Here is a 144,179-nt window from a genome sequence, read left to right as displayed (position 1 = left end):
CCCATGCTCCTCTCTCCATGTCACTGTTAAGACTTCCTCCTGCTCCAGCAGGTCCCTCCACCACTGAGCTGAATAGAGTGCAGTAAGTGCCTAAATCCTAAACTTTGCACTGGGGAATGCAGCACGATTGTGACATGATCCTCTTCATGTATTCAGTTTGTCAGGGAATTATGTAGAATTGTCACCAAGTTCTAAGGAGATAGGTGTTACTTTATTCTGTTATATCATTGTCCTCTTAAGTGCTTGGAAGGGCTGTGTGCGAACTGCTTTAAGAGACTGTCAGACAAAAGCTCCTTGGTTGTTTCTCTGGCTTTTTCATCTTCCTGGGGTAGCTGTTTCAGAAAAAACTAGAAATATTTAGTTTGTGAGACTTAAAAAAAATAAATGGAAAATGTTTGCAAATGTTTGAGAGGGTTTATTTTGTATTGGCAGGAAAACGATGAATTTTGAACTTGCCATTTGTGTAGTTGAGAGTTTTTGTGGATTTAAAGTTTGGTTTCTGCTGCTGAATCAAGGATTATGTTAGGTTCTCTGGCTTTGTACTGAAGGTCTTAGGTAAAAAATTGTGTTGAGAAAGGAGAATTGTCTTTCTTTTCCTTCCATGAGGAAGGCCTGTACATGTTTAAGAGATTAATATATTGTAGGAAGACATCATTGTAGTGTACTTTTGTCTCCATTTATGCACTAGTGATGTAGCTCTTGTGAATTCTTTTTCTTTCCATATTTCTTTTTATTTCCATATTTTGCTTGGGCCTGCCCTAGAAAGATTAGTCTCTTAACTCAATATTCCATGCTTAGATTTGCATTGATGACCTTATAAGTCTGAAAGCATTTGATTATACAGACAAATCTGTATAATCATGCAGTTTCAACATTTTAATACTTCTGCTCAGGAAGAACTTCCAAGTCAAATTGCTTGTTACTTTTTGTCCTTTATTATCGTGCCTACTGTCTGTAATAATGAGTGGGGGTTTGTAAACAGTACAGATAGTCTGTGGAGAATTTAAGTATTATGAAGTGCAACAATCAAATTAAGTATTTGAATCGGGTACAAGCTGTCTACTATCTATCATGGAAGTGACCAGAGGCAAGTCATGATTAAAGTGGATCATAATTTGCAATAATTCTTTTGGTGCTGGATGTTAAGTTTTTGTCTTCAGGATTTCCCATCATTATGCTTGATTCAGGGTTGTTTCATTGAGGCATCCACTGTCTAGTTTGAACCTAATTTATCTTCTGTGGTCTTTATGGTATTTATTATTTGAAGAATAGCAATTATCTTGAACTCCACATGTATGATGTAAATCTTCATAGAATATTAGATTGAAGCTGGTTTAAAAATCATGCTATGGGTTGTTCAACTACTAAAGCTAAAAGCTCCAGTATTTATGCAGTTACAGTGGCACAGTTCCTTTTATTCCTAGAACTAGAATAAACTATTGTGATAGGATTTGGTTGTGGTATAAAGTTTTCTAGCTTTCACTGTGCTGGGATAAAGACAAGGCTCTGAAAAGTTAAGAGCCCTATATGACAAACAAATTTTCCTCAATCACTTGGTGGTTCCCATGGTACCTTTCATAACATTCCTGGGACAAATGTGCGATGTGTCAAGCAGGGATTGAGCACATGAAGACAGATTGTGCTGATAGAACAGAGCTGGCTTTCTTATTACCTTATTTTTGACATGGTTGCACATAATTTTCATCTCTTGCAGATGACTAGAGATGATAAGTTGATAAAATAATTGTTTCCCCTTACAAGTCCAAAAAACGATGTATGCTTAGAAGAAGATACTTTCTTGGGTTTACTTTAAATGTTTTAATAGTAACAAAACAGATTAATGGGTGGGTTTTTCATTTGAGGAAACATGTCCAATTGAGAGAGATCAGGATGCTAATGAAATGGATTGCTGGTGCATGGCAGGGGAGAGATTCTCTTTTACTCTGGTGTCTAACCAGAAGTGGCTAATGCAGGAATTTATTTGGTATCCTAGGGAAGGTAATAAGTGATTTAATTATTTTGTATGAATTCCAGTTACTGGCTTTTAACATGAGGTCTTTAGTCTGTTTGAGCCATGGTTGGAAGTATTCAGGTGCTGTCTGCTGGTTTTTGAAACTTGTAAGTAAATTTTGCTTAGTGATACTTCATTTTTAATTAAAAAAATATCATCAGCTAACTGTATTGTATTAGGTGTGCCTCACTTGTGGACCTTTGTAACTCGAACTATAGTTGAGTTCGTAGTGAGGGAAAATAAGAGTAGGCTTGGTTCCTGTGGCAGTCTGGCTATCAGCTTGGGGCTAGCAACAAAAAAAGCTGCCCTCCCAGTGTTGGTTCCTTAAATTAGGCTTTTTTGGATTTTATCCTCAGCATGTCACTGTTATTGCTTTGTTGCTATGATACAATACTTACTCATGCAATCCGCTGTAGAATATTAGATCTGAGCTGAAATGTTACATAACTTACAAATGTTTTTACAGCTGAGGTTCATTATTTTGCAGAGTGTAACAATTCGTGTCTTTGTAGTTATCTGAGTGAAAAAAGCATCTTGCAAGGTTTTTTCTTTAAAAGAAAAGCGGTTCAAATGGCAGAATTGACATTCAGAAGTGTGAATCGTTCTTCATGAGGGAGTAGTGATTGCTGGCTGGTTCAAAAGCTCCTGAAGTTGTTATGCTCAGCTAATAGGATCACAACTGTCAGGTGGGGAAAGGGAACACAATGCAGTATTCTGTGCCTGGGTTTCCAGGGCACAGCAAGGACTGTGAGTCGCAGTGGAGGGGTGTCAGTCCGTTTCAGCAATTACTTTTTGCTTATGGAAACGAAGCTATTCTATCCGATAACTGCTGAATATTACACCTGCTGTTGACTGTTGTCCTTCCAGCCACTAAATGAGAGGTGCTTTGGTAGGAAACTTGAGAAACAGGCATTATCAGAGTGACCTGATAATCATATTTATACTTTATTTATACTGTTAAAGGTATAAACTTAATGAAGTTTGTTGAATTAGAATAATTCTAAAACATTAAAGAGAAACATGAGATTTTTCGTGATTTGTTCAGGTTTTAAAGAGATACTTAAGATTTTCAGTACTCAGTTGCATTTTCTTGTCTTGCTAATTCTTTTGGTGATGAAGCAGCAGTGCTCATAGCCATACTGCAGTGAATGAATGAGGCTAAATGATGTAGTCATGCTGTAGACCAGTCTTGAAAATTCTTCAGGGGAGAGCGTTCTTTATTTGGAGATAAAATTGGGAATACCATTTTTTCACCAGAGCGAGTGAAATGCCAACTGACTGATAGCTGAGGAGATGCTGTATTGGTCCAATGGCTTTGAACCCCTGTAAACAGTTGAAAACAAGAACAAAAGACATATTAAACCAAATTTTCACTTAAAACCATGACTTTTTTATGGTTGATGTGGTCATGCAGCTTTGGAGCAGTTACAACATATTAAGGATGTATTAAATTTTTGAAGAATGTAGTGCTTGATAATCCGTCTCTTTTTAGAGTAAATGTGAAATGCTAATGGAGGAATTCTGCTTATCAGATTACAGAGGTACTGAATGCTAAAATGAAAATGCTAAGTCACAGCCAAACACATTGTCTTAATAGGCCAAAAATTCTGGAAAACCCTTATATGACTGAGATTGTAATAAATTATTTAGACCAAGGCATTAAAATTCAGGATTAATCCTTTCGAAATATTGGAATTCTTTCTTCAGAGAAACGTTGATCACATGATGTTGAAAGTATGTGAAGCATTTTGCATTGGGGTAAAAAGACAAGGTTCCTTCAAAGCAGATTTTACAGCTTTTAAGCAGGTTACATAATAAAGGATTAGGGAGCAGAATGAGACAAATCGGATGAATGAAAGGTTAGTTTGATGCGCTGCTTCTGGATATGACTTTTGGTGATGGAGAACTGAGACTTGTTAATATTTATGTATTGAAAATAAAGTTAATTCAGTAACTCATTGCTGGTAAATAAATTTACTGCCATGTCTTTGTCTGTTATTTCTTTCATGTACAAAAAGTTGGGTATGGTGAGTGTTCCATTCTGATATACAGATGTTTTCAGTTTGGGCAAAATTGCTTAATAATTTGCTGTTAGTTTGTTGACTGAAGCACAACTCTTCCACATTAAAAAAAAGTCATAGCTGTGCAAATTCTTGTCAACAAAATAGATTTAGAAATCCTGTTTGCTTCTACAGACTTAAGTGTTTGTTTTTGGTTTTTTTTTTTTTTTTTTCCTTTTATAGATGCCACCTTCAATGAACAGCAAGATCTTTTTTGTCAGAAGTTGCAACAGTGTTGTGTGCTCTTTGACTTCATGGACTCTGTTTCAGACCTGAAAAGCAAAGAAATCAAGAGAGCAACACTGAATGAACTGGTTGAATATGTTTCAACAAATCGTGGAGTGATTGTTGAGTCAGCTTATGCTGACATAGTGAAAATGGTAAGTAGAATGCTCTTGTTATAGTTTGTATTTTAATAAAATCACTTTATGACTCTAATGGCATTTAACTCAGAATTGTGGTTGGTTATTCTGCTTATACAATATAATTTGTTAATGATAACTTGGCTCAGAAAGGCTTGTAAAAACAAACAACTTGCAGGTTTTAATTATTAGCTGAAACATGATGCATTCAGGTTAATTAAAGTGAAAGAACTGGTACACTGCAGCTACTTGCAGTCTGGGTAAGCTTTAAAGTTGTTCTCTTTCAGAAAATGGCAATATTTCAGTGCTGCCTATCTTTATTTTCTAGTGGCAATGGAGAATTAGGCTAAAGTTTTGTGATAGTGATTGCTGCAGATGCTGGTGACAGCAGAAAGGTTTATCAGTATAAGAAAGTAACTCTACTTTGTAAATACTTTTTATGGCTGTTTGTTATTATTTTGGCCTTGGAGAGCTGTACTAGAGCAGCCCAAGTGGTTTGCTGAAGTTGTAAACCATAGGATGACTTGTCCCATGCAATTGCTGCTAATGGCTTGTTGAATAATGAACAAAATATTTGTGGTTATCTGCTGCCTTTCCCAGGTGTTTATGTACATTCTCAAGTGCTGCTTAAGTAATGTTTTTGATCTGCCTATACCCCGTGTACAGGGAATGAAACTGAAAGACACTTGTGAATAATCTGAAATTTGAGAATAATCTGAAATTATTTTTTCCTAGAAGTGTGATATGTAAAAACAATGGCTTTAGTGCCCATGCATTTACATTAATAGTTCTCTAAACTTTGGTGAAGTTTACGTAGATAAAATGCTGACTTTAAAAGAGCTCTCAGGAGCATAAGCAGAGCAGTTCAAATATACAGCTTGCAACTTGTGTAGTTCTCTATACAGTACAAATTAGTCCAGTACAATTTTTTTTTAAAGGTTCATTTTGTTTGTTGTTTGGTTGTTTTTTCTGGGCAGCTGATAGGGAAGATCAGATTTTTAATGTAAATAAGTGTGGAAGTTTTGCCATTATACTGAAGGGCTAGGATTATTGGAACTCTTTTGGCTGTTTCAGCAGATGCTTATTAAGTTCTACAAAAAAAATCTAGGACACTGGGGGGTTTTGTATAGTTTCGTTTTTTAAAGGACCTGGTTTTCTGGCCTAAATGTTTTTTGCATAAGAAAATAAAGGACAAACTATGTTCACCTCTTCACAGGCTTCTTTTTTTTTCTTGCTGCTGGTGGCAGCAAGCCTGAATCCTTGCAGTATTTTCTTATTCTGTGTGCCCTCTGTAGCCCCTTGTTAGAAGAAAGAATATACTAACTAGCCCGTAGTACTTGTTGAAGGGAGGGTTTCTTTTATATTGGAGTTGTTTGCTTTTCTTGGAGATAAGGTGGTGTCGAGCTGTTCTTTTGAGGTTTTTTTGTTGTGCAAATGATTGGATTCTGTGGATGCTTGTTTTTCCTTCCATAACAAATTTCCATCTCCTTTTCTCTCCTAAAATGACAGAAAGTGAAGAAGCTCAGTGAGAGCTTTAAATGCTCAGTGAGAGCTTTTTGAGAGCTTGAGACAAAAGATCCCTCCAAGCTTGAATAGTATTTCTAATCTCCCTGGCAACTGGCAGCAGAAAAGGCCTTTGCTGTGAATTAGGACGAAGTACCAGCTTCAGAAAAAAATCGGCATGGGTCTGTCTCTCCCTCCACATAACACCTGTGTCAGGCTCCAGGCCTTTCTTGGTAGCAAAACTTGTATGAGATTTAAGTGTTACTGTTTCACTTTTGTTTTCTTGAGTTTTAAGTTTTTACACCGTTCAGTGTTCCTACATTAAAAGAAAAAAAAAATAAATGGAGAGTTTGAAGTGTGGTTTTGGGATGAAAAAGTAGAAATGGCCATAATGAAATCCAACTATAATCTGGCTTGTAGTAAAGGACAGGCAGACTAAGAAATTCCCTGAGAAAAGCCAGAGTAGCAGCAGTGGCAGAAGCAGAAACAATTTCTTTCCCTAGGCCTGGGACAACTTCTCTCCAGTTCACAGGGGAAACAGCCTCAGGTTTCAAACAGGTTTCCTTGGAGTTGCCTGAGCTGTGGGGAGACAAAGTCAACACTGCCTTAAAGGCAGCAGGAAGGGAAATAAAATGTTCTTTCTGACCAGTGCATGGGCAGGGCCTGTGCAGGTGAGGAGATACTGTTTCCTTCACTGGTCTCTGTAGCCAGGATAGCTGCTGAGCCAAGTGTCGCACAGGCTCCTGTGGCTGTCTCTGCTCTGCTGGGATCCTCAGGCAGGGAGCTTGAAATGATACCAGTGTCATTTCAAGCCACTGAGGATGGAACAACATAATGTAAAAAAGTCTTTGTTTAAACAGATGTGCAGGACACACTTGGTGCCCTGAGCAGTCTGATTTTCCTTCAGCTGAGGAGGAGTTTTGCTGACAAACAGCTTTGAAGGTGTAGCACAGCAGTCAGTGCTCCTCTGTTCTGGGTCATCCAAAATGAGTGTCTTCTCCGTTTGGAAATTCTCAGTTAAAAGCACTCTGAAGCTAAAAGGAAATTAGGATTTGGCATTGTGAATATTTTAAGTTTTAAAACTTCCTGGGAAATTAGAAAGTTCTAGCTTGTATCAGTTTTGGGAACAAGATAGAAGTGCCTCTTCAGTAAATGTAACTTTTCATCTCCTTGTGCCTATCAACCTTGCCTTGTTCCACAGCTGCATATAAAAATCTCATGTAATGAGATTGTCCTAACAGGCTGTATGAGTTGTGAATTCAGAATTTAAAAGGAATCAGCTATCCTCAATCTGCACACTCAGAAACTGGAATTGAACCTAGTATCTTTCAAATGTTTAGATTAAGTGTACAGAAATAAGGGACTTTTCTTTCTTTTTTCTTTTAATAAAATGTAATTGCTGTATCTCAGTACACTAACTGGCACACTTTCTAATACCATTTTTGGAAAACTTGGGGCTTTAATTTAGAAAGCTGATGCTGGATTTATCTGGAAATCTATCCAACTTTAAAAACCTTTAATGATTTGTGTTTCTGAAATCACAGTTTTGGGATAAGACACAACTTAGGAAAGAAAAAGAATGTTTTAAATAATATGAGAGAATATAGAGAAGAATTTGCAGTACTGCAAACATAATAAGATAAATTAACTGGTTTTTGGGTTTTTTTGGGGGGAGACAGGCTAGTACATAAAAAGGGTGCAAGGTTTATTTTAAGCTTCATATATTCTTAGAGATGAATAATGCTAGTGGAAGTAGTGAATACTCTGAAAATCATACAATTGGTTTTCAAAGGCCTGGCTGAGAGGCTTGCTAATTGTTTCTGCTACAGAAGTGTATTTAGTAGCTTTGTTTTGGACATGAAACTTCCTCACTACTCTGAGGTTCTGTGCTCAAGGCTGACGAGCTCAGTTCAGCAAGATGCATCTAGAAAGAAAAAAAGTGTTTTCAGGAGATGTTACCAGAACACTTGCAATCAGTGGTAGAACATTCTCTGTAGGAGACTGATTCATATGCTGGAGGGTTTTATTGAATAGCTGGTAAGAGTAAATAAAGCAAATAAAAGAACCAGGATTGTAATGCTGGGTTTTGAACTTGATTAAAATTAATGTTCTCTGACTCCTATTTCCCCTTCCTCTCCCCCCCCAGCCTTTTGTTCTTGAGCTTTGGAATCCCAAGTCCCTTGTGTTTACAACATTAAAGGACAACTGTTTTTGTGGGGTTGTTTGTTTCTTTGGGTGGTTTTATTTGGTTTGGGTTTTTGTTTTGTTTTTTTGTTGTTTTTCCTGTGCATTAAGCTCAGAGACAGCTGAGCCCATCCACACAGAACTTCACTGCCCTTCCAATCCAGGTGAGCTTTGCCATGTCCCAGCAGGAGACAGTGACACAGAACAAAGGGCATTGGAGGAAATGAAAAGTCAGTTTATGCAATAGCTGTGTATCTTGTTTAATGAAGCAGCTGATTCTTGTGTGCAGAGCCAGCTGGGTGACTTCAGGATCTTTGTAAAGTCCTTTTGCTAGATTCTTCAAACACCTTGGAGACTCCTTGGAATATATGCAGGAGGATTTTGTGCAAACTGTCAAACAGTTCCTTTTGTGCTTAGTAGGCTTGGGTGATAAGCAGCTACTTGAAACAGATTTGATCAAAAAGTCTAAAAGAGTTTGAAAGGTGCTGGAAAAGTTGGGTTAAACTTGTTCTGAAAGAATGGTAGAAAATGCAGAAATTAACTGCATTGCATGTTCTCTTTTGTTTGTGTTAGAGATTTAAATCCAGTATGTGCTATGACATTTTTCCTTTGACATCTGCATGGTCTTCTATCCATACTTCAATATACTTCAAAAATCCTTGAAGAAACCTTTTTAAACTTGTCCTTTTGAAATTGATTTGATGTGACTATATCATACTAAAAGTAACCTAGAGTATCTTTAGGAAAAAATAGCTGCTATGTGAAATGGAAAAGCTAGAATGGTTATGTGTTTCTAACTTTCCAAACCCTTGAAACATCTTGAAATATTCAAAGGTGAAAAAATGTAAACAGAAATATCTTGAAATTAAGTAAAGAACTGTAGATATAAGATACATTTTTGGAATTGTCTGCCTTACATGACAGACGTGCTCTCGCCTACGTGGAGAGAGCTCTCATTAAATCATAATTGATTAGTTATGTTTTATTTGTGGTCTTATATAAAAACAGCTCTTGGTGTCACGTAGTTAAAAATTGTTTTTGATAGGGAAGCTGATTTTTTTAAAACTTCCATAGTTTCAGGGAAGATTCTGGAATATGACCATGTCTAAAGCTCCAAGCTTGTAAAGCAGTTGAGACAAAAGTTACTAATTCTTATTTTCACTGACATCTTACAGACTTCTGGCTGTTTGTATCCTGCAGTTTTGAAAAAATGAGGTAGTGCCTTATATTACTTTTTTTACATGGTTTTGTTTCATTTGATTTCAGGATAAATGCAGTACCTTAATGAGTGTGATCTGTGAAGGCATAAACAGTGACACAAGTAATTTTGTTTTTTCCTTACAGATTAGTTCTAATATTTTCAGAACACTTCCACCTAGTGATAACCCTGATTTTGATCCAGAAGAAGATGAACCAACTCTTGAAGCCTCATGGCCCCACATACAGGTGTGTGGTTCCTTTATTTCCAAGCCTTCTTGTAAGGCTATGTGGATACTTCAGTCATTTTGTGCCTTTGTTAAGAGCAAGAAAATTTCTTCTATAATACAATTGAGTTTTTATACTCAAGAGGGGAAAAAAAGTGGTGCTTTTTAAAGTGTGTATAAATTTGGCTGAATGTAACTCTTCTAAGTGGCTTAAATACTGTTTTTAAAACAGAAGGATTGCACTGTTAAATTGTGGTGTATGTATGTCTTAAAACTGTGGATACTTCAGGTAATTTATGTTCTTCACCTAAGAGGTTTGTTTTCTGCAACTGAGCAACTTTTTAGTGTTGCTTCAATAAAATACAAGTTAATATTAACAGTTCTGTTTCTCGTGGCAATAACAAAAAATGGAGTAATAGCCTTTATTTGTCCTTTGAGCAAATAGAAATCCCCTCCTTCTCTCCCTCCATGCCAAAACTTGACAATCTCAGCGTTGTTTGGTAACAGTTGCATGGTTATTCCATTGTTGCACTTCCCTGGGATCTCGTGATCTTTATAGCTCTGCTGTATCAATCACGTGATTGACTTGAAAGGCTGCTGAATTTTATTTTATTTTCAATTAACTCTTAGCAGCTGTAAATGTCCAAGCACATATCTCAGGTAGTTCATTGCTGAATTTATGTAAGTAGTATCTGTTAAAGAAAAGTGAAGTAGCAACTCCTAGCAGTGGTAGATTAAGCAGCTGCACATCTGCATACCATTTGCTCTCTCCTCTCAAGAGCTAAAATGTTACTGTGCCCCTATAATATTACAGTTCTAATGCATCCAGAAATGCTCTTATATAAAAGCTCTTATTTAAAAACTGAGTTTCTAATATTGACTCTAAAAGGTATGTATTCAGCATAGTATTTCAGACTTAAACCGAACAAGAATTAAGTTATCACACAAAATAACTCTGCAGGTTAAAGGCTGTGATAATTATTTTCTTATATATGGCTGATTCTAATTTGTAGGTGAAATGGCTATAACTGAGCTGGGTCAAAGCCAAGCCTTGTTGGGTGGGCGGGTGCAAGAGCTAAACAAATGTCTCTTGTAGTCAGCAGCAGCACCACCTGACTGCTAAATACCTGTGTCTCAGAGGTAAAAATTGTAAATGCTATCTCAGTTCACTTTAGGTCATAATTAAACTCTAGTCCTGCTCATAGAAAAAGGCCAGTGGATTTTGTGATCAGTTCACTTGTGCCTTAGGCTTGCCTGAGAGGAATTGAAAGATGTGTGTAGCCTGTGGTATTATTTCAAATTGTATTTTCAGTTTTCTTCCTTGCTGTCTTCCAAGGGAGTTTTTGCCAGGCTGTCTGGTCACTGGCTGTGGATTTCCCTCTCCTGTGTCTGTTGTTCATCCTGCCTTGGAATAGATCACTCCTTGCAGCACAGTGGAAACAGTTTGTGTTTCCCACTTTGTCCTTTACAGTTGATGTGCTATTGGACCATCGAATACAGAGTTGGATAATTTGCTCATTGCCCTTCAGGAGCACAAAGGTGCTGGAAATGTCAGATTTTGTGTGTGGAATAAAATCTGTACACAACCATTCTCCTCCCCAGCAAAATACACTATTATTTTTGGCATAGTCTAAAGGACTGAGTAAGGAGGGAAGGTGTGGATGTTTTGGTGGCTGTGATTTGTGACAGATAATTACAAACAAATTCCAAATTCTATCCTGATTTGGCGGTCAGGTAGCCAGTTTTTCTGAGAGAAGAAACAAAAAAATCTGAACCTCTGCTCTTCTCTCTGCTTGAATCTGTTGACATAATTGCTTAGTAAGTTACCAGTGTGTGTAGCCACAACAAAAGACTCCAGACCTTCAGTAAAATGAGTGGCACTTGAAAGATTTTGCTTTAAAGCAGAGCTCAAGATGGTTTGTAACAGCCAAAGTAGGTTGAACAGGTTGGTATTTAGAAGCAACCATTTAAAGCATTTTGAAGCTCAGGGAGTTGCAGAGTTGGTGAAATTGGTAGTTTAAAGCAATAAGATGCTAGTGGTCCCTGCAAGACTGAATCACTAAAGCATTAGGAGTTGTATTTCATAGCTCTTTGACCCAAACAGAACAGTTTTGAGAACAAAAAATGCTAAATCCATCATCTTTCTCCTGATCTAGTACTTGCAGAAGTAATGTTTGTGTTAAGAAAGCTGAGCATGCCTGTCTCTTTAGCTAGGATCTGTTGTGGCCCGAATCTGTTCTGATGTCCCTAGTTTGATTGTTGTTGGTGCTTTTAAGTTTACAAACATTAGCACACAGGAGAAATGAGAGTTTGACTTACCCAGAAATGGCCACTGCAACTTGATTCCTGAAATGCCCTGCATAAAGAGGCTTTATGTAGGCTTTCATGTATCTCACAAGGATTTCCAAAGTTATTTGATACCATACCCAGGTGAATTTAATCTTGGACAGCTTGTTACAAGATGTTGCAGCATTGTGCTTTTCACTTAGTTATTCTGCTTGATGTCTCTTGCAGTCAGTATATCTGTTTATGGAAAGAAGCTGTAATTATCCTTCCTCCCCTGTCCTTTAGGGAAAACAAAATATGCCAATATGGTGTTCACTCTTAGAAAGTGTTCTATCCCATGACAATTCTGGTGGCTCTTTCTCTGTATCCTTCCAGGTTTTAATAAATTTCCTCAAGCACATGTAGGTCTGTGCATCTCTGTCTATGCTGTCAGTTATCTTCGTGGAATATCCTAGGATTTCATCTGTCACTTCCATAGCTTCATTGTGAGGATGGATCTGAATCATCCTCTGGTTAACCCTTTCTCAGCTTCAGGGCTTGCAAATGCTTAGCAGAGCTATTTAATGGAACTCCAACTGTGACTTTGCAATCTTTGAGTTTCATCCTGTATTTATTCTTCTAGAACTTCAGAGTCAACTTGTCCTTTCTTGTGGATAACATGACATACTTCTATTTTCTGTTTTTCCCCCTGGTGGTAGCTCCTAATATTGTGGCAGTTATCACACATGGCTGTTCTTTACTGTTGTCACTGACAGAAATAATTCATATAGGAATTTATTACAGAAATCTTGAATTAAGTTCCAAAATTAATCCCTATGAATCTGTGGTAAATAACCTCCCTCTGGCCATATGTTGCCCATTTCTATACAAATTTATCTGAGTGCTAATTTGAAAAAGATCAGTAGAATGGGCATGTTTTGGGTTGGAAAGGGGGTTGGACTAGATGATTCCCAGAGATCCCTCCCAACCCTAACAATCCTGTTATTCTGTGTAAACTGCTGATATGAAAAACTCTTCTTGCAGTCTGTCAGAGCGGGACAAAGGGAAGGGTAGCTTGAGTTTCTGAGCGTCTGCTTTGCAGATACAGCACACCCTCCTTGAGGCTATGCATAAGTAACTGTCAGCTCAAATGTTCCACATAAAAGCACTTACTGTCATGCATTTTTCTGAAGTGAGCTTCCTAATTATAATTACGAGTTATTCAGGTGTTGGCTCTCAGTTTAGTTAAGTCCTCAGAGTGGTGATAGTTGAAATTCATGCCTTTGAGTATGAGCAGAGCTCTGCATGGGTTTTATTTAGAAGGCCAGTCAGTGTTGGCATTATGTACCTAAATTGCATTGTAGTGTTATTACTAATCAGCTGTTTAATTATATGGAGTTATGAAATAGGCATTGAGAACATGAGCAACTCTGAATGTCATCTAAACATAAGGCATCTTTCCTCTCAGTTCTGTCTTAGCAAAGAGGTGCCTTCTGTGTGCTTTATTCATCTGCCATTGTTATGCAAGTGCAGTGTTTTGTCTTGGACTTCTGATGAACCCCAAAATATGGGACTTGTGCTCTGGCCTCTTCATGCCACTCTCTGCTAGCCCAGGCCTTTGGTAGCTCTAGCTCTTATCAAGATTTTTATCTCTGGGCATTGTGGGATTGTAGCAAATAGGAACTTGAATTAAGTAGAAATAATGTGCTACAAATGAGTTTCCAGGATATAGAAGCCTAATTTTAATCTGAATTCTTTCTGTGAATTCATTCAGCTGTTTTAATACAACTTTTTATTTTCAGAGTTTGTGGTCAAAACTTAATTTCAGGTACATTTAGTAGATGTTTCTTCATCTCTTTAAGGAATTATGTAATGTTAAAGCACTTAATTTAACTCTCACTGCTGCTCAATGTTTGGTAACCTATTTTTGCATAATAAGTTCTTAACATGGCAGGAATGTAACATTTAGAGCTTTGTTTTTTGTCCACTAGTGGTATTTTCAGTAGATTATTTTTTAAGTTTTGACTCTTCTGGGAATTAAAGTGTTCTGGGTACTTACTGTAATTATTTCAGTAAATTCCAGTTGGAACTGTGGTTAAGCAGTGATGTGTTAGGCTTTGATTCCTTTTGTACTTTCTGAGCAGGTGAATAGTCCCACTGCCTTTGGTGGTGGTGACAAAGCTGAGATTTGTGTTGTGGTGTACTTACTAATTGGAATTTTCATTTCCATGTTTGTAGCTGGTGTATGAGTTTTTCCTGAGGTTTTTGGAGAGCCCGGATTTTCAGCCCAGCATTGCGAAGCGATACATTGACCAGAGATTTGTACAGCAGGTAAGGGGAGGCTGGTAAAGTTGAAAGTGGCATTTAAAGATCACCTCTCAAGCTTAATTTATCAGCTTTCCTGCTGACACAGGGTAAACTTCAGTTGCTGCAGCAGTGGTTTGGTGCCAAACACTAAATAAACAGCACTTCATACCACAGAGGCTATATGTATTTAGTAAATTCAGGAACACTTTGTTTTCAGAAATCAACCTCAGTGCTTTACAATGCAAGATATTTGGGATTTGTAAAGTTCTGTTTTTCATGGTTTGTAACTTAATTCCAGCCAAATCAACAATGTGGTAATTATATTTTTGTAGTCCTTCAAAGATTGTTTTTTAGGTTTTTTTACCATGGGAAAACTTACAGCAAACTTTCTTCTTGTTAAATGTTCATGCACTTCTTGTACATGAAATGTGTTTCAACACCTCCTTACTCATGTCTAGATAGTGTAAGTCTCTTTACTATTGTGTATTAACCATGGAAGGAAAATCAAGTAAGAAATTACTTAGGAAAGTCATGCTTTACCATGCAAAGCAACTATGAGCAAGAAGATGAAGTGAGATTTCATATTAAATATAACTTCTTAGGGAATTACAGTGTAGAATGCAGTAGCAATTTTTGGTTCAAGGTGAATTCAGTGGGGATTTTTTCACTATGTTGAAATGTTTGTTTGCCAAATTTTGTTTGTCAAAATACTTGTTTGCTCAGTGTCTGAAGAGTGAGTGCTGGCAGGTCTTCACAATACAGCAAGGAAAAGTAAAACCACAAGATGGATGCTTTCCCTCCCTACCTTCATTTAATTCCCACTCAGTTGGTTCTGCTGTTGTTGTGTATGTGTTCTCTTCTCAGTTTTATTCAACTTACACACCAAATTTAAGCCTGAGGCTGCTGGTGAGCTATTTGCTACGGGTGTCCGCTTAACACGGTGGACCTCGAGAGCAGCATTGCAGAGTTTGTTCCTGACATTTCACTTGATCTTTCTAGAGTACAAGATAGAGACAATGCAACCAACAGCTAGCTATATATGGGAAAAAACGTGGAGTAGTGACCCTGAGAAATTCCTGCTAAATATAAAATTGAAATGAGCTTGAACCAAGTTCCTGAACAGCTGTTTCCAGTCCCTTGTGCTGCTTAGTACTGACATACCTAAGCTCAGACCTGAGCAGGAGACTCTGCTTGAGCTGTTACTGACTTGCTCAAGGCAGCTAACATTTCTGAATATGCTGTTGCTTGGCCATGCAGGGTTAAAAAAATAACAAAAATTATGGTCTGTAACATGGTTGGAGTATTTTTTAATGTCTTTGAGCGAGCATGGTCTTTTTTATGTCCTTGGAAGACTTTGTACAAGAAAAAAGTGTGTGAAAAGTTTTGTTAGCTTCTTGCAGCACTTAGTCTGTATTAATAGGGAATTGGTTAGTAATTACATATCTTGTGTTTATTCCATGGCCTCCTCCTTAATTGTAAAATTTCTTGTATGGGAATGCTTTTGCTTGGCCATCAAAACACAAGTTTTGAGATAAGCAGTAAAGGATTTTAATTAAATTGTAAATATAGAATATGGATTTGATTCATTCTGGTTTCTTAAGTAACAAATGTAAACCACTTACCTACAGTTTGACAATCTCATGTTTGCAATTGCATTTTTATTTTGATAGGTTAATAGTTACTGGAATGACTTCAGTGTCTGTTGTACACAGAATGGCTTTACTAGGGAAAAATCAACTTTATTAAAAATGCAATTTTGAAAATCTACTATTGACATCTAAAAAAAAAGTCCAGTTAAACTGATTCTATTTTTTTCCTAATGTAAACATGTAAGTTAAAGATAAATTTCAAATCAGGTAGTAACAAAATAAAACCTTAAGTCTTTCAAAAGTAACACATTTCTATTTAATTTTTAAAGTTGTTGGAGCTCTTTGACAGTGAAGACCCACGAGAACGTGATTTCCTAAAGACAGTTCTTCATAGAATTTATGGAAAATTCCTCGGTTTAAGAGCATTCATCAGGAAACAGATAAACAACATTTTCCTCAGGTATGCTGTGTTTGTGTGTGACTAGGTTGAGGAATATTTTATCTTGCCTTCACAGTCTGGGTCTGCAGTAATTTATTCTTTAAATGAAAGACCTGTGTATGGTCTGTGATCTTGCTTTCAAATATTTGAAGCTTAGTAAAAGTTATTTCTTTGGAATCTCTGAGCCTCTGTGGCACATTTTGATGGTTGTCTTTTTTGGTAACAGGTTTATATATGAAACAGAGCACTTCAATGGTGTTGCTGAACTCCTTGAGATATTAGGAAGGTAAGTTTAATTTCACACAGGAAAATATAAAACATTATTGTGAATGTTTGCTTCAGCTTTTGTGCTTTGGGAATGCAGAGGGGGGAAGAGAATTATTATTGTAACGAGTGATGAAGTGCAGTCACTGATAATCTAATACTGTCTGCGTTACGACATGAATATCAAATTAGGACACAGAATAAATTACTCCTTTTTCAGTGCAAGTTTTGAAGATGACAGGCAAAAAATGTTTCTCAAGGGTCCTTGTTTGTCAGACCTATCTAGTCTTGCTTATCTTCTGCCTGATGGATGACTTGTCCTTTGATTCAGAAAACGAATGTTAACTTTTGCCCCCATGCTGAATGAAATGTTTTAATCTTCAGCAGGCTGGTTTTCCTTCAGTTCTATTCAGGAAAGCCTTGTAAGTGCTAGGGGTTTTTTAGTTACCTTTTTTTTGAATGTTATTTTACTAACTTAAATTTAACTTTGGTAGTTTTTTTACTGCCTTTCCAAAACTGTCACGCATTTCACAGTAGAAAATTGTATTATTGGTCTAACTAAAAATACAAATATGGTGAAGCTATTGTGGAACAAATTTTCTTGAAAAATCAAGTGATAGGGATCCCATAATTTTCTCAGATTTGCCTAAAATGTGAGGGGCAAGAGAAACTAACCTTTTCCTGCCAGACTTTTGTCTTGTCTATAGCTCTTCAACTCTTAAATATAAGAGACTGAATCAATGAAACAACTTTGAAACTTTGTTTTTGAAGGGAAAGGTTGTTCAACAATCTCAAAACAAGTGCCTAAAGTGCACTGTTACAATTGTATAATCTTTTTTCTCTGCATGATGCTAGTGATGGTGGGTGAGATGGATGAGCCTCCTGATGCATCTGTCTAAGCTTTGCAATTAGACAGCTGGACTTACTGTAGGTGATTTTATTTAATGGATGACAAAAGTACTTCAGCTCATCTAATGGGTATTATTTAGCTTCTTGTGTGGTTCTCTGGTATTCCTTACCAAGAGTCTAAACTCTCATTATACCAGCATTTCAAAGATTGTGCACATGTTGAGCTATTTTATGGCTTCAAAATAATCAGGTTTAAAAACTGAATCAGAAATGGAGTTTCAGTTGAACTTGCAGAAATTCTTGACTTGCTAGGAAAGAATTTATTTTTTTAATAAAAATAAATCCTGCTTATTCATGTTTTCAGTATTATCAATGGTTTTGCACTGCCACTGAAAGCAGAACACAAACAGTTCCTTATGAAAGTTCTGATTCCCATGCATACTGCAAAGGGATTAGCTTTGTTTCATGCACAGGTAAGCTTTTGCCTATTTTTTAAGAGTGGTGGGGTTTTTGTATTTACATTTGAAATGAAATTTAAAGCACTATGTGTTATAATACCAATATTCCAAAATACTTACCAATTCAGTCACTTCTAGAAAGAGTCTTCCAGATCTTATATCTAAATGTTAATTTTGAGGTAATATTTGGCATATATTACAAGTGAAAGAATGTACCAGTGAGCTGAAGTTGGAAGCTTTTTTGCTTGTAGTCTTGTCACACTTTAATCTTCATTTAATCCCAGGGCCTTGTGCTGTTGTCATTTCCTTTATGTAACTTAAAGGCTGTGTGTTAAGGACCCTTGGGTATGGCCAGGTATTTATTTCAGAAGTGTTTTTTTCTTTCTAAAGCTGCACCAGTGATGGGGTGGGAGGGAGAATGTTGTTGCCATTTATAAATAGCAGAAGTGCACAGTAGCTCTCTGGATCAGGCAGGAATTATGTAGATCCATGACATGCTGTCAGAATGCTGCAGTTCTTCAGCTGACTTGGATTCTTATACTTGCCACAGACATTCAGCATTTCATTTGAGGAATAATCTGTATCCTCTCCAGACATATGGCACTACAAGTATTGAATATGGTTGATGCAAACTTGGGAGTAATTCTGCTGTGGCTAATTAAAACTTAATTTTTAACTTAGCTCACTAATACAGACTGAAGATACAAGAAGATGGGTTTCTAATTAAAGTGAAATCATTGTGACTGTATAGCCTACAAACAGGCTCAAGTGAAGAGCTCACACAATTCCTAATTCTCATATGAAGTTTTAAATTGAGCAAATCGCTTGCCTTTGTGATTTATGCCTTGCTGCTCCATGAAACCTCCAAAGGTGTTCTCACTGACAGATCAGTGCAGCAAGCTCCCCTTTTTTCTGGGATACATTTAGTCCAGCTCATGGCTACTGAAAGGGCCCTATTAATTCAGCTGTACCTGGAAGTCACATTTTTCCTGCTGACCAGGCCACCCTTGTGTCCCTTCATAAGACGCTGGTGCCAGGTGCATACACAGCGCTGTGTGTTTCATTTTGTCCCAAAGGGCTAAGCCAGTGCTAAATCTGCTCTGCAATCCCAAGTGGCCTGGTTGCTTTGGTACTGAGTAAAGTAGAGCCTACCCTTAAAAGTTAAAGCCTTGAAGATGAGCTGAGTCTTTGGGGACAGTAAAGCATTACTGAATATACACATATAATGGGATTTGTGAGATTAATGTGTGACATTTATTATTTTTTGAGTCTATTCAAATACATCAGTAGCCTAAGGGCAAAAGAAATAAATTAGACCTGTTGCAATTACAGCATTGTAATTATCTGCTTTGGCATAATTAAAAAAAACGGTGATGCTTAAATTCAAGCATCCTGAGTATTGAAATGTAATGCCTATTACATAATTTTTGTCTTTGCTTATATTGTGAAATACTGTGACTTTTTAAAATCAGTCTTAATGGAATCTAGGAAAGATTGTAACTAGTTCAGTAATAGCATTATTGTATGGTTTCTGCCTGGGATGGTTGTTTACTTACTCAGCTATGTGCTCAGTAACTAAACTCTAAGTAATTACATAACATTAAATATCCTTGGTCTGAGCAGGCCCCACACAAAAGCCAGGAGAAGCTGGGAGGGCAGTGCTGGTGCCTTCATCACATGATGCTTCCCCACTCCTTCCACCTTTCCCCAGGCACTTGCTGGCCATTGCTGCACTGGGACAGGACGCTCAGCTGGGCAGCAGCTGCCTCATCTCCTGTGGCCTTGGAATATCTTCAAATTCTTTCACTTGTAATCTTAGCCCTGAATGCTGTGTGCTCTAGATGTCACCTGAGCAATGTGCAATGTGTGCTCAGTCAAACCTGTGTCACAACTTGGTTTTTACTGGAAGTGTGGCCTTTTTTACCCCAAAATAGGTGTTTGAAAGTGATAGCTTTGTATTGTTAATCAACAGGAGTTGATGTTAAGAAAAATCTGTTTGCTTATGGGATCTTAGTTAGGGAAATATCTGCCAAGCTTAAAAATAATTTTCTAGGCTGAAAAGAAAAGATGTTTTTGGTATGCAGGAAGTTTTCTTAAGATAGAGCAGGCCTGTATATCTTGCTGCTTTAATTGCTGTTTTGTTTAGTTTGGACTAATATGAACTGGCTGTGTAGGGGTGTCTTGGGTTGGGTTCCCCCCCATGATCTGAAGTGCTTGCATTAGAAGTTGTGATATTTAGTAGTGCTGCAATGTCCAAACAGTGTCTGCTTAAACTAAATAACCATATGACTTACATTCTAGCTTGCCTATTGTGTTGTACAGTTCCTGGAAAAAGATACAACTTTAACAGAGCCTGTAAGTGTTTTTCAGTTGGATGTCTTTCTATTTTTAATTTCAATTAAATATTGCAGTGTAACCTGTTGAATTGTGCAGCAGTGCTGTGTTATCCTGATTAAAGATGGAGAGGTAGGAATTTTTTGGGGGGTGGAAATGAAATCTAGAATAGTTAAGAAAATTTTGAGTTAGAGCACAGATTTAACTATTAAGTTTGAACTTCTGGAATCAACCAAACTACCCCAAATGAGAAAGCATGTCATGACTGTATTGTCTCCTCATAAAAGCTAAAATGTCAATGGTTTTGGTACAGATTGCTTGTGCTTAGCCAGTGCATGAAGTTGAAATATTTTAGGGAATAAACAATCCCGAAATAAAAGTTGAAAAGAAAAACAACACTTCATTTAGACAGACAGAACTCTGAAATTCCAAATGTGGTGTTTCTGTCTGGCCTCTTTAGTTCCTGTGGTGCCTCTTGGCTGCCAAAACTCAGGTGCTTGAGGCATCTGTGCCTTTTGCCAGAGTGAGTCTCCTGTGATAGGTATTGACAGCTCAGCTAGAAAGGGTTTGTGCTCAGGCTTTGGCAGGGCCCATGGAGAGCAGAGGCTCAGGGCAGTGCAGCAGCTCCTGAGGACACAGAGTGATGTCAGGCCAGCTATAAAAGAAACTGCTTTTAGTTGGACAATCAGGAATATCTCCATCAGGGCTATGTTGGTATTTAAATACTTTACCCCTTTTGTGACAGAAAAATGAAGAGCTTATGGAAGACCTAAATTTTCTTCTGTAAAAAAAAAAAAGAGCTAAATAGCTTTGGGAAAATAACATTGATTTTCATGGAGTGCCCTTTCAGGAAGCTTGTTTTGTTTTCAGCACAGCCATTTCAGCTGACCAGTTATTCTGTACCTGGTGATGGGTGTCTGTGGATTTGCCTTGTGTGCTTGGAGCATCTTTTTCCCCCTGTGCTGCAATGTTCCCAGCCACACTGGTCAGTTAGCTTATTTTGTAGGATAGGGAGAGGAGAAGGGAATTGTGTAACCTGTGTTCCTTAAGCCAAGTGAGGAAACAACCCAGGCATTTTGACAGTTAAAGCTGACATGTGAGCAGAAAATGTGGAGTGTTACATAAAAACCTGCAAGATTGAGTGAAGTGACAGCGTGACAAGGTCAGAACTTCCTGACACAAATTTACAGAAGTGTGGGGCAGGATCCAAGCCCAAACTGCTGTGAAGAAGGCAGGGCTTTGGAGCAGTGCCACAGAGCAGTTCTGAGGCTCATCTGGACCGTGGTCTGTACAATTGTGGTTGCTTCTTAATCAGTTAAAGGTGAATTCAGGCTGGAGAAGACACAAGAACTCACTGCAGAGTCACTGCCTTGGTTGTTACTCTGGTGTGTAGTAAAAGTTGTTTTATAAAGGAATTAAAGTTAGTAAGATAAGAAGTGAAGCTTTAAGAAACTTTCTGAAATGCTTGAAAAGTAAATCTTGAAATTTGGGTCAACTGATGAGATAGCATTGGAAATTTTTCTTGGCTTTAGGTCAAGTAATATTTTAAGAACTCCATCAGAAGGCTGTCTTCACACATACCTTACTGTTATTTTTCTGGCAGGGATTGTCACTCAGGGTCAGTTTGGAGGACATTCAATCCAAGCTCTTGTAGCTATGGTAGTCTGCCTCAGGTCAGTCCTGATGTTTGCAGAGCTGACAAGAGGGGTTTGTTACCTAACCCTGCTGAGTGCAGTGGCCTTTACATGGAGGAAATCGGGCTAAATGTGCAGTCCTTGTGCATGAGTTCAGTTTTCCAGCAGGTGCCTACAGTTGTAACCCACTTCATGGGAATCCTGTAGCTCAGGGAAGAATATTGATCTTGTGTAGTGAAAGCAGCAATCCATGAACATAAATGTGCAGGTATCAGCTTTTTAATACAAAGGCACAGTCAAGCTGGAAACTGATACTCCAAGGAGGAGCAAGGAATACGTATCTTGTTGAGGTGTGCACTGCTATACTCAGAACATGTTATTTCTTTGTCAAGTTGGGAATATGGGTCTCTTACCTAGCAAAATATATTTTAAAATTCTTGCAGTAATTTGTGCTGAGAAGTGCACTTTAGTTGTACTAACTTTTTTCTCTGGAAAGCCACTTTTGATAGTCCATGTAGTTATTAATAAAGCAGCCAGCTGTAAAGGTGAAGGAAAAAAAATAACATGACAAAAAGCAAATATGGAAGGTATTTAAATAATTGAGTAAGTTTTCCCTTTGGATATGACCAGTTAGGTGCTGTTGTATCATAAAAAGTAGAAGTCCATTCTTCAGAATGAAAGTTTATAAGGCTCTGAGAATGTTTCTGCTTCTGGAATATAGTTGCAGCTTTTTTTTTTCTTTTTTTTAAAGCCAGAATTCATTTTGTAATTTAGATGCCATGTGCGATGCTTATTTCTAGGAAAAATGCCTCCAGCTTTTCTTTGCTGTATTCCCTCCATTCCTCTTGGGAGCTGTATTTCCAATTAATTTTCCCAAAGGTTTTGTTTTTCCAGTCTTGTGTAAGGTAGTTTCAAGTGTAGATACTAGAATACATTTTCTCTGTAAGATCACATCTTTCTTACTTCAGTTTCCAGTCTAACATGTCAAATTGTGGCAGAGAAAAGGAAGAGTTGGAGGCCATGGCTCCTCTGCAGGGCCCTGTCAGCATTTATTGTTTCCTCTCAGGCTTCAAACCTTTGATGCCCAGGCAGGTGCTCCCCAAAGTATGGATGAGTAGAAAACAAAAAAAATATTCTGTGAGATTTAGCTACAGGGAGTTTAACTTCACTTTGTGATGCTTTGATGTGATCAGCATCCTGTCAGTTCATCTGAGTACTGGGATGGGGGCAGAGTGTGGATGGATAATCACAGGCACACAAAGCAATAGGGGCTATTCTGATAATCTGAGCTATTCTGATGACCTAAACAAGACAAACATTTAAATTAAATTTATTCAGTTTTCATTGAACCGCTGGATAAGGAAAAGCAAACCAGTATTTTTTTTCTTATCTAGTATGTAGTAGAAACTTGTCCTGCTTTAACATGTTTGTATTTTTCATACAGGTAATCAGAGGATTGCTCAAATTTTGGCCAAAAACATGCAGTCAGAAAGAGGTTAGTTTTGTGTCTCATTTTCTGGTGTCTGCTGTGATGTAAAATCTCATGGGGCAGATTCACAAACCTCTGCTGTGCTGTTCAAGAGATCTTGCAGAAAACTTGTGCAGTTCTTGAAGCTTCTTGAAGCATTCACCTTTGTCATGTGATGCAGTCTGGTTTCTTCTGTGTAGTTAAAACGAGCTTAAAAACCAGGAGTTTGATTTATGCCACCAGATTCCATCCCCAACGACTCTTTAAAAGTGGGTCCCTCAATGCTGTTGTCTCTTTTTCTGCAAGTGGTGATAAATTTCTCTGTGCCAGCTACACAGAGTTCTGCTGGTTGCAGTTTTATATGGGAATTAACTACTTATCACTTCAAAAGCTACTTTGGTGATCTCTGATAATCTCTGCAACCATTCTTGAAATAAGATGCCCTAATTTTTTTTTATTTTGTAACTGTAAAATCCCATTTTCTGCAGGATCAGTTTGGTGAAGTATTCAGTATTTACACAAAAGAAGTCCAAGAGGAGAGCTGTAACCTGTTAGCTGAGAGTGATGATTGACTTCTTTTAGGCTGCAAAAAACCCCTGTGAATGTCCAAATGCCTTGTAATGACAAACAGTGTTCTTTGCAGGGTTCATGGCTAATGTATAAGCTGTATTTTGTTTGCTTCTGTTTACAATGGTGATATGAAACACTCTCATCCTTTTTTTCCTTTCTAAACTAACAGGTAATGTTTTTAGGTGAAATTGAAGAAATCTTAGATGTTATAGAACCAACACAATTCAAAAAAATAGAAGAGCCTTTATTTAAACAAATATCCAAGAGTGTGTCAAGTTCACATTTTCAGGTAAATAAAAAAGTATAATAAACCCCAAGCAAACCTTGTGGTAACTGATTTTATGGTTGTTATGAACCCTTAACTTTGTGTTTCAGGTTGCAGAAAGAGCTTTGTACTTCTGGAATAACGAATATATTCTTAGCCTGATTGAGGAGAACATTGATAAAATTCTACCAATTATGTTTGGCAGTTTGTACAAGATCTCCAAAGAACACTGGAATCCGTATGTAACATTTCACTTTATCTGTAGCACCATAAATAAATTGTCCCCTGTTTCAGGTTTGGATTGGGAGCTTGTAAATGTGACTTCATTTTTACTTAAATCAGATGAAATCCATGACATTCTGGGTGTTTAATCAAGTGTCACTTTCAGCTGTGTTGTTCCTTCAGTGTTCTGCACTGGTATGATGGAGACCTGAAATTTATTGAAAAAGTGCGAGGAAATTGGATGAGAATCTTTATATTGTAATCTATTGATCATTTGTGTAAGTTCAAAATGCAAATTAATGCTACTTAGGCCAAAACCCTTTCTGGGGGTTGCTTCTGTTTATGCTTTGCTGTCCTTTAGTACTTCAGATGCATACAGCTGTCTGTGTCTTCACAAGTGTTTATTGCTGATCTGTGAGATAAGAAGAGGGAAAGATACTATCAGAGAATAGCAACCCTTGTAAAGGATGGTAGGACTGAGAGATGAGTGACTACCTCACCTTATAAAGTTAAATATTGGTGCCACAAGTTAAATATTGGTATTCCTGTGTTTGAAAGAAGCAGTAATGGTATTGAAATACTGAAAAGCACAGCTTGCTGGTGCCAGCACCCTGAATTAAGTTGCAAGTTAGTGTGCAGAATATAAAGCTTGTACAGGCAAAAGCCAGGGTGAGCAGGAGCCCCCCACAGCCCTGCAGAAATACAGAAGTCCTGTTTTAAGCCCTTGGAGGCTTTGCAGTTATTCTGGTTATCTAGATGGTGTGTCTAGCTGCAAACATAGCAGCTGAGACTGAATATAAACTTGGGAGAATAGTCTTTGGACCATCAGTGTATTTGGGACCTCAGCAAATTTGGAGGATGTCCCTCTTTCCCTGTCTGCAGGCAGAAGTTGCCCTTTATGAAGGAAGTAGAAGACACAGGATAAATGCCTACTTGAGACAAAGAAGGTTGGGGAAGAAAGTCTAATCCTTTGATTATAATCTGTTTTTGAGGGCAGCAAAACATGCTTTTATCCATCCGGTTGTCTGATGGGGACTCAACTTCTTGCTCAAAATCCAACTTTTCCACTCAGAAAACCAAAACCTTAAATAAGCTTTTGACCTCAAACCACATGAAAGTCAGGGTACAAAAAATATAAAATTAAAAAATAAGTGTATAAACAGGCAAAGGATGCTGTGCATTTTGAATGGAAAGAGCACAAGGCTGTCATGAACAGCTGGGAGATTTCCTAGTGCCACAATGGACAGAGTGCACTGGAAAGGCAATCCTGGTTCTTTCTTTATTTCCTTAGGGGTTTTTGACTCCTTTTTCAAGGTCACAGGGCTGCAGTTTTGCAGTCAGCAAAGAACTGCTAGTGAGGGAGAAGACAGAAAAGACAGTTTACCTGCTTTTTGCTTAGTGATTAAGCTTAATGACAGGCATTTTAATGTTTAATTTTATTGGTTTTTTATTTCTTTGTATAAAGATGAGTACATTTAAAGGAGATAACACAAGGTTTAAGATGGTTTATTGAAATATGAATACTCAAAGAAAAAGAAGGGTAGTGCAGGAATACAGGCAGCCATGTAACACAGCCAGTGTTGCTCAAGCTGGTGAGTTTTTTAAGGAAACTGAAGTACCCAAATCCATTATCTGATGATCTTGATTCTAGTTCTCCAGCAAGACTCCTGCTGCCCAGAAACACTTCTAGGAGAGCTTTGTGTGCTAAACCACACTAAGCCTGTGGTTTGTCTGCTGCCTTCTTGAAGCTACAAGCCAGAAGTTCTATTTTTCTAGACTCTCATATTTCATTGCTCAAATATTACAGAGTTGTTGTTAAAACTTGGATTATTAAAGGTTCACATAATTGAATGGCTTTAAAGTACAGCCACAGCATGAATAATTATATCCTGTGCAATTACAGAAGTCAGGAATTTAAGTAGCCATTTCAAAAAATGTTTAACTATACTATAATTTCCTCTGTAAATTAATAAAATTGAGAGGATTTTGTTTCAGAAACTCCCTGACCTTACAGCAGTATCTTGAATAAGAAGCTTGGAATCCAAAAGAGAAATCAAATGCTTGCTTTTATCACTTGGTAGATCTCATGGCTGTGCTCCTTCTGTTTCAGAACCATTGTGGCACTGGTGTACAACGTGCTGAAAACCCTGATGGAAATGAATGGCAAGCTCTTTGATGAACTCACGAGCTCGTACAAAGCAGAAAGGCAAAGGTACTGAGCCTTTTCCCAAGCTGCACTGATCAATGTGTCCAAGCTGTAACTGTGGCTATTGCTGGGGCTCTGGTGGAGCTGTTTGGTGCTGGGTGTCCCGTGAGCGAGGCAGTGCCTGGCAGGGCCCTGGGGGAGCTGAGCCCAGGGAAGGGCAGGAGGGCTCCAGCTCCCCTCTTGCAGCTCTGTTCCTCCCCCACAAAGATTCTCAGGCCCTTCGTTTGTGTGCATGTGATAAAAAACCTCCTTAAAGCAGCAGTCAGCTGTGCAAAGCCACCCTACAGCAATTGTCTGCATTTGCTGGAGCAAAGGTACCGTTTCACCACTCACCATTACTTATTTGTTATGCTCTCTTTTTAATTGAGGAAACTCTAATTGCCTCTAAAATAGCTTTGGAGAAAAACTTTAAAGTGGAATTAGTAGATGCAAGTCACAGTTAAGTCACTGTGTCTCGATTGTGCTTAAAACACATCTGGAACTGGTCTTTCACTCTTTTCTTCAGAGAGAAGAAGAAAGAATTGGAACGTGAAGAGTTGTGGAGAAGGTTGGAGGAGTTGAAGCTTAAGAAGGCGATGGCAGAAAAGCAGAACAGCACTCACAACGTGCTCAATGCACACAACACAAGTGCCAAATAAAAGAAATGACCACCTCTACTCGGCAGACATTCTTTTTTTGTACCCTTTTGAAATATATAAGGATTTGCAAAAGAAACCTCATCAGTATAATAGAAACAGCCAATTTTTTTCTCTGGCAAATGTAAAGATTTGAGTTTAAAATACAGCAGTTAAGTGATGTCATTACCACAACATACTGTAAATTTGTCTAATTATTGATATACTGTCACTTCCAGTGTTTCATAGAACTGAGTTTTCATCCTTAATGAGTGAAATAATTACGGGAGTGGTGAGAATTATGACTTGAATTTTTGATTGTGTTGCACATAGGTGGTATAGTTTGCTACGTACACATTTTTCCTTGTTTTATATGTGCTTTTCACATTGCTGCATACTTTGGTTAAGATGATAGAAAAGGCTTCTAGTTGTGCTGTATTTTCTCAAATAAAACCAAGGTACGTTAGCAGTAACTTGAGATACTCAGTACATGCCCCTGACAGCTTTGAAAGGAACTCAGCTACAGAGCTGTCCTTGAATTCCTAATTGGATTCAGAGTTAGATTTGTACAATGCTCACATCAGAAAGGAGGCAGGGCAGGGAGAGAATCAGCTGCAACAGGTTGGGGTGGCCAGGGCCTCTGCCCCATTCCTGCTGCCTCTTGGGTCCTGGGCTAGTTAGGGATTTCCTCCTGCTACAGCTGAGGATGGAGCTTCCTCTGGAGAGCCCATCGATGATGCTCCTCATCAGCCCAAGGACCCTCCAGAGTGCTGCAGTCTCCAAGAGAGATTCATCTTGGATGTTTCTGCAGTAGTATTAGCATCTCATGGACTGAAGAATGAGACCAAAATTGGCATTACTTTTTTTTTTAGAAAGGAGGGAAGAATGTCAAGAAATTACTCCTTGTTTTCTTTAAAGAAAATGCAGTCTATTTTTAAAGGTGGAAAATTGACAATAGAAGTCTTGTCTGTTTACTTGATCAAGTATTTTTTCACATCTTTTATCAGAGTACCATTCCAATCTCTTAAATTGCAGTTGTGTGGAAAAATTTTGTAATGAAAGATCTTTGGGGAATTGAGCAGCATTCAATAAAGTCTTTATGTTTGTATTTAGTGCTGTACCTCACATCTTTGTGTTTCTGAAGACCAGGAGAATTAGAATGGCTGTTCTAAACAACTTTTTAACTGTCCAGTGTGGCTTTTCACTGAGTGGCAAAAGTGGGGAAGTCCCTGCTACACTCTTTGAGTCAACTGTATTGCACTTGTTGCTTCATTTTTGTCTAAGCAGTTGTTTCACAGAGGGCATGGGACTGGCAGTGCCTGAAGGGAAAGGACAGTCACACCAGCACAGCTCACCTTGGTTTAGTGCTTCAGTGCCTTTTTAGAAAAAATAAAGTTCCCAGTGTGTGACAAACTTTGTTCAGCTGTCCCAGAGCCTAAATGAAAATAACTTACACAAATGTTGGGGAACCAAACACCTTGCAGGTGTTCAAGGAATGAATCACTGCCATTTGTAATTCTGACAAGTTTTTCCCAAAGTCACAAATAGGGACTAATGGAAAAAAAACAATAGAGGAGCTGTAAGATAGCCTTCCAAATTGTGCAACACTTGCTGTCAGGATTGCTCCTATAAATAGGTATGTAAAAGAAAGGTTTCTTGGCTGGCATCACTGGTCTGCTCTTGTAACATTTCCTTATAAAACAAAACATCTTGACAGCTGAGATGTAGTGACTGAAGTGGACTGCTGTGGCAGTTTATTGAGAGGAAAAAATAGTACATACTGCAAGAAGGAGTTTATCTTTTATTCAACTATGCTTTCTACTCACCCCACAGCTGCAGCTACATTGCCTTCCAACTTACCTTCTCTGACCTCATTAGCAAAAAAAGAAAAAAAAATGCAGTAGGAACCATCAGAACTGGTTCCAATTGTTTCTAATTTGTTGTTGTTGTTTTTTTTAAAATCTAAGAATAGAAAATTATATTTTTTGGAAAATCCAAGAAATATCACTTGTTCAAGGAACAGTTGGGTGTTCTTTGGCAGTGAGGTGTCAAGAAAGCTCAGCTGTCATAGCATTGGCTGTTAGGTAGTAAAGTCTGGGGGTTTCCTTGATGTGGGTTAAGTGTGGGGGGTTCTGGTTTCTGTCCTGTTCCCCATCACCGAGGGATGGAGTAGCTCTCTTTGCTTCAGCCATGCAGTGTTTGGCCTTCGCTGGTATTGCCCAGTTTAATCTCATTCCTTTGCTGTGCACTAGGCTGAGCTGTTCAGGAGCCATCCTTGTGAGATGCTGAAGATAAGGTGGGGACTGGACACCACCTTTCTCCCATACAAACATCTTTGTCTCCTAAGTAAACATTTTCCCCCAAATAGCCAGTGCTGCTCTTTTGTTTATCTTACTGCAATGAGTTGTTGCTCCCCTGTTTAAGGCTGGCTGGTCAATGCAGTGCCTTAATTTGCTCTGGAAGGCAGCTGAGAATAGGAAATTTTGTCCCAAAAGGCTTCCTCAGATGCCAAAAACAAGGAAGGAATGTGAGGGGGTACTTTGGATACACTTACTCCTCTGAGTACTCTGCTGGAAGAGGAAGGAAGAAGCAAACTCTGAGCTGGCATCCTTGCAGCAAAGGCTTCAGAGCAAACACAGTGGTGCCCTGCTCCCTGCAGACTCCCCACGTCCAAGTCAGGCATCCCAGCTAACAAGGGACTTATAAGGAAGAAAAAGATACCAGCACCCCAGCACAGTTGGTGAGCAGGCATTCCCCACAGAACAGAGAATCACAGTTCCATGCCCTGCTGATGAAAGACTCTTTTTCACTTCCTTAGGAAAGACTGCCAGAAAGAGGGATAAACAAACAGCCTGAGACAGACTTTGAGTTCAGCCACCAGCTCAGCCCCCCACATTGTCCTGTTGCTTGAGTTTCCTTTGAGCTGGACTGATCCGTGGTTTTCACCTTATCCTCAGGCCACAGCACGCCTGCCTCGTGTAAAGCTCCTTCCCAACCTGAGAGCAGGTCATTTCAAAGAAGGCACACAATAGATTACTTGAAATATTTTTTAATATTAAAGTCATTGTACTTTGATTTAAAGATGACATGTAATGGAATTCCAGTGTATTTTGTTTTAAAGTATACTTTGGAGAAGAGAGGCCAGGATGTTTTCAGAGCCCTTTGCCTTCCACTAAGCACCATCAGGGCAGGGACTGTGCTACGGGAGCAGCTCACAGCTGATGCAGAAACTAAAGGGTCTGCTGGAGAAACATTCAAACACTGTCCACTTTTTCACAATTTACTACAGTGATGACTTTCTGAACATTACTGAGTTCCCTCCTTTCCCCCTGGTTCCCCCATACACGGAGGTAAACATGTTAAACTTGGACTAGAAAAGCGTGAGTTTGTTAGACCTGTCCTAGAGTTAGCACCTCTGCAGTTCCAAGGCCGGTTCACGAGGCTGTTCTTCCAGCCAGCATCTCTCTGGAAGAAAACACACCTGGTTTTCAGCTTGAATTGCTGATTGCAGTTCATTCCAGTTATTTTCTATCCCTCCTGCTATGAACAGTTTAAAGGCAGTCTTAGGCTCAGCTTATGTGGTTTGTTACTTGACGAGTCCTCTTCAGATGCCTTCTTCGGATTTTGATCATCCACTTAACACTTAACTTAGCAAAGTCTGCTGCCTTAAACAGGGCCAGAAAGATACCACAGAGAAGAGCAATCATGTTCCAGGGGTTTGCTGTGATAATCTGAAAGAGATGACAAATATTAGTCCCCTCATCTGATTCCACACAGGTAGAGAGGAGGGAGAGCTGTAGGAATAGGACTGGGCTCTAAAGGCCTGGGACAGCAGGAATGCAAAGGATCAGCTCCTGTCCCACACAGTCTGCATTCACACTCTGGTTTTGGGCAAAAAAACACCAACACACTAGATTTTGCTGCTCCTGGACCTTGGTTGTCAGGTAAATACAGTACCACATTTTATTCTAATGAATTTATTCTAATAATGGATAAAAAATACACCAGGCGATTTTTATTATTCTTATTTCAGCCTAGGTTTCTTGTCAATTAATTAAAAAAAGTCATTAAATCAGATTATCCAGCAGACTTACTAAAGCAAGAAGTTCAGCCCTGCCCTGAAGCTACCCTTTGCTAGAACAGAGGGACAGGTGCTTTTCTTAGCTACATGGTACCTCTAGCTGCAAGCAGGATGCTGAGTGTCACCAGCCCAAGGAACAGCATCACATGGCCCTGACCTCCACAGAGAATCCAGTTCTGGACATAAGGAAGAGCCTACACTGGAATTTCAGAAGTATCCTCATTCCTGTCTGCATTTCTTGGGGTGAGGTAACAGAGGCAGGTGCATGCACACACAGAGCACGAGCTGCACAGTCAGACAGTGATTCAGGAGGGGACTGGTGGGTTACTCACATCCTGAACAGTCTGTATGAAAGGGTCTTTCCATTCAAACACCACAAAGAACAGCTGGTCACTCCCTGGTTTAGTTCTCTGGTCAATGTAGTTAACCACACTGGTCTGGGGAGAGGGAAAGAAAAGTGCAGGTTACTCTCCAGCAGTACAATGAGTCTTTTGTGCAACAGAAAAGGCCTGTAAGAAGGTGAAAATACCAGACTATTTAGAGACTTCCACTGCAGCCTTTCTCTACCTAGAGCAATGGCCTGCCAAAATATGGCAAGGGCAGTTTCCTCCCTCTGTCTCATGTTCATATTATTTTCCTATTTCTCACTCAGTATCACACTACAATACCATTTCTACATTGCCTCTCAAGAGGGGACAATTTACTTCCAAAATTCATTTACTTGCAGTGATACAATATTTGGAAAGTTCTCATGAATGAATGTTAAATTTGCTTTATTTACCGCAGAACCACATAATGGTGTCAGGAAGATTCCTTCTATTTGAAAAATGGGTTGTAGAATAAACTAGAACATTCCAGCAAAGAAGGAAAGAAGCCCAGGTGTTAACAACCAAACCCACACTTCCCAGTACTGCCCATTAACTAGGTCACCACTTGAAACTAATGCTGCCCAGCAGAGCTGTAACACAATTCCAGCAGGGAACCGGGTTAGGATACCAGACCATGTTACAGCCACATGAAGCCAGAGTCTCAAGGACCACAACCAGGAAAATATTAAGACATCAGGCCCAGGAAAACACTTGTATTGTAGCAGCTGCCCCCAGCCTAGGGGGGAACCACACAGGGTTTGTCCACAGGCAGTAACCAACACAACCAGTCTGAACTGCCCCCTGCTCCTAGGACACAACACAAACTGCCCAGGAGCCACACAGGGACCTCAGGAAAGCACAGTGGTGGAAGGACCTCTCCCTTCTCCAAGCCTCAAAGGAGTGTTTACATCTTGGTGTGTGCAGAGGGGAGTACTGCTGCTCATCCTGTTTGATTCTGTACTGCAAGCAATGAGTCCAGCAGCACTGTGACTTTGCATCAGGCTTGTGACACAAAGATGAGAGAGATGATGGAAGAGCATGCCTGTTCCATGTTTTGGGAGCCCAGTTTTCCAGGCAGAGTTGGAAGTGTCTAAGGTGACCACTCTTCATTTCCTTACAAGGCTTCCCATGGCACGAGGGATGACCTGCCACAAAAGCCTCTGATCCACCATGGTGCAGTTTCTCTACAAATACCTCAGGGTTTCTTTCAGTGTTCTCCACAGCCCCAGCCCTGAACAGATTTTAGGCAAGAAGCAGCAGCAGCTAGGACACTGTTCATGGCCACTCAGAGCATATAGGGCTTCCCCAGCTTGTGGTTTCTGGTCAAACACCTTTGCTGCAGACTTGCCTGCGAGGACTTGTGAGGAGCTGTGAATGAGTCAGAGACAGGACCTCTGAGCTGCTTTAGATGATGCAATTTATTTTTCTTATCTTCTACACAGGCAGGAAGGGTGAGTTCAGCTCACATCTTTACCCCATGGTTCATCAGAAGGTCACAACAGTTACAGGACCTTTTATTAACCAATAAAACACTGCCAACAAGGATACTTATGCTTTTCACCCAATGCTTAAATATTTCGTCTTATGGACTCATACTGCAGTGTAAGCTTTCTTAGCCAGTCATGTTATGACACACAAACCTACAGTACTGTACCCTAAAACTCTGAACTTTCCTCTACTTGGCTTAATGTGTCTCTGCTCTAAACTATAAACCTACATTCTTGCTTCTAGCACCTAAGTTTGGAAGCCTTTCCCAAGGTCTCAGATCAAATCCAGTGTTTAATTCTAAGCTTTGGCTTACAGGCCCAAAGTTGGGAGAATTCCCTGCATTTTGGATCCCAGCACTTGCCCCACACTTCCACAGCTGATTCCTCATTGCAAGGTACCAGTGTCCCAACCACACTCATCCAAGAGAAGTGCACACCAGGAAACAAGCAGTAACAAAGAGAGAGCAAAACTGAGGCAATGGGAAAGGAGGAAAATACAAATGAATGACTGCTGGGCTAGTTAGCAGAGTGAGTGACTGCTCTGTTTGACCTGGTATTTGTATCCATCTTTGCAGCATGCCAGCTCCCAGGTTTGGATTTGAAAGGCTAATGGACTTCCTGGTGCAATTTGAGCAGATGTTGTACTGACAAACAAAGCAAGTGGAAATTATGTCTGAGCTGTTTCAATTTCTGCTGTATTATTAATAGGGATCTGATGCCTGGTTCCTAGGTTTTATTAAAAACAAACAAACAAACAAACAAACAGAAAACCCAAACCAGCAACAGTGTTCACTTAGATGATCAGTCTATAACTGCTGAACTAAATAGATGTTTATGGTCACAAAAAGCTCTTTTTTTCCCTGAATTTGAGCCAGCCTTTTGTTTCCACTTTGAGATACATTAGACTTGGGCACACAAAGGAAGACTTTCAAAAATCCTATACTTGGTAAGCACCAAATGGCAAATGATAGAGAGCTGTAGGTGATGAAGGACAGACAGACAGCTGCTGTCAGTGCTTACATGTGAGCAGCAGCAGACTGATGCATTCCTTCCTCTGCTCCAAACCAAGGTATTAGGACTTGCATGACTGGGATTTGCCTCCTGTCCTTCTCCAGTGGAGTAAGAGTGTGCCCCCCTCACAGTCCCAACTCTGGGTTTCCTTAAGGCTGTGCCATGTAACACCTAACTGTGAGAACCAGGGATGGAACTGAAGGTTCTGCTTCATTAGCTCCCCCCAGAACACCCTTTCCAAGAGTACTAAGGACCAAGAGAAAGTATAATCTCTGAAAGAGACGCTCTCTGGAAAGGACAGCTCTTAAAATTTGCATTTCTCACCACTGGTGAGACACTTCGTTCCAACTAACACTGGAAGCAAAACAAACTCAAAACATAATTATTTTCCCATGCATTAATGTGAACAGAACAGGAATGAAAGTCAGGCTCATTTCCTCTCTAGATAAGCTTGCATCTTCCACCTGCATATTTTCTAGTTTTAAATGATGCAAGAAGTGAAGTTACTCCATGTTTCTAAGGACACTCAGCAGCTAAAAATTCCAAACCCAAACAAAAAGCAGAAATAAGAATGCTGCAAAGGATACAAGGCTTACATTTACCTCTTCATCCTAACATCACTGGCAACCTCAACAATACTCTTTCTAACAGTAGCTGTTATTTAGACAATTCCTTTGGCAATTGTTCTCCACCTTGAACTGTAGGTAGCTGTTTTAATATTATTTAATAATTAATTAATATGACACTACAGGTGTCATAACCCAAGTGAGGCTTGGATTTCTGGCCTCCCTGTCAGGAGATGTTTTCCTGAGCTCTGCCACGAGGCCACACCAAGAGCTGAGCACATCAAGACATCTACACTTCTACAGAATCCCTCCTCCTTGAGAAACAAGTGTGAGCAACGAGAGCCAAAACTGCCCAGTGCAAAGGGGCATCATGGATGCAATGAAACAAAACCAAACTCCCAAAACATTGTAAGTACTATGAGTACTACTAATTTTATTTTTTTTACCTCTTGTTTGAATTCAACAGTCTCACTACCATCTTCTTCTTTTGTTTTGACCAAGGACATCTTGACCCAAGTTCGGAAGCCTCCAGAAAACTTCCAGCTGGAGTATGAGCTTTCACAGTCCTTCATGAATTTTGCTTTTTCTGAACTAAAGGAAAAAAACCATTACTTTATTGACCAAACTGAGCACTGTAGGCAGAAGGTCAGACCTACAGGTACTTCAAACTATGTTCACAATTCCTTTTATTCTCCACCTGCTAAATTCAACATATCTAAAACATTGTGTGTAGTGATGTTTTCATCAATGGCAGCCCTTCACTGGTGCATCCTTAACTGCAGAGGACTTACCTGGTGCCCTACAACCCCGGAGCTCTGCCTGCCTGCAGGGATTCTTCTGCCCCACAGGGAGTTCAGCTCTGCTCAGCAGCCACCCCTGGGACAGAAAGGAGCAGAGCCAGGACCTCAAGAAACAACTCATCACCATGTCAGGAAGCAAGAGACAGCAGGACAAGCCTAGAGGAAGGACAGGGTGCTTCACCTCATTTCTGGTTGCCAAATAAACCAGCTGAAATGCATACATGCTTAAAATACCTCGAAATTCAGTGTAATCCTATTATTTTGGTAGCACTGTAGCTTTGGTGTAAGGCTCCCACCTGCAATAAGTGTTATCCCAATATGCAATCCCAGCTATTTGCAGTCCCCAGAACAGCAGGATTGCTTTGTGTGTTTTGGATGGGCTTTTGTTTTTTAATACTGTGCCTGTAAATCTTTAAGGTTTCCAACACCCCTCATGCTGCAAGTAGCAAATGGGCAGCTTTAAGCCATATCTGGTCTCCACCTCTTCTCTACCAGCTGCACAGGACACAGTGAAATAACCATGCTATTTGCTTGGAGCTCTTCAGTACTGTGATTTTAGCCATTTTCATGTCATCCCAGTGAAATAAGCCCAGCCCTGCAGCTGCTTTTCCAATAAGGTTTCATTTGAGAAGAAGGGGTAAACCACTGTGAAAAGTCAGGAACCATTAGAGGCTATTTTTACTAAGACAGATTTCAGGTTGTAGAGATATGCCAGGGTATGTTGGTCCTTAAAAGAAGGGAGAGGGTTTGATCCAGACTAAACCCATCTACCTAGGAGAAGGGAAAGAGTGTTCCTTGCTTTTGTGGCAGAGGGTGTGCATAACCAGGTCTTTTAGGAGATGAAGGTGTTTTGGTCTTCCAGGAGAAAAATGCAAAGAAGCAAAGGAGAAAAGCAGAGGTGAAGAAGCAAGCTCTTGTCCCAGAACAGGCCAATCAGGAAAGTTTGTCCAGCATTGATTGGATTTGCACTTTTCCTGTCTTTTTTCTGTTTTTCAAACTCAGGGCTTCTTTTCTTTCTACAAACCAAGGTGCCTTGTCTACAAGGACCAAAGGGACTGCACTGATATAAATATCAAATTGATGGCTACTCTGTACCACAGCACCTGCTCAGGCTTAACAGATGAATACACATGTGTCCATGGGACAAAGCCATTCTCTCAAGTCAGGGCTTCAGGCAACAGACTCAGACAGAATTCCACTGTGCACATGCACAGAAAAGAGAAGGGTTTCTGCAAAGAAAAACTAACACTATCAAGTGTTTTCAAAAAAACTATCAAGGCAGATGCTGTTCCCAGGGTGTCCTAGGATGTTAGGAATATCTTTATTTTGACATGAGGTGTTTGTTTAGTGACCCCAACAGGATGGCACCTCTCTACCTCCCACAGGAGAGACGTGGGCAGAGCCTAAGGACAAAACCCATGGCCTGCCTGCTCCTCCCCAGAGCAAACCAGTGAGACAGAACACCTAATCCAACAACTGCTTCCCCTCCTGGGATGTGGGCAGAGCAGCAGCTGAGGGGACAGCCCAGGGGAGCACTGGAGTGCTTTGCCACTCAAGAGGAACACACATAATTAGCACTCTACCCAGGCAGTCACATGCCTAATGGCTGGCTAAATACAGCATCCTGGAAAAGCTTTCCAAGCCAAGATGGAAAAATGAGGCAGGAAGTTCTGACACAGAACTGAACGTTACAGCCACAACTTCCATGGCAGGCAGGCAGCAGCAGTTTGCTCTGCCTCTGACAGTAATTGCAGGCTGGAAAAAGAAGGATTAATAACATCTTAGGAGAAGCTGTGGAGAAGTGATCTGAGAGGCATCTCCATAATCCAGACCACTGCCACACAGTGAGGGGAAAAAAAGGGGGGTGGACAGGGGGAGCAAGCACAGAGGAACAAGCTTTGCACAAATTATAGCAGAGGGCAAATTACACAGCTTTAAAACCACACACAGCCAAGTGAACACAAGACAGGAAAGGGATTTTAAGCTGAAAAACAGTTCTCCAGGCAGTTTCTTTTAATTCCTTCTTCACACCAAAGACAGACAACCCACACAGGCTGCACCTCTTTTTTTTTGTTGCTGTTTGGGTTTTTTTCCCTCTTTTTTTTTCTCTCTCTTTTTTTTTTTTTTTTTAAATTTGTGGGAGTCACTAACCTATTTCTGGAGTGGCCTGTAGTGCTGCAGTGGATCCTTTACCACCAGTGTCTATGGACCACCCCAGGAGAGCCAGAGAAGTTCAGGACATCCCACCACACCAGCAGATTCCAATGCAACAGCAAGAGCCAAACCCACTGGTGGTTCAAGTCCAATCTGTGTTTATTGCCTTTGTGTTTCCCCAGAGCAGAAAACTCTCAAAACAGCCATGGCATCTAACAAAGGCTGGTGTGGTACCAAAAGTCCCAATCCTTCTATGTTGTATTTCTCTGCATGCAGCAATCCAGATCAGAGACATGAACACTGAGCTCAGTTTAGACCCTGAAATCATCTCTGATCCGTTCACACTGGTGTCCATCATTTCACAGGACTGCAAGTTATTCGACATGCTACACTAACAATAGTTTTGTCAGGAATATATTCAGGGTTTTCTTCTAAACCCCATGTATCACCCTAATGACAGTTCAGGAGAGGGACTTGTATTTTTAGCCACTCATTTTGGGTAATTTGCAAGGGTTTCATAATTTCCCTCCCTCCAATTAATATGGTACAGACAGCAGCTGCCACTACCTTAAAAAAAAAAAAAAAAAAAAAAGAAGGCAGCAGCATCTCCCTGCAGCTCAGAGGCCAACAACAGCACACAGTGCAGCAGTGTTCTGTGGAGCCCAGAACAAAACCAGTGAGCAGTGCCAGTTTCATGGAGTCTGATCCAATTTTAACAGAAGGGCTGCAGAGAATAAAGCCCTTGACAGAAACAACTGGGCCTTGCTCGAGTCCTCAGCACTTACTACACCACAGAAAATCTCTTAAAGGTACAAGCTGCCATTTTTTCTTGCTTGTGGCACTTCTGATAACACTGTACATGAACTGCTGGGCACAGTGTTATTCTGGGCCCTCATAACCAGTGAGACACTTTGTCAGGAAAAGTAGTTTTGAAGTTTTCAGAGGCTGTATGGAAAGGCACACAACAGTTTCTACGGATATCTTAAGCCAGACTTCCCATCAGCTAAATTTAGCATCTGCTGATGAACAAGAAATCATTTCTATTTTCTCTTCTGCTGGAAGCTGGACAGAATGAGTGCTGGACAGAATGAGTGCTCTGCACACACACAGTGCAGTTTCACATGCACTTTTCATAGTCAGGAGAAATGTAAACTCCCAACCTGCCCTGAGCCCAGCCAGTTCATGCCAGGACAGCAAACACAGCACTGAGCAAGACAAGCCACACCATTTGTATCCAGTTTGGGAGGATGCTGCAGAAAAGACAGCACTGGCCTCTTGCCCACAGCTGGTTCTTTTCCTGATTTCCATCTAGACATGCAGATCATTTACCACTAAGGCCTTCATCCCCTTGCCAGTGTTACCCTTCACCTGGGTGAGCTCAAAACCAGTTTCAACTCCTATTCCTACTGTCTGCCCCAAGCAAGCACAGAGGATGCATCCCCAAACAAACATCCCCATTTCCCTGTGGCTGCCAAGGCCTGAGGATGCACAGACTGAGCTGCTCATCCTGTCCCCAGCCAGCTGCAGCACCAGGGCTGCCCGCAGGCAGTGCTGGTGCCTGGCAGTACAGAAAGAGCTGAGCACCTTGCTGCAACTGGTCCCACTGTGAGCATTTCTTACCAGAGCACAAGCCATAAAACCAGAAAAAAACACATAAGGAACAAGCAGCACCTTCTACACCACTACTCTTAACTGGTGTCTCTCACCCTAAAATATCAATGCCGAAAACACCCAGAACATTAGCATTTTATGAGGTGTTCCAGTACAGTTACAGAAACCAGTTAAAGACTTAGGTGTCCTCACTGAAGCAGAAATGTTTTGTAAAAGGCAATTCCACCTAACTGGTCTTTGGCCACCCAGAGGTAGCATGCCTGAACACTTCCACTCTTTGATCCACCTGAAAAGCATCAGTATGACCATGTCCAAGTCAAATCTGTTCTCTTCCCTCCCTCACCTGATTTTGTTCTGCATAGCTCCTCTATCCCCGGTCCCTTTTCCACTGAGCATCTCTTATCAAATTAAGGTTTTCTATCATGTGTCACTATGACTAATATTTCTTGACTAACTTTTAATCTGGATCTCAGAGAGAAGAACAGAACTTGAATTCAAATTAAAGCAAAAATTAAACTGTTAAATATGAAATTCATTCTTAAAAGGTGGAAGAAAGAGTGGGTCTTTCAAGAAAGTTCAAGACAAGATTAATTCCATTCTTGTTAAAATTAGAAGGTTGATTAGATACTTCAATGATACCAATGTCAAACCAATACAAAGCAATTTCAAAAACCCCATATATGAATTTACATCATTCTGCAAAATTTTATATATAGCCAGTAATACAAAGAAACAGAGTTAATCTTTCAATGAAATCACAACAAAGCAATCTAGAGATCTGACCTTTACACCAACTGCTTTAAAAACCCCCAAATGGTACAGAAATCTTTGTGTTCTTGATGCACTTCCTGACACACTACCCAGCACAGCACACTTCCTGAGCACCCACAGCAGCAGACAGCAGGAAGCCAGCACAAACTCCAAGCTTTTAGAAAGTGCAGCAACAAATGGTTTAAGCACAGCTCAAGAACAGTTTTTGTCACTGAAAAAGCCCTCAATACATTTTTTAAAGGTCAGATTAGTAAACAAAGACATGAAAGAGCATCAGCATAGTCCAAACATTTTAAAAAATCATAAAAGCCTGCCTGGTTTTTACTGAAAAGGCCCTGCTTTCACAAGTATTGTGACAGCAAGTTCAATGCAGCCCCAGGCTCATCCCCCCTTTACATACCTGCTGACAAACTCCTGGAAAGAGGAAAACAGCAGGTAGTCAATGGCACTGAAATCTTGGTTTGTTTCATTTAAATGGAACTGCAAAAACACCAGCTCCCTTTTCTTCACATCACGAGGGCCTTGAACAACCAAAGCATACTTCTGTAAGCAAACAGAGATGGTGAGAGGAGCAAAGGAATCCTCATTTCCTGTTCATTAATTTACCATCTGGCACTAATACTCTGTAGAAATCTAACACACACACACACACACAGAGTTTCTTGGCTGCTACAAAGTACACATCTATTAAAACACCTAACAAGAATGCCACTTCAGTCCCTCCTTTTAGTTTAAAAAGGAGGTCATTATATCAAGATTCAGTGTTTAAATATTAATATCAAAGTACTGAATATGGTAATTTGTAGGTTTTGGACATTTGTTTATCAAGAAGCAAGCTTCCCTGCACTTCTAAGGGCAATTTCAGACAGACAATCACTCCTCAATGTATCCATCTTGCTGGCTCAAAGCATTTCAGTGTAATGAAGCACTTGGTGCCCATTTAAGATTCTTCCAAGTGTGACAAACATGGTATGTAATTCCCAGCAGGAATTCATGTATGAATTCCCAGCAAACATAAAAAAAGAGATTAGCTATCCTCCTTTAATGGATACTGACATTGCCCTTCAATCAGAGCTAGGTTTACCCTATCAAGGAAAAATGCTTCCCAGTTCATTTAGGAGAAGAATGAAGTGAGAGCTTCACTGTGAAAAATTACTTATTTTATCCCATTAAGGGTTTTGTGCTGCACACACCCACAGGACAGCTCATTTTCCATAACACATATATACACTGACTAGGGTTTTTTACATTTCTGAAAACAAAATGACAGATGGCTTACAAAAAATCCAAACCAGAAGCAAGGGTTTTTTTACAGCACGTAGTACATGCTTTTACTTTCCAACAAGATTATGAGCAGAAACCCCACAGTGAATAAGCTTTGTTCTATTATATTGTTATTACCATAGTTTGATTAGTAAAAGGATCTGTGTAGTTGATCCTCTGAGTGGTGCATTCAATGTCTCCTGGCTGACCTGGATTTACCAGAGGTGGAATGTGATCGTAGTAATGGTGTTTGCAGCTGAGCAGCTGAGCCTTGCCTGGGTAAAAGGCAATACCTGTTTGGGGAGAAAAAACATTGGAGAGCACTGACTTCCTTCCTGAGGACATCGATTTTCATTCTGGAATTTAATCCCACAGGCTACTGAGCTGTCTTTAAGATGCCACAAAACAATCAAATTAAACCATGCACTTCCACATTTTTCTGGAGCAGGACAAAAACACCAACTGCATCAGGACAGAACCTCCACAATGCATCGAAAAAAATTAGGGCTCATATTCTGTTCAAGGTTCATAGAAGCTACCAAGTTTCCCACAAGCCAGCAGCTAATCCATCAGTCCCTCTCCATCCCAGATGAATCTGTAAAATATGTTAGGGAGCATCAAATGGGACATGTAGTGCTTTAGTTTTCAGATACTAGCATTTAACACATCAAGTGTGAATTGGAAATAATGTACATACCATACATGACAGATCAAAGATCACTGGCTGAGCTATTAGAAGTGAAAAGATGCTCTTATCTTCTGTTAACTGAATGTGACATCATGATAAAAACCAAAGCCATTAAACATGCACTAACTGCTGCCATCCCTTATTATTTACAGCACTGGGTAGGGCAGGCAACTACTCCACCTGGATGGAAACCCACATTTGCCATAAACCTCCTGTTTCAGTCCAACAGCACATTTAAGCAACCTCAGCCACCTCAGCTTTGGAAGGCCAGCAAAATGCAAGAGCCAAACCTCAAAATCCTTTTACACCACCTATGTCATATTTATTATTGGAAACAAGTTTGCTGGAAGATAATCCAGTCCAATTAAAAAAAAAAGTATGATTGATTAGATATAATTAACTCACAACTGAGATGACCTGCCCACCAAAATGTGAGATGTCAAAGCACTCAGCACATATCAAATGCTTTATTCCTTTCTTCAGAGCTCCAGGCTTGCAACTTGCCATGTCATCACTTTAATAGAGCAATAAAATAAAGGACTACATTGATTTAGGTTCTCTGATCTGCAGGGATCTCCAACAATACTTTTGGAATTATTTGTATGCTGCTCTGCTTATTTAAAATCTGCTTATTTTCTTCCTGTTGCTGTATGAAATACTCACATGAGGTGAGGGGAAAAAAGGGAAAAGCTTGTGTTTGCTTGCTCTTACAGTCAGATTCAAATGGACCAAACATAAGGTACTACTTCCAGAGCTGAGCTAACTGGCCATAGAGAAAAACAACTACAGTAATATAGCAACACCTCAAAATACCTTTCAGCCACAACTACTGAAGTGGGTATTTGGAAAATGTGGTAACACTCCAAACACAAGTGTTATTGTTAAACTGGAAACTCGCTGATGACTGACTGAGCTGCATTTGCTATCATGGCTCTACTTATGAATGCCTACTGGACAATTAAAAAAACTAATAACAACAGAACTCACTATTCAAAAATGCCCCTGTGGAGCAACTCCTCCTGCAAACTGCAGCAGTTTCTGCTGCCACGCTGCATTTTTGTGCCAACACTGTTCCCTGCAGTCACATCAGATTTTTATTGCCTACTGATGTAATGCCATGTTGTAAACAAGGCAGGGTGGAAGTAGAAAGTGGCATTGTGGTTATTTTGTGGTTGGTTTGAGAAATTCACCTCTTTACAGCGAATGCATCTCATTGCCCAGTGCAGCACTGAGCTCCTGTGTTACTCCCATGTGTTACTCTGTTTGAATGATATAGTTTGGGGAGCATTTCCAAAAGGAATTCACTTTCTCCCGTAAAAAAGGACTCCTTTTAGAGTCTGAAAACACTTCTTATCTATGAAATGTTGCATAATTCTCCACAGCTTCTGCCATTCATGTTATTGGCATGAAAGCTCCCAAAAATCTCCCATGTAATGTTAACATTTCTGTGCAAAGCCAATACAACTTTTTAATCTAAAATGAGGAAATCAAAGATCTGGGCCAAGTATTATATGCACTCTGGGCTCTGAAGAATGAACACCAAAAATTTAAAACAATCCAAGAAAAACAAGAACAAGAATTTAACCCATTTTCCTTGCTACCACTCTTACCAGGTGCATCATATAAGGACACTTCCTTGTAAGTGACAGACATCACTGGGTGCTTGAGCTTCTCCCTGAAGTCACTGATGGTTTGGTAGACAAGGAATACAGCTACAGCCATGAGCAGCAGATAAATAAACAGGAGTATTACTGAGAAAACATTCTTTAGGCAGGTCTTGCTGAAACGCAAAGAAGGGGTAGTGGTACCCAGTTCACCATCTGGAACCAAACAGAACATGGATTGGGACTTCAACATACAGATGTTTTTGCTGAATTTTCATTTCAAGATCAATCATGTGAGAGGAAAGTAAGCCTCAAACTCAGCTTGATTTTAAAAACCACAGCTAATTCTAGTTTTGATGATCAGCCAGGCAGATACTTCCTTCTCAAGTATGAGGTGTAACCAACCTAAGATTGTGTCTCCTTGTCACATGCCAGAATTCGGCACTCTGCTTTAAGGCCACTGTAGGCAGGAAACCAGGTTTGTATTCAAGGACATCTGAGAAACAAAGTTTAAAGTTCACAAGAAAGTCTGTTGATGGTCAATCTTTGCTTCTGGGAAAAAAACCTCTTTTCCCCCCATTTCCAGTCTGAAGCGATTCTTACACACTCAGCATAGACATGAGTGGAGTGATTTGATATTCTAATGCTCAAGCCCACAGCCATGCATTGCATCTCCACCATGGTAGAAGTCACTAGACACCTGTTACCCTCTAGTTGATAATTCCTTGTGTACATTAAAAACTTCCATAGAAGGATTCTTCCAATTACAGCTGGAAAGACACTGACCCAACCCTCCCAGAGTCTCCCTTCCTTCAAATCTTGCTCTCTTTAGACGTTCTCAGTAGTTTCACTCACACACAGACACTGCTTTACCCATACCCTTTGCTTTTGCCATTTCTTTTCACAATACTTCTAAGGCAAAGGTTCCTGTACTCCTGAGTTACACATCACATTTTGTCATGAGTGATATACAGCTGAACACACAACATTTTGTTAAAATTCAATGTAAGAAAGGAGATATGCAGCCATGCTTCCTGCTGACTGTTCTGTGTGGTGTCACTTAATGAGTCAGGCCCTCTCAGGCCATGCCACACGCTGCTCTCCAACTCTACAGTTTGGTGTTTGTGCCTTCCCACAGCAAACAGGAGCCTTTTAGTGACCCCTGTTGCACACATAACTACTTACAAATGTCCATGGGCAAGTTACATGCCAGGAGATGGCAGCCAAGGCAATTAGGACATTAAAATGCATAAAACTGCACTGCTGAAACAAATATGACTTGAACAGCTGCAAGGCATTTAGGCCATGCTCCTTTGAGGCTGGCTAACCTCAGTGCCCACACCTGAGCTGCAATAAGCCCATTTCACACTGCTCCATGCCCTCCAAAAGCAGCCTGAACAGTCTAACCAAGAATTTATGTTAAAGCACCTATTCAGTATGGCACCTTGCTTGTGTAAATCTGGCACAGACTCTGCCTGCAACCCACTGCCACTCAGGTGAGACACAACATCAAGGAAGATGACACACTAAGCTATCTCAGACTCAGATGTGCTGAACGTGGTTTGATTGAGCACAGTTCCTGAGAAAGAAATGTTCTCCTATCAGTCCTTGGGTAACCTCCTTGGCTTTCCATCAGTACTGATTCACATAAAGTAAGTAAATTAAATTAGTGAAGTAAGGGAAATAAGTAGTGAAATTAGTGTTTTGTTTACTTTCAGAAGTGCAATAAAATAGCAAAACCAAAACAACCACAGCCACGCACTGCAGCGGGTAACAGGCCCTAAAAATCAGTAATTTTTGGGTCAATAGTTCTCACCTGGTAAAATAACAGAGCTGGAATCTTCATGAACTTCCATATCTCCTTCTCTCTCCTCTGTTGGATTTTCAGATACTCGCTCCACATCTTCACTCAGCTGTATAGTTAAAACAGTGGTTCAATTTCCAAACATGCTCTCAACTTGCAATTGTTGGAATTTCTATGGTACAAATAAAAGAGGCTCCAACTAACCAAACACACAAAAACACATCCCCAGTCCAAGAGCACCCAACATCTGTTCCACTTGTTCACAAGACAAAAGCCACAGCTCTGTAGAGTTAGAGCCACAAATTAAGTGACTTGCATGCTACAAATTTAACCTACTTCTACCCTGCTGCTTCAACAATAACATCACCTTTCCATCAAAGTTCAAAGTAATTATTTCCCCAGCAGCTCCAACACACTTTAACCCCACAATTAGGAGTGTGTTCTCTGACAAGCAGGAACTTCATTCTGTCACTGAAGAATATACTTTTAGGCATAAAGAAACCACAGCACATAGCAGCAAACAGAGCATTAGCACCTCTTAATAAAGAGGTACAAAAAGCACAAGATGCATTTTGACAGGTTGTCATGGTTTGACACTGGCACAATGCCAGTGCCCCATGAAAATATACCTCCCTGGTATTTGCTGTGAGATGTGACCAGGAAATAAGCAAAGCAGGCCTCTACCTTAGAAAAAAAGTTTATTAACTAAACTACAAAAGGAAAACAAACCACACACACACACACACACACACACAACACACACACCTGGAAAATGAAAACTCCACAAAAAGCATTTCCTCCTCCCCCCCCACCACATTTCCAATACATCTTCCAAATTTCAACTCTCCATCCATCACCCTGTAAATACTCAATTCCAGTCCATCAAGAGGAGAGGAGTCCTTCTTGGGGCCATGGTGACCTCTTCCTTGCATGCCCAGCGCTCCCACCACTGGACAAGGAACAGAGCTGCTTCAAGGGTTATCCTTTTAAGGGTGCTTTGACCAGTTCCAAAAAAAAGCACAGTTTTCTCTCATCTCGGGACCTCTTGTCCCCCCATACTTGTCTACCCCCTGGGGCCGGGGGGTCTCCAAAACTGAACCCTCTCAGTTCTGAGCCATCGCCTCCCCCCTGCATGCAGCCTCTGTGTCGCGAGGAAGCATGGTTCTGTCCATGGCTGTACCAAAAAGAGTCCAGCAACCAGCTACTCCATCATCTCTTTCCGGCCTCTTCTTTACTCTCCCAGCCTCACTCACTGCTCCGACTGTCATTCACTTGCCCATTTCCTCTTTATCATCCACTCCATCTCCCCTCCGGGAAAGGTCCAAATGCTCTGTGAGGTCTTCATTGTCCAGGAAGGGGTTAACAAACTTCTGCACGCGGCCAGGCTCCTTCCCTGCTGCACTCCCCCCTTCCCCCTCCTTCTTCACAGGCCGATATCACTTCAAGGCCACAGGCCCGTACCAGCTTTCTCGCTCTCATCTTCTAGCTGGGGGGCTGCCCAAATCTTCTCGGGGCCTCTCTCCCTCTGTCTCTCCTGGGGGGGGGGGCTGCCCAACGCCTCCTGGTGCCCCCCACCACCCTTCCATCCTGAGGGGTCAGGCCTACCTCTGCCAGGCTGCAGGTTTCCCCCCCCGCCCAGCTCGAAGCCGGGCAGGGGAGGCCTTGCCTCTTTGCTGGCCGGAAATCAAAGAGGGAGCCCAAGGGAGTGCTCTGCTTCTAACCCCTGTGCTCTCAGAGGCGCATCCACCCTCAGTGGCCAAGCCTGGTGTCAATTTAAAATCTAACACCTATTGGCCTCTGGCCACTCCATTCCCAGAAAACCTGCTTCCTGTAAACCCACGACACAGGTGTTAAGGCAAGGCACTGAAATACAGTGTCAGCCACACGTGGCTGGGTCATCATGAGACAACAGTCAAGCATCTCTGTATTTCTGGTCCTTATTTGATCTCACTGTGCAGACTATTATACATTAGTGGTTATGCAACTAATTAGTCTTCTAGTGTTTCTGAAACACCAACAGAGACCAGATATTTTCTTGTTTTGCTATTCAGAGCTCTGGGCTCAAACTGCCAGGCCACTTCTGTCAGAGTCAGAAGCTTGTCACAGCAGATACACATCACACCACACTGTGGAGCACTGCAGACTTTAGTACATTATAAATAGAAAGTATCTCTTGTATGTTTTCCAAGCTTTCTTTCCTGGTGGTAACTGACACAGAGATTACAGCAATGCAAACCAAGGCATGAGCTTGCAGCACATCACATTAGCCTTGTTCTCGTTTCAAGGAAAATGGGGGCACAGTCAATGCTGCAGCTGCACTGAATGCTACTAAACACTACACCCCTAACTTACGCAACAGAAACGTGAATGTATCCACAAGGGAGTGCTTTTATTTCACCCAGCTTTAATTCAGTACTGAAATCATCATTATGCCATTACCAGGTCATCATTAGCACCTATTAGGAAAGAGTCCACTCATTTTACACCTTCAAAGTCTGACGTAAAGTCTCCTTCGCTTCCTGCTGTATTTCTGTGCTCACTTCCATCATGCAAAGCAAGATGAAAGCAGTTACCCAGCTGTTTTTGAATGCTTAGTACATAAATAAAGCATGATTTCCCATAGCATGAGGCAAGAAGTGAAGTTACCTAACTTGTAGGCTAAAAATTCAGCTCATGTGCAAGACTCTTACCAGGGTCCAGCTGAAGATACCTTTTGCAATTATCACCATAAAATAAGGGAAAATTAAAACTGTGCTCCTTTTTGTAGAAACACGCTGGTTCTGTTTATCTGACCCAAAATAAGCTACTCTGACCCAAGAAAAGTACTCACTGAACTCTTGTACTAGTTACACTAAATCAGCTAAGACACCAGTTCCAGTCTTGTGCACATTGCTGATACCAGAGCTGATCCAGCAAATGTAATGTAAGTCACAAAGTCACTGCATTTCCTCAGCTGACTCCCACACCTCTCTGACTCCACAGGCACCTCAATGACTGAGGTTATTGGAAGGGTAAGTGAATTTTATTCCTGATGGCAAGGAGATCTCAACACACTTTTAAAAAGGAACAAAATAAGCAACATTTCCTATCCTTTCAGGAGGACCTACAGCAATTTTTTTTAACAAGCGGAAGAAAAATCATCTTAGACGTCGTTCCCAATCTAAATGATTCTGTGGTAAACTCAGAGAACACAACATTTCAGCACTCCTTAGAAACAAACTAAAATATCCCAAACAATATGCAACTATGTTTTCTTATCTCTGTTCACGATGTTTCACAAGCTTTTCACAGATAAAGCCAGAGAAGGACAGCCAGGCAAGAACAGGACTACTAACAGTGCCTCAGATGCAGTAAGCAGGTTGAGCTGATGTGTAGGACAGCTAAAACCAGATGTATTTTACTGCAGATCCTGAACTGAGGTCACCAAGATCCCAGCGCTGTGCATGGCTCAGCCACTGTGCTCTGAGCAGCACACAGATCTCCATGAGGCAGGGCAGCACAGACCTACAAACCCAACACCTCACACACACCCTGCTGCAGCCTCCCAGTGACTGGGAAGCCAGCACAGGACACGCAGGAGAGCTGATTCCAGTTCACTCTTGCCACTCCCCTTGGATTCAGGGGTTCTGCCAACAGCAAACCTGGAGCACGCCAGCCAGGTTCACCCTCCCAGGCCAGCCCTTCCCATGTGGTATTTTTGATAAAAGGGTGAAGCATGGTGCCAATCAGAAGGAGCACAGATTGCAGGGTGGTTGAGCTTGCAGTAGGATGCAGAGGCAGGACAGGATGTCAAGGGCAGGAAGGGCACAAAGCAGAACTTCACTCAGCATTCCCCTGGGTTCAGCACACACAGCTAAGGGAGAAACAACCGCAGGAACATGCCCATGTCCCAGCAGTTCTTTTTCAATCCTGTACACAGAAAAGCACTGGACAAAAAGAAGCTCAGAAAAGGCAATTCCAGACATTTGTGCATTCCTGCCAGGGGCAGAAGCAACAAAGACTGCTGCAGGTGCTGTAGAAGGAATGCATACACAGGTGCTGCACTTACACACACACCCTATCTTGACTCCTGCCACAGTTTGGGACAAACCCAAACATGTGGGGAGCAGCGTCAGTGGTGGCTGATACTTAAGGTAAAAAGACAACAGGCATCACCCACTCCACACTTCAGGCATCAAGGCAGATTCATCAACTCTCCCAAGTACCTTCCCTAGGTACAAGCACACAAGTCAACTCCATCTTCATAGTTACGGGCTAAAACCTTCCTACTGGATAAAACTCCCTTAAATAAAAGGAGAACTTGTTCATACAGGCCTTTTGCTGATCTGCTGATTCATCACCTTCCAATGCCTTCTAGCCTGGCGAGAAAACCAGAAGCTGAAACTAAACAGACTGTACCACACTAAATTAGAATGTATTAAAACTGAGCCTCAAACTACCAATCACGTGTAGAGGAAGGAAGATATCTACATTCCTTTTGCCTGCAAGATACAAAAGTGCTTTGCTGTAACTGTACCGCTGCTGAACTTGGCACAAATTGCTTGTGTGTCTACAAGGAGAGATAGGAACGGGCAAGGAAGCCGGGCTGCTGAGCCTGAACATTGATATGCAGAGCAGGCGCTGCCTCGGGCTTTTGGCAGGGTGATAAAGCGTGCTTCAGTTTCGGATGTGGGAGCTCTGCTACCCGAGTCGCTTCTCACACCCGGCAGACCATCCATCCCCTTGTCACCAAACCCCGGCTATGGAGTCCCGCCGTACCCACCTCACACACCTGAAACAGCCCACTCTTTTAACCCCGTTCAGAGCTGAAGCAGGGAACCGTGCGCACCCGAGCCACCCGCTGCTTTCTGCAGGCTGCAGCTGCCGCCTGCTGCCCCAGCACCCGGCGCCGAGCCGAGCTCACGGCGGCACTCCGGTTGTCCCCGCCCGCCGAGCCCCCAGCCCTGCGCGCCCCCCGTACCTCCTGGTAGGATGCGGACACCTCTGGCTTTGGCATAGCATCGGCGGCAGCGGCGCCGCGGGGCCGGGCAGCGCCCGCCGGCACCGCACGGGGCGGGGCAGCCACGGGCCGAGCCGAACCGGGCCGACCCAGGCCGAGCCGAGCCGGGCTGAACCGAGCTGCCCCGCCCGGGCCGGGCCACGCAGGCGCCGCCGGGACCCCCGAGCCGCCCGGGCCGGCCCTTCCCTTCCCGTCCCCGGGCGGTGCCCGCCCCTTGCCGGGGCTGCCGGGAGGCGTAGTCCGGGCAGGGCGCTGCGCTCCGGCTGCTCGGCGCGCCCTGAGCGGCTCCGGGGCAGCTCTGCGGGAACAGCTCTCCCTCCTGAGAGGTACTGGCGGGGACATGAGACTTTTCTGCTTCACAACGCAAACTCTGCTAACACAAGCATGAAACATACAATTTCCAGACTTGGAAAGCCGGCTCCCCCCAAGCTGCACAAAATACTACCTTTTCATTTTTTTTTAAATTTTGATTTTTATTTTCTTTTGCTCAAGGCTATTATCAGAACACCAGGCGTGCTTGACCAGCAGACAGAACTTCTGCAGGACTCCTGGGGTGACCCACCCACACTGTGCCCGCAGCAATGGGGCACTGCAGGAAAATAAAAGGCAGAAACCACGTAAGGGCAGATTCACGAGCCACGTGGCCACAAATACCTACACAGCTATTTATTTTTTTCCTTCCCCAGCGTGGAAGTAATTGTTAATGTTGCATCATGAAGAAAAAGTATGTGCAACTTTTTTTGCATTGAGATGCAACACTGTAAGGGAGTCCCTGCTGAGTAGATCATTCCCCTCAGTCTAGGCCCACGCCTAGTAAGTTAATAACCACCATTTGAAGTCCTTGGACAATAACAATCCTATTATACATGTGAATTACAGCACTGCAGTCAGAAAGAGCGGATGCTGCGGGATCAAACATCCAGGCTTTAAAATCCTTCCGATCTTCACTTGTCAGCACTGCAGCAAGGCATGTGATATATGTATCTGAACTGTAAAAAGGTTCTAATTTTCTTAATTCTATATAGAATGATAAACACCTAGCTAATTCTTCTGCCAGTCCTGAATGTTCCCCTGTGCCATATTTATAGCATAGGGGAAACTGTAATCTGAAAAATTCCTGTTTATTCAGTCCGTTCCTAGGCTAAAAGTGTCTGGGTTTTTTAAGTCACAAAGATGAAGTCTGCACTATGTGCGCTGATTTTGTGAATAACCGTTGAAAACAGCTAGCAGAGAAACTTCAAGAGGGGAAGAAGGAGGAGAATTGAGAAATCTTTTTTATTTGGTGTCTGTTATGGTGCCACCAAGTCCGTGTCTAAACCACATCTTCAGGTGCCACATCCATGTTTCTTTTAAACACCTCCAGCGATGGTGACTCCACCACTGCCCGGGGCAGCCTGTTCCAGTGCCTGACAACCCTTTCTGTGGAGAAGCCTTCCCTAATATCCAATCTAAACCTCCCTGGCACAACCTGAGTTTATTTCCCTTTGTCCTATCGATTGTCACCGTGAGAAGCGGCAGACCCGCACTTGGCCGCAGCCTCCCTTCAGGCCGTCCTGGAGCGCCATAAGCTCCCCCTGAGCCTCCTTTTCCCCAGCCTAAGCCCTCCCACGCCCCTCAGCGCTGTGCGAGGGGGTTGTTCTTTTTCTAGGACTGTTGTAAACCCCGGGCTGTTCCTGGGGCCCTCTCCACGGCGTTCCCGTAACCGCGGTCCCACCCCGCTCCCTTCCCGGGCCGCAGGCCGGGGGCGGTTCGCGCTCCCCGCCATGGCGGGCGCTGCGGCCCGGGGCCCGCGGCCCTGCCTGCTGCTGCCCTCCCTGCTGCTCCTGCTCCTGCTGCCGGCCGGCCGCGCCGAGCCCGAGCTGCGCTTCAGGCCGCCGGCCGAGGCCCCCGTGCGGCTCTTCACCGAGCCCGAGCTGGCCAGATACGACGGGCACCAGGTAGGGCCGGGCCGCCGCCCCGCGCCGAGGCCGGGCCGGGCCCGCACAGCCCCGGCGCTGCCGCCTGCCCCGGCGCTCCGAGCGCTGGAACCGCCGCGGAGCTCGGGTTTCTCGTGCTCTGCTGCCGTGCCGCCCCGCCATCCCCCCCTCCTGTCGTTCTGGGCAGCTCTTGCTTCTCGGGCAGTGGTTTGTGAGAGTTTTGCCGTGGTTTGTGAGAGGTTTGCGGTGCCCGTGCGCTCCAGCCTCTGCCCCAGTGCGGCTGGCAGCTGCCGGCGCTGATGCTGCACACACCGTTAGGTAATTGGGTGCCATGTGCCATTCTCCTCGCTCCCTGCTTGGCAAGGTGCTCCTGCCAGAGAATTTCAGATTACCATGAGTTGGAGCCAAAGTTCATTCTCTCTCAGTAATTCATTAAACCACGTACTTAGACTTAAAAAACAAATCCAAAACCAACAGCAACAACAACTACAAAAACCCACCAAGATTATCAAAATAACCAGACAGTTTTAACTTAGGAGTGTTTAGCTTCCTGTGGTTCAGAGGGCTCAGCAGAACTCCGGACTAAAAACGATAAAGTCCTGTATGGATACACATCTGCTTGTCTTTTGAAACACTTGCTGTCTGACCTTCTCAGGTCTTCTCTAGATACTTTGAAGAGACTAACCAATGTCTGACTGAAATTACATCTTATGTATAAAACACAAAGCAGAAGCACTGGCTTATTAAGTAAAACAGATGTCAGCAGATCAGATTTACGTGTGTTTATGTATTTATCTTTGTTTCTTAATCAAATAATGCTGTTGGCCACACACCCTTTTATTTTGGGCAATATTCATCTGCATTAGGAATAGAAAGATGCAGCTGACAATCTTCAAGCAGACTAGTGTGCAGACAAGAGGTGACTTGCAAAAGGGACTTGCCTCCTATGATTGTTTAGATTAAAAAATTCTCATTGCTTATGGCTGAACCCCCAAAGAATATTAGGGGCAGTTTAAAGCACAAGCAAGAGATGTCAAGAGAGGGAACACATCTGGTGACATAACAAGAGTAAACGTACAACACAGAATTTGTGTCCTAAGAGCTTGTGGATTTCACAGCTGAAACGGAACTGCTTTTTGCCTGTGCTTAAGTGCTGAGGATGTATTGATGGCTTTCCCTCCAGGAAGGACAGCCCATCTACCTGGCAGTGAAGGGTGTCGTGTTTGATGTCACCTCTGGAAAAGGTTAGTGTGCTTCTCCTCTGCTGTCTACTTTGCTTTCATGTTATTATTCAGACTTTTGGGTTTAAACATTCCCAGTGCATTGGAAGCCTGCAGTTCAATTGCCACAGAAAGATACATTTTTTCCTTTTCTAAAAAACTTGATTTTCCTCCTCTGACAGGTCCCCTACTAAGGTTTTGTCTAGAACTTACACTGTACCGAGATCACAACATGTAGACAGACAAGCCAGCACTGTCCAGGTAACTTGGGCACTGCTAATGAAAACTGGAAGAACTTCCCAGCTCCCTGAGTCCTTGCCAGATGGGGTCAGGCCACATGGAAGCTACAGCATTTTACTGCCCTGGGTACATGAGCTGAGCAGATCAAGCCTAGTGTGGATGTACCCACTGCACAATATCAACTGCTGCAGCTGCATCTTTTCCTTCTGTGCTGGTGTTCACACCCCTTGGTCTTTGTGCCCTTCCTGAGAACTGCAGATGTTTTAATTTGAGCTCCTGCTACTTAATCCAGATTTGCTATAAGAAGTTTGAAGGGACCATGAGGGTTTTAGACACTTGCCTGGATGTCATCATAAGTAAACCAATGGCTTGTTACTGTGTTTGTACTAACCTTGCCTGGGCATACACACTGGTTTGGGTGATCTCAAATCCTAAATTACACAGAGCTTGCAAATTCTGGGGTCTACAAACATCTCATGAGAATGTAAAGAACTTTCTAAATAATAGGTGAATTTTAAGAATACAGTATAGGAAGTTCAACAGCTGTATAAGCCCAACAAGTAGGAAATCCAAAGTCAGTTCTGGAAAGAAGAACCTTAGGCTTGAGTTGCTGCTTTCAGTTCAGTGACATTCATTTCACAGTCTGGTGAAGGGTAGAGGCTGAACATACCCTGTACATTGTCAGATCATCACTGGATTTTATTTTTTTTTTTAATCTGACAGAATTTTATGGAAAAGGAGCCCCATACAATGCTTTGGCTGGAAAAGACTCAACAAGAGGAGTTGCAAAGATGTCTCTGGATCCAGCAGATCTTACACATGACACAGTAAGAAAATGGGCCATCAGTTTAATTCCACTTTGCAAATTTTTATTATTATGCAAGATGATGAGTGATGATTTTAAATTGTTTGCATTTATATAAGTTGAATCACATAATTAAAATCAAAATGCATTAGTTCTCTTTAGATACATAAAGCATATTTATTGGCCATGAAAGGTGCAAACAGCCTTCAAGAGGAAAGTTTTTCATTTCTGGAATCAATACAACTTCTGTAAGCATATAAAAGGGAATCACCTGCTGTTTAAAAAGATGCTCACAAATCCCTTTCTTTTAGTTTGGTGTATCCTGATGTGGCAGTGAATGCTAGCTCTGGTGATGGGTTGTTGCTTGTCTGACCTGAGCCCCTTAAAGTTTTGTCAAGGCTGAATTTGAATGGAAAGAATACAATTACAGGCTGTGCTATCAATTTTGTTCATCATGCTCTGATGTAAACCCAAAAGCTGACCCTAAGGTTTACAGTAATCATTAAAAAAAAAAACCCAAACATGTAAATATCTCTATTTTTCTTTCTTTGAGACAGGGCTTTCATTTCCCTCTTTCCTTTAGACAGGACTCACAGAGGAGGAGCTGAAGTCCCTGGATGACATCTTCAATAATGTTTATAAAGCCAAATATCCAATTGTTGGCTATACTTCTCGGCGAATTCTGAATGAGGATGGCAGCCCCAATCTGGACTTTAAACCTGAAGATCAGCCACATTTCAGCATTAAAGATGAGTTTTGAGGAACATTTTTGTGCCTAGAGAATGCCTGGGCAGAGGCACAGCAGAATATTAAATTAATTCCCTGTGCTGTGGAGTTCATTACTACAATTAGCCACCATGAGTCAGTTGTCTGCTCAGAAAATAAGTGTGTGTGTACACACACAGCATAGAGGAAACAAACAGATCTGTAGTAGTGTCATACACCTGGGCTGTTTGCTGGGAATTACAGGAATTATTTAACCTGCAAGTTCTTTCTGACAGGATTTCTCTGTTAAGAAGTGTATAATGTAAAATCACGTTCTGTAGAAGAAAGAAGAAAGCTTTTAATAATTGAAATATGATTGGTCTTTTTGTAAATTCAAAGTTGTTTCCCACTCCTTGGAAAAGTGTAAATGAATTATCTGGATGAGCTAACATCAATTCTCTGTGCTTCATGTGAGTGTAGGTATCACAAGTACAGACAGGTGCAATACATTATATACAGGCTAACATTTTGTAAAGCATTATGGAGTTTAATATTTGATGGGTTTGAGAATACTGGATCTAAAGTCACTCAATCTCCTCAAATGCAGTTACTGTGGAGTATTTCTGCAAAGCCTACAGCTGTAAACCAAGAAAATTAAATCTTTTTTCCCCCATGAGGACTACTGTGACATTTAAAATAAGACCATTATGTTAGGTTTGGATAAATGACACTTCACTTTTTAAAAATAATTATCAAAGATGTCATCTATATTAGATTATGATGATTTCCTTCTATCTTTCTCTGACAAAAAGAGGAAATCATAGCCCAGATATATTTGCCACATACTCTTACAGCACAGGTTTATTATTGCAGCTCAGTGTCCTGTGAACATTGTTAGCATTTTCATACTAACAATTTCAGCTCTCATTTTTTATGTCCCTTAGTTTTTCTTTGTTCTTACCCTGGCTTCATCACTGCTGTTTTAATGAAGAGTGCAGCTCCATGTTCCTCTTCCTCTTCACCTGATACAAAACTGCAGATCCTGCAGTGTGAAAGCAGACCCCCCTGATGGCATTTCCCTGGCAGCCTTTCAGCAGCAAGAGGACTGTAAAAGCCTGAGCTGTACAAAGTGCTGCTAACCCCTGACTTTCACTAACTTAAGTAGAATGTGAATTGTCCCATATGTGGATTTCTCTGTCACTGTCATCATTTATTTGATTGATATGGGAAAAACTAAGCAGCTGATCCTGATTCTGTATTAATAATACAGATATAATAAAAATATGATTCTGTATTGTTGTTCTATTTCTTAAGCATTTTGGTAACTTTCTATGAAGGGAAGATTTTATTAGATGATTCTCCACCTTCTAGTTTGCAGGGGACAGCTGCCTGTGAGTTGAATAACTAGAAAAGCTGTTTCTATGTATTTGCCCATTCTTTCACAATCTTACAGATTTTATTCTAGATTTGTTTTGTTTCTCACCATTAGACCACTTCATTTGCAGGAGGGACTCCATGGGCCCTCCCACTGTTGGATGGTGCTCTGAGCAGAAAAAATAAATCAGCATCTAAGAAATGACTATTGCTTCAGATAATTATTATTTTGTGTTACTATTTATTATTATTATTACTGCTGCCCTTTTGATTAGAGACCAACAGCAGCTGGGAGTTTGCTCCTTGATGATACCTGTTGTCTTTGTGGGAATGCACGTGCGTTTGGTGGTCATGGTGGTTGGTAGTTTACCAACATTTCACAAATAATTTTTCAGTGCCCACTAGGTTTTTTGCCCTTTTCCTCCTTTCCTTGCATGCATCCTGGTGGGACAGCTTCAGTAGTTGTGCTGCTGTGGTTATTGTAGAAGTCCTTGCTTCATCTGGCATCATGATATCCAGCTGCATTTCAAAAAAAACCCTTTGTAGCTCAGTTGCAGCTCATCACCACTGAATGGCTCAGTGTTCTTGTTTGCTTCCTACTTTTCCTGTTCTCTCGATGAAATCACCTTTGCTAATGTCAAAGCAGGTAACTCAGCGTCTGCTTGTACTGAATTTCAGGTTATTTTCAATGAGGAAGTGCTCCTGTTGCAACAGGAAATGGTGATGTAAAACCCCCTGTTGTACTGCAAGATCCTCACAAATTCAACCTGCTCTCACCCTTGTCTGTGAGGGAGATTCTTTACTTCTTCCTTTCTTTATGAAAGACAAGGTTATCACAACTGAGTGCACTTTAGAAAGCAAAACATTTCCTTTTTGGTTTTATTTCCATCTGGAAATGGAAGGTTTCACATTTAGTCACTTCCTAGGCTATTTCACTTGGGGTTTCCACTCAACAGAAGTGTTACAGCAATAAGGCTTCAAGTGGACACATCCTTGACACGTTTTCACTGACTGCTTTTACAAAATGCATTCAGAGTACCACAGTATTTCTTTTAGTGTTAATTCAACAACACCACTTTATGTCTAAGGTTGTTTTACTTGCCAATTGCGTGAAATGGATTTTGCTTAAAAGCCAACTGTCAGCTATGGCTGCTTTGTTCAGGCAGCTGCATTTCCCTGACCTCTGTATTATTCCAGTAAAACAGGTGCCCTCATGATGTATAAATTGCACTCAAAACAAGCAAGCTGTGCAAAGCCCTGTTGTAGCCCTCCTACTCCACACCCCCTTTGGAGAGTCTAGAATATCTTTTCAATTTGCTTGCTGCTTCTAGATAGCATTGCAAATGTCATTATTTTTACTGTGTGCTTCCAACATCCATCTTGCTAACTTAAGTCCAAGGTTTTAATGAATTGCTGCACCAAGAATGGTGCAGCAGTGAAGTTGGTGTTTCCCAGCTGGCACTCTTTTCAATAGTCCCTCACTTTGACCCTAACACATTTGTGACAGGATAAATTCTATCATCCCTACTTTAAGGGCTTCTCTTAGTAACAACTGAAGCATTAGGACTGCAAGTGTAAGCAACAAAAATTCAGTAAAGGGTTTATGAAACGCAAATCAAAGTATTCTCTTTACTTTTTTGCACTTGTCGAAAGTGCAGTGAAGAGAAATCCTCCTAAGAATCTGTTATTGCACCCTAATCTAACCAAGACCACCTGCTGGAATGCAGGGGCTCTGAATCCTACAGATAGAGCAGCTGAGATTTTCCCAGGAATTTAGTATAAGACATAAAGTTATTTCTTTTCTGTCCATAATATGTATAGGGGCACCACCTTTTTTTTTTTTTTTGTAGCACTTTGCCAAAATATGAGTCTTTCATTGACTTAAATCAGGTTTTGTATTAGTTTTCTTCTGCAGAAAAGGCCTTGTGATCCTTTTGAAAACTGCAGCATAGGCTGCTAGCTTTGTGGTCTGCTGGTACCAGTGACTGTGAATTCATCACATCATCAGTGTAGGAATCAATGTAGCATCACAGCTCAGACTGCAATTGTCAGACCTGCCAGACTTACATGTTCCAGTAAAAATTAAAAGAGGATGCTTATCTGTTTAAGGATTGTGCTCTGGAATGGAGGAAGCCTCAAAAGAGTTTGTAAATCACCTCCTTTTACTGTTGCTCTAAAACCACTATGAGGCAATACATTCCACTAATGGTAGTTTGGAAAGGTATTAAATTGCTGTAGTTTTCCCTTGTAAGACTCCCAAGAACCTGTAGAACAAGACAAAATGGTTTAGATGACTTTCACATATGAATTCTGTCCCTTATAGATGAATATATTTATCTGAAATGGGCTCAATGTAATTTGCATTTGCTCAAGAGAAAATGGAAGAGATGTGGAAAGATCCCCTTAGGAAGCCCAATGCTAATTTTTCAGCTAATCTGGTTGAACTGAAAGGAAAAAAAGTGAAAAAACCATCTGCCTACTATAGTGAGTGAAAAAGCTGCCATTCAGAAGGATTCAGCTGCACATCAGAAGATGTGCAGAGCAGCTCTGATTAGTATTTGCATATTTTCAGATGAACACTGGATATCTTGAAATCCCAGAACTGGTGTAAGCGATGACAATCACACCCTTTGTTACCCATCATCCATTTATTCCTTTGCCCAATGTTTTCCTCTTCATACAGGAAAAAATATACAAACCATGCAATTTATATGACAAATCTGTGCCCCATAAGCAATATTCATAAAAGTGCACATGCATCTATAACCTGAAAGCTGTTTACATGGTATACAGAATGGCAGTTTTCAAACAAACTAGTACTTGTCTGTGAAAGCTTTGAAACAAACAAAAAATCACTAAACTTTTAGATTTGTAGCCCTTCACTCAGAGCTGTGTCTGCGAGTGCCAGTTCAGACAATTATGATGTACAGTGTGTCTGTCTGCTTTGGTAGAAAACTCAGTGCCATATCAAAAGGCGATTTTTTTTCCCCTCTGTAGTCAGTCAGAGTGTCAAAGACCTGGGTGCATGCTAGGTGGGTATCACTGCTAGAAGTACTCTAATAGGCATGATTTTGACCTTGGCATGTCCAAAATAACCCTAACCCAGAAAAGAAAATAGGTGGGAAATAGAATTTATCTTAGTGTGCTACTGGGACAATTGATCCTGGCAAGGTAGATGTGGCAGAGCACATCTGATAGCAGTGCTTCCCGTTTTTGCTTCTGTCAAATATGGCCAAAGATAACAATGTAAACTTGCACCCTTATCCATCTGTTGGGATTTACATAACACCTTTTGGTTTAGCTTTTTCTTTCTGTTCAGTAGAAAGTGTGAGTCATGATTTACTTGTTTACAAAACTTACACTTAAATCTTGGCTTGGGTAATCTGTTGATGAGAAATCCAAACTAAGAGAAACAGAGATGAATGTTCTGTGAAAAACAGAGCTTGTGCACCTGGATGAACTGCAGAGCCACAGGAAGTACTCTTGAATAAACAATTTCTTTTAATGTTTCCTGTAAGTTATTTGTAGCTCTTGCCATCAGAAATTTTGTACTGTTGATGAATGTTCAGCTTACCATGTTCTGCAGTACTTCTTGACATGAGTCTTTATCATTCTGACACGAGATATTATCTCCTGAGAAGTGAAAAGTTTAGAAGAAACTGGGTGCAGGCCATCTTGGAGATAAGCCAGCCAAGAGAAATCAAAATATGACCTAATTTTCCCTCTACTTAAAGAAACTTGTCTGAAAAAGGAAAAGAAATAACTGTCCCAGGGTCTATATTTTACCTTCCAGATTTTGCTGAAAGTTTTCCCATACTGTGCAAAGGCAGCAGATAAAGCCTTGAAAAAGACTTGAATCTAAACCCTTGCATTGTGAAAATTTTAATCCACTTCTCCTGAGGCTTTAAAGATTACAACAACTCAGATAGTGGCGTACAAAGTGTCAAACACATGAACTGAATCAAGCCAGGCCTAAGCTAGTAGGAATGTCTGAAGGTAGAGCTGAAACTTAGAGCTTTCACCCTTCTTTTGTAGACAACAAAATCTTTGAATTAAAAAAAAATCCTTAAAGGTAGCACTTGTTTCAGGCAGTTTGGGCAGACAGAATTAGATGATGACTGAAAACTTCCTCGTGCCTGGTTCTGTGCTGCTTTGCAGGGATTCTAAAATCATTTGTGTTGGATACACAGAACTAGTTACCAAGCAATTCATTGCCTGGAGGGGAACTTTGTAGATTAAACTGATAACTAGTTCAAAGTAGCCACTGCAGATGAAGAGTATCCTAGGAAGGTTATTTGCCTTGTTGGGGGCTGTGGCTCCATAGCCTTTATTTTACACTGCAGATAAAAGTCCAGGTAAACTCAAAATTATTAATTACATTTATCCCTTTATTAATTTTTAAGTTTGAGCAAAACTCCTAAAAACTTTACTAGCAAGAATAAATATGGTTCCACAAAAAAGCAAAGTGTTCATTCTGAACTGTGCAGCACACCTAAGTATACTTAAGGCAAAAGTGGTAATCAAAGGGATTACATGTTTAAATTGAGATCACTTTCTTAGGTAACATGTCTTGGAAGTGTCTCAGGCATTTCAAGGATTTTTCCTTATTTATTGTTTCACCATGCTCTGTACTTTAAAATAGATGCAAGACTTTTTTAAGAATAGGGCAGTAGGACTTTCAAGGCATTTCTGAAGTATTTTCATGTTACACAAAGACAAACATATATGTACACCTGAGATACACAACAGACAGTTCTAGCAATTTAGACAAAGGCAGCAGCAGTCTTACAGTCTTTTAAAGCATGCTTTATTCCATGTATTTCTTAAACTGACCAGGTCACAAAAAACACCCTGACATAACAAAAATGATAGGCAGAAATGAGCTTGTAGGGATAGCTGAAAAAATCTCAGAATAAATGTGTGTAAAGACCAACTATCAATTTTAGTAAACTTGAAAGGATTTTAGGAACATGAGCTTAGCAGAGATGTTTGGTACGTGCTGAGACTCTGTGATTCTACACATTAAATATTATTATTGTCCCTAAATTCATTCCCATTCCTCTGAGTGGTCTCCTTTGAGCTCAGCACATTTTGCAGCTGGAAGAAAACAGGCTGCTGAAAGGTTTGTATGTGAAGTAGCAGCCTACCCGTGCAATATAATGATGTGAGGCAGAGCAAAGGAAGGGGAGTGAAACTCAACTTACAAGAAGCAGCAGGAGATTATAAATAAATCACAGGAGAGTGCTCTTTCAGAAGAGGTGAAACTTGGTGATGCTCTCAGAGATAAGGTTGAACTTGAGAACAGAAAAGTGTCACATCCTCTTGGATACAGTTCTGGGGAAATCAGCCTGAATTAAACAGCTCATACTGCTGGCTCCTTGCTTGACAACCTCAGTCTCATTTTCCAAAAATATGATGCCTTTGGCTTTGATACCTTGCAGGTGCCTGGATTCATGGAAAATCACACTGCTGCTGTTCAGTCCATAACTTATCAATTTTTCCCATTTCGTCTTTCAATTATGCCCATTGCAGTTTAAGAAAGAAGGCTGGAGTTTAGCCAGTGAAGAGGTGACCTGGGACACAGAAATGAGGCTGCAGGTCTCAGCTTCACTACAGCTTTGCCATCCTTAATGGCTTCCTAGTTGTTAAATGAGCTGGTGTTTTCCTTGAATTCCTTGTGACTTTTATCCCTGCTGTGACTTCCATCCTCTTGAGGAAGGCAACGTGGGCATTCGGGCTGGTGGGACCCCAAGATGGCTATAGCATCAAGAATGCTACTTTATGGAACTCTAACTTTACTTTCCTCACTCCAAAGAGGTATCACTTTGTGGTGCTTCATCTTTCAGCTGAAGTGAGTGAGGTTTATCCCATGCTGATCCTACTAATATGTATTTATGGGGAGCTTTAACACGAAGGAAAATAGTTACAAACCATTCTTTTACAATACTGCAGCTCATTTTATTGCAAGGCCTGTTGGAGGCAGTGTGTGTAAATTCCTCATGGTACTGTGAAAACATGAATATAAGCTAGTCTAAGTCTTTGAAATGTATCTGGTTTATGTTACCCTTAAAAAAAACCCTCCACTAGGATGTTTGATTTAAGAACAACAGAAATAAATCAGGGTTTTTCCTGGTACTAGCTGAAAAATCATCTCACTGAATGTGTTTTTTTACAGCTGGGAATCTGCTGGCCACTTGTATTTTTCATTGTGCACACTGCTGGTAGCCACATAATAATCACTGGAATACCTGCAATAATTATTTACAAAAATACTTTTTAAAATCTACTTTAAATATGTAAATAAGAATTCTGTTTTCAATGAAATTGAACAAGAAGTAGACAGCTAGACCTGAGAGGTCTCCATGAGCTACTGGAAAGCACTTCTTGATTTATAGACAGAGTTTGGAAAGCCAAATGAATTCTGTAGAATGTTTATATAAAAGCATTACTCTCCATAACTTCCTCTAACTGGACTGTCCTTTCATTTTTATCTTTTTCCATCAACTCATTTAGACTGACTCACTGCACCTAAAAATAGCTTAGATTTACTTTATCTTTTTATACTCAGAATAACACCACAAAATGGATCATGCCAACATGCAGTTATCTGAGGAAACCAACTCTGTTATTTCAGCTCATTTCTTTTGGAGTATGGAAATCACTGAACCACGTATTAAGTTGGTATAAATTTAAATAACCACGAAAGTCAAGGGAGGTATGTGCAAGGATCTGATCCCCACTTAAAAATGTAACTAAGATTACTATCCAGGCTCTGGAGAATGTCTCACCTTTAGATATCCTTTTAGAAACAGCATGACTACAGTGCTTTCAATGGAATCATCCCAGATCTCCATTGGTGCTACTTCAAATAAATCCAGGCTTCTTGAATTTTAATTATTTTGCAATTTTTCCATGTAGCTGGAGGTACAAGTAGCTTTACACCACAGGAGCCAAAAGAGGAACTCTGTGAATAGCAAGTTCTTACCCTGTCTAGGACAAATCACAAAACAGAAACAAACTCAAGTGTAGTTCATTATTCTGTGCCCTGCAATGTGCTTTTTTGTTTGTTTGGGGGTTTTTGTTTTTTTTTTTAGAGAAAAAACCCAAACCAAAACAAAAAAACAAATCAACAAGAAAAAGAGGGAAAAGTGGAACAATACTTGCACACCAGAGAGCTGATATGAACTTTAACAGTAAGGCTGGTACACATTTGTTTACACATTTTCAGACAGCACAAAACCCAAAAAATATTACAAAGCACTTAATCCAAGGGAGAACAGCATAGATATAATTTACCTGTTATTTATCTACTTCAGAAAACAGATTTTTGCCTCAAGTTGTAAATCATTAAGGCCTCTAACTTTCAACAAGTGCATCCCACACTGGCTTTCTGGTTGATAAAAATCATCCTAATACGCCTCAGCACTGTTTTCTTTCAAGAGAGCCTACAGAGAGCCAGTTGTCTGAGCTGCTTGTGTTGCTATGTAAGATTTGTGCACAAGTGTCTCTCTGGGAGTTTTGTTTTGGTTCTGTCATTTAATATTCATGACAATCACCATTAACCTGCCAGCTGAGCTGCCTTAGCATCCTGCCTCCAGACAAAGCCAAAAGTTTACTCAGCCCACACGGCTGCTGGCAGCCTCCATTTCCACATTACTGGCTAGTTTGGCTTGCATTTCTTATATGTAAACTAACAGGATAAATAAAAAATAATTAAAAAAAAACCCAAAACCAAACCAGAAGAACTACTAGGGAAAAGATATAGCAAGAGCATGTTCAGTACTCCTAGTTAGTGATGACATGGTTAAGCAATCATTCTGATCATTCCAGCCAATACACCAAGGTTTTGGGAAAGCTGACAATTCAAATGTGTCCATTAATAATAAAATGTGATGGGGTAAAAGGGGAGGGGAGAAATCCTTGCTTTGAAGCAGCATGGAATAAACTGTACCACCTTAAAATTACTCACAGCCCACTGCATATCTGTCAAAACAATATATAAATATTGGGAGTAGTAAATCATTTCAGTGTCACTAAGAAGAAATATATTCATGCTAAAAGCAAATTCTGTAATTATGTTATTATTTTAATGTACATATTTTTGCATCAAGAATGTCAGAATAATCCAATGATGATTAACACTTTAGACAATTCAATTACACAGTTTGGAGAAGTCCAAGGGTTGCTAAGTTTCCCAATCAGGCAGAACAAAATACACAGTAGGGTTCCATCCTGCCAGTGTGGGGCAAACTGAAAAGCTCTTGGAGAATCAAGAAAACAAAAGAGTGACATGAGGAGGATGGAGAAATCAGTGATAAAAAGAGAGTAAGGGGAGAGAAGGATCCCCACAATGAAGGGAGAGAGAGGTAATAGAAATTTTGATGTTGACAGCCACAGGAGAGTAAGAGAAGTCCAGAGCCTTGCTGTGTGGCTGGCTCCTGCCAGAACCAGCAGGAATTATTTCAGACTAGTGAAGTGGGGAAAGAAGAAACACATGCTATAAAGTGAGCTGTTGGGAATGAAGTATTATTTTATACTGTATATAATGATTAGAAGAAATAGATATTGGATTATATTTCTCCCCTTAAGTTCCTATGATGTTTTTTGTTCAGCTGCAGCTGGATGGACAGAAGGAGGGAGGGAGAGGTTTCCGTGTTGCCTGAAGGAGGAAAGATGTTTTTCCTTATTTTACTCTACACCCTGCAAGAGAGAATCAGGGATGGATTTGCTAAAAAAACAGCGGTTGAAGGAATTAAGAGCTCACTCTTCAATCAAGACTACAACATCATCTTTGCTAGGGAAGCATACGTTTATTTTCTAGAGGGAGCCAGTCCCCCAGGGGTGCTAATAGCAACAATGTACTTCCTGAGTTAGCTTTCAAAAACCAAGATTTATATAAAAGGTCCTACGTAAAACTTCTGATAGCAGACTTCTGAAACTTGCCACAACTTTATGAATGTTTCTTCCCCACCAACAAAAAATTTAGGAAACGTGAGGAATGTGAAATACAAATATCCAACATGATGAACAACTGTCTACACATAAAATGAAATTACCAGAACATGGAACAGTAAAGAAGAATAGAGCAAGGCCCTCTTCATTTGTATCTAATGGGCATCCCACGTGTGGATGCAATATTGTGAACTAAATCACAATTCACCCGTCCTTCCTGGCTGGACCCAGCTCAGACCTCACAGGGACAGCCCCAGCAGTTGTCACCAGTCTCTTCCCATGCAATAACCAGCACTGCTCAGCCTTGTTTCAGCCTCCTGCTGCCTCTGTAAAACCAGCTCTGTTGCCTTTAGGCTCTGCCTAAAGAGCTTTAAGGCTCTGCCAGCAGAAAGCCCATCAGGACTCAAAGCCTGATGAAACCCAACAGGAAGAGCCAATTTCTAGCACATCTTGTCATAGTGCACGTCCTTTCCCAAGCATGTTTCTGTGAGCTGTGTAATGATGATGTGGTTTTCCTGCACCTTTAAGGAGAGGAAAGAGCTCTTATTCCAAGTATGACCATTATGAGGCATATACATATTATCCTGCTTATGCAGAAAACAATGATTTTATATTTTTAGTAATTAACATCAGGAGGTGCAAAAATAAAGGAAAAGCATCTCCTACTGCATACCAAATAGCAAATCAATACATGGAAAAAAAATTATTTCTCAAACTTCTTTCTGGAAGCCACTTTTAAAAGATTTTCTCTTCTTCAAACCCAGCCCTAACTATGGCTTTATGACAATGTGGCATAGCTGTTTCGTTTCCAAAAAGCCAGTGTGTTTTCATTAGACTGCTTCTGATCTGCCTATGGCCACAAGCTACACTGAACATTGTTTATTTTCTGTAATTTGTGAGATTGTGTTTCACCCTCAAGTACATTTCATATAAGTATTGCTCTACCCACTGTTGATTCAAACCAGCTAAAGGAAGTAGGAACAGGACAGCACAGTAATAGGCAACAGGCCTGGAGAGAAAGTTTAGAGAAGACTGCAGTTCAGAGAGGAGCTGTTTCTGTGTAAGTAGAAATCACCTACAGGCAATTTTCCTTGTTTCTAGGAGCCTATTAACTTTGATATTTATGAAACTCTTAAGCTGCCCCTTTGGAAACAATCATAGCAAATGCTCCTCCAGATGGTTATGAAGCATTTCTTTTTTCTTTAGAAGTGATGAAAAAAAATATTTAAGAAATGTATTCTTGTAAATGTACCATCAAGGCAGCTAAAAGAGCATTGACAGTTTGCTTCACATTTCAGTCCACATTTTTCAGGAACTCCCTACCAGGAAACTTTATTAAATGCAATACTAAATTTAATTTAGAAAGAGTGCTGTTTTCACTGTATTTTTCTCCCCCTAATGTTTTCCTAGATGGATGCTTTCATAGCAGTAATTTTTTGTTGGTTTGCTTTGTTTCTATGCAACTTGAAATCATAAACTAATTTTCAACTAGTGGACATCAATAGAAACACAGAGGTCCAACTGAGCCATGCTGAATTTCACTATTTTGGAATCCAGTCCCCCCTCTTTTTCCTAGACCACAGTAACCTCCTATATATTATCAGCTTTCAGGTTTTCCATGCTGCTAAAAACCTACATATTTTACATTATTTAACACACCAAAAAAGCACCTCTCTGATTATGAACACAATTACATATCCACTTTTCTTCCATAATTCTAGACTTAAATGGACACTTTCTTTTGGTTAAAAAACCCCCAACTTTGGAACTTCAGAGCTCTGTACTTCACTGTACATCTGTGTACATTATTATCCCTTTCCTTCATTTCTCCTTTTGAAGAATATTAAGACATCCACACTACTGGGAGTTTTGACAAATATTGTTGCAAGATACAGATGAGATGACTACTTATGAACCTGAAGCAATTGATAAATCTAGCTAAAAGCTATAGAAACAAACCACATGTTTTGATGGTGCTTATTCTTGGTTTTGCAGGGGAAAAAACCAAACATCCCTTCCCCCCTCCCAAATTCAAAGTAAACCTAATTTTCTAATTTCATGCTAATTTACATAATTAAATAGTTCTCCAGGGGTTTCACTGCCTGTCTAAGATAACAACCAAGCATTTTGGCTCTTGCACAGAACAACTACTTCTGATTATTGTTTTTATACATAGTCAGGATTAGGAAAACATCTTTCTAAATACAACCCTGGAAAAGCTAAAATCCAGAAGGACTAAGGGCTTTTAAATATTCAGTATAGGAAAATGCAGATTTGTCTGCCCCAGACTTTAAGAACATGGTAATAAGCACCTCCCCTGTTTAATGCTTAGTTTAGACTGCTAAACAACACTTCTGATATTCCTTAAATTTCACTGTCTGAGATAAGAGAGACCAAAATGTCTTTTCCTGCCTGTTTTCCTGAATGGCCTCAGAGAAACCCAGCAGAAAATGGAGTGGAATTAAACCAGTTTGTAGTCCTAGAGAAGAAAATGTGTTTGAAATATAGCTGAAGATGCAGACAAATAGGTATTTGCCTCCCAAGCACCAACCACAAGACAAACAAATAAAAAAACCATCTGAGCCATGTGGATGTAAACACAAAATTGTGTGTATGTAATTTTAGCAAAATTGTGTGGCCCAGTCAGGAATGTTACAAATGTAGGTAAGAAAACACCCCAAACCAGTGAAACACTTTGTAGAATGATCCTGAATTACCACAAAAAGATAAATAGAGCAAGGATTTTCTGAGTCCAGCCCTGATTGAAGAGAGAGGCTTGGGGTACTGCCAAAAGAGCTGTTTCCTATTGTCTTTTTTCCTGCTACATTCAGGAAAACGGGACCTCAGCTTAATCCTACTTTGATTACAAAGAATGTACACAAAGATACATCACTTTGTATAAACATTTCTGACATAAATAAACTAGAGGAGATCAAATATTGGCCGACCACTAAAGTCACAAGTTATGTAACTCCTTTCATATATACTGAGAAAAAATACACAGGGAAAAAATCCATCAAAATCCAGAAATATATCAGACTTTTAGCATTCAGAATTTGTAATCTAAGTTGGTTTCTAAGTTAAAGGATTGAAGATATAATATGAATATAAGGAAACATACACTTCATCATATACAGGTGAAACTTTCTGAAAATAGTGTGGAGATTTGAGGAATGCAAAAAATGATCTAGTTATCACATTATCTTGAAACTTTGAGCTCCCTATTACATTCCAACCTAACCCAAATTCCCATATTAGCCTAGCTAGATCACTGAAACACAAATTCCCTGCAGTCACCCTCATGGTCCTTCTGAAAGCACTGTGTGAGGCACTTCTCTGTTCTCCCCTGTGTTCCCATCCCTGAGAGCTCTGTGCTAGGCAGCAGAGCAGAACCTTTTGGTTCTACACAAGTCAGACACCCTGAGGTTCCCAGCCTCCACAGAGCTTCTGAAGAGTTTTGCTGCATTTGTGTATTTTTGATGCCTCAAACAAACAAGGGCTGATAATTTCCATTGCCTTTCCAACACAGCAGCTGAGTAACATAAAGAGCCTGGTCCTGTACCCTTGACTCACACAGGTAACGAACATTCTCTCCTAATGCCCACCCACTGTTTCAGAGCAGGATTTCATTGGAAGTTCTGAAGGTATGTCTCTCAATTCTGTTTCAGAACAGAGAGTGCAGACTCTTCCAGAAAGGTGAAATCTTGTTTATATGAAGGTGCTCCCAGCTAAACTGATCTGGGCCAGAACCCCCTGGCATGAAAAAAGAACCTGGTGCATTTCTTCCATCCAGCCTAACAGAGAACTTGCTTACATATGGTAACTGTTGAGAAAGGCATTATAAATTCTATAAATTTTTTCAAATAGTCTTCAGTTATTGGCAGCAGGTTTGGTAGAGTGACACAGAGCACAGCTGAGAAGAATGGGGTGGGAAAAAAAGTACTCTTGTAATGGAAGAAAACCGCATTTCTCGTCTGTCACTCTTGCTGACACCTCACCATCTCTTGTGCTCAGAGTTGTGTCACATCATCGCAGCCAGCTGGGCAGCAGCGAGCAGCTGCTCCCACACTGCCCCGTTTGTCTGTCCTAGCTGCAGGCTCGTCCCTCCCGAAGGTGCTCCTTGTGCAGGAAAGCGGAGCAAGAGGGACATCCAGCGGCTGCTCCATCCGTGTGCACTTCTGAACAGAGCTGGAGACAAACTCTGCCACCGTCTGAGCCAGTCCGTGACCCTGCGTGCACAAGAAAACATTTATGAGCCATCTACCAGACATACAGAAACAGAGGAAAAAATATTCCAGTGGCTGAAGCGCTACTTTAATCTCTGCTGTGCGTTTTTCATGCAACCTACAGACTTCCTCACTGCGTTCCCAAAGTCCCACCCCTGGTTCTCCCTTTTTCTTCATTATTTCGTTTCTGAACTCTACATGCGAATTGGGATAGGTCTATTAACTTCCATGAAGCTAGAATGTTCTGTGCCAGCCCAGGATCTCATTCCAGTGCTTTGCCCATCCAGACATGTATTTTTCACATCTACTATCTTCTCTTCAAATATTTTATTTAACTTTAACTCTATTTGTACTACTTATTTTTATATGCATAGTAAATAGACCTCCCAGTTAATACTGATAAAAATTCCAGAGAATCGGTTGAAAATCCTAGTATTAAGTGGTTTCATCTTCATGTAAGAGCAAGGAGAAGCAAATTATTAACTTTACTAGTAGAAATTAGTAGTATCTACAGTATTTATCATTAAAAATTCCATATCTTTCCTGCCATATCTAAACTATGTCTTCTCCATAAAAATATGGCTTATTTGGAAATCTAAACCACCACAAAAGGGCTTATAAACTCAAAAATCTGAAGACAAGATGAAGAAAATAAAGGGAAACAGGGTTATATTTTTTTTAGTAAATATTAGCAATATTGATTTAGAAGTTATTTATTTGGAAAAATCAACTTTGTCACTGCTACATGTTAAGTAATTATTTTTTAAAAGGCTTGACCCTTACAAACTTGAAAGATTGATATGAAAAGAGTAGGAAATGGGTTAGGTCTTCCATATTTAGAGAAGAATTAAAGGCAGGCAATTGCTGACTTCATTGACAACAACGTAGGATGTGGAGTTAGGAATACAGTTAAGGGATGTGTTTAAAGAGCTTTTAAAGAGAAAAGTGCATCAGTCAATGGGGTAAAACCAGATAATATGATGGAATGAGCCAAAATTATCAGGATTTGCTGCTTATGAAAAAAACTGACATACCCAATAATTATTAGTAACTAATAGAGGAGAGGAGTCAAGGCTGAAACCAGGACTGGTGATTTCTTTCTGTCTCCTTTCCTCTCTTTAATTAATCTCTTCCCTCCCTTTCACCCCAGCCCTCTATCCCAAACCCACACCATGTGCTTATACACTAGGTCAGGGACCTACACACCAATTTCCCTGCCAAGTGTGCAATTCACTAATAAAACTTTCTGGTTGTTTGCAGACTTTTGTAATTCCTTTTGCTCATGAGCATTTATGAATCTTGGGTGCTTCCTTACTCTTAAGGGACCTTAAGAGTAAGGAAGCACCAACCTTAAGTGTATTGAAGAAGAGTGTATTGAAGTCTGTGGTATTTTTGGGGTCCCCTGGATGAAGGGAGGAATGATGAATCTGACTCCATGTTCTTAGAAGGCTAATTTATTATTTTATGTTACTATATTATATTAAAGAATGCTATACTATGCTATACTAAAGAATAGAGAAAGGATACAGACAGAAGGCTAAAAGGTAATAAAGAAAAACCCGTGACTCTCGCCAGAGCCTTGGCACAGCTGGACCGTGATTGCTCATTAGGTAAAAACAATTCACATGTTGGATAAACAATCTCCAACCACATTCCAAAGCAGCAAAGCACAGGAGAAGCAAATGAGATAATATTGTTTTCCCTTTTCTCCGAGGCTTCTCAGCTTCCCAGGAGAAGAATCCTGGGCAAGGGGATTTTTCAGAAAATATGATGGTGACAGAAGTCCAAGCAACTCTTCAGTGGCTCAAGCCCTGGATGTCAGGGGCTGTCCCAGCCCCAGCCAGCCCGGCAGGCAGCTCTCTGCTGGGGCACAGAAGGATGTGCTTTGTCTGGGCAGTCACAGCCATGGCATTCCCACCATTTCCTCCACAGCAAATCCATCACAGAGGATTTTATAGCAACACACTGAGCTCCAACTCATTTAGCATAAATGTGCCACCCCTCAAATCACCTTTGATCAGTGCTAAATTTGCTGCCCAGTTGTTACACTCAAATGAACTAAAGTTGTCCATCTGCTGAGCGCTGAACTGCCTCTGAAAAGAGAGACAAAGCCAGAGACACCTCTTTATCTGTCTTTACTCATGAAAATCATTAACTGCTGTACTCTGGAGATATAAAGTTCCTCAGATTACTGGTCTGTTGCAGAAAAAAGTGACACCGGCTGGAGACAATACTTATGAACTTCTTTATTTCTATACTTACTCCTCTGAAGGAGTGCAGAAAAGAGCATGTGTATTTTCTTCTATAAGAAGAGTTATTAATTATCAGGAGGGTACTTGGTAGAATTTTTAACTATACATCACTACAGCGGGATGGATACCAGACAGTAATTTATTGTTACTTTTTAATTATTGCAAAATATTTTTTAATTTAAAGGTTAAATCAACAACTGATTAATAATCAATTATTTAGTCCCTTAGGTCTAAACATATTGAAAAACACATTCTTATATGCCTACACGAAAACATTCTTATATGCCTACATCCTTAGTTTTCTTCTGTTTTCCAGTAAGAATTTACCAAAAAACTTTAAAATAGTGATCCATATTTGGCATGAGGACACCCTGATTTTGTACAAGTATTTAGAAAATACAACTCCTGAGACAGGATTCTCTGGAAGAACTTGGGTCCTATTCTATTGGGAAATGTCCTACTGGTTTTTACACCACATAATCTTTGCACTGAGGACCTTGTTTCAATCAAACACTGTGATAAAGTAGCTGTTATTGTCACCCCATTCTCCATACAGAAAATGGCAGGAAAAAAGCTACATCCAAAGTTTCATCAACACTTTACAGTTGAAACAGAGCAATAACTCAGATCCCTTGACTTAATGTTTTGTACTTTTCCAACAAATTTTCCTCCATCTGACTTCAAGGAACAACAAAATGATTGCTGAGACAGCCAGCTAAACCTGAAACTGAATTATTTTAGCAAAGTCCCAGTACTTGTTTATCACAAAAAAAAAAAAAAAACAACCTGAAACTGAATTATTTTAGCCAAGTCTTAATTCGAATCAGTTTTGTTACAAAGTCCCTCTGTTAAGAACTTATCATAGAATCATAAAATGGTTTGGGATGGGACCTTTGAGATCATCTAATGCCAAATCCCCCTGTCCCAGGCAGGGATGCCACCCACTATCCCAGGTTGCTCGGAGCCCCATCCAGCCTGGCTTTGAACACTTCCAGGGATGGAGCACCCACAGCTTCTCTGGGCAACCTGTGCCAGTGCCTCGCTAAAGAATTTCATCCTAATATCTATTCTAAGTCCCTCCTGTGTCAGTATAAAATTGTTCATCCTTGCCCTATCACTATCTGCCCCAGTAAAAAGTTTTACTCAGTTCTCAGGTAGAGAACTGCTCTCCCTGTTTTGTACCGGCTCCCTCGAAGCTCCGGAGGGCACAATGAGATTTCCCTGGAGCCTTCCCTTCTCCAGGCTGAACAGCCACGTCTCCCTCTGCACGGGAAAGGCGCTCCGACCCTCCCAGCACCTTCGCGGCTCTCCTCTAGACTTTCTTCCTAAACGTTTTTGTTACTTCCAGCAACAATTCCAGAGGCGGAACAGCGGCACGGCCCTTCAGGGGCGGCGTTAAGGCGTGAGCAGCGCTGAGGGCGGCGCTGAGGGCAATGCCTGCCTCGGAGCGAAGGCTGCGAGCGCTCGGCGACCGCGAGAAGGCGGCAGAACACAACCCGGCAAGGAAACACAACCTCCGGCGGGGAAACAAACACAACCTCCGGCAGGGAAACACACACAACCTCCGGCAGGGAGACACACACAGCCTCCGGCGGGGAGACACACACAGCCTCCGGCGGGGAGACACACACAATCTGCGGCAGGGAAACACAACCCGGCAGAACACAACCCTCGTCAGGGAAACGCTGCGTGCAACCCGGTGTGGGAATCCGGCAAACTCCAGGTAAAGGGCTTCCTGAAGGCAGGCGAGGAGCAGAGAACATCGACCTTTCCTGATACAAAATCCTAGGCCCAGAAGGATTGCTGGTTTACTGGGACATCCACATAAACACAGCCACCTCGGCTGTGAGGGTGAGGGCCAGGCAGAGCTGGATTTGCTGCTTTGCCAGCCTGGGGCTTACAGAGGAGTGCTGGAGGCTCCTGGCACTGCTGCGTGGCACAGACTCTAAAACCTCCCTCCTGGTCCTCTTCTCAGGCCAAAGAAGATGGGAAAACTGCCTGAGAACTGAATAAAATCTGGAGAAAGGCTTCTGACAGTTGACCAGTTAACAGCTCATACTCAGAACTGAAGTGTCACCCTGTTTTTTTAAGATTTTCTAAGCCTTCTGATGTTGACATTCTTGTAGTGAACTTTATCACACACTTTCTGTAAATAACCCATTGTTTTGTCTTCCTTTATGGAGGAGGAGAAAGTTGAAGGACTGTTGGTTTGTCCAGTGTGATTGGAGAGGTGTCACTGTCACCCTCCAATCTGCTGTCACTTTTGGAAAACTATAAATGTTGGAGTCAGAAAATAAACTACCTCTTTCTTCCTTCACCTTGAGAATGGTGGTGTGCTTGTGTTCTTTCGTGTCCTATAGTGACACTGAAGGCATCAATGAGTTTTTATAATAAAATTACAACAGAAGGGCATAATTACTGTTCTTTATCCTTTAATATCATTAGCTTCTCATTGTGTCACATGACACAACCCTGATCCCACTCAGGTTTCTGAATCACGTCACTGAACAGGCAGGTTCCTCTTGATTTCTGACTCTGAGCCTGTTTCCCGAGATCCCAGGTGAAGGGAGCTTCACACATCCCAGGGTTGAGCAGGTATCCATCTGCATTGCATAGGGACAGCACTGTGTGCTCCAGCAGCAACAGCGTAGGAACAACTTGGGACTGGAAAAACAGAAGTGATATGGGCGAGTGTGGTCTCAGGTATGCAGTGCAAGATGCCTGCAGGCACACAGCAGGACTTGGTTGGATTCACATACCACAGAAACGTGATATATAAACACAAAAATAAGCAAATCAAGCTGCCAAAAGGAATGGTTAAAATGCAGATTACTGAAGCCAGGACAGCTATTTAACTATTGTAAACCCTGATGGAGAACAGGCTGTGATTGTATTCCACTGCTACCATCACCTATATCTATTTTTCAGTGTAAAAAATGAAGAGGTGCACACTTAGTTATGAGAACTCTCAGTAGAAAGCACTGGATAAAGAGCAAAATCTTACTGTACTACACCTGGAAAAAGGAAGGTGAGGAACCTCTGTACCAGAGGGAACTAAAGTTCAGGGAAGGTTGTGGGATACACAGGCAAGGAGTGCACAGGCTGTGCAGTCAAGAAGACTGCAGTCCAGGAGGGCTGATTTACAGCACAAAAAAGGCAAATTTGAGACCAGTGCCTGGAAGGGACACACATCTGTACGGCACCACAGGCCACTGGCACCCTCTCCTGTGCCAGCAGTGCCCAGGGAACAGGGGAGGAAAGGACATGAGATGACTGCACCAAAGATCAACAGTACCATACAGAAAAATTCAGGTTGGTTAGGGTTTTTTTCTTTCTCTACCAGTGAATAAAGTCACATCCATTCCATTCCAGCACAGCCTGCTCTTCCAGAATTTAGAAGCAAGGTGATTTCTGTTCAGTCTGCTACAGAAAAAAAAGAGATCTGAATGGGGATCCATAGGCACTACGAGCTAAGTCTCTGTTCGGAGCAAAATAACCACATGTAACCCAGAAATTCCCAGAAGAGTTGGTTACATCCTCTTTCCTGCTGCTCTGCACGAAAACAAGGTGTATTTTCACAAAATCCCAGTAACAGTGCTGGCTTTAACAACTTGGTCCCTCCAATTTACTCTCACCTGACATCACAACCTTACCTGTGCCAGGACAACAGCTGGTACAGGCACATGCTGAACTGTATTGAAGAAAATTAACCTCTCCTTCCCCCAGAAAAGGTTTTTAGAAAGAATTAATTGGCTTCCCAATCTAACTCACTGTGCAGTCCCACCAGCTGTGACACTGGCACAAGTGAATATGTAGGTGATGGTGGCAGCAGGCAGGAATGAGTGACATGCAGAGGACACTACTGTGAGAAAGAAAGAAGGGCTTGTGAAACCACATTCTCGTGGAGGCTGAGCCTGATCATTAATCACTGAGGAAACACATTTGACTTTGGCACCAGTCAAACTACTCAGCTGTTAACATTTTAACCTGAGCGCTTCGCCAAAACTCAGGTGGTTTTTCCAGTTAAAAGATACTGGTATAGAACTGAACTCCAAAATAGTGCTGCTTAATTAAGTTCCCAAATAATAATTAGTTTTAACTGTTAGTTTTAATAGCTGGTATTAATTTTTAATTTCAAAGCATTCCACTTCCACCTTGCTCACTGGGCTTTTCAGCCCATCACTCACAGCACAGCTGTAAAGGTTCCTGGATCAGCCTTTGCCACAGCAGAGGAATGGGAAGGAGTGGGACTCTTCTGTAGTAGCTCTGCTGCTGAAAGCACAGGGCCTTTCCATCCATCCTCCTGACTGCTCTCAGGAGGTGTCTGACACTGTTTCCAGGCTGTGTTCCACACCACAGTTTCAGCTGTGCCAGCTCCAGGTACTCAGCCTCCTTGAGTACTTGCACTCCAGCTGAAGGGTGAGAAACCTCCCACACAGAGAAGGCAGAAACAACAACTGACTTTACTCTTTGCTTGTTTTTTTTTTTCCTCTCCCAATTTATTTATCAGCTCTACTTTCAAGATAAAACTAACAAGCCTTTTACAGGGTCAGATCTTTCCCAGCTGTGTGAGAATCAAACAAATCAGACAGCTGAACGTGCCCCCAGTGGGTAAAGCAGGATGCTGCTCTGGGAGCTCTTGCTCAGCTTTTCTTTACTCTTACCCAAGATAAGCTTCCTATTCACTCTGTGGTTTTTCTGTTTAAGTTCTCAATCCCAGCTCCTTCTGCATACGTGCTTCCCCAGCAAGATGACTTAATATTGCCCATCAGTACAATTTGTTCAAATATTCAAGTAGCCTCTGCTAATTATTCCCAGAACTGATGACATGCTTCAGTATCTTTTACAACACAGAACCATTTCTTTAACATATAATTACAAGAAATAAAAGCCATCAGTAAAACCTCCTGATTTCAGGAAAGCACCTCACTAGGTGCTAGTTAATGATGGAATATTTAAGCACACACAAACACATCTTTTTAGCCCAGATGCTTCTTCCCCTTGCATACAGTCACACATGAAACAGCTTTAAATGGTCATAGGAAAGGAGATTTTATACAAATAATTGTAAAAAAAATACTTAGGGAGAATCAGCAGTTCTAGTTTTCCCTCTTGCATGTTGTACATTTTGATCTCAAAAAGATATAAGCTCCATGTCTATCAAGAGGGGATAAAACATTTATGATCCTATATTGCATAATATCTGCACATTTGAAGGTAAATAGTTACAGATATTTTACAAAGACATTCTCTCTCTTCACTGTTTTGTCAGTTCATATTTCCAATCAGGCTTTAAAAGCCTTCATTTAGCTGCAGAAAACACAGTGGCCGCTAGAATGAAGCAATATTCAATACATGTTGTAAGGTAATTCCAAAGATGTGCACCGTAAAACTTACAAGATGTTCTCAGTACCACATAAATTAATCCTTTATCACTCGAAAAGACTGAAAAATACATTTATTTAGACTTATTTCTGTTTAAAAAAAATCAGGGAAAAAATTCAGGATGGCATTTGACAAGTGAAGTGATACTGAACCCTCATGTGCCACAGTGCTTCTGCTTGCTCTGCTCAGTGTTTATTTTCATTTCTGAGTGCATCAAACTGGCATTCCACTTGTAGGTGTAGTAAGAGAAAACCAAACTCGAAGTGCCTTTGTACAATGTACAACTTGCAAGCCTGGATGCCTACAGAAAGCCAACTAAAGGTCAGAGCAGAGGAGCTGTAATTAAACTTGTCATTTAGAAGAAACTCAGGCCTCACTCCAGAAATGTATCAATGAAATTGCTTACCTTTCAATTGCTTGAGTCCTATACAGAAGATCAGCAGTACTTTCCTAGATAGGATCCTAAATTTGCATTGGGATTCCAAGTAGTTTACAGCAGATTCACCTCCATTTCTAGCAGGACTGTTTCCCCCTTTGCTTCACTCCATGCAGCAGTACTCAGCCATGGATTGCTAATGCCCATGCAGCCCCCTGCCCATATCATGGCTGCACTTGCAGCTGTATTGGGCAGTTTTAAAGCTTTCTCCTACATGATTTGTGAGAATTATAGTTGTTGCCTCAAGTAAAAGGTAGTACCTCTAGCAGATGGGCCACACTTGCATCAGTATTGATAAGATGGACTCTTGTCCGCTCTGGCTCAAATTATAGGGAATTCTCCAGTTTTAAAGTTTTGCCAGTCTTGTCAAGAAGGTGTGGTAACAAAGGCCAAACACCTGAGCTGGCCTGATGTACTTTTTCAGCCCTAAAGGTTGTTTTTCCACGTGGCAATGAGGCTGCTGTCCCAGGAGGATGAGGGAAGCGCGCAGTGTCGCACACGCACGGGATCAGCGCGGTGTGACCACGTGTGCGGTGCCTGCTCAGGGACAGCGTGTCACTTCCCACAACTGCCAGCACAGCACCTTCCCACCAGCATGAAATTGTCTCTGTCGGAGGGGGAAAAAAGAAAGAAAGACAAGATACTCTGATTATTCATATTGTGTGGCTCATCCTGTCAAGTGACTGTGGTGAGGCACGTGAGGCTGCCTCCATCCCACCACGTTATACACTTTGGTGGTAACAGAAGTGGGCATGTTTGCCAAATGACTGAGCAGATGTGACATTTAAAAATGTGTCAACTTTGCCCCTGGACAATCTTAGAGAAAAAGCAAACAGAACTAACCCAGACCCTTCCATCATCCTGATTGCAATCTTTGGTGGTTATTTTTCTCTGAATTTTTGTCTGCAATGTGATTTTTCCCTCTCTGTCTTTGTCCGACCTCAGCTGTGGGAATTTCCCCATCTCCAGTGCCAGTGATGGGAAAGCAAGAGCAAAACTGCTGTTCTGGGTCACATGAGATGTCACAGAGACCCTGACCCCAAACCCAACTGGGGTTTTTAGTGTGAATCTGGGGAGGCAACACATGCTTAAGCTACAGCCCTTGCATATGATCACAAAAGTCTGAAGCGAGCACATTCTCCACCTCACGACCAAAGCACTGGGCATGACTGTGCATCCTACTTCTGCCTAGAAAATACCTGCTCATCTCACTTTTATCTCAAATATTCATGGGAGGATGCAGCCTAAATTTTCACTGAGCGTGTGATTTAAATGAACTAGGCAATTTCCTGTCCAAGTCCATCAAGCTTTATTGCAACACCATTTCTGTTTACATTGATTTGCAGCCCTCTTCATCTCTAGTAATTTAGGTTTCCACAGAACAGATGGCAAACTAATAGAGGAATGCAGAGTCACAAATACATGGAGCATTCACTGCCTGTACACAGTGACTCAGTAAATGATTCACCCACTTTCATAAAACAGTTGTGACCTTTCATCTGACTACTTCCTCAAACAAAATACAGAGGAATATTAATAACATATGGAAACCAGGAACCAACAAATTGGGGGAATAATAATAGCTCATCTCATGATTTTTTTTTTGCTATTGTGCTTATCCTATTCCATGCTCTGCATTTCTCAAACGTTTCTGTCATCTCTTGCTACCCTTTGACTACTTAACCAGATCCACTAAAGCAGAGGTTGCTCTTTGTTGTGAAAGAAGTGAAGGCAGAGAATACCTAAAGGCCTCGCAAAGGGACAAGTTTTTGGAAAAATATTATAAAAATAAACGATATCATATACCAATCTGCAGATAATGTTGTTCTATATTTTAAAAGTAACAACACATATATGCACAACTTTCCTTTCTGGCCCTTACAGTGTAAAGCTGGTAACAAGCAACCCTGAGCACCAAGATTGAACTTTGTCAACAAATACAACTTACACTGAGAATTAGAGAAGGCAAAGTTAATGTGCCACAGTATTGCACCACAGATGTTTTTGCCACCACATATGAAAAATCTCAGGCATAAAATTAAACATGAGCAAAATCCTTTCAGGAAGCTACTAGCAATATCTCATTCTATTAGGCATTTTGAAATAATTCATTAATATCAGAGAAAAAGCCCTTATCTGGTCTCTAGAAACAAGAGGTGATAAACACCAAGAGGAAAATGTATTTTAAATATTATGCAAAGCTTTGGCAAAAAGATTAAAGTGGCACCACCCTCCAAACCCCAAACCAGCAGAGTTGAGATCGAGCAGAAATATCAGAGCCCTGCTGGATTCTGCCTGGACATCACACATGTGAAAGAAATATGTGGTAAATCTGAGAAGCAAAGGCTAAACATATTTTCAAGGGACACCATCCTGCAAATATTCTGCAAACAGTGGGAAAATTGTGCATTTTTCTCACAGTATGTAAGACTTTGTTACCTGGTGCTTCACTGATTTTTTTTTTCTCTCCTAAATCAGATCAGTTATTTCATAGTAGCTTCTTCTGGTCAGGGATCACAGTGTTCCAGGGACCACAAAATTGATGCCCCAAGCTCCAGAAGAGGTGGTTCCTCACTGGTTGCTACCAGGTTGTGCTATGAGTTCCTCTCTGGAAGAGACAGTGGAGCCCACGGAGTGTTAGGAAACCTGCAGGGAGTGGCAGAAGTATGGAAAAGGCTGACTACTTATCAGGTGAAGTCACCAGGGATGGTTTGCAGTGTTTAATGATCCAAATTTCCAAGGAAATAGGTAGAAGCCTGTCTTGCAGGCCTCTGAGGGGTCACTTCAGAGGCACAGTGTGGCATCTCCCTTTTCCCATGGGAATGTGGTGGCAGTTTGCACCACCCAGTGCCACAACACAGTGGGTCAAAAGAAGTCAGCCAGGGAATCAATAGTGAATACTGGATTTGTATTAAAAAAAAAGTCTTCTGAACCCCATAAGGAATTTTGTCTCTTTATTCTTGGCACTGTACCATAAGTAACAAAGAACTCCTATCCCAAACAACACACCATGTCCACTGCTGACAAGATGCCACAGGAGGATGAAACACAGGAACAAGATGGGCATGGATAAGCACAAAAATAGCTTGAAGAAAAGCAGAAGTGCAGAAGTTCCCCTTTTCCTAACTGTTGATTTATATCTTCTGGCAGTGTGGCACAAATGCAGATGACTGAAAGAGAATGTGTTCACCCTTAATGAGAAATTTGCCTTTGCCTCACTTGGGACTCTGTTTCCCCATTGCTTTATCCACACAAGATCAGCACAGTTCAAGCAGCTCAGATGTTCCTGATGCAAACCCTGATGCAGATTCTGCAAGACAAGGAATGTTTGGCAGTTACTGGAATGCTGCAACAGGCAGGTAGAAGATGCAATGTGGTGAAATACTCAGGCCTGCAGTGAAGTTTAACCACACTATCAAACACAGCTGTACCAGTCACATGCTGGGGATTTCCCAGCTGCAGACTCCCAAAGCACACGAGTTTCAAACAATTCAGTCACTATGTAATCAGCAACCATGTGACAATTTCATTTTCTCTTTCAAAACATCCAAACAAGTCTGGATTCAGAAAGACTCTGTGGCTCAGCCACTGTGACTCTTGAGACTTTTTCTGCATTTATCATGTCAAACCTTAACACGGCTCCTGCAGTAGGACTGTACTGGTTTATCACAGAAACTCCTTCCATGATCTTCATTCAGAAGGAAGTAAGTGTCCTTATGTACTGATGGGACCCTAAGGATTCCCTTAGCAACATGATCTGGACAAATGACATCAAGGTCACAGGCTAAATGTGTGACACTCAGGCATCATTAAGTTTTTTGTCTCTATCACTGGAGAACACAAGATTAAGTATGTGTAAGATGATCATTTTAACAGAGTATAAAATAGGTAAGAATTAGAAAAATAAAAGCCTGCATTTAAAAGCCCTTGCACATCCTAATTCTGCTTGGTTTTTTTCCCTCTCCTCCCTTAGTTAGAAACCAGACTGAAAACCCATGAAAGAAGGGGTATAGTTCAGTTTTGCCAACTGTCTTTCCCTCTGCTCATTATCTATGACTATTCTAGACAGGAAAACATACTGAAAAAATGTTTTACTTCTGAAAAAATTATTTACTTCTAGTTTCCTCCTAGTCTGTGCTAATTGGCAGGCTTAATCAGGAATATCCCTAAAATAATTATTACTAAAATGATGTTTAAGAGGTTTAATTGCAATGTATGTGCATTAAGGAAACAGTTTTTCCTGGGAGTACAGGAGACAGGAGAACCTACAGTGATGATTGTATTTCAGGAAGGAAGGAGGAAGTCAGAGGGGAGAACTGTGCTAAGGGCCCTGCCCTGGGAAAGCATTTGATTTAAAATACTAAAGTAAGGAGGCATGCCCAAGCCACATTTTTGCTTTATCACCTCTGAACAGCTATTGTTTCAGAATGCTGACTAAATTTGAATTCTCACTGTAAAACATGCAGTGTGCTTTACTCCTGGGAGCAGCCTTTAGCATCACTTACAAACCAGCTGGATGCTATAGCTCCCTCAACACTCTTTATATCATCCCTTTTAATTTACAACACGCTATTCTAAAAGAAGAAAAATATACACTGGTGTGGAACAAAATGCTGACACATCCTCCAGACCTGTGGGACTCTGAGCCACAGAGGCAAAATGCACTAAACTAAAATGAGGGTCTGCTGTACAAGACTATAAGGGAAAAAAAAGAATTAGTTTTGCCTTCTGCTGATAGAATCACAGATTCTACATTCATGGTATACTACTGTGGGAGACATGCTGGTGAAAATTTTGCATAGAGAACATAATGTTGTGATGAAATGCATCTGAAATCTCACTTTTGCAGCACCACTTCTGGAACAGATGATGTTATCCTCAGAGTAAATATGATCATATGGATAACAGACAAGCAAGTGCATGACTTGGGAAGACCTCTTTAACAGGGCTTTTATGGAAATACATTCCCTGTGGTAACCTTACCTCTCAGCAAAACTCAAAAAGTGGACAGTGCAAGTGTTTACATCTTTGATTGGAGATAAGCTGGAGTAGGCAGGAGGATGTTACAGCTGCAACACCTGAGGAAGTTGGCAAGAGAGCAAACTCAGTACGTGCTCAGTCTCTGACAAACTTGAACTAGCATGGCAGAGTGTTAGAATATGACTTTTTCAGTCCTTTACATACTGAGATTGGAAGAGGTAATGAACCAGAGATCATGAAATTACCACCAAAGCAAGAGAATGATGCCATTATTATTAGTGAACACTGTACAACGATGTCAAATGTGATTTAAACGCTAAAATGTGATTTAAGTGCTAAAACACCCAACAAACCACACTAACAATGTATAATGAGTAGATGAGATGAGGGAGACACTGTTGCATAAAGACATGAGTGTGATATATGTGCTGCAGTTGTCAGTAACCTGCAAGTTCAGAATCCTATCACAGTAATTAAAATTATGGCTGCAATTGAACTGAAAGTCAGAAGTGAGAAGTTTTTTAAAGAAATCTTAGGATGGTCATGAATTTGTAATTCCATAGTCCAGGGAAGGGTAATTTTGCCTAAAAATGCTGTTTTCTTTCACAATTCAAGTGCAAGCAGAAGTTCATAATAAAAAGCACTATATAATAATGAAGATAAACAGTAATAATCCCTATGAGTTATAAGTTACAAAGGGAAAAATATCAATAAGTTAGAAACATCAGCAGAAAGTCCACAGCTGACATCACCAATGTAACATGAAGAATTAAAAAACCCTCAAACTTATCATGACTTATCCTAGCAGCTATAGAAACCCTTTGCCAGATAGAAATGATATAACTTTTAATAGTGATGCAGAAGAGACAGACATATTTAGAAATATTTTTATTCCATATTTGGACAGCTGTTCTTATGTCACATGATGAACTTTAATTATTTTCCAGTCCCCTGGTACCAAGCAGGATGTTATACAACATGCATTAGAAATCAACATTTTAAAGTCAGCCAATTCATCTACCTCACACCTAAGAACTAAGACAGAGAAGACTTGAGAGCTAATCATGTTTATTTTACTAAATTAAGGCATTCCAGGGAAATCCCATTTGACTGAAAAAGTGCTAATGTTGTGCCAATAATAACAGAGGCCAGCAGGATGACTCAGAGCTAAAGGACAGTGAGTCTGACCTTCCTTCCAGGTAATAAAGCTGTTACAAATTTAATGAAGAATGGAAGTGATGGAATATAATTAATATCATCCCAGTGAACCCAGTTTTGTGGCAAACAGATCTTGTAAAACAAGTCTTTGCATTGTTTGATGAGACAAGTATTTGGATGATGAAAGTAGTTGTATATTTGCACTGTATCTGTGGAGAGCACTTGACTTAATAGTGTATGACATTCTCATTATGAATGTTGGCACAACACTATCAGTAAAATGTATTAAATGAACTGAAAACTGAAAGATCTAACAAAGTAATAATGAATGGAGACTTGCAACATAAACTTCAGGGCTTTCACGAGAAGAAAATAAATATGTGCATCCATGGTTTGTGAGATCAATAAGACTGTGAGGATGAAAGATGAAGATGTTAATGCAGAACAATTTGAAGCACTTAATAAACTAAGCCAGTTCTAATTAAACATGTCTTAATACAGCAAACTGCAAGGGGAATAGAAATAAAAGCTCTACAACTAGCCAAGTCTTCTCCCTGGAAAACACATGGTCTAAAAAGTACCAAGAATTACAGGTGACAAACAGCTGACATTGTAGCTAAAAAATCCAAACTAAAAACCAGTCTTAATACATTCCTTGTATGTATAGACAAAAAGCAATGCCAGCTTTTTCACTGGTGAAATGTGCTGTGAATCACCACAGCAAGTTGCACAGTTTAGAAAGAATGCTTTCAAAATAGAATTTAAACATAAAAGAAGGAGACAAAATTATTTGAAGATGAAAATCTCTTAGTGACATATTTGAAGAAAAGACTTGTGTTAACATTATTAAGTAGCTTGACTTAATAGAACAGAAAATGCTGGTTCCTAATGGTTACTTAGTGTAAACACAAAGTTCATGTAGAAACATGGCCTATTAAACAAGAAGTTATTTATAGCTGAAATTACCATGGGAAATCGCAATGGCCTCTTCCGTTCAAGGCTGGATAAGTTTTTGAGTGTTGTAGGTCAGCGTGTATTTGCCTGCTTAGCACCACAGTTGAACATAAAATAATCCATACAGACGTAACTGGGTAATAATGACCTGTAACACAGAGAGCAAACTAACTGACCTAGTAGTTTCTTCCTGCTTTTTTTTTCTCCCCATGCAGATACTGTAAATATATTTTTATCTCTTTGTCTGAAGAATTGAGCTGACACAAACACACCACTTTACTGATTTTGGAATATTCTTTGTTGAGATCTGCCACAATTCACTAAAGATTATCAGGTCCTCAGGCTCCTTTCAGAACAGGTATTCCCTGGAAAGGTAAGGGTTTTGTTAAAAGGGTGCAGGGAAGTGGAAATCCTAAGCCTGATCCCATTGACATTAATATGTGATTTGCCATTGATTTGCAGTGGCAAGATCTGGAGCACAGTGTTCACAACTCTCTGGAAATGGTTCTAATTTTGGGGTTCTTAATTCCACACACAATTTCTTCAGGAGCAACTGCTTGGCTCTGTGCATGGTATGATAATAACAACAGTCAGAACTTCCTCTTTTCCAGAAATAACCATGTCATAGGCTGCTGCTTCCTTGTTTTATGTATTTACAGATATCATGAAGCCTATATAAAGCCTCTCCATGATGTGTTCATATACAGTAGCCTTCCTTTTGATATATTTTTAGATCAATTGCACTTAAACAACACTTCCTCAACCTACTGAACTTTGCCCTGAGATGATGATCATGGCAAATGCAAACATTATGCTGTTTAAAGGATGACAGCCAACATTTTCCACAGCACTCGTGTAAAGGGTAGGGTATTACAAAGGACAAAGGGTTTAGCATGACTCCAAAGTGCTGCAGCACCCAATTCATGCTCACAAACTCTGCACCTTTCTTTGGGCAGCCTCCAGAACAAGACAGGTGTGAATTTATCAATGTGCAAGAAGCAGCAGCTTACATGATCTCTCATGTAAGATGTACACATACAAGGCAATACATGATATTTCCATTTTCTAATAAACAGTGCTACTTTTAGAAGAAGAAAAGAAGAGCTTCAAGCCTCTTTGCAAATAATTTTATCAAATGGGAGAATTGTAATAAATAAGATGACTCATCAAGGAAAAGCTGTGTCTGCGCTCTCCTTCTTTGCTACAAGGTTTGATAAAGCTGGTAAACACCTTGAGAGGCAATTTTCCTATGGCTAGGTTGTTGTGTGCTTTCAAGCATATCACCTTAGAATCTCAGGAATGGCAAAACTACCCTTTTCTGAATCTTCCAGTGTAGAGGACATAAACAGACTCAACTTCTGGTTTCTCCAGTACAGAAACCTCTCTATCAGATTCTGCCATTTCCCCCAGACTAAGGGGTGTGGGTAAGTACAGCCCTACCTGTAAGACTTTTCATGGTTTGTAAAGCTTGACTGCTAAAGCAGCAGACTGGACAAGAGTAAAAGAAAATTGTGCAGATATCAGGGCTTTTTTGTTGGTTAAAGTACAAACTAAATCAGTCCCAATTACAGTACTGAACACTGTTGCATGAAGATTTCCCCTCACAAGGTGTAAAGTACACCAAGAAAAGTTCATTGTGGTTTTGAAAAACAATTTTCAGCTTCCTTGTGTGCTGTGAAAACGTTCCTGTTCTGATTCTGTGCTGATCCCATGCAGCCAATGCATGCGTTTTACTGTGCACAGCACCACTGGGAGAGGACTTGTTAGTATGTCCTAATCAATAATTCTGTGTGAGTAAATATTGTTTTTAAATACAGATTAGTCACACAACAAACAATCAGAATATTGATGAGAAAAGCACCTGGGGCAATTGCAGTTTGCAATGATTATACCTGAGATGAGAAGCCACTGTGCAATAGAATTTACACATGCACTTGTTGCTACACATCAGTAAGAAAAAATGCTACAATTACATCAGACCCCACTAAATAAAATCTTTACAATGTTGAGAAAACACTATAGTGTTAATTTGTTTGTTTTCTAAGTGGAAACTGTTGAGATATTGCTATGGATCGAGTGAGAGCTTTAGACAATCCCCGCCTTAGGTTCAGATTTTTGGCAGCAGCTTTACAGATACAGAATGCCCATGCAGACAACAGAGAAAGGCAAACCCCACACATCAGTACAAGACATAATAAAGTTATGTCTGTTTGTAGGAACAAGACATCCTTGTAGAAGTGTTTTGCAACTCTTGTCCTGCTGGCAGAAGTAGAGATACATGCAGGTGGAACATTCTGCAGCTGGAAGTCCAAAGACACTGAGAATGGAGACAAGACACAAATGGGCTTTGAGACAGTGAGTGGTGCACAATGTGAAATGAGACAGAAAATGATGACACAGGGACAGCAGGACAGGGACCTAAACAGTCCAATGGAAGGCATGGGAGCCTGAAAAGGGTAGAAGAACATCACTACATCATGTGTAACTGAAGTCAGGAAGAGATGACTCAAACTGTCAAAAAGTAAAAGATATACATAGAGATAAAAGCATGGTGATGCACAGGTTGTGTGTTGGTGCAGATTTAACAAGAATCTGAAGTTGAGGCTTATAGCCTGAATTTGGAAGGTGAAATGCTGGCACAGACAACCTTTTTCAGCTGTTAAACCTGTGTTAGGTGAAATTCACTCCCTTACAATTGAAATGAATGCCTACTGTGAATGCCTGATGCCCCACAAATTGTCTTTAAGGATCCTGCAGAGCCCTGTCTTACAGGTGGTCTGGATCTTAAAAGAAATAATTTGAAGAGGGTAATGTCCCATGAAAGTCCAGTAATTAACAGGAAAAAAAACCCCTTTGGGCATTTCTGCAGGAAAATGGCCATTTCCCAATTGCTCTCTCTATTCTGAATGCCCCTTCAGAACCTTTGCAAATGGATAGGGCAGTTTTTCTAGTTACTCACAAGGAATAGTTCCCATCCCATGTCAGCCTGCTGGACATCAGTAATATGGCTAGTCTGAGTTAGGATCATGGAATCAAGCCTACATAGACTAACTAGGCTATTCCTACCCACAAACCTAAAACCATTTGCTGGCCTCCAGACTAGTATTTTATGTTCTTTCCTGACTGAGGCTATATTTCAGACCTGGATCCCACTGAGTCTCAATCCACCCCTCTGTGCTGAGGGTCTCTGCTGAGCCTTCCCTCTCACATCACAGTGCCATGCTTTAAGAAAAATGAAGAATGCAGCCTTTGTGGCAGCACTGAGTGAACACCACTTGTAAGGAAAATATCCCAAATCTCATTAAAAAGAGATAAAGCCATCTGGATCCTAAGACAGTCAGTTTGGAAAAAAAACCCACAAAACTATTCTGAAACCAATTTACGAAGAGAAAGAGATAGGAAAACAACTTTGCTGCCAACAAATGTTGTAGCCCTTGTCATCTATTACCACATGAACAAAGCACTCAATGACTGCCTCCAGTACCATTGCCAATTATTATGACAACATACACTATAACCATATTATGTTTACAATATAATACATGTGAGTATTCGATAGAGCCTGGCAGCACTTCAGTCACTGCCTCTTTTATGCTTTAAAAATCAATTTTTAAAACTGATTTGCTGTATAACATGTTCCCTAATTACATAGTTTACTGTATAGAGAACAAGAAAGGATACTGAAAGTGATTTCAGGCAAACCTCTGAACATTCAGTGAGATAAACCCTTTTTATTCATACACATTGTACCACTAACAGCCAACATAATGCCTTTATTCTATAAACATGCCCCATCTCATTCCCACTGACATCAGAAACAATTTTTCCAAAAGTTTCACCTTCAACTGAAACTCAAGAAAAAAATGTTCAGGGACTAGTTTTAAAGGGATTCTTCTTTACCTTTTATACTACTATTAAGGTAAACAGCATCATTTAAACATCTGCTTCATTTGTGAATGACATCAGAAAAACAGTTTGCCAAATAATTTGATTTATATTTCCCAAATCACATGCCAAATAGAAGCAGGAGGTTGCCTTGGGAAATATGAACTGAAGATGTGCTCAGACTCAAATATCGTTACTAAAAGGCCCCACTGTCAGTCCACAGCCAATAACTTGGTCAAATTTCTGTGTGGGCTATGTATTTTACATATAAATCAGGACACAGGGGCACAGATACTTAAAACAATAATGTGCATGCTAGCTTAAGTACATCAGGCCCAAGCAACAACACACCAAAACGATTATAATGATTCTCAGGCAAGCCTGAGTTCAGAATGGCTCACCAGCCAAGCTTTGGAGCAGGTTGTCAAAAGGGGTTGCATATGCTTCATCCTTGGCAGTACTCCAGACCTGACTAGATAAAGCTCAGAGTGCATATGGATGCCATAACCTGAACTTCAGTCACTAACACTGGCTTGTTCAGCTACTGAAAGGTGCTTAAAAACACATGCCAGCCCTGGCACCTCCAAATCACAGCCCTGGTTACACAGGGGGCAGACTGGAAGTGAGTAACAATTGCAGAGATGTTTTCTTAAATGTGATGCTTGGCTTGTGCTGGCACAGTGGACTGAGTGGAGCTGTTTTGCAAATACCTGAAGAACATCTAGAACCTCTCAGAGACTTCTCTGATTACTGTAGGGCAATGCATTTTTATGCTTCAGTATGATTTGTAACATCTAAGATCCATGCATATAGTTAACAGGAAAATTTGGAATATGTGCACTTAATATTTCTACTGTGGTTAAAGAGAAAGCCTTTGAAACAATTCCAATACCAGGCTAGAGAGAAACTGTAAGGGTAATTCCTGTAAGGGTAGCTGCCTTGAGACATATTTAATATTTTCCCTTGTGATCTTGGCAGAGAAACTAGCTTTGTGATAAGCTCTTAGCACAAAGAAAGACTGTATTCCACACCAAGGGGGAGCAGAGAACTCCGCAATAACAAAAAACAGAAAGAAATTAGATGAAGTGCATGGTCATCCATATAGAGTAAGAATTCCTGTGACTGGAAATTACAAATGAGGAGAAAGAAGAGGGTGTAATTAGTGCATCAGAGGATGACTGTGAGCAATCACTGTGATGTGGCACAGAGAACAGTGGGGTATTCTGGGTGAGATGTTGCCAGGAAAGGCAGTGTCAGGATACAAAGTCCTAATCAGAATGAAACAATGCAAGATCTGGCCACTCATATTCAAGAAAAACTAAGTCAAAATAATGCAATTACAGAGAAGTATGACAGAGTAATAAAAATAAGATAAACACTAAAGATGTAGAGAAATCAACTCCTATGAAAAAGAAGTCAGATCTGACTATTAACAAGCTGACAAAATTCAACACTTCGAATACTTCTTTTACAATATCCTTTATGTGGAAATGATTACAATTTAAAATGAACAGCATTACATACTACTTTGTTTCTCTAGACATCATTTTTGGCATATTTTTCTTCTGGATATTGTTTTTTCCATCTTCTGTTCCAGAACTATGGATAGCAACAAGTTTGAAATTCATTTCAACATGAATCCTCACAAAGCCAGACAAATTTATATTTTTCTCTAAGACTGACAGGAAGTTTTAGAAAAAATGCCAAGGAGAAACAGAAATGACAGATTTTTCCCTGAAGTATGTGCAACTATGAATTTATATGGCTGGAGCCAAGAATCCTATTGTCATTCTACAGGCAAGATCACTCAAAAACCCCCAAATCCAACAATTTCACCCACTAACATCACAGTTTTTGTTTTCAAGACTGGCACTAAATGTACACTGATTGTTAAAGTCAGACAATGTTAAGCATTACGCAGCATTTTGTCTGCTCAATTAATCCTCACAGCTCTCCTGGCAGGTATTTTAAAGACCTGCCTAAGATCACAAAAGAAAATCAGCTGGGATAAAAACACAGCAATGTCCATCTCTCAGGTTGTTCACCATTAGACCATGCTTCTCTTGTAAGGAGAGATCCTGGCAAATTCCAGGGTTTATGGGAAAGAGGCTCTATTTAAGCATTTAAAACTTTAAAGCACTTACTGGAATAGAAAAAAAAGGAAATGGGAAAAGATGAGAAATCCAAGTTAATCCAAGAAACGCGATGGCAATTGATCACAGTGCAGTCAGGTAAGAAAATATAATCAATGCAGAGGGGAAGAAATCAAATAAAACAGATACAGCTCCGGTGACTGAGGCACAGATGCTCAGATTGCAGCTAGGGGTGACTAATTTGTGCTGACCCCTGCTGTATGATGAAAACTAGAAAGCTAAACATTAAGAAATGCTATCTAATACCAATATAAATCTTTCTTACAACTGTGTAAGAGTGGCAAAATGCAAGTCTGAAATTGCAATTAGAATGGCCCTTCAGGTCTTAGGAAGTGCCTTACTCACCAAACACCGCTTAGTCATTGCAAGGGAGTGTTTTGGTGCATCTGTGCTCCTGGGAAATGATGTTAGCATGAAAATTCTTTTTACATTTAATGTACTTTCTAGTATTCATATTTTGATGACAAATTGATATTTTTGGTGACAATTCCAATTTGTTCTAGGTATTAGGAATGTAACACTGTTAATGATAATAATGCTGACACAAAGCTTATGATGTTACCAATCGAGAATGAAAGTACCACACAGGCAAGTATCCTAAGTACTAAGCAAATACTATTTGCATCTAGGAAATAAATTACCATGATTTTTTTAGAATATTGTTTTGTAACTAAGAAGTAACTGAAGCCAGGTCAGTATGGTTCTGTTCATACCTAAAGGACAGCAATTCTACTTTGATATGAAAATCAGAATATTTCATTAGAGAATTTGAGCTTGAGTTTGGGGTTTTTTGGGGTTTGGCTTGTTTTTTTTTTTAAAGACAGGTAGGGAGTTCCCACTCTGCATCTTGGAAAGCTGAAGTATCATAATCAAGACCTCAAAAGTCAAGCTCCCTTATTCATATTTTACAGTATCTTACTGCCAGCACTTTCACAGTACTTTATTAGTTAGACAAAAGCAAGAATGCAGTCTCCTTCAAAGGGCTTAGAAAAAGGTTCAGGAAAAAAATCTTGAAAATCTTTTTGAATCTTGAAAACTTGAAAAACTTTTTGAGCTTCCTCATTCTGCCTTCTAATTCTAAGATTGCTCAGCCTCTCATAGGATTATCTTTGAGGGAATTACTTGGATTCAGACCCTCCTCTGTGTCCTAAACTTGCCTTTTGGAATTAATATAGCTGGTATAATCTTTAAAAAAGTACTCAGTAGGTTACATCTGTATTTATCTGGCCCTGAAGAAGAATGATATTCCAATTTCTTTCCTTTTCTCCTCAGATGGGTCAATGTGACATAGAAGGGACTTGACCCCCTGCCTTTCACAGGCAAGTGAGTCACTCCAAGGATTAAGAACACACACATAAATGTACATCTGATCTTTAAACACCAAGGTCAAATCTAACTCTCTTTTCTTTCAGATACTATTAACTTTGAGAATATGAGACACTTTTCTTTCAAACTTAGGTTTCATTGAGTTTTAATTCTAATTTATTTTTAATATAAAGGATTCCCTTCTTGAGTTCCATTTTTTAATAAAAGTTTTCTTAACATTGACCCCCAGAATTTGAACTCTCATTTCTTCCCAAGGATTAGATGACATTATAAAAGGAATACTGTTTCTTTAAAGCTGACACAGTGAGAAGGAGCAGGCTGTCTTAGATTGCAGGCCATTTCATTTCTCATAAGCATGCTATCATTAGCTACCTTTAGGAGAATGAACTGTATTGATTGGTTCAAATCAAACCTGTGACCTGGTGGCAGTATTAGCTGTTTTTACAGAGCATCATCTCATCATTAATCTTTCATTAGGCAGCAGGATCCGAGAAGCAGCAGCAGTCACACCACGCTTACTCTCTCGAGTGATGCCACCACAGAGCTCTCCCTTATTGGATCACAGCAATTACTGCCCTTACAACACAGATCCTGAAAGTCTTATCAAATTTCCTCCCAGGAATGGCAAGCTTACAAATAATCATGTGCTGTTTCTTGGGTGAGGACATTACAAAATTACACCAGAATGCAGTAAACCTAAGTCATTTGCAATTAAACATGTGACCCTTGTTTCTGAGATGATACATCTTCATTTACAGCATATGAAGTCTTTTACAGAAATCCCAAATACATCCAATTAAGGTGTCTTAAAAAGTTCCAGTCAAAGAACAGGTAGGTAAGTGCCAAATGACATTTCTGCCTGGGAGAAATGAAGCAGAACCTCTGGTATCTGGATTGCTGGCATCTCAGTGCTGTGATTTAAAGAGCCAGGAAAGAACTGCAGACAAGCAGCAGGAGAAAGATGTGTCTGTTCCCAAGGACCTAAGCATTGCTGGAACTGAGCCCAAAAGGGAATATCAGTTCTTATTTTCAGCTCAACAGCACATCATAACAAGGGTGGCAGAGGCAAAAGTTGGAAATTGTGCACCTCTAACAATACATGCAAATATTGAAAATATTTACATTTTAGTGCTTCTGAGTGAAGATCCTTTACATACTGCAACTGGCCTACAAATCCACAGATCCTGTACTTCCTCATGTTTACAAGTATAAGGGTTGTGTGTCTAAGCTATTTTCTTCAGCCATATAAAAGCAGCATTAAAATCTGAACACAAGACCCATTAACCTCAGCAACCATTAAAATAAAAAGGCCTAGCAAAGGCCAAAATAACTCCCTATTTGAAGAGAACTTAAAGACCCGTGATGCAGAAAGGTTCTTACTCATGCAGTTTAAAAATTATTCTGGCTAAATCACATTGATTTGATCAGGGATATGGAAAAGCAGCATGCACAGCACATCTGGACATAATGCAACCACCTCACTATTGCCTCAAGCAAGGTGGTGAGCCCCTTCTTGTCCCACAGATGTTACAGCTCCTACAAACACCACCCATGGCCACTCCCCTGGCAAGCCCAAGAGCTGTCTACCACCAGTATGGCTGTGAAAGGACTGGCAGCCTACACAGAGTACCAAAATTAAGATTAACATTGTTTCCCACATGAAAAAGACATGTCCAAGACAGGCAGATTCAGGTAAAATACAGGACAGGTAGGTGTGGCCAGTGCTGTAAATTGTGGGTTCATCTCGTCATGGGCAGTACAAAATGTCAGTGTCTCACTTACTACACAAACTCTAGTGGTTCAGAGTTTGGAATTCACTCTTGAAAGGTAATTTGAGCTTTAGGAAACTGAGGTGCCTCCTTTTTTATTATGCTGTTGACTTGGACACTTAGTTTTATCTCCTCTTGTGTTCAGCAGGGAACATCTATCATTGCTCTCTCAAGTCCCTCCAGCCAAGCACACAATTGGCAGAACCAAAATAATACTACTCTAATTCATATGACATACTCCATAAGATTTTACATGATAAAAATCAGTCCCTAGTTTCGTACACCTGGGTTGTGATAACAGCAAAAACTGGCAAAGTGAACGGACAGAGTTTTTTGTAAGAGGCAGATTCACTGTACAAATCTGGACTTGGTATTTATCATGAAAAAAATCAGCCTTCATTAACCTCAAAATATTTCATAATGTTGAGGCTTTCCAGTGAGAAACATGAACCTTGGAAAGATTTGAACTGTAATGGGCTGTTTTAGTTCATGCACTCCTGTTCTCTGGAGCTACCAGACAAATTTTGGTAAGATACAAGTACTATGAATAAAAAAAAAAAAAAAAAAGAAAGCACTGCTAAAAAACCTCTCAAATGTGAACAAGCCATTCCTATGGAAAAATTGAGAGTCCTATGAGAGGAGAAAAATACAAGAGCACTTCCAAGAAAAAAACAAAAAAAAGGCAAGATATGTATCTTTAGCTGCACATAACATGTACTACTTTTTTTAAATACTGAAATTTGTTTTTTCTAATAGAAAACGATGCATCTTTCATAGCCTTCCTGTGCATTTACATGACAGAATTTAACATTTTAGCAACAACAGTTGATTACAACAAATTTTTCAAATTCTAGCAATGCAATTGTCAGGCTAACTTGCCTTAGGTGAAACTGCAAGCCAACAGATAAGACTTCCTGGGTGACAGCCCTATGTCTTGACAAAATGCAGTAATCATAACGTTAATAAACCTAAAAGTCCAAATAATACTGAAACACACAAGTATGAAGAATTTTAAGCAGTGCGGCTATCTTAGAAGTTAGCCAGAGTTACTTCAGCCCTAATTGAAACGTGAGCAGCATCCATGGGGCAAACAGTAACAGCTGTGTCACACAAGTGTTTTGGTTGGGGAAATGAATATTCCAACTGAAACTGCAGAAATCCTTTAGGCAGCTATGTAAACACAATTCAGGGATACAGAGGTTAACAACCTTGAAAAGAATCTTTGCTCACCACAAATGGCTTCTTTCCAAGACACCTCTGTATCACAGCTTTCCACTGCACCTTCCCCAAATACTGAATTTCTAACACAATTCCTAAAGCACAGACAGGGTCAGTGGATGCTTCTAATCCAAGTTTTTATTGAATGTTGCTTAGTGAACGTTGATCTTTAAACCCAGAAGCTTCCTGCACAAGGAGGCCTTGAAAATAAAGACATAATAGCTGCACTTTTGTAAATGAAATAACTGCTCTCAGGCTCTTGCTTGTTTGGCTGGAAAACAAAATTGAATGAAGCAGCTCATCTGCTTCACAACAAGATGACAAGAATTCCTTTCATACTAAGAAACATTTTACATTTCAAATATCACGTTTTCTGACATCCAAAAAATCCTACCAGAATCCTCATTTCACCAATCCTAATTTCATCCATTTCTCCAATTGTTACTTCTCTTGTCTTTCATTATTCGTTATCCCCAGATCACAAGTCCCTGTCTTTCTGTTTTACATGGTGGCTTCTAACTTTCTTTGCTTGACCATCCTCAAATGCTCTGAGGAGCTAAAGTACATAAAATTAAATAAACTTAACAGAGACTAGATCTGTCATATATAAAGACACTCAGTTGAAAAATTCAAAATTATACTGAGGATATTCCTTGGAGTTTTGGAATAAACAGTGTGGCTTCATTAAAATATTAAGACACTGCAGTCAGAAATGCTCCTGTCTTGAATGTTAGACCTTACTTTGCTCAGAGAGTGTCACTGATATCATTCTGTTGAGTTAATAAATATAGCTGAATACGTTTACTGAATTTTGTCAGAAGCCTGGCAGCAAGTTTACTGCAGAAAGGAAATCCTTTGGAAAGCCTGTGTAATGATATCCTTCTCAATACATAATCAGGGCGGGAAACAAAAAGTGTGACAAAAACCCACTGGGTTTGAGCTCAGAGAAGGACATGATCTATGCTTATATATGGGTTACAGATTATCACATGAAGGAGACTGTAATTTATTTCTCATTTGATAGAGTGAATTTAATCTCACAAATGTAACACAAAACATCAAAAAGTAGTCCAATAAAATTTTTGTATTTGATTCTGTTCAGAACTCTTATTTACAGAATTTGGTCTGCCTCCTTCATGTTTAATAGAGAACAACCCATTTCCAATTCTTTTCAGAAAATTCCAAACTCTCAAAGGCTCAAACCAGAAAAGAAACAAGGAGGAAAAATTAGCTTGTCTGAGAGAACTTCCATTAATTCACAGTTCTCATCAGATCAATACAGAAACTGGGTTCCCAGACTTATCCAGCCTGGCCACTGGCTTTTAAATCTTATATGGGTGATGCAATACTTAAGTGTTGTAAAGGATTAAATTGTTAAGGACTGACAGAGCAGGGCATTTAAGCAAGTAAGCCTGATGAAGTAAACAACTAAATATGAGATGTGACTTCCATGAAGAAAGTCACTCTAGGAGAAGTTTAGCAGAGGTTTCTACAGCCAACTTTCAGACATACAGGATTAGAGGAGGAGGAATGACCCAGAGAAGGCAAAAATATATTTAATGTGTTATGCAATTAGGTAAAGCAGGGTATAAAAACCTAAAAACCTATTTAGTACATTCACCTATGAAAACCTGAAAACAGTTCTGTCAAGAGCAGTAGCATCTTTATATGATATTAACAGAGCAAGGCCTGATTTAAAATTCCCACATTGCATCTTATATGGTGAAGTACCGTGCTGCTGCCAGAGTAACCGAGGGTAACAGGACCTGATCCATTCATAGACAGAACATTTTTCCACAGGCATACATTACTAAACTGTATGATTGAACAGAGTACTAAAGGATGACAAAGCAGATATTTTGACTTTAGAAATCAGCATTCCTTTGGAATCTGGACTGTTTAGCTTAGAACACATGCTCTGAGGATGACTGATAGTGAGAGAAATTACTGTGAACAAGTTTACATATATCTCATTCCAAAAGCAGACTTTCTGCTTTGTGAAACTTCAACTTTAATGCCAAAACCCACCAAAATAATTCACAACCCTGAATCTGAATAATTACATTGATGCTAGTCTTGCCACAAAATCGTGCAATTTCATTAACTGTACTATTTCAAGATCAGAAATACACAGTCTGCATGTTTGTGCATGTTAGTTAGCACACATTTCCCAGACATCCACATCAGCAATTACAGTGACATCCTCTTACAAGATCTGCAAGCATGGATGAGCACTGCTCACATATAGTGAGCAAATCATACAGATCATTAAAGTAAATGTATTTTGTGGGGGTTTTGGATTTTACCAAGAGCTTCTGGCACAGCATAACTCCATTCCATGCTGTCATTCCAGATCACAGATTTGAGAAAAACAAAACATGCTCTCATTTACATTTCAGTCTGTGGTACACCATACCTAGGATGGAATTTCTCCATAAGCAACATTCACTCAGGTAGACCATTATTTACTAATCAAGAGTTGGGGAACGCATTAAGCAATTCCTATACAATCACCAGTGTACTTTCCAAGGACTGTAGAATGTATATTCTTCAGAGATTAAGAATTACCTACCACAGTGAGTCACACAAAATCCCAATACTGGCTCTCTTTCCAAAAAGCCTTACTAGAACACAAGACCGAAAACTAAATATTTACTGTAAGTGGCTGTTGTTTTTGCAATATGCTCTGTCATTCCATAAATCAATCATCTATAAAAAATGTTTCATTTGCACCTCACAATATGGGGCAACACCCACTACAAGGAAATAAATCCATTATCTGTGCCAGGTAGTTTTTAATAACTTCCCTGTATTCTTTTTCTTTATGATAGAATTTTTGATTAGAAAATATTAAACTGGAAAGTAAATCTAATTTATAACCAATAGGAAATATCAAATCTATTGGAATAGCAGTAAGTTATAGACAAAAATGATATTTTTGTATGTATTCATACATATGCATAAAATAAATTAGTTATTACTAAACTGTATGATTGGTGCTCAGCTAGAGCACCAGCTTGGTAAAGAATGGATATCAATATAGTGGTTTTTTAAAAAACCAAATAACTTGTCAAGCAAAATACAGTGATTTTGACATTAGTTTGTGAAAAACCTGGCAGAAGAGATAAGATTTTAGATTAGCATAGGCACACAAGGTGCATTACTGGATGGTTACCCTCCCTGAGCAGTTCTGTATATATTTTGAAATGTATTTGACTCAGTAGCTATAATTTATAATTATGAATAATGTACAATGCAATTGTGTTAAGAAAAATATTTAAATCCTGAACTGGTATCATCAGTGGAACAGAACTGCCTGTTTTCATGTGAAAAATTAACATTGTCAGCTAAAAAAGATGGCCATTTGAACAGTAACTAAAAGGAGAAGTGCAGAACTCTAGAAGGAAGATTTATCTGGGCAGGATTAATATTAGAAGAAAATGTCTGTTCAGCATTCAGAGCAATAAAAGAAGTGGCACTGTACATCCAGCACAAGGAACAAAAAGAATCCATAAATCCCATTTTCCCGGGGCATAGTATACTCATGCCAACAGGACCTCCCAGTGCATGGAGCCAAGAGGTACAATAAGATTCTTGAGGATGGCCATGGATATAGATACTCAGCAATGAAGGGAAGAGAGAGACCATCTTCACGTGGGAAACTCTGCACTCCATCAGCTCCCAGAAGAGCATGCTCATGAAGCCAAACTGCTGTGTGCATTTGACTTTTTTTTTGAGCCATTGATTGGTATATTTAGATTAAATGATACCTAGACTAGAAAACTTCAGGTCACTTAGAATTCTAACAAGCCTCTTTTTTCTACTATAAATAGTGATGTTCAAATTCTTACCTGTTGAGAATGAGTGAATTTAAGAGTATAACTAAATCCCTTATGAATTTAAGTCAAACACTAAAGATTAATTCAATATGGCCCATTTCTATTTTACATCCTGTACTGCTTAGTATGTCACTTTCCTACCAAAAACCGTCTACAGAGCTATCTCTGGTTGATCCACACATGACTAAATCTGGGTATGTGCAAAACTAATTCTGTAATTAGAATGTCCAGAATTACACAAGATGCATGCATCATAAGGTCCTTCTAAAGTTACTTTACAACCTCTCGTGTACATCATCGTTTAGAATTTTAAAAGCATAGATTGCAACTGACTTACTTTCTGGTTTCATGCAAGATGTGTTCATACTGGCATACCATTTTTTTAATAAGAAAAAAGCTTTTATACTCCTTTAGCCTGAGTGGCTTTTATCCTACACCAACAGAAACAATAAAATCAAAGAGAAGCAGAAGTTTCTCCAAGAGCTGTCCTCATAAAGGAAAGAATTATATTAACTCACAGTAATTATAAATGCAGTCATAACACTGGCTGCAATATAATCTAGACATGCCTGTTCTAGCTTTGGAATAATTTCCTGGGATACTTGCAGAGATCTAGGTGGGGCAGCACAGAGCTCAGAGGTGACTGGCAAAATGGTCTATTTTGGGCAGTTGGAAGCTCAATGGAATTGAAAGCTTTACAACAACAGTACTTTACAACAAAAATACAATTTGAATCCTTACACAAGATTAACAAATCAAAGGTACAACTACACTTCCTTTTAGTCTTCAACATGCTTGGATGATCAGAGCCCTCACTTCCCTAGGTTTTGCCTTTATTAAGGAATTAATACACTCATTCTTCAAAAGGCCCATACATGGATGAGACTGGAATTTCCAATCAACCATTATCATATGATCCAAGATACACAATTTCCTTCAGGCTCCTTTGAAATTCAGTATTAGATTTGATTTTGTTGTAATCTTAGCTCAAGTTGCAAGTTAAATATTGACATTCATTTAAGTACTATCTATGCATAAAAAAATGCCAAGAGCATAGCTTGATATGGCACTGGAACATTAAAGGACAGGTAAAGGTCAATTCACACAGCTTGTCAGTTGCTCACACCACAAATTTCTGCTTACAACACTCATATGCTATTAGAGTTTCACAGATATTCACAATTCCTAGCACCTCTCCAGAATAAACAATCCTCTAATAATTCTAAGAATCCACTAATAATAACTAAGACAGCAGCAAAATCCACTGTAATAAAAAGAACCAGGAAATGTGCACCCAAGTCCACCCTGCCACACAAAAATGAGTGGATTTCTTGTACAGACACATTATCTCACCACCACTTTGCATTGTGGTGACTCTTTGGGCTAACAGGAGGAAAAAAACACAGTACCATGCTCTGGAGTCACAGTGGTTTTCCTTACTGTGTGATTTCTCTCAACACCTACAGACTGCCCACACCAACTCAGATCCACTGCTCTTCCATGCCAGCAGTGGTAGAACAATGTAAGGGAAGGGGCCTGTGCCTCCCTCAGTGAGGGTCAGGGCCATGTACAACCATCGGCACAACTCAGGGCAGCCCTCCAAATTCCCCAGTGTTGCTCCTGATGCAGTCCTTATAAATTATTCCAGGAGAGCTGGCCATAAAGCCATTCCAGGCTGTCTGCACATAAAAGCATCCTGACTGCTCAAATGACTCCTGTGCTCAGGCCATGTACAGGGGCCAGGAATGCAGAGATGCTGTAGTGGCTATGAAAAAAGGAGGAACAGTGCGTAGGGAGGAAGACAAAACCTTTTTGCTCTCTTGCCTCACGTGCAGATATCAGGGGACAAAGGAGAAAAAAAAACCACTCCTAAATGTAGAATCAGTACAGGATTATGCTTCCATGTTAATAAAACAAACAAAAAACCCAAAACATTTTCCCCTCAATTACGGTTATTAGCCATTTCTTTTTTTCCTCGCGTAGGAAATGAGACTTTAAGCAAGAAAAACACTGATACTTAAGGTAAAAGAAGATCCATCAGAAAATTTTCCTTCTAGAAACTTAAATCTGTGAGTAGAGACATCAATACAATATTTTAAGACATGCTTTGTTATCTAATTGCCTCTTATAAAGAATTGAAGTGACACTACTGTGCAGAACAAAAATGCACTCTACAATCTACTTTAATACATTTCTTTTCCTAGGCTTAAAGACAACAGCAACATTAATCAAAGAGATAGTAAGTAACTCTGCTACAGAAAAAGTACTCATCTTCCCTAAGAGATACAATAATTCCTTTTACTGACTTTTATCTGTATACTATTCTGACCTGTTTTCTATTCCATCATGTGGAATTACCGAGGGATGCACATAGTGAAATGTAAGAAAAGGCAGAAGACACCTCACAGAGCAAGAAACTCTAAAAAGGAAAAAAATGGTACTCTGATCATGTTCATAATTCTTCTTTATATGACCTTCAAAAGATACTTTATCTATCCTGAGAATCACAGGCTATTGAGGAGGTACAAACATTACCAAACCTGCACCGACCCTCAAATTGACAGCGCTCTGCAATGATACAAGTGGGTGACCAAGTAATTAGTTTGCAGAACTACAAAAAGGAGTGACTTCTTGACTATATTGTGCATGTTGTTAATAAATTTTAAGATAATTTAGGTAATGTATTAGTAAGGTAACCTAAAAACACATGACAAGCTGACACTTTATCTCTTCAGTAAGACAATACTGTCCAGCAAATACATGTTAGACGTTTTCAACTTTGTCCAATGTTCTATGACATTTATATACAAAAAGGGATAGATATTTTGCTCCTAAAATAAGAAGTAACACTGTAGCATGGGTACTTCCCCCAGATTCCACAACTAAGAAAGGAACACTACAGGTTACTGCTTTGCTTTGCTACAGTTCACTGTTTCCAGTAGGTTTTGAAAGTGTTCTTTGAACAGGCAGTGCTCTCTCACAGCAGGGCTGTAGGGTATTTCCTGATAAGCAGGAGGAAGCAGGAGAAGCTAAATGAGTGTTACTTTCTGCAAAAACGGGGTCACAGCTACAAACCTTTACGAAGTAAGGGCCCCGCCCTTTGTGCCCTCCTGCTCATAGGCTGCAGCAACCTTCGGCAGGCTGCAAGTCGAAAGTCGTGTTGAGAAACCAAACAATGAAATCAGCAACTTTTGTAACAGGTCACATGAACCTGTGACCATGACTTTGAGAAAGTTCTAAGTTTAGCAAACGTTGCATCTACTATTCTAATAATGTGACAAGGAGGTCTTGTTTACAGGGTTTATTTATAACACTGTGTAGGATTGGGAGGTTCAGCCTGAAAATAAAAATGAGGTATTACTGGGAACTGACTAACAGTGACAATGGCCACTAATGGTTCTCCATTATTATGTGTGGGCTCATAGTAGGAACAGCAGGGAATTAATCAACACAGGCTTGTTATGTCATACAGTGACCAACTAATCCAAGTCAATGGAGAGACTTGTGCTGCTTTCAATAGCACTTGGATCAAACAAGCCACAAAGCAAAAACAACCCAACCCCAAAACAATTGATATCAAACACTTGGGTGCATGCTAAATGAGTACGACTGAAGTTCCCAAACTGACACATTGTCTGCGAACTGCCAGATACCCAGACTTGGGAGTACTCACAAATAGAGTTAATTGCCAGTAAATCTGGCAGCTGTTTCAGCTTTATGTAGGTCAGAGTTTATAGAGCCAGGCTTTGCAAACAGTGCTAGAAACTCCTGTCACTGTTAGAGACCTGTTAATGAATCTGCTAACACCTATGGTCTATTCACCCAACAAACTGATGATGTTTAACACACTCTTGCCTTTCTGCAAAGGGTTAACACCACCAAATAAAGGGAAAAAAATGCATGAACAAACCTAAACAAGAAGCAGCCTGAGCCCTTTGCTAAATGAACACACCCTCTGTGCAGCTGAACTGCACTGACAGAGCTATACAAGCACCTAAATGCCAACTGCAGTTTGAACTACTCTATCTCTAGTTCAAGCTGTAATTACATTTTTATGGTCAGTTTATATTCTTACCAAATTTAGCTAAATGGAATAGGGTGAGACTATTGTACATGTTTAGAAAATGATGGAGGCAAAGAACCAGCACTTGCCAGTTTCAAAAATGTTTACATTTATACAATGCAACACGAGCTTTTATATTTTCTGTATATTCCAACTGTGCCTCAAAGGCCCAAACTAGACACACTGTCATGACATATGGCTACCATGAACTTATTTATAACTTTGGGATCTCTCCATGTGCACAATGAGATGGAATAGGCATCCACAGCACACTTCAGAAAAGAACTGATTGGATTTCCAGCGTCAGATGTAATAAGGGCTCTTCATAGACCACAAAGCTTTTGAGAAAAGCTATCTGAAGATACCCAAAAAGGGTACAGGTGGCTTTCAACATGTTCTCTGTATATTGTTTCATAGAATAAAAACAAAAGTAGACCTGAAGAAGGGGTAGAAAGTATTTCTTCCTCTGTGTGACTTCTCTCCTTTTATTTGCCTCAATTATGAGAGAAATGCTCTTTGATGAATCTAAGTATTTAGCGAAACCAGGCTAACACCACACGAGTCATCTTCCCAATCCTATAAACACCAAAACTGTGACTGAATGATTCAAGAGTTAACTGAATGATTCAAGAGTTAATTATACAACACATTAAAGGGACAGTTTACAGGAATGAACTGTCCAAATTGTAGGTCTTATTAAGAATATCATCATAATAAAATATTAGTTACAAAATGCTAGAGAATGCAATTAACCAGAAACTGCCAAGCTCATCTTTGAGAAACATTGATTGTGTGTGTGTGTGTCTGTGCCTGTGTGTATGTGTGTGAAATAAAAAAGTAAAAACAACTCCAAGTAACATTCCTGGCTGCTGTTATTAGAAATTATATAAATCTACACTTATGGCATTTAACACATTCCAATACCATTATGTCCTACCTCTGCCCTGGCCTTGTGTAGAATGTTCACAAGGGGATAAGAGACTAAGACTGGGGACATGGGTCATCACTTGGAGGGTTTGCAGGGAGCAATTAATGGGACAGTGAAAGTTTTCTAACATGAAGGTACTCCTGAATCAATGCAACTAAGTATGGAACACTTCCACAACACTAATGTGTTTTTTCAGTCCTAGAATCACTGTTAGACATCACCAGCTACTTGCTGACAACCTCTTGTGTGCTCAGTGAGAATGGATATGGAAATCCAGATTTAACCAAGCCTTCAAAACGATTGCTGAACATAATTTTAAAAGAGCCCTTATTTGTGTTAAAGATCTAAATCAAACATAATTTATTTTCTTTTATACAGAGGGTCATTCTATTCTGTATCTAGATTTTCACTGCAGCACTTAATGTTGTACAAGATTGCAGATTCCTGTCCACTTCAAAATAGCAAAATAACACTTAGAACACACATTTCCTCAATGCACAATCAGGAATACAGATTAAAAAAATGTGTCACCTCATGTTATGGTTCAAATGTACTATAAAAAGGTTCCAAAGGAACATCTGGTTTGTATTCACACCAGTTTGGTTTAAATATATGTCAACAGATAATCCTCGTATTCCAAGTGAAGTAAAAACAGACCTTTTCAGCAAATTCAGCCTCACCCGAATTCATTCTGAAATAAGTGATAATTTCTACTTTATTTGGTGGAGAAAATCATCCCCTAGTGCTAAAACTCTCAATGAACTTCAAAATCTTACCTTGAATAATCAATTCTTACCTCATCCTGTTATCACTGATCTCAGCAACACAGGATATATGCTAAGGGATCATTAAGTAAACAAACCTGTGCCTTTTTAGATTTGAAATTACGTTTTTCAGAGAACTAACAACAAGCATAAAAATTAATCATAATAACCCTTATTACAGATGTACTCTTACTTTCAACAGCTGAAAACAGTTTCTTCTCAGTGCAAAATGATTTAGCATTTAAACACAACAGCAATCATGAAACAACAAAACTCTGCAGCACTTCTCAAGAAGCAAAAGAATAAAACCTGGCTTTCTTAATCTGCATTTTCAAGCCCTTACAAAGACTGCAGTAAAGACAGCATAACTACCCAGGAGGTAGGAAGAGTACTACACTGTAACCACAGCTATCACAATCAGAGAAGTTAAATTAAAATCAGAGTTAGTTTTAAGTCATCTGTTTAGCGTACTAGAAAAGTTTAAAAAATCAGTTTTTTTCCAGATTACAAAGGACCTTTAGGACATAAGCGACCACGACAAGTTATTTTAATTCATCTTTCTAAAATAGGCACATAGATTATATGAAAATTAAATCAAAGGAAGTTTTTTGTACAGATTTGAGTAACATTCACGCAGTATGCAACTCAATCCTTAAAAATAATTTCACTTTTGTAAGACAAATCAATTTAAAAGCCTAAAAAATCAACTTATAATTAGGCATGTGGCAGCATTGAAATTCTTTTTCAAAAGTAATTTAGTGATGTTACTGGGATGGGGGAGGAATCAAGCTTTTGCAGGAAATCTCTCAGTTCCAGAAAGTATGCCAAATAAGACAGAAGCTAATTAGAAAGCCTTAGAACACCCTGTTTTTACAACAACTCAGACATAACAATCAATCTGTGTGAAGAAAGGAAACCAAGAAGGAGCAAACTGTGCCACCCAAAAACCTCCACACCCAGTCGTGCATCACTTCAGTTAGCAAGAAATGTCACTGAGCTCCACAGGGACAGGGTCATGCCCCACTTGCAAAACAACTTTACCTTACCTTCACTGCTTCTAAATGTAGGGCAGAAAGAAGATATCATCTCAGAACCATTCAATTAAAAAAATATTTTAAGATCTAAACATACAGAAAAGTCAACAAAATTAAAGATTTAATTCTCACAGGGCAACTTCTGATAGCATTTAAATTTATTGCTATGACACGTGTTCATGCATTGGTTTTGCCTCTGCTGTGCTTTCAACTGAATGAGCAACAGATATAGGATTTCTGCTAAGCACTGTGTTCACTAGAGAAATGTTCCACAGTGCACAGTGCCCCATTGTTTATGGAAGTTTCAAAATGGTAGTCATGATCTACTGAGTTCATCTTCAACATCTCACATTTGATTAGGCATTCCAAGGCAAAAGACAAATTCCCAAGAATTTACTAACCTAAACAGTTACAAAAACAGGAGCTGTTGGGGAAAACAATGAGGTTTTTGCTTGTTTTAAACTTCTTTACACAACTGTGCCTGCTTTGCAAAATGTATTTCTCATTGTGATTTACAGTATACCACAGATGTTTCTTTGTGAACTTAATAAAGTTATCCACGTTTTTTAAATAACAGCTGAACACCAGAGTTCCAGTCCACTGACAGTCCTAGATAAAGGCAAGCAACACTCCAGAGCAAAGAAAAAAAATGACCCAGTGGATACAGAGGAAGCAACAAGAAGTTTTGGAACAAACAGAAGAGAACAAAAGTTTCAAAGAGCCTGAGCTGCATCAAGGAGATTGACGTGAAACATTTTGACTTTACCCTCTTGGAAACTTTGATCTAAGGGTGGAGAGTGAGGTGGGTGAGGACAGGAAGGATTAGAAGGGAGAACAGAGGGCTTAATCTATTTCTGAATTTTGAAAGCCATATTTAATGTAAGTTTTCAAGTTGCACATTTGGTATGCAGCAGTGGCAATAACAAAAAGTTCATAAATTCTGTAATTCATCCTGTCATGACAAACATTACCAGGTAACAATCCTGCACTGACCTTGAGCACAGGCTAAGTTAAGTGACAAAATGTCAATTAGAAATTAACAGACTTTTGAAATAGTTTCATATTACATAAAATGCTATGATGGCCTTATTATATGAATGAAACGGATTAATTCACAGTAAACCATCAGAAGAATCTTTAGAGTTGAATGCTTTAAACTCTTACCAAGATTTAAGAGAGAAATAAAAAGGCACCTTTTTTGCTAAGATATCCAAATTTTCAATCATGTAACAAATGCCGCAAACAGAATAAATACATTTGTGAGACTATTGGACTACAGTAGAATCTGTGAAAAGCTACCTTGTTTCAGTTCATTAGGATGCTGCAGTGGTTGTTCTGCAGAAAGTAGTGAGTGGTCAAAAGAAACAGGTGACACCTTTGATGTACTTACATGATTAACAAGCTTAACATTATGCTCACCACGTCGCCCTGGTGGGCACGATACACCTCCTTGTCTTTGTCAGAAAGCATTGAACAACTTACCCAAAACACCCCATGGCAGACTGCACATATCCTAAAGTTCTTGCTCACATCTTTACTCTTCTTTTCTACCTGAAAAGAGGAGTCATCATCATCACTGACAATTCTGCTTCCCTCAGAGAAAGGAAGTTATTATCCAAGGAATGAGATAAAGTAATTCCTTTATTTCTCAAAAAGTCATGAATTCTTTACTTTGGTGCTGCTAGAAACAGAGGAGACTCCCATGAAGAAAGTGACAGGATACTGACTTAGTGACTATGTCTGACCAAGGGCTGTTCATATGTAACAGCGGAACTGCACACACTTTTTAAAATCTTTTTTTAAACATCAATGTTCTCATATACCTTCAACATCCAGGTTATCCCTTCTTCTACAAAAACTTCTGTCATGTCCCTTCTTGACTCCATTTCTCACTGGCTGCAGAGCAGAGTGTAATAAATAGCTCTAAGGGTAACTGCCATTCCCCACTTTGCATAACGTAAGCTCCTAATGAGAAAATGGGATCTCAAATACATTTCAAATGCATCACGTTTCCTCCAGAATGAAAAAGCCAGACTGCAAGAACTGACTTGACATTCAGCCCTGGATCATACCACAAGGAAATCCTCAGGATTGTGAACGAGAGTAGCATGTTCAAGTCACAGAAGAAACTCCCAATTAATTTTTTTGAGAACTCCCACAAACCAGGAGCGCAACACTGCCAAATCTCCTCTACAGCCACAGGAAAGGTACAATTATCATTCAGCAACAAAACAGCAACTCCTCCAGGCAGAGCTAAATCACAAACATCATACTGAGAAACAGAAATCACTCCTCCTTTAGCTCTGCCCTCAGGCTTATAATTAAAGGAAACTCCAGAGAGATCCTCTTTATTTTTATTCCTTGAAAACAAAGAGCCCTGTTGAGTCAGGGAATCAAGCTTCCACCAGAAACTTCTTCTAGTCTGCCCTAAAAAATGGTTTCCAGACAGAGAAGGCAACAGAAAAAGATGGTGCCTTTTTAAAAATAAGATCAATAGATCTGTTAAATGCATGTGGACCTTCATTAGCCTCATAAGAATTCAGCCCTGATTATGCTGAAAAGCTAGATGTTTTCAGATAAAAGGGTAACTGACACTTAGAAGTGAAGAGGGGCCATCATGGAACTTGAACAGTTGTTAATTATTACCTGTAAGAAAGCAAAGGGCTGACAGGAAGACAAAATTAGGTGCCAAATTCATGTTTCTGCTGAAACCACAGTTTTTAAGTGTCCACCTGGGTTAAAAAAGTTAAGCTCTGAGCTTATGTTTTGGAGGTGCTCTATTAGTCGACATGGACTGCTTTGTGAAAATATTCTGCAGCTGCTAAGAGGCCATTTCTGTCCTTCAGCCTGTGGGAGCCATCCCATGCCTGGTAGCTGCTTGGGTTCATCCCAGTAACTTCCATCAGGACACTCAGCAGAGTGAGCAAACACCTCCCATTCTGGGATGAGAATGAGCAGAATCCACAGCTCTGCAGTCGAGGGCATTCATTATGCAAGCCTCACTCACAGACTGACACTGCCCAGTGCTCACAGACTTCCTGGAAGGTTGTTTCTGATAGGAGGCACCACCTCAAGGCCATGAAGGGCACATGGAAAATTCCAGGAAAGCTTCACTTCAAATCACAGGACTTTTTTTTCCTAGGTTAAGAAGATTATTTACCTATTTTGCAGGAAGGTTCTAGCATAGGCTAGTACTCTACTGCAGAGATGTACACTCAGTACAGGTTTTCTCTGCAGGTTACAGTAAGCTTTGAAATTTTATTCTGGTGGCTCATTCAGAAGCCTGTTTTATTGTCAGCATACAGTCATCCAGGTGACTAAACACTGAAGTCAGCATTGCAAATTCCCTCCTCAGAGGAGATGCAGCGTAATCTCCAGACAGCACATCCAGGGCTGCTCTGCTGCACTTCAAGCAGTTATCTGTGCAACTACACATTTATGGCTCCAAACACAGTTCTGTTTGACAGGTGTGTCCCTAGCAGCATGTAACCAGGAACACCTCAGTGGAAAACTAGCAGCTATTACCTTTCTAGAAGCTAATGAGTAATCCAGGGTTTTGATGCAGAACACTATTTTAAGAACAGGACAAATTTACTGATACGGTTTTCCAGAATTTCTTTAAGGCAGCTGAAGGAGAAAGGTTTGTGCTCCTGAAAGCTTGCCCACTTCTCTCTTCCTCTGTATGACTCAATCTAATAAAAGACACAGGCACTCTCTAATAAGCACACCATCCTCCCTTGGAATGCTCTGGGACAGCACAATTCTGCTCAGGTTTGCACTGCACCAGACATCACTACTCTGCACAAGAAAGCCCTTCAAATGCCACACTCAACCTTCACAGACGGATGCCACTGTATCACAAAAAAAGGCTGAAAAAGAAGGACTGCTACCTTTGAACAGTGCACTGGCACACAAAAAGGGCTGAACCTCCACTTCCTTCAATTTTCCAGTTGAGACTTTGGCTAAGCCTACTCAAAACCAATTGGGAATAATCCCAACTTAACTATTTGTTTAAGCTCCTGAATGAAAATATCCCTGGTTTAGATTTAGTTCAGTCTATATTTAGTTCAACACTTATCTTTCAAATAAAAAAAAACAACAAACTTAAGGGTGAGAGCACACTGATGCAGACACATCGGCCCTATGGGGATACTTGGCACACTCAGTTCTGCCTTCTGGAAATTTCAATCAACTTTACAGCTCCTCTACAAGGACCTTTATTCAGTTCTTTATTTGGTGTTTTATTTGGTGCTTATTGTGCAACTCTCAGTGAACTTTTTCTAGATCTTTCACATGCTCACAGCAACTGGAGTACCAGAAGTTACTTGTTGATGATATAGTTCCTTGTTTCACGTGGTCCACCACATTGTCTTTGAACATGAACAGTCTGGGAAGATGTCATCTCAAATTAGAGACCTATTTGCTGTCTGGTCTGTCTAGAGAAAGCAACAGCTTTGGGAGACAGACAGACGGACAGTCACTGACTTTTATGAGTAATTTCACAAAAAAAGCCAACCAAACCAACCAACCAACCACAAACCATGACCCCCCCCATCCCCATTCAGAAGGGATCAAAGAGGACCCAGCAGCTTTTTAATACTCAGTAGTCAAATACAAAAAGTTACAGTAAAGAGTATGTAAGCCTCATTTACCAAATACTACTATTAAGAGCTTACACATGTGGCCCAGTACCCTTTCACATTATCTGACTTTTAGAAAAAAGATGAGGCCAGCTCCGGCAGGGAACTGTAAACAATGCCAGCCTTCAGCCTCTGACAGAGCCCATGACCACAAAGGCTATGGAACATCCTCAGGCTGCTCTTGAGAGGCGGACTGGGCCAGTGGCACAGAAATGAGCCAGCATCCTTTTAACATTCTAGAGAGAAGCTGCTGCTGTCATTGCCGTAGTTGAGAGAGCCACCGTCATATCAATGGCATCCTTGACACGGCACTTATGTAATAATTAATTGTGGGGAATGTCGTGTTCCAGCAGGCGCAGGAACCATCCCCGGGGGTAAGGCATTGCTTGTGTGTACAGGGAGAGCCGGGCAGGGACAGGAGCAGCCGGGGGTGCTGTCCGCCCTCGCACGGAGCTATCCTTTCACTGAGCACCCCGCGAAGGGAGCTCTGCCAGCGTCCCCCTCGCTCCTGCCCAGGAAAGGCGAATCCCCGGCACGACGCAAAGAATGCCCTCGCTGTTTCAAGGGCCATCAGTCGCGGGGCGCTGCCCGCAGCCGTGCCCCGATGCGGGCGCACCCCGAGGCCGGGCTCGGGCTGCGGCTCCCGCCCTCACCGCCGCCATCCTGAGGGGGCCGCCGAGCCCCGCACGTGACGTGACGCCGCGCGCCCGGAGGCGCCGCATGACGTCACCACGCCCGGCTTCCCCACCGGCGGCGCCTATAAATATCCGCGCAGGCGCGCGCCCGCGCCGTGACGTCACGACGGGCGCGGCCCCGCCCCGGCCGGCGGGCACGGCGCTGCCCGCGCTCGCTCACCTTCTATTTATATCGCGCCTTTGTTCCCGGGCCCGCCCCGCCACGGCACGGAGCGCGGCACGGAGCGAGAGAGGGAGCGAGAGAGGGATGGGATGGCGCGGTGACGCCACCGCTTCCCGGAACGGTGACGCGGCCGCTGGAATGCGCGCGGGGCTGCGCTGCCTTAAAGGGGCAGCGCGGGGCGGCCCCGCCCGGGGGCGGCGCTGACGGACGGGCGCAGCTGCGGCGCCGGGGGGGCCCGCACGCCCCGCACCGCCCGCGCTGTCCCGCACCAGGGAAAGGCGCCCGGGGTGTGCCCGCCCGCCCCCGCTCTCAGCCGCCGTGATGCTCCCGCGGGTGCTCCGGAGCCGTTCTCTCCATCACCGCTCCCGCCGCTGAGCTTCCCCCGAGCGCGGCGAGAAGGGAAACGCCGGGTCCTGCCCCGGGGCAGCGGCAGCGCACGGGCAGCGTGTGGCCGCCTCCGTGGGGCGAGCCACAAACACACATCGCTAATAAAGAGATGCTGGTTTACAGAGAAAGAACGCCTTAGTGTGTTTCCTGTACGTTCCCACGCGAAACGCGAGAGAACCAAATACTACAAGTGAAGGCTTTCTGCTGATGTGTTAGGCGTGAACTGTTTTGCTTAATAAAACACAATTTTATTATTATCCTCCTCAGCCAGGAGCCGAGGGCTTCAAGCTACAGGTGTTGTCCATAGTCGGTTATCTCGGATCGGGGATGTGCTCTGAAATAAAGCCCCTCACTCATTATAAGGTCGAGATGATGCTGTACCATCATATTTAGATCATGGCTCGTAGGGAAATCTGGGGGGTACTTAGTCACCTATGGCATGACCTTATATTCCCACTTAATTTAGTAACAACAGTTGGTTTCTTTTAGGACATGTGAGATTTAATTTATTAACAGTTTCTAGGATAAGTGGAGGGAACTCAGAAAAGGCATGAGAAGTCAGCAGATGAAGGGGAAATGCTCAGAGAGATGGAGCTCCCAGAGAAATGTAAGTCTTGTCTCCCTCTCAAATAGAACATTAATGGAAATGCAGTTGCTTATCAATAAGAGATTTTTATTCCGTTGCCCTAGGTGATTTATTTTTTCCTGACTAAAATTACTTGGTTATGATTTTCAATTCAGCTGTTGCCTTTAGCTTACTTTTTATTGCATAGCACAGTGGAATCTGTCAGAATGCTTAAACTCTTGTGTTCTGAGAATGATGTTTCAGCCATCTTAGGAGAAAAAAAAATTCCCTTTACATTCAGACAGTATATCCTATTCATCAGGATGGCACGTGCGAATATTGATATATGTTTGAGCATGTAAACTCCTGGTAGGCAAATACCTGAGTGTTGTGGTGGAACTTGCATGTTCCAGAATGAAAGGAGTGCTGCAGCTTAGCCCTGACATAGCCAGTGTGTCACAGATGTTTGTCCCCTTGTCTTTAAACTCTGGAACAAATTCTGCTCTCGTTGGCCATTTGTCTGCTTTAAGCGGGGACGAGATATGTTACAAGAACTTTTAGCTTGTTGAAGGACTTCTGGCTTTTTGCATTATGATCCAAACATGAGCTGAAAGACTGGGGTTTTTTGGTTGTTTTTTTTTTCTAGCTGATCACTAGCATGAACTAAACCAAGAAAGAGGTAAAAATAATAAAATATCAGAGGAGGTTGTCTCTGAAATGCAATCTAATTAAGATGTCAGTTTAAATAAATCACTTACTGCCATTGAAACTAAATAATGAATGTGAAAAGCTGTTTATGTGTGAAAGAGATCTGACGTTTTCTTGAAAAAGTAATTGTTTAAAAATTCAGGATTTTTCATTCTTGCTCTCATAAATAATCAGGCAGGGCATTCTCTTACCAATTTTATGTTTCAGTGAATCTAGGTTTGGTTGTCACTTAAGCTTCCTTGTGAGTAATTATATCACAGTTTCATGTCACTCATTAAATGAAAGTTGTTTTTTCCCCTAAATCCCCTAACCTACTTCTGTCATGCCAACAGGAGCATTCAGAAACTGGCACTGAGGTGCAGCTCTGATAAAAGTTTTCTGTTTCCCTGTGACTCATTTGACATTAACATAATTATGCTACAGGAGTCAAAGTGATTTTCCAACTATGAGTAATGCACAGCACCAGACCGAATGTTTACAGGACACTGAGGCATATCAGCCAGCTGAAGTAACCAGCTGCTGATAACAGCTGAAGTAAGTTGGGGAATTAAAAAGCCTTCTAGCACAATTACCCTCCTTTGGCACTCGGTGTCCTGCAGGCTGGGAGGTGTCTGTGCCCCACAGGGAAGGATCCAGAAGCAGAGCTGCGCCGAGGAGAGGAGCGAGCCCGTGGGCAGTTCACACAACAAGTTCTTCATAGTTCTCTTCCCACTTGCATATTTATGGCAGAGTCGTGCTCAAAGGGGAGCCGTGATCTTTTCAAGAAGCGGCTGTATTTACCAGAGTTCATTTCAAAACACAAGTGACACACATCCTCTCAGCCAGGAAAACAAGATCAAAATGAAACAACAACCAAAAAATGAGATCATCTCACAGGTGCTTTGAACCATGTGTATGGGAATAGCACAAAAGAAGAAAGCCAATAGGAATAAGGCAAAATTGAGTGCTGTTACCACACTCTGTAATTAAAGTATCTGTGCAGGTTAGTGATAAAAAGTACAGAGAAGAATTACAATGAATATGTTCTGCATAAATAGCAGAAACAGTAACTACAGGATGTGTTAGCTATACGAAAAAAACGCTAAAAATAAAACAAAATGTTAGTGGTCAAGACATGTTCCAAGTGTTTCCTGAAATTTTTAGAAATTACTGACTTCTCAGGATTTTAAAAAGTAATTTGAGAAATAGGTTAATTTTTTTTTTACTTGGTTTGTTTGTTTGCGCACAAGTAGATTCTTGATTGAAACCAGGTCACTTTTTATTTATAAGTTTGTAAAGTTTGGCTGTATATCCTTCTGAGGAGGCCTAATTCAGCAATGTGCTGAGCACCCAGGACATCACTGGTCCAATCCATCCCGCGAGGATTAGCTGTGAAGGTGGAAATCTAATTTTGAAATACCAACTCAAACCCACTACAATTTGCTATAGTACTAGAGTGAAAAATAGCCTGTTAACAACTTCCTTATAAAATACCACAGCAATACAAGCAGGGGAGAGGGTGAAATGCAGAAACCAGTGCTGATAGCAGAACTGTTAGCAGAAAGAATGTATTCCAGGAGACATATCTGAAGAATTCAGAAGAAAATTGCACGTCACACTGCGTTCTTTATTTCACAAAGAAATCTGCTGAGGTCAGATGCTTGGCATGCTCTGATTATCGTCACTGACTCTTGAGCTGGATGAGGACCAGAAATGGGGAAAAAAATTTTTCATGGCTGAGGAAAGCTGGAGGAGGAAAGGTTTGCCACAGTACCTTGTACTTACAACATTCCCCATTTGCCAGGAGAGTCAGGACTTGGAGGTTTTCTGTTTTCTCTGCTATGGTTTTCATGCTGCGTGACAATGGGCAAACTCTAAATCTGTTTCCTTCAGTTTGACCACCTCTTGCTTACTAAGGGATGGCTTGGTGGAGATGGCATTCCAGCTGCTACTACAATGACCAGCATGAATGTATTTAACAATGTTGATAAAATCAGCCAGCAGAACCCAAACAAAACATAAACAGAACAAGCCATGCCCTATCAACAGATATAAATTCTCACAGCAACATTTAGCAGTCTTAAATTTAATCTGATTTGCTATAAGCTCATCCAGGACTGCAGTTTTAAAACTACAAACATCCACCTCCGTAGCATGCAGTGGCACTGGATTTTCATCTGGTTTTTAATTACCAATATCCCTAACTACCAAAGCTCAGCCCTCAGCTCAGGCAGCTAAAATGTATTCCAGTATTAGCAGGGCAGGTTCCTGTACTTCAGGTGTTATTCCTTAGAGTAATACAACAGGAGAGATTTGTCACACAGTTCTGCTCAGCTTCATACCTATCTGGAGTCTCCTAATAAAGCAGCCTTGAAAGCAGCACCTCTGCAATACTCTGCATTTCTACCTCTTCCTTTCCCACTTGGCTCTAGAAGCATTGTCTTCTATTAATGATGTTCAGAGCAGCTGTACCCATGCCCCACATTTTTTCTTCTTGGGGGAACTACCATGTATTTGTCACATTTATTTCACATTCTGCATTGAACGTACAACCTGTGCAAATTCCAAGTATTTAACCTTTGTTCTTGTCAAAGCTTTGCAAATTAACTTAAAATAGCAGAGTGAAATAGGCACCAAGGGGCATTTTCTGGAAGTAACTGATAACATCTTGCAAGTACTGCTTGCCCTTACTGGTTGGTTGGCTTTTGTTGTTAGCTTGTTGTTCAGGCTGAGCTCCCAAAACAAAACTTTCACAGACAATTATTCAGTACAGAAAGTCATTATGGTTGCAGAGAGCATGTAAAAGTAAACAGGTCTATCAAGACCTGGCTTCTTTTCTAAAATATAGGAAAATTAGCTGATAGTCACTTTTTGTGAGTTTTCAGGGTATATATATATTGTAACAAGGCCTAATGTTTCTGTAATGAGAATAACTATTTTGGTGATAACTGGTAATATGTTACTCCGAAGCAGCAGCAGAAAACAGTTGGAAGGACATACCCATGCCGACAGCAATGAAAATGATTTCATCCCATTCTTACCTGGCTCTCAGCAAGCCTCTCCCCAAGGGTTTATTCTATGATGTCATGTGTCAGGTCCCTTGTGTGACTCAGTACTTTTCAGAAATATTATATATTGTAACAGTTATACTTAGAAATGTTAAATATATTAATATATGCCTCCGTTAAAATTGATGATATATACAGATTTATTTTTATAATTTGTTTCACAGAATAACTTCTCTTGGAAAAATGAATTTATTGAGACATAAATTTTAACACTGAAAAACCAGACCTTAGATTTTGTGCTATGTTAAAGCCCCGTCCTGCTGACACCAATGCACACGCTTAAATTTAAGCATATGAGTGGTAGCGAACTCACTGTGATTACATGCACAATTAAAATTAAACATGTGTGAAACCCTTTCAGGTCAGGATTTCCAAATTCTTTCACTAGTTTAGAGTAAAGAGAAAACCCAAACCAGTAATCACTCATTCATGTAATAAAATTGCAGTGGTATTTATGTCAAGGGACTTACTGTCATTTGACAGGTAAAGTAGCTTATAAAACAAATTTTTATTTAACCAAATTAAACTCTCCAACACTGTGATTACCTACCTGAGTGGCTGTCTTTTCTAGTGGGAAAGAGAAATTGATTATTTAACACTTTGAGTGTCAGCTGAGATGAATATGATTATTTTAGAATAAGGTGGCATGTTTCTAAGAAGAGATGAATTTTTTTTTAATGTGTACATTTCATTCTTCTGTCAACATGAGTTGAATGTTTTCAGAAAAACTCTGAACAGTATTTTATTTTGATATGGAAATATGCATTTTGTTTACAAGTGGTACTGAGCTTTGCTAAATCACTCATTAAAATGTTCACATGGTAGCTCTGTCATATTACAAGTTCAAAATAAATGGTTGTGAAAGTATTGAGACTTTCTGCTCTCTGAACATTTCCCCACCTCTTTATAAAGGAGAATTGGACTTGGTCGTGGTGCACTCAGATCATCAGAGTAGAAAACACATTGTTTTCTCACACCTTGTTAATAATTGCTGTTCTTAACTGTATAGTGGAAACTAACTGGAGAGGCTCAGGAGCCAATAGAGTTCCCATAAAACCTCAGCCACCCAAAATCCAGTCACAGCAATACCTGACTCTGTGTCCCCTGTCTTACATGACTTGATTCTCAGCTGGAAGACTTCAGCCCCTTGAAGTGGCTCCCAAATCAGCCAGCAAGGTGTGCAGGCAGCAGCTCAGCCTCCCCAGCAGGAGGTGGGGAACCACTTTTCCCTCCTGTTGTAGGGAGGCATCTCTGTCCTTTTGAGAGACACAAACCTGAGATCCCTGCCTGTGCCTTGGCTGTTGTATTGCACTAAACCACTTCTTTTTATTTTAGCAAGGCATCACTCCTCTCTTGTAGGTGGAAGGATTGAGGTGGTGCTGCTTCCTTTAAGCATCCAGTAGGAATAGGTAAAAGCCAGGTACAATTCCAATGGCTGCCTGACTAGGTTTAATCTCTTACTTCCATTGATCTGGGAGGTTACCTGAGCTATCAGGCTCAAAATAGGGACAGGAGCACACTCCATGATCCTTGCTGAGGCCATACAAAAAAATGGAGAGAGGGCTGTTGGTTCAGGAGGAGGAGAATCTCCTCACTCCCAGGGCTGCTCCAAGATTTTACACAAGTGTTTTTTAGGAGCAGAAACATAGCCCTGTTCTCAATCCTTTAATGCAAGTGCCTGAAAAGGCACTGGTCTTTGAAAGGCATGACTACACCATGCACTTGCTCACTCCCCCTGCATAGGATAGGCACCACCAGAAACACACACTTTGGGGGACTTAAGGAAAGATTTAATATCAGGAACCCTGTGGACATGGTCCTGAGGAAGGCTCCTAACTGGGTAGCAGATGTATTTGAGCACCCATACAAAAATGGTGTGGCTATGTTCTTCACTGAGGGTTCAATAAATGTGGTGGTGTTTGCAGGGGTCTCAGGACAAGGGAAGAGATGAGAATCTTGACTCCATGTTTCAGAAGGCTGATTTATTATTTTATTATATATATTATATTAAAAGAAAATGATATATTAAAACCTACTAAAAGAATAGAAGAAAGGATTTCATCAGAAGGCTTGAAAGGAATAGAAAGGAATTAATAATAAAATCTTGTGACTGACCAGAGAGTCTGAGACCGCTGGACTGTGATTGTCTATTAATTAAAAACAACCACATGAGACCAATCAAAGATGCACCTGTTGCATTCCACAGCAGCAGATAATTATTGTTTTTCTTTTCCTCTGAGGCTTCTCAGCTTATCAGGAGAAAAATGGCAAGGGTTTTTTTTAGAAAATATCATGGTGACAAAATGGAACTTAAAGTGCATAGAAACATGAAAGCTGCTCATTGTAGCACATTTGGGGTCTAGGTGCCAGGATATTTAATAGTTCTGGGAAAGGGTTTTGTGTAAGGGACCTTGGGATTTGCTTGGGACCTTGGGTTACTACAGCTATTCCATTCTAAAGCTCCCATTCTGATCCATCACAGGAGAGTTTGAAAAGGAGGAGGAGTCTCAGAAGGAGCTCACAGAAGGCATATTTCCAGTGTAAAACAAACAAACTATAAATATTCCAGTATAAGGAAAGGATGTGTACTGGGTGAACTTTGAGATGTGCTCCAAAAATATGCTGCTGACCTCCCACTTGACATGATCTATTTCCCTATTAAACTGTAATATAATTAGGGCTTGCTCTAACCCTGCCACTGATTTCATGCTTACATCGATGGAAATGTGGCCTCATGGATCATGGAGAGAAGAAGGTACACATGTAAAATCTAAAATAATCCAGGCCATGGTAGAAGGAAGGGTAGCCTCCAGAAAATGCATATCTCTCCTACTTTGCAGGATATTTAGATGTCTTATCACATCATGTATATGGATGTTAGGCCAAAGGTCTTTGAGAACTTGGACTCAAAGCTCAACTCTTCATGGCTGCAGGTGAACTGCAGCTGAGCTGGAGTCCAGGAATTCACATAAGGAAGTGAAAAGGGAACTGGGGACAAAATGAATTGGAATTGGGAGTTGAGGTCAAAGACTCTAATACTGACCAAAGAGGGGATTTGAAAAATAGGTGATGACTCTGCTGATAGGCAATCATGGTGCTAAGAGTCACCATGATGATAACAGTTGGTGATGATTATCTCATCTCATTTCATCTCATCTCCCGTGTCTGCTGAATTTCACCCACCAAGCCCCAGTGGAGCTCTGGGAAGTGTGCAGCAGACACTGGGAGAGACACAGATGGCTCTTGGCTAGGGTAGATCATAGGAGAAGGGTGGTCACAGCCCCCTGGGTTTGCTAAGAGTCCTTCTAGGGCAGGCACATGCACAGCTAAGACTCAAGAAATGGATTTTGTCAGGAAAGCAAAGGATGCTGAAGTCCCTCTGTTACACAGGAATGAGTTTAGAGAGGAGGTCCATTAGAGCTCTGTCCTACCAATACCCTGTGGAAGGAACACCCATGAAGGGGGAGAAGCTGCATCTGTGTTCTGGGACAGGACTGTGGCCAGGAATGCTGCTCTTACAGCCCTTATTTATTTGTAAAAATATGCACAACAGGCATTTTAGATCAAGAAAAGGGCCTCTCTTTGAACATATATTCAACTTGGTGATGAAACCAACAAAACCTACAAATGCTTAGACATCTGCATGAATATTTCAAGTATATGGAGCATTTATGGAAAAATGGATTTATATATTGCATTACATTATTTATATTATATTATATTATATTATATTATATTATATTATATTATATTATATTATATTATATTATATTATATTATATTATATTATATTATATTATATTATATTATATTATATTATATTATATTATATTATATTATATTATATTATATTATATTATATTATATTATGTTAGTGACCTTTAATAATGGTAAACCAACCCCCAGCAACTTGAGTCCAAAATTTAATGCCCCTACTCTGCAAAGAAAACTATGCACCTCACACTTGCAGTGAGAGCCCTTTTTTCCTGCAAGCACTTGCTGCATAACACGAGGCTGATTTACAGGCTGAGTTCAAGAGATTGCACAGACCACTAAGGAAAATTTGGAGAAGATTTTGGAGCCTAAACATCCATTTTTGCACAAAGCACAAATCACCTGTAAAAAAAGACCTGGTGAACTGAAGTGTTGCCTGCTAGATTACATGTTCTCTCCACGTCATACAGATTCTCTAATCACAAAACAAATCATCAACAAAAAATATCAAGCTAGACCATCCCAAGTCAAATCTGTGGGTGATGAAATTAAATTAGTTATGCCACTTTATATCTGTAGGGGATCTGTGGCTTGTTTTGGGTACTCTGTCATATCTGTACTTTCTGTTCCAGCCACGATGCTGATGATTTATCTGACATTTTTTTCTGATACAATATAGAACATCTTGGCTTATGCAAGGGCAAGAAATATTTCTTCACTTACAAGGAAACCACCTTCCCCTTCAGAATATCTCTTCAAAATGGGATGGTAGAGCATGTTTTCCTTTGATCAGCTTTGAATTTATGAGGGAAAAAAAACCCAATAAATTTAAATAGTATTGAACTACACTTTCCCTTTGTGGGGGAAAAAAATCAGGATCTACCAAAATTCTAAACATTTGGGTTTTTTAGAAAAATAATAGTAATTATTCTTCTTCAAAGATCTGCAATTAATTAATTAATCAGCCCATACATTTAAGAAAATGTCCTTCTAACAAGAGACCACAATATTAGACCTTGCCAGGTGACCTCATCCCAAATGTGTTAGAATAAATATAATTCCACAGAAATAAGAAATAATATTTATAGAGGCCATTTATATGAGATCTTTGTTAATAACAAGTCTTAAGTTAGGCAAGGCTTTTGGACAGAGAATATTTAGCCATGTATTTAATTGCTGTGCTGAATCTGGGCTTCTGTTTGGCGGTTGAAATATTGTCATCATTTTTAGAGCTCAGTATAAAACTCTTGTATATATAACAAAACTCTTGTATATATAATAAAACCACACTAAGAATCTTTACTGGGCCTGCTAAATGCTACTGCCATGCACACATTCAGGAATAAGAATACATAATAATGCATCAAGAAAACAAAAAAGGCCTATAAGAGTGCTAATTAAAATTAGAAATTAAAATAAAATACAGCAGTCTTATCTATTATATCTATTTGGGAATCTCAGCTACTTTACCCTAAAGCATAAAATATTATCCATTTCAGCAGACTGGGAAACAGAACAAAAGGAAATCATCAGGTTATCTTCACGAAGATGGTGAATAAGGAGCCCTCTCATTTCCCAGCTATCCTGATGTTATTTCCAGTGTAGGACTAAAGCCCAGCTCCCCAGAAGGAGGCTAGGCATGGCGAATATAAATTCCCATTTCTTCCCCACTTAACCATCTAACCTGCAATGTGGAGTTGAGCATTGCTGTGAATCAGGACATTCATGGCCCCAAATTTCCCTTCTAAACTTGGGCTTGGTTTAAAAAAATTAAAAAAACCCCATCAGCAAGAACACTGGGTTTGGAGAGACAGACCTATATTAGGTTCTCACATCTGGCTGTGTGGGGTGAAACTCGTGCCTCCTCCTTCTGAGGAGAAATGGTCTCAGCACACTCTGATCATCTGTGCTGTCTGGGGACTCTCACTCTGCATGTCTCCCACTCAAGCTCTCCTGTCCTGGAGTTTCGAGCCGATTAGGCAGGAAACCAGATGGTGCCTGACTTTTCAGCCCTGTGGTGAGGACATGCCCTGGGCCAGGGGCATCCTGCAGTCTGCTTCTCTCTCTCTGTAACTATTCTGCCTCTAACCTGCACCAGGGGCATCCTGCAGTCTGCTTCTCTCTCTCTGGAACTGTTCTGCTTCTGAGAGTCACTGCAGAGAAGGTGGACCCTACCCCACCACGGGTAGCATTCCCCACTGGAGTGGCATCACTTGGGAAGCCCAGGTGGGTGTAGGGGCACCCCACATCTTCCCCTGTTGCTGGGGCTGCCTCAGCAGCAGCCTCACATGCCCACAGAGCAATCAGGGTCTGGGTTCAGGGGGTGCTTTTGTGACTGCAATCAGAGCAGTCTCATTGTAAAGCTGTGTGCAGCTCTATTGGTTTAATTTTGTTTACACTTAGTTCTCATTATCTGGGCAAGTTACTGTACAGTCAAAGCCAAAATCGCAAAGTAAGGAAGATAAGAGGCTGAATGAATGTTATGATCATTCATGTGCTCCTTTCATGGCAAAGCACATGTGAAATAGGTGAGAGCACAAATGGTAAGCACTGTGAAAGCTGCAGTAGCAGCCTTGTTTCTGTCTTCTGTAGGTTGCAATCTGTGCCAATGGTATTTATGTAGGAATCAATGTGTAATAATTAAAAATATTCATTTATAATTATTATGACAAATTATGACTTACATATTTACCAGACAAAGGAGAAGAGCTGTTTAAAGTGTCATAAATTATATTAAATTGCAGAGTATTCTTTATATATGTGCACAGTTCCAAGGACAATCAATAAGAGGAGCTGGATTTTATAGGATGTATGTGTGTGTGTGTGTGTGTGTGTGTGTGTGTGTTTGTATTTGTGTGCAGCAGCATGATTAATTCCGTAATGTGTCAAAAATGCTTGTAACTTAGCACAGTAAAAATAGATATATTCTCTCTCTTGCTTCCTCTCATCCTTGGGGTTCACCTGGAAGACAACAAGGACACAAACCATAATTACATTAGTCCACCCAAGGGAAGCATACACCTTCAGGAAATAATTCCTTGCCTTTCTTCCAGGTTACTTCAGGAGGAGAGTTTTGTATGCTGAGAACCAGTATGACTAAATGCTGATTCTTCATAGTCCCTGGGGGCTAAATTTATCTCTCACTGAAGTCAATGGGAATCTTTCCATTGACGTAATTAACAATTGGATCAGGTCTTAGTGCTTTCATTAGTGATCATTTCTTTACTTGTGAAGACATTGATGAAGTTCAGAATGAGCCTGTAACTCAAACAAGGTCTGGGATGCTTTGTCAAGGTGGAGAGGGAGAGGAAGGGCAGGGTCTGTGAACAAGCAGTTTTCTTGCCATGGAATGGAAGGGACTATAAGGGCACTTTAGGAGACACAATTTGCACTTGCCTGCGGGCAGTTAATATACCTTACCTGTCCTTTTGTTTGTTCAGTGAAGCCAGGGAGTTTGCTATGTTCAGCCTGGTTTAAGATGTGTTTCTTCCATATGTGGGACCTATTTTTCTTGTTGTTTATTGCCTGGGTGTATGTAAAGAGAACAAATTTTAATTGCAGGTTGTTGTGCTTAGCCAGCTTGTCAGCTGGTGCACAAAGTCCATGCAATAAAAAAAAGCCTTGAAAACTTTCAGCAAAAGGAAACTAAAGATGTACTTGGCTGGGCCAGTGTCAGAGCTGTCTCTCACTTAGAGAGAATGGATGTTTGTAGAACTTGCACCTCCACCCCACACTTCTGAAACACTGCCTATAACAATGGCTGACAACCTTCTGGAACTTTATTTTAGTAAAGTTGCACTAAAATTCCTGGTAATGTTGTGCCCCAGAATCTGGTCATGAAATGTACATATTGCACCCGGTGGTAACTTTGTTTTCAGTGCCTTCATCTCATTAAGGGAGAAGCAAAAATGAAAATGACAGAAAGCAAAAGAGAAATTAAAAATTACTCATTTAAATTTAGGAAGCTTCCAGGCAGAACAAGAAGGATCAATGGGAAAAAAATTCTAGGAAAAAAGGAACAGAAAAAAGGGGAATGATGAAATCCAGGGATACAGGGAGGGAAAAGAGAGAAGTGAGAAGAGTGGAAACAGGGAAGTGGCAAAATAAAAGGAGAAGCTTCTGTTTTAAAGAAATGGGAAATGTAACTTTTGGAAACAAAGCAAAAGAGATCAGGGAATGGGATTTTTTAAAAGAGAGAATAAACGAAGAGTAAATGGATTTAGAGGGATTGTGATGGAGAAGGCAGTAAGGAAATAAAGGTAAGCTGTGGAGAGAAAAACAAAGAACAAAATAATTTTATCTTCAGTGTTAAAGAATAAAAGCTGTTAAAACAGAGCACCTATTTCCCTCCACGAAATATATATTCATCTGCTCATCTGCTTGAGAGGTATTAAATGTAAGAGAGTGGCAGGGTTTGCCATACAGTCTCAGTGAGAGTCACTTCTCTACCCCTGTGGTTTTTAACTCCCATTTTTGGACATTTTAGGTCCATAGAGATCCAACCCTTCCAGAGTGAATTTTGTTCTTGCTGCTGTAGGCTTGGAGGTTTTTCATTCACTTTTTGGAGAAAGCCTTGGAAGTAGCCCACAGATGCTCAGAGAGTCTCCAGACAGCTGCTGAAAAATTCTGGGCTGGGTGGAGGTGGCTGCTGCTCCTTCTGCTGCTGATTGCTCCCATAGTTCCAGCAGTAACAACATACGTGCTGGAAAAACTAGTCCTGAGTTTCACCCCTGGTGTTAGTCCAGTCAGATGGGAAAATCATCTCAAAATTAGTGCATGTTTCAGTGAACAGGGGAGTCCTGCCTCGTAGATTCAGACCTGGATGTGCCACATAGCAAAAATTATGATGAAGGTTAGTTCCCATCACAGAAGTAGAGAAAAATATTTCAGGCAGAGTCAGGAAACCTGATTCTGTGCAGATTTTACCACATGATAACTCTGAACTATGGAAACATATTTCTCTTATATGTGCTGTGCAGGGAAAAATTTGTCCTGTCAGGGTTACAGTAATTTCAAGACTTTAAACAATTCAAACCACAAAACACACAGAGAGGCAGGTTTTACTCATGTTATCACTACACATTTGATTTATTTACATCTCATTATATTTTCATCAGATTGAACAGGTTTAATGGAACTGTGTGACCAGAAACCAACACAGGATCTGGATGGGACATTGAGATTTTATTTGTGTTGCTCTGACTGATGTCCTGAGTAGTATAAATGTTAGGACGGGACAAAGTTTCTGCTGTGAGACTGGGGGTCTGTTCCTCTGTCTCGTGGTGTCTGTAGCTCTTTTTAATAATGAGACAGCCATATTTTCATTTTAATCAGATATCCACAGTGTGTGAATTAGTGTCAAGGGATGTGGAGGCAGGACTTGGTCAGAAAGAGGTGAAAGAAAAAGTGATTTTCTCCACACTGGAGACTGCAGGAGAGCTTCAAGGACCACACCATGGGGTGGCATTCAGCCTGATTTCTCTGCAGAGGAAAAAGAACCCAGTGCCCATCAGTCTGAGTGATGGGCTGTGTACCTGGCTTAAGGGAAACAGAAGTTAAGAACATGGATGTTACCTCTGTCAAAAAAATGTTGTTGCAGGGGATCTGTCCCCTGCAGTTTGTGAGGAAAGAGACACATGGATTGGAAAAGGACGGGTAAACGTTCAGGGGGAGGCAAATGAAAGATATTTTATGAGATGGAAAATTAAACTGGCAGGAACATTAGAGCATCTGGTGGGTGTACTGGGTGCTACTTTGACTTCCTGATAGTCTTAATTTTTAATTTAATTTTTTTAAACTGGGGTGTGATCCAACTGAGATTAACTTAACTTTGATTTCAAAAGGGATGTGGATAAAACCTATATGACACAGTGGAGCTGGGTTTATTTTTCACTGTGGTTTCATTTTCTTTTTTCACTGAAGAGTTTCAAGCCAGGACATGTTTCAGTGGCCTAATCTCAAATGCGCACAGGAACAGCTTCTCTGTTTGCTTTGCAGGGAGGAGCTGCCTCACTTCAGGAGAAGTTCAAGAATGAACACAACTGCTTTGCTGTCAGATTATAGTGCTGGCTGCAGCTCATGGGCAATAATGGGTCCAGCACTGTGTAGCAAGCAAGTAGATGTCAGTGACCATCCACAACTGGATAACATCACTTGGATTTCCAAGGTACTTCTACCCACATGGAAGGAGAGAGCTGCTTTTTTTTCCATTATTCTGCAACACTGCTCTGTTTAGCTGAAAACACTCTAAATACATTCCCACTTCTGATACAGCTCCCTAACTAAATAAGGACAGACAGTTGCTAAATTTCTGTCATAATTGCAGCAGGCACCTGTTCTTGGCCACTAAAACCGAGGTTGCTAACACATTTCCACAGTGCTTAAAATTTTCCAACCAACTATCTTTTGGGAAGAAATTTTCCACATTTGGCTTCTGCTTGAGAGGAATTTTTTTTCTTCTAGGCTTGAGAAAAACGGTGCCAGCTGTCCTTGAGCACAGCATGAATTATAAAATTGTGCCTCTGAAGTAAAAAGAATTTCTTAGGCTGTACCAAGGTGATAAATAAATAGCTTGCTCTAGACCCTTCAAGAGCAAAGTTTTTGCCTGGCATTACACTTGACATTGATTTATCTAGATTAATAAAAATGCAGCAATAGCTATGTTTTGATAGAGCTAAGAATGATTTATCTATAGGCGAGTGAAAAAGAAAAAAAACTTGCAGTTCACAGGAGCTGTAAGTGGAGAGCTGCCAGGTAGGTCAGAGGAGTTTGCTGCTGCCCTCGCAAAATGCACTTCTTTGTTTGCAGAGAACCGGGTGCGACTGCACCTTCCATGGGAGGGAAACCCACGTCACTGCTCCAGGCTCCTTTCTTTCCCACCACATCAGTACTTTTCTTCCAAGAGCAGGCAACTAAATGTGAAATAGGAATGTTAATTTTGCAAAGTTACTGGCACTTGGGCATTAAAAAAACCTAAGTTTATTACTCCAGACTGTGTGGCCAATATTATATCTATATCTATATCTATATCTATATCTATATCTATATCTATATCTATATCTATATCTATATCTATATCTATATCATCTATCTATCTCTATCTATCTATCTATCTATCTATCTATCTATCTATCTATCTATCTATCTATCTCTATACACACACATATACATCCATACAACCACATACACACAGAAGGGAGATACAGAGGGACTTTCAAATTACTATTCTCAATTCTACTAGTTCTGTAAACTACTATTCTACTACTAATCTGTATTCTTGACAAAACACTCCAAGTAATAAACATATCCCAGAATATACCACTCAATACTCAGTACCTATTATCAAAACTGGCATATTGAGCATTATAAAATTAATCAACCATTTGGAACACTTGATTGGGATATACACTTTCTATATGAAGTTATACTTTTTATGTTTTTTTAGTTACAATATACTCAAGCATGAAACGTCCTGGTCTTTCCAAGTCAAGTACAGACACTTGAAGACTGGCTTAATAACAAGTTTGCATGTATTATATATGAATTATTATTGTACTGGATAATCCCATGCATCTGTCTTTGTAAGCTTTCTGTGTCTCCCCCAGCTAAATGTTTTTTTAGGTGTTTTGTTTTTGGTTTTGGGTTTTTTTAACATCATATTTTCTAGCATTTTGAAGGCTGTTAGAAGGTAATTTCTACCTGTTAACAAACTAGAGGGGAAAAAAAGGACTAAACAAAACCCCCTTTACCACAGCCACAACCATATTTCCCTCTCTGCTGTAGGAATCCCCTGTTTTTTTCATGACATCATAAGGAAATCGCATGCTGCTGTGTTTTAAGAAAAGTTTTTAAAAATACCCTAACAAAACAAACAAAAATCCCAAACAGTGCTATTTTTAGCTTTCTATAATTTAATTAAACGGTTCTTTCCTCCTTAGAGTAAAAAACCGAAGCTTTCTCCTTTATGTGAAATGAACTTTTAGCTGCCATCTAAAGTGGCGGGGGGAGGAGGAGGGAGAATGGTAGAAACGGGGGAAGCACGGGGGCCATGAACAATTTTTTTTTCCTCTAGAGAAAGATCACACTTTTCAGTCCTTTCAAAAAATACACAATTGCCACCTTTTTTTTCTCTTTTTTTTTTTTTTTTTTGGTTTGTTTTGGTTTTTGTTTTTTTGTCGCTAGAGGGACTTTGATTTATTGTCAGAAGCAAAATGGCCCGGAGAAAGGAACTCTCGGAGTCTTAACAAAAATAAATAAATAAATAAAGGGGAGAGTGGTGAAGAGCGAAGGCGAAGGGGTCTGTCGGGGTGCCGAGGGATGCTGCTCGGCCCGGCTTGGTGCGGTGGTGTCGTTCCGTGCGGTGCCGTGCCGTGCCGTGCCGTGCCGAGCCGTGCCGGCGGGGAAGCCTTGCATCACCGCCCCGGCCCGCTTCCCTCCTCCCTCTCTTTCGGAGAGGCTATTAATAGCATGACATCAGCCAGGGACTCGCCGCCAGAGTAAATACCAGCGCTGCCCGCTCGGCTATAAAAGAGGGGTGATGCAACCCGGGCGAGCGGCAGAGGAGCGGGGAGCCGAGGGAGCCGCTCTCCCGCGGGAGGCGGCGGAGCAGCGCGGACCGCAGCGCGCCGGGGCTGCCGAGCCCCTTCCCTCCTGCCGGGACAGCGGCGGCGGCGGCAGGAAGGTAGGTGGAAGCAGGAGAGGGGCGGTCGGGACTGCCCGAGCCGGCGGGACGAGGGGCTGAGCTCCGGGAGGCTGTCCCGCCGCGGAGGGATGGATGGATGGATGGATGGAGGGATGCCCGCCGGGGGACCCGCGCCGCTCCACCGGCAAAAGTTTCTCCGCCCCGGGCGAAGTGTGGCGCGGCGGTGCCGCCGCCTGCCGTGAGCTCCGGGAGAGCCCCCGGCCCCGCCGATCTTCACCGGAGCCCCCCGGCCGCCCGGCCCCGTGCCGGCGCTCACATCTGGGGGAACCCCCTGCCCGGGCTGCCGCCAGATGTGAGCGCCGGGGGAGCCCGCCCGGCCCCGGCTGTCCCCGGCCGGCAGCGCCGCTCGGCACCGCGCGGTGGCGGCCGCGGCGGGGACACGGCAGCCCGGGAGCCGCGGGATGCCCGAGAGGAGCGGCCGCGCCCGGCGCTGGGAACAGCCGGCGGCGGCACGGCGGGGACAGGCACGGGGGAGCCGCGGCGGGACAGCCCGGGCCATGACAAACCCGCACTGCCGCGAGCAGAGTTATCTCTGATATTCCCGTAAACCGACCGGGAACTTCTCGTGACAGCCGGGGATATCCGCTCTCCTTTCGGTCCCGGTGTCCCCTCCTTGGCGTGGGGTAGATCAGGAACTGTTGCCTAAGCAAATCAGGCGTGACACAACGGCCAACTTCTTTCAGAGAGCGGGTTTCCTGCTGGAAATCGATTTTCCTCCTAGTAGCAGCGCTTGAGAAACTGAAAGGCAGCAGAGAAAATGCTTCGGGAGCGATGCGGGATGTCAGAAAGCTTAAGGTCAACTAGCGTGCACAGAGGTTGTGAACTGTAATTGCTCTTAATGCTGTTTAAGATTAACCTCAGTGGTTATCAAGGTTTATTGCATCAGCACCAGAGGAAAAGGAATTCGTATGAAGAAATAAAACCAAGAAGCACAGTCAGCCATCTGCTGTTAAGCAAGAAAAAACTGAAAGTAGTCACTTTCCATATTAAAATTAAACAAGCATATCCTTAAATAATGGAAGTGCACAGCTAGGAAGCCTGTTTGGATTTTAAAATCTTGGCAGAGGAGATGTAAAAGCTCATTGTAGATGAAAAGAATCATCTTCAAAACAACAAACAAAAGGCAGGGGGAGAACGAATGAATAGAGTAGTTTGAACCTACCTGAATAGGGAGGGTAAAACTGTTGAGAATTCCAGAAGTAAGGCTAAAGCAATGAAGCATTAACTGAGCCCGGGAACAAGCTGTGCCGGGAGCAGGGCAGGGCTGAGAAGTGTTCAGCACCTCCAGTGGCAGCAACTGCAGGACATGTGCGTGGTCTAACACAGTAAACAGAGATTGTAGCAGAGAGGCCACGATGGAATCACGCTCTAAGGCTTGATACCCTTATTTCTACTGCTTCCCCAGCCTTCCCAAACCCTGAGGAAATGAGATAGTGCTCTGCATAGCTTTTGGACAGAGGGACGATTTGTACAAAAATTGGGACAAGGAAGGGCAACCTGTTGCATTTTTTTTTAATAATAAAATCTAATTTTCCTATTTGTAAAACATTTCTGAAAACAGATTTGTCCCTCAGAAACTGCCAAACATCTACCTTGTTGGAGCAATTAGAGTTGCATTTCAGGATGATTGGGAGGGCAGTGAGCTGTCTGGGCAGGAGAGCAGCCAGCTCCTACGGTCAAGGACACTTTCTCCTGCTCTGGGCACCTGACCACTCCTCTTTCACACACTAGTGACAGGTGGGTGAGAGGACCTGAAGCCATTGCAGTAGGGTTTTGGTGGTGTTTGTGGTACACAGCACTAACTACTAGAAATCCACAATTAACACAGTTTCTCAGGCACATTCTTGGTTTCCTCTGGTGCTGCTGCTGACCTTAATTAAAAGTTCACCCAAACTGAAAAATAATTGAATAAACCAGCCGAGCTTGAAAATTATTAGCCCAACTAATTATCTTGGAGGCTGGAAAAACAGTTTTACTGCTACTTTAAGAATCCTGGTTGGATTGAATTATACAGAATTAACTTTGTTGAACAAAGCCATCATCAGCATTCAAGGACACTGAGTCAGTGAAAATAACTGAAATTTCTGCTGGCAGCGAGGGGTTCAGTGTCATCTGGAATTAGCCTGTTTAAATTAGTTGAATGGTTGAATGTTGGTAAATGGTAAATTATACTGGGAAGACTTCAGCTCGAAATTAATAGGGCCATTTCTGACTTGCTGGAAAAGAGTAACTGCTAGCTTTCTGAGATTATAGGATTAAACTGTATCAGTACTTTAAATGTGACTCATGAGCAGGGGCTTTCTGAAGAGAATTACATAAATTTCCCAAGGTCTTTCTGAATAACAGATTGTTCCAAATAATTTCCCCATCTTGAATAACTACGGGTGAAATCCTGGCCCCGTTGAGGTCAACAGAAAAAGTCCTTTTTATTTCACTGGGGTCAGGATCTCACCCTGAGACTCTGGGAAATGTTCAGCTCTTCTGTGGTGACTGGGTGAGGAAGAAGTGAGGAAGACTGCAGTTGGACCTGATATTTTCCAGCAACAGGCAATTCACACACTCCTCTGATTTTTGTGTTTGCCTCACAGCGATGAACCAGGTTCTATTCTCATTTGCACCTGTGTGGATTTACAGTGTATTTTTAGATATCTCTGAGTAAATTCTATCTTCTTCTCAAGGCACATGACCCCAAACATTTCTTGCTGGGTTCCAGAAGTAACGTAGAGGGAACTGTGCAGTTCTGGATTGACCATGTGGAAATTTAGCTTCCCCACACTGCTACCCCGAGGCAGATGTTTGCTTACCTGCACTAAGTTAATTACAGTTGACTTTCCTGTAATTATTGTGGTTCTAATCCAGAGTAGATAATTACATGCTGTAGTTATCCATACCACTTTAAAAAAAAACCTAAAACAACAACAACAACAACAAAAATCTTTTCACCAACGATAGCTGGAAAACCAGCGTAGTAAAATCCAATTTAACACAAGTCACTTTGTGAACCAGGGAAGTATTACAATCTGTTTTCCTGTGGATTTGCACCTTTTGTCCCTTGGACCATACACAAAAGGTGCTCAGTTTTCTTCCAGACTTCTTATCTCACCTCTGCTGGGTGAGAGATGGGCTGTGACCTGCAGGGATGTGTGCATCAGCAAACCCACTGTGTTTGGATGACTGCTGTTTTGCCTCTTTCTCCCTCAGTGGGGCCACCAGTTTTCATAGAGCACATGGGGCCTCTCTCCCTTCAAAACTGGCTAAAAATAAATAATAAGAATCACTAAAAAGAGAAAAGTAGAGAGCACTGTTGGATAGGTTAGTTTCCTTCAGAAATCTACTAGAAATGAGGTTTCTCCATGGGTTTACATTTACATAATTCCCCTAAAGACTCTTCAATCACACTGTTTTATGTCAGCAGAAGATCCAGCCATAAATATTTAAGAATTTCAAGCCTCTCATAGAGGGCACATAAGGACAGTTTTGAGTTTTACAAGAGCAAAGGAATGAAAAAAATGGCTTCACATTTTTCATGAGTCAATCCCTCCAACTCAGCCTGTGCTGTGGAGCCACAGAGCATGTAGAGACTTTTGCCTTTGTGTCAGCTCTTATTGTTAACTATTTTTCAGGGGTGTATAGCCAAATTTACAACTCTGTAAAATTGAGTGTGATAACTTTGTGACAGATCCTGCTGTGGTTAGCAAGTTTCAGTTTCTAGTAGGACTCATTGAGCTAAGTGTAGCTGAGAATAAGGCTTGCTCTGTCCATTTGAAGCTGGAATTTGTGGTGGTATAGCTCTGAAGATGAAGATACTCTTACTCTCCTTCTATGCTGTAAATAATAATACTACTTATTTGCTTTCTGATTTTTGTTCTTATTTTCTTTCTCTTCCTATTGACTCTATTCTCATTTGCCACACACTACCAGTTTAAAACTTAACAGTATACATACTTGCACACAATTTTTAAAATATTAAGCTTCAGAAAGACCTAGAAATTGTGTCATGTGCTGATATATTCTTACTTTTAAATGCTAACTTTGACTTAACATAAAGTTGAAGGTTTTTTGAGTTCCAAATTCTTAACTTGTCTCTTTTGAGAGATTGAGGTAGACTAGGAATGGGGACTGAAACAATGTAACTACAGTATTATTCACAGTATGAAATATACCTCTAAGAGATGATGTTTGCCTTTCTGAAGTTGTTGAAAGACTATCAATATTATCTCTTTTTATCTTTCAGCAAAATGATGGTCCAACACGCAGGCCAGGTATCTGCATTAGAAGTCAGCGCCTCCGCAATTGTTCCCACTTTGTCCCCTGCAGGGTCACTGGGGTTTGATGATTTCACAAATTTAACCCCCCTGGTGAAGGAGGAACTGAGGTTTGCCATTCAGAACAAGCGTCAGTTCCACAGGATGTCTTCCACTTTGGACACAGTGACTGTTTCTGAAAGGCCAGTTGAAACATCAACGCTGAAAACAGAGGTAAGGCCCTTTAAACAGAGTTTTGGTGTGAATGATTAAAATTCGCTAACAAAGTTTTGCCACAAGACCACTAAGTGTATTAACTACAGACAACCCTCTGTGCCATACTTGTTTCCTCTTAATCCAGCTGCTTAGCTTTCTGTTGAGTGCTTCAGGCAAACACTCTGATATTTCTCATGGTTGGATATTTGATTTTCAATTATGTACTACAGACAATGTTTTACAGTGCTTAGGGCAAGTGCTAATCTGGTTTCCCTGCCCACTGGTGGCTGAACTAGGAATAAGTCACTGCTGTAGTTCTGTTTCCCTGAGGACAGCCCAGCAGAACCTATGGGGGTTGAGGCATGGACCTGCTATATCCACACTATGTTTTTGCTTAAAGATGACACTATCCACGAAAAACATTGCTCTTGGAAAGTGGAGAAATAGCTTTAGTTAAGGAAAGAGTTACACCTTGGCCTGAGCTTCCTCAGGAAACAGAAGGAAGTGTGACAGTGTGCCCTCTTTGGTGCTGCCTTTAATTCACTCACTTCTCGCAGCCTCACTCATGACACATTCTGCTCCTGTGCCCCTCCTCCTTTTCCTCCCTGGGAAATGGAGGAGAGACAGAGGTGTGGGAGCCTCGGGAGACATTCAGTAAGTTTTTTGAGTACCGCTGATTTTAAATGAGCCATCATATAGATTGCATACAACCCCCCTCCAGTAGGGTTTTTATTGACAATTCTAATGAAGTTCCTGTCCTTCTACAAGGTCAGAATCACATTTTTGTGTAACTCATGGTGTGAGCACTGACAGCACTCTCCATGTTGATTTTAAAAATCCAGAAGTTATCAAAATACAGTTCTCCTGTTTACAGCACCTTATAGATTGTGTGTATCTGTTTTTGTGGGACAGTTTTCTCCTGAAGAGGATGAAAGAAAAAAGAGAAGAAGGGAAAGGAATAAAATTGCTGCAGCAAAGTGCCGAAACAAAAAGAAGGAAAAAACAGAATGTTTGCAAAAAGTAAGTGACTGGCTAGAATTGTTCTTAATCTGTCATCCTGCCAGGATCCAAACAGACAGCATAGGGTTCTGTCATAGTAGGAAGTCAGAAAGATGTCCCCCAAAACTTGGTAAACCCTTAAAAACAGTAGTTATGAAAAATAAACATGCCATATATTAAATCCAAACCTGGTTGAAACTGGCCCCAAGTGGTAGCATGGTAGGAGTGAAAAGAGATTACTACTTCAGTGACCAATCTTGTCTATGGGAATATTGTGAATTTGAATGTGTACACTGAACAAAAAAAGAAGTAAAATCACATTTCATAAAATATTCACTGTGGAGAGCCTGCAAGCACCTACAAATAATTTCTGACTTCTTTATGAAGAGAGTGATGTGGAATTCTCTGTCCTAGGAGCCCAGGCTCATCTTCACCTCCTGTGCTGTGATATAAAACTGAATTTCAGTAGCACCAGGCCTGTATCTAGGTATACAGGCCTGTAAATTCCTATATCTAGGGGCAGGGAAAAAAAGCTGTGTTTGTACTTTGCTAGCTTAACATGGGTTTATAGATATGTGATGTTCCAGGGAGTTAAGATGCAGCGTAAATAATTTTGGGTCAATTTTTGACCCAAAAAGCTCAGAATAATTTTGCAGAAGATGCAAGAATTCTTTTCATATCTGTTACCATAAGTGAATACAAGTTTGAATTTTGCTTTTCAACTTCCATTACGTTCTCTAGAGGCCAAAGGAGGTAACTCTCAACCTGGTTTTCAGGCCATTACTGACCGGGGAATGTACAGTTTCATCGTTACAGCACACTAAGTACATGTGATTCCTTTCTCTGCCAGCCATACGCTTTCCCACCCTTAAACACAACAATTATAAGAAAAAACCAGTGACTTACTACTTGAACTTCGGAGTGTAAAATTGTGTATATGCTTTGTGCTAGGAATCAGAGAAGCTGGAGACGATCAATGCGGAGCTGAAAGCCCAGATTGAGGAGCTGAAGAACGAGAAGCAGCATTTGATATACATGCTCAACCTGCACAGGCCCACGTGCATAGTCCGTGCACAGAATGGGAGGACACCTGAAGATGAAAGAAATCTTTTTATTCAACAGATCAAAGAAGGCACATTACAAGGTTAAGTGATACGGCAAACGTGGAAATATTTAAAATGTTTTTAACAGCTACCAGAATCCGTGGGGGAGTCTGACATAATGTGTAGGATTCTATTAGTCAAGAGCCTTTAGGAAGGGCAGATTGCTTTCATGAGTGGAAAGAATCATTTTGGCTTGACAGTGATCCTTGCCCTTGGAAGATCTGGTCTCAACCGTATTGAAGAGCCTTCTGCCTCCAATGTAGGGTTTGCACCTGTCATACTTGCTGTTCCTAGGAGCTACAGACAACAGCTTCTGAAGTTTTAGCTCTGCTAGCATACAGTATCTGCACTCACAGGTTTGTGCTAGAACACTATGACTTCCAGCCATGCGCGGGGTACAGACAGCTCTGCTGGATGGACACTACTCTTCCTTGTTGCTGGTAGGGAAAGAAGACTGAGTATTTTTGAATTTCCAGGAAGATGGTTTCTGGCAGAATGTACTGATGTGTAATGTTGCATTCTAACCTAACACACACTCACACACACACAAAAAAAACCCCTCTAGCTCCAACCAAGCTTTGTCATTTTTTTCACAGCACTCATGTGGGTTTTTTCTGTGACTCATCTCAGTGACTGAATTTGAAGGGTCTAGTAAGTGTGACAAAGAAAAGTTCCTTGCAAAACATCTAGGTAGCCTAGCTTGTATTTTATGAGCTATCACCCCAGATACTACCCCTCGGGGATGATTCAATTTTTCCTTGAATTGCTGAAGAGCAGCTTGTACCATCACTTAGTGAGTTGGTGACTTGAACCCACTGAATTGGAAAGAAGGAACTAAGTGTGCATGGGGTATTGATAGAGGTTTTGCTCAAGTAAAGAACTGCAGGAGTGAATCCCAGACTCCTGAACCTTGAAAAAAAGAAGTATTTTTTAAAATTCATCTAGGATCTAATCCTACAAGCCTTAATTCATGCTATTACCCCTCAGTCACAGAAGAGGTTCCATGGATGTCAGTGGGTCTGCTCATGCAGATAGCTCTTACAGGCATAAGAGCTTGGCAAAGATTTTTCCATCCTGGTTGGTATTACTTCCTTTTACCAGGTGACTCAGAGGGAAAAATTATGATTGTAGCTACTTTTGTTTTACATTTGAGTGGCAACTACAGTCGATCAAAAGTGTTACTTAGAATCTAAAGGAGGCAAGAGTTTTGATGTAGTGAATAATTGTTTAATTTTTTTTATTAAATACTAACCTTGGATGTTTTTGAACTGGTAGAAGAGCTGCTGGACAAAACAGTGGGAGCTATGAGTGTTGAAATTCTGATGTTTCTGTGAAATTCTCAGATTGTTTATTTCTATAAAATATACGCTTAAAATTTTTTTTTGTAAAAAAAAGTATCATTCTTATTTATCACTAATATCATAATAGTAGAGCTAATAAATACTGCGAGCAAGATAAAACTGAAAACACAAGTGTTGGGCTGTCTTTTTACTTTTATCTCTTGGTGTTTAATATTATATATTCCTAAACTTCACCAGTTGTACTTGAGACACCACTATTAAAAACACTTATCCTTCGTCTTTTTTTGAAGATGAGGCACTGAGTGTTTTGAATGATTGAGTGCAGATAATGTACCTTTCAATATTTTGTACCTCCATCAGTGGTGTCTGACTGTTCTAATGCCACAATTTAAACAAAGCAAAACAAGTGGAGCTTACAGTGCATAATATTTTACACCAGTTCTGCTGTGTTGAAATTGTGTGTTTGTTCTAAAGGCTATACCTCAAGATACCTCAGCCATGAGCTTCTTACCCTGCAAGTCTTGCATAAGTCCATCACATATTGTACCTGGTCCTCATATGATTGTTATATTCTGCAACAGAACTGCTTAGTACCATTTCCTAAGATCTGGATATATTGTAATGTCCTATATCACGTGTTAAGGGTATGTGCTTCATGTATCTGAAAAGTGAATGTATTACAGAGATGACATTCTAGGTCCAATTCTGTCTTAAGAATCCATGATCTTTCTGTATATTGGAAGGAGGTTCTATTGACTTCAGTGAGAGTTTTTCCATGTTCTGTGAGAAGAGTTTGGAGCCTCTGCGGCAACTTCTCTGGTTTAAAGGGCAAGTCCTACATGTAATTGGGCCAGCTGATTACCAGACAACAGATCTACATGGAGTGTGTACAATAAACTTGTCAAACAATGTTCATTATTTGACTTCTGTAATGGGGAAATACAAAACCAAGGCATCGCCCCAGTATCGTACACCTTGGCTTTGCTTTTTGACTCTCAAATACCAGCAGACAGGGTTGTTTGTCTCATGATTGGCTATAAAGTGTTACCACAGAGACTGTAATGACAGAATTCATGTGTGTCCCTTAGGGAATTTGTATGGTTGCTTTTAACCATATCACCGGTGATGCAGGCGTCATGCATTTGTTGCTTGATCTTATTTACTCGGCATGCCAAATGTTAATATGGTACCACTACTATTGTCAGAAGAGAATCTATTTTTATTTCTTTACATGTGCAGTCATAGCTGCTCTGTATTCCTTCTGTATGTGTGTGTGTGTGTGTGCGTGCTCCTGCACGCTGCTCTGGAAATGATGGTACTCAGGGTCACTTGACTGTGCCCAGGAAAAGAGTGTTTAAACAGCTACACAGTATGTTGCATGAGTTTTCTCAAAGTATACTTTATTCAGGAAAACGCTTAAAATGCATTAAAAAGTAGTTTGTTTTCTATTCTAAAGTTTGTTTTGATACTTTAATAAAAAAGAATTAATATATATATTTATTCATGTGTCATTTAATTCATTCTACGTGTCAAGGTGCAGGAGCAACTTCATTCTCTTGAAACAGAGATATTAAAAAGCAAACACTCTTTACAGGTTTACAACAATGAGCATCTTACAAAGTGAAACTGGTACTGTCCACTGCTTGTCAAGGTGTAAACAAAATTTTGTTGTTGCAAGGTTGATTGCGAATTCCAGGCTAACTTCTTATTCATGGCCTAGAGCTTAGATTAAAGGACTGGAAAATAGAACTCCTGAAGCTTTCCTAACCTTGCAACCAACCAGCTGATAGTTATTTCAACTTTCTGGTTCCCTAATGAGTTTAATGCTTTTGCTACTCTGAAGCCTTAATATTTCTAGATTGCTTTCTACAATTACATGGAAGACACTAAGGAAGTATGGCATGATTAGGGCTTTGGTTTTTTCTCTGTGTGTGTGTATTGGTGTGTCTGGGGAGAAACATGAGGAAAGATGAACAAAATGTTCTCTCCTGCTTTTCCAAAACTGAGTATCTGCACACCCAGACAGAAGTCCCTGTGTTTTGACAGCCGGTGATGTGGACACAAACTTTTGGCTCCAATCCATTGCAAGCAGTCAGAACTTGTAACGCAGAGGCCAGATAGAAGGCCAGGAGCTCCAGGGATCAGGAAATCCATTGCTCTATTGCAAAATCCAGTTAAAAATATCATCTGGAAGGAAGATCTAGGCTACTCTGAGCTTGGCAATGTTGAATGTTTACTTTCCTTATTGGTCCATCCATTTACAGTTGTGCAGTCCCCATAAGTATATTCACCCTTTCATGCATTCTCCTATAGCTGCTGTCAAACTCTGCTTTTGAGCACCCAGTTCAACACTAAATTGGCTAACTTAAAAATCATCTGTCTGTCCTGGTTTAGAGAACCTTACCAACAAAATTAGGGCTATGATTTCCTGAGCTGGTATTTTTAAATTTTTTTTTTTAATGGTATGAGTTGAAAGCATGAAACCACCATTGGTCTCTGACATATTTCTAATAGCATAGTTGGTATTCCTTGTGCAATTATATGCCACATCTTCTCTTCAGCATTTAGCATTGTTCTAGATGCTAAATCTCTCTCTCCAGGCCCATGCAGACCTCAAAGCATGCTGGGCTTCACACTGTACTTTGACAAGGAGCATCTTCTTTTTCTTTTCTAGCTCTTTCCCTGATATAAATGAATAAACAGCAATATTAGAGGTAGGTAGAGACTGAATGGCAACAAAATTAAATTTACAATAACTTTTCTATCTGGGTCCATTAGAATTTGAAGTTATTGATTAAAGGGATAGTTTTGCTAAAGAATCTGGATGATTTACGAGTAATGAAAAGCATACAACTGTTTGTCGCTAACAAGAGAGTTTTGAAAATAAGATGTATTTCATCTTAAGAAATTCTCAAATCCAGGATGATGACAGTATCTCACATCCATTTTCCTTGGTGGTTTTGGTTTCCCTGCCTCCTCCCCTCCAGCACAGTCCTGGTCTAGGTGCCAGCCTCACTCACGCTGGCCATTGCCAGGATTTCATGTTTGCCCAGTGCCCCCAGCTGGAGACCTTGAGAATCATCCCGAGATTAAATGTGCAGTGATATTAATTAACATAATTACTTTCTAACGGTCTTCATTAGTTTGTAATTACACCAATAGAATATTTTCATTTCTATAATAGATGCCGTTCCTTTTTAAGTGTAGTTAAGATAATGAGTGACAATAATTTTTAAGAATCCTGTTGTTTAAAATTCATTTCCTTAATGGACACTGAGTCAGAACTGCTGACTCTAGGGATAAAAATAGTTATTTGCTAATTTTCAGTGCTGTTAGATCTTCAAAGCCATCACAGTTAAAAAGAGAATACACTGGAATCTATTTTTAATACAACATCAGTTCTGGCTGCAAATATTTACTATTGCTGACAGTGATCCATTAACAAAAAACCCCAACCTAATGATTTTCAGACCCCAATGTAAATGTACTAGAGCTGTCACTCAGAAAAAAATCATTAGATCTATGAAATGAATAAATAGAAAATGGAAACAAACCAAGAGAGTTAAAGCTGGAATACTTCTCCTCCTTTGAGAACTTAGCATCTTTATATTTGTAGACTCCGCCAAAATAATTGGTGCACGACCATGCCCGCTGCATGGGAATGCCCAGGCAGCAAATAGCAGTGAGGAGTAGCAATATTTTATATCAGCCAGCTCAGAGCTGGGCACACCCAGTGATGACAGCAGGAATCCCAGCCCAGGCTGGTGGGTGCCAGCCCTGGGTGAGCTCTCTGGGGCTGGGGCTGCTGCTGCTGCCACCCGAGGTGGCTCAGCCGGAGCCAGCTGGGCTCTGGTGCTGCTGCCCAGGTTAGCACAGCACGTAGCTCCTGCATTCCTGCTGGGCAGCCCCCCCAGCTCCCTGCCAGGGCCCACCCAGCCCTGCTCTCTCCCTACAGCCCTGATCAAAAGCAGCTGTCCAAGGAAGAATAGGAACAGGGTGAGCATGCTTCCCCTGGGTGCTTTCCCACACCAACTATTTTCAGCTGGTGAGTCACACGAGCTTTCCATGAATTCTTTAGGTAGTACCCTTCCACAGATCTTTCTGTCAAATGTTCTCACCAGTTTCTCATCCACAGTACCAGCATCTGCAGTAACTTCTGGCAGCAGGTTCCATTGGGCTATCACCACTTAGAAGAAGAAAGCTTCTTGTTTGACCCTGTTCCCAGGAACTCTGCTTGTCCTAGCCTAAGCAGTCTTTTTTCTTTTTCTTTTTTTTTTTTTGGCAGACATTTTACATCCTTGATTATTCCTCTTACCCAGTTGTTTTTTGGTTTTTTTCTGGGAAAATCGTACTTTTCCTAAGACAAAAGAAACCCTTTCCCTAACCATTTCCTCACCCTTTAACAGAAAAGAACTGTGACTACATGCAGTATTCAAGTTGTGGTCAAGCCATGGATTGATACAGAAGGATCTTGATGTTCACTGTCCCTTTCCTAAGAACTCCAGAAAACAGGTTTGCAGGTTTTTTTTATGACTGCCCAGCATCCAGTCCCACACAATGCAACAATCTATCATAATCCCAAGATCTCCTTCCTGAGCAGCAATGATAAACTCAAGGCAAACTCTTCATATATGATGCTAGGACTGATTTTTCCCATATACACTACCTCATGTTTACTTACATTGAATTTTATCTGCCATTTTATTTTCCAAAATGTAAATATAAAGTCTTCCTTCCAGTCTTCTGAAACTGCCTTTCTTCTGCCTGTCCTGAGTAAAGTTGCACCATCATCAACCTTCTGGCTACTTTACTCATGCTCCTACCAGATCATTCATGAAAGTGTTGAGCTCTGCATGTCCCAGTAAAATTTCCTGTGGAACACCACTGGATGAGCTGCCCCTCAGGGGAGAGTTCATAGCTTAGTTTTACTCCCTTTTCTACCTTTTAATCACATATATGCATTTTCTCCATTCATAACTATTCTGTTTCTTGAAATAATTATTTGTTGAGTGAATTTACTGAAACTTCTTCAGAGTTGTCATAAAATGCACCTATTGAATATCCCTGATCCCCATATCTGTCAACTCCTTCCAAGAATTCCAGATGTGCCTGTAAGCCTGAAATAAATGTTATAAAATCCATTCTGACTCTCTTCAAGTATTTCTCTAGGTACCTACTAATTGATAGTTCCTTTATCTTAATTCCCATTAACTTGCATGTTCAGATTACAGGCGTAGAGTTCCTTGGATTCTCCTGGAACCTTTCATAAAGTTTGGTGGCATATTTGCCACACTCCAATCCTCAGATACCAACAAAGATTAAGCCAGAGTGACAGTAAGAGTGTTGTGCATTATTTTTAGTATTTCAGCAATTTTCTTTTTCCATTTTGTTTGAGCCTTTTACTGAAAACTCACTTGGTTAGTGCTGATTCTTCTCAAAAACTCAACCTATAGTTGAATGTCACTCCAGTGTCAGACAGATCCTCTGCTTGTGTTCTTCACTTTGTCCTGTCCTGGAGAGGGTTCTGGCAGGGGAATTATCTCTGTTTCTTCAGCTTCTCAGCCCTCTGAGTGTTCCCTTCATACCCTGATCATCAGTTCTCACTAGATTTTCTAACAGGTTAATTATTACTAATACACCTGAAGGGTGATTTAGTGTTCTTTTCAGTTCCTTTAGCTGCTCTATTTCCCCAGCTTCCCTCTGACAGGCTTCTGACCCAAGTGCCATCTCCTGAATGTCCCCTGAAATGGGGTCTTCATCATCCTCAATCACATTTGAAGCTTTTAGAGTCTGTCAGCTACTCCAAGATTTTCTGTGGCCTTAAAGAGTCATTACACATCTAATTATCAGATTTTAATTCCTGCCGTGCCATGTGACTTAAATACACAAACTACCCAATGCCTCAATTCGTCCATCTGAAAGACAAGGAAAATAACCAATACCATTCTTTCTACCCTTTCTTCATCCCAAGGAAAATAAAATGCCTTACTTTCAAAAGGTGGGTCTTTTGAGCAAGCCTTATGAAGAATCACAAATTGTGTTAAGTAACTAGAAAGGTCCTGAACAGAAGAGTAAATTTTATTGCCATGTGATTTTCACTTTGGATGGTTTTACAGTCAAGTAAAACCATTCAAAACATCAGTAATTAATGGTAGTCCTCTCAACCCCAGGAAAACTCACAGTGTTTTAGGGTCTTTTTGGCTGGGGGGGGGTGTTTTTCTTTTTTTATTCTTTTTTGTTCACTTGTTTGTTTGAGTTTAGGAATTTGGGTGGGGAGTTTTTTGTCGTTAATGTATTTTACACTTTGTATCTTTACCAGCAATATCGACAGCCCAAGTATAAACAATCTGTGAATCAAATGTGCATTAAAAGATAAAAGAATCCTCTGTATAATGCAAATAGAACATCAGTTACCCAGGTTACAGAACAGTTACAGGCTCCTTTGTAACCTAAGTGGAAAGCGTACATTTGGCCAATTTTCCTGCCTCCAAAGGATTTGTTTTACATGCATAATTGCCCATGTGTAGAACTGAAAGAGTTCAGTCAGAGCTTTGGACACCCAGAAGACACTTTTCTGTGAGGGAGGAGCATGTGTGCCTTGGATGCTGCTATCCAAACCACTGCCACAGTCCAAACTCTCCATCCATTGACAATTGCCTGGTTGAGAGGTGAGATGAGTACAGAAATTAGCTGGGAACAAGTAAATGTACAATAACCTCTTTGCTGAATGAAGTGCTGCTACCTTTCGTTGGCTAAAACCAGGGATCCTTTCTCACCTGCCTTGGAGAAGCACAGCCCTCTGATTCTGGCATGGTGAGAGCTTCCCCTCTTATTTTAGTCTACTACAACCATGCAAACTGAATCACACAGGGCTTGTAACCCCCACATTTGCTGCTAACCCCCATGGGCTTGTCACACATTCTCCAAGCCCCACATCTGATGGTGTGACATCCTCATTCCTCATGACTGTAGGAAAAGACTTAGAGAAATTACTTGTGTGTACTAATTTCAGAAACCAATAGAAAAGAAAATAGATTTAGTGTATTAGACTGTTCACATTTCATGTTTAGAATCAAAGGTTCTGCTTTGTTTGTTTGTGCATGGGTGTGTGTCAGATGTATTTGTTTGAATGTCTGAGCTTGGCCACGCCACATTTCCCAGTAGCAGTAAAACTATCTATGGACAGAGGAAAAGGTGGTTAGAGAAACCAGTTATCTGTTCTAATTCTGAAGGGTTTACCAATACTGGGTTCAAAAAAAGAAATCCTTAAAATTAGTAACAAAAGGAAGGAGACATTTATTGTTAAAAATTTACCCACCTTTCAAGTAATACCATGCTTCTCTGCATCTAGCAAAAAGCACCAAGAAGCACTCTGTTTAGCTGTTGTTACTTTTATCTGAGTTTCTTCACAGTATTTTCACCCTCCTACCCTCTTGCACTGACACTTCCTGTCTTTCTAGGAGTCGATACTCAAATGAGCAGAATGTTACAAAACTGGTTTATAGCACACAGCAAAGTATTTCCCTTAAAGAGAAGGGAAACTCTTCTACAGGAAGCTAAAGCAGATATTAAATTGCACAAACACTTATTCAAAAGGAGGAAATGCTACCAAAACCTGGCCACACAAACCTAGTACAATGTCCATGGACAGCAATAAGTGCACCAGAGGAGAAGGACGCAGAACACATAGATGGAGGAGCATTTTCTATCTCTCTCCAAAAAATACAGTGCCATCCTTTAAAGATATTTAGAGATTGGTGGGTTTTTTCCAGGTACTTTAAGATGCATTTCATTGTTTCATTATCCAGATTGCTTGCACAGTCCCCCACCAGCATTCACAATTGTTGTTTAACAATTTTCTAAAGCACAGGAAAGGTCA

General features: G+C 40.6%; 4 protein-coding genes and 1 long non-coding RNA gene across 6 annotated transcripts in view; 3 read left to right on the top strand and 2 right to left on the bottom strand.

Annotated features, from left to right (window-relative positions):
- Positions 1-27,139, top strand: part of PPP2R5A (protein phosphatase 2 regulatory subunit B'alpha) — a 40,744-nt gene extending 13,605 nt beyond the window's left edge. Inside the window, exons 2-13 of the mRNA XM_030944552.1 lie at positions 4,255-4,451; positions 9,465-9,566; positions 14,048-14,140; positions 16,035-16,165; positions 16,371-16,430; positions 17,622-17,730; positions 20,017-20,070; positions 23,128-23,178; positions 23,891-24,010; positions 24,097-24,224; positions 26,319-26,420; positions 26,920-27,139. Of these exons, the coding sequence (XP_030800412.1) occupies positions 4,255-4,451; positions 9,465-9,566; positions 14,048-14,140; positions 16,035-16,165; positions 16,371-16,430; positions 17,622-17,730; positions 20,017-20,070; positions 23,128-23,178; positions 23,891-24,010; positions 24,097-24,224; positions 26,319-26,420; positions 26,920-27,052 (1,280 nt within the window). The 3' untranslated portion in view covers positions 27,053-27,139. The remainder of the gene's footprint in view (positions 1-4,254; positions 4,452-9,464; positions 9,567-14,047; positions 14,141-16,034; positions 16,166-16,370; positions 16,431-17,621; positions 17,731-20,016; positions 20,071-23,127; positions 23,179-23,890; positions 24,011-24,096; positions 24,225-26,318; positions 26,421-26,919) is intronic.
- A 2,922-nt stretch (positions 27,140-30,061) lies between these two features.
- PACC1 (proton activated chloride channel 1) lies at positions 30,062-50,338 on the bottom strand. 2 transcript variants are annotated; one of them, XM_030944553.1, is made up of 8 exons: positions 50,197-50,338; positions 45,249-45,345; positions 43,439-43,648; positions 41,279-41,433; positions 40,278-40,420; positions 34,988-35,132; positions 31,442-31,546; positions 30,062-30,759 (listed from the first exon to the last, which is right to left on the bottom strand). In XM_030944553.1, exons 1-8 carry the CDS (start codon positions 50,230-50,232, stop codon positions 30,598-30,600), a joined length of 1,053 nt encoding a protein of 350 aa, XP_030800413.1. In that variant the 5' UTR covers positions 50,233-50,338; the 3' UTR covers positions 30,062-30,597. The 2 variants fall into 2 exon arrangements, with proteins under 2 accessions (XP_030800413.1, XP_030800414.1); XM_030944554.1 differs by lacking the exon at positions 50,197-50,338 and adding an exon at positions 49,547-50,027.
- A 1,464-nt stretch (positions 50,339-51,802) lies between these two features.
- NENF (neudesin neurotrophic factor) lies at positions 51,803-57,140 on the top strand. The gene is made up of 4 exons (XM_030945278.1): positions 51,803-52,172; positions 53,335-53,395; positions 54,335-54,438; positions 55,000-57,140. The coding sequence occupies exons 1-4, from the start codon at positions 51,999-52,001 to the stop codon at positions 55,174-55,176; spliced, it is 516 nt and encodes a 171-aa protein (XP_030801138.1). The 5' UTR covers positions 51,803-51,998; the 3' UTR covers positions 55,177-57,140.
- Positions 57,141-64,225: 7,085 nt separating this feature from the next.
- On the bottom strand, positions 64,226-111,489 carry LOC115902763. Its single transcript, XR_004060636.1, has 3 exons — positions 111,313-111,489; positions 107,300-107,368; positions 64,226-69,676 (listed from the first exon to the last, which is right to left on the bottom strand). It is a non-coding gene; the product is annotated as an uncharacterized LOC115902763 (long non-coding RNA).
- Positions 111,490-128,255: 16,766 nt separating this feature from the next.
- ATF3 (activating transcription factor 3) lies at positions 128,256-137,672 on the top strand. Its single transcript, XM_030945505.1, has 4 exons — positions 128,256-128,416; positions 132,672-132,915; positions 133,810-133,917; positions 134,848-137,672. The coding sequence occupies exons 2-4, from the start codon at positions 132,676-132,678 to the stop codon at positions 135,043-135,045; spliced, it is 546 nt and encodes a 181-aa protein (XP_030801365.1). The 5' UTR covers positions 128,256-128,416; positions 132,672-132,675; the 3' UTR covers positions 135,046-137,672.
- The last annotated feature ends 6,507 nt before the right edge of the window (positions 137,673-144,179 follow it).

The sequence above is a fragment of the Camarhynchus parvulus genome, chromosome 3 (assembly GCF_901933205.1).
Source record: "Camarhynchus parvulus chromosome 3, STF_HiC, whole genome shotgun sequence".
Lineage (NCBI taxonomy): Eukaryota > Metazoa > Chordata > Aves > Passeriformes > Thraupidae > Camarhynchus > Camarhynchus parvulus.
The sequence above is the reverse complement of the archived record's forward strand: the minus strand, read 5'-3'. Positions and strand labels throughout refer to the sequence as shown.

Coding starts and splice junctions, on each gene's coding strand:
- NENF (XM_030945278.1), top strand. CDS start 51,999: ATGGCGGGCGCTGCGGCCCGGGGCCCGCGGCCCTGCCTGCTGCTGCCC. Junction 53,396..54,334: donor TGATGTCACCTCTGGAAAAG/GTTAGTGTGCTT, acceptor TTAATCTGACAG/AATTTTATGGAAAAGGAGCC. Junction 54,439..54,999: donor CAGATCTTACACATGACACA/GTAAGAAAATGG, acceptor TCTTTCCTTTAG/ACAGGACTCACAGAGGAGGA.
- PACC1 (XM_030944553.1), bottom strand. CDS start 50,232: ATGCCAAAGCCAGAGGTGTCCGCATCCTACCAGGAG. Junction 40,421..41,278: donor CTTTTACTAATCAAACTATG/GTAATAACAATA, acceptor GTTTGCTTACAG/AAGTATGCTTTGGTTGTTCA. Junction 35,133..40,277: donor TTCCAGGAGTTTGTCAGCAG/GTATGTAAAGGG, acceptor TTTTTCCTTTAG/TTCAGAAAAAGCAAAATTCA.
- ATF3 (XM_030945505.1), top strand. CDS start 132,676: ATGATGGTCCAACACGCAGGCCAGGTATCTGCATTAGAAGTCAGCGCC. Junction 132,916..133,809: donor CATCAACGCTGAAAACAGAG/GTAAGGCCCTTT, acceptor TTTGTGGGACAG/TTTTCTCCTGAAGAGGATGA. Junction 133,918..134,847: donor AAACAGAATGTTTGCAAAAA/GTAAGTGACTGG, acceptor GCTTTGTGCTAG/GAATCAGAGAAGCTGGAGAC.